This window comes from Peromyscus maniculatus, chromosome 6 (assembly GCF_049852395.1).
Source record: "Peromyscus maniculatus bairdii isolate BWxNUB_F1_BW_parent chromosome 6, HU_Pman_BW_mat_3.1, whole genome shotgun sequence".
Taxonomy (NCBI): Eukaryota; Metazoa; Chordata; class Mammalia; order Rodentia; family Cricetidae; genus Peromyscus; species Peromyscus maniculatus.
In genome coordinates, this window is record NC_134857.1 from 101,314,439 (window position 1) to 101,458,617 (window position 144,179).

General features: G+C 41.5%; 1 protein-coding gene, 1 long non-coding RNA gene and 1 pseudogene across 6 annotated transcripts; 1 reads left to right on the forward strand and 2 right to left on the reverse strand.

Moving 5' to 3' along the window:
• Positions 1–9,323: 9,323 nt before the first annotated feature.
• On the reverse strand, positions 9,324–72,957 carry Abcd3 (ATP binding cassette subfamily D member 3). 3 transcript variants are annotated; one of them, XM_076574888.1, is made up of 23 exons: positions 72,874–72,957; positions 54,994–55,030; positions 44,908–45,006; positions 43,959–44,047; positions 37,772–37,841; positions 36,393–36,490; positions 35,935–36,058; positions 34,374–34,430; positions 31,892–32,034; positions 28,590–28,659; positions 27,188–27,257; positions 27,006–27,103; positions 26,820–26,911; positions 25,177–25,268; positions 25,021–25,093; positions 23,603–23,666; positions 20,324–20,401; positions 20,161–20,226; positions 19,974–20,063; positions 19,416–19,535; positions 15,384–15,488; positions 11,915–11,971; positions 9,324–10,913 (listed from the first exon to the last, which is right to left on the reverse strand). In XM_076574888.1, the coding sequence occupies exons 3-23, from the start codon at positions 44,932–44,934 to the stop codon at positions 10,836–10,838; spliced, it is 1,761 nt and encodes a 586-aa protein (XP_076431003.1). In that variant the 5' UTR covers positions 44,935–45,006; positions 54,994–55,030; positions 72,874–72,957; the 3' UTR covers positions 9,324–10,835. The 3 variants fall into 3 exon arrangements, with proteins under 3 accessions (XP_076431003.1, XP_076431004.1, XP_042135754.1); XM_076574889.1 differs by lacking the exon at positions 72,874–72,957 and adding an exon at positions 72,438–72,663; XM_042279820.2 differs by lacking the exon at positions 72,874–72,957 and adding an exon at positions 72,154–72,352.
• On the reverse strand, positions 46,734–54,985 carry LOC102925875 (CDGSH iron-sulfur domain-containing protein 1-like; annotated as a pseudogene). The gene is made up of 2 exons (XR_013052340.1): positions 53,959–54,985; positions 46,734–53,796 (listed from the first exon to the last, which is right to left on the reverse strand). The product of XR_013052340.1 is annotated as a CDGSH iron-sulfur domain-containing protein 1-like (transcript).
• A 2,761-nt stretch (positions 72,958–75,718) lies between the features above and the next one.
• On the forward strand, positions 75,719–98,069 carry LOC143273969 (uncharacterized). 2 transcript variants are annotated; one of them, XR_013052341.1, is made up of 4 exons: positions 75,719–80,503; positions 81,685–82,074; positions 92,354–92,532; positions 95,241–98,069. It is a non-coding gene; the product is annotated as an uncharacterized LOC143273969 (long non-coding RNA). The 2 variants fall into 2 exon arrangements; XR_013052342.1 differs by lacking the exon at positions 81,685–82,074.
• Positions 98,070–144,179: the final 46,110 nt, after the last annotated feature.

The window sequence follows — 144,179 nt, forward strand, 5'->3', positions numbered from 1 at the left end:
CACTCGGGAGGCAGAGCCAGGCGGATCTCTGTGAGTTCGAGGCCAGCCTGGGCTACCAAGTGAGTTCCAGGAAAGGCACAAAGCTACACAGAGAAACCCTGTCTCGAAAAACCAAAAAAAAAAAAAAAAAAAACCAAAAAAAACCAAAAAAACCCTGTGATTCATTTTAAATTAAACAGATAGTTTTTTTTGAGATAGGATCTTGCATGCAGCCCAGGCAGGTGTCAAACTCACGACCTGTTGCTCCAGTCTTCCCAGTTTGGGAACTGCAGAGATGTATAATAAACTTCTAAGAAGAGGCGTAAGAAAACATTGAGAGGTTCCTGACATAGTCTTTATTCACCCTGATCTTCAGGCACCACCAACCACACATTGTTTTAGCACAGTGAGTCATCTCTGACAAATATCTCAGGTCATGAGAAGGAGACACAGCCCCCAGGACAGCGGGCACTTTCCCCTGGCACAGATTTACAGCTCGTCTTCATTATAGTGATGGAGGGGCCATCTACGGGTCCTGCGGGCAACTGGACAAGAACATTCAGGCTAGATCACAAAATTACTAAAAAGTCCACAAATGAAAGCGAAAATGTTACACCCGCAAATGATTACAAATGAAGACTCATGAGAGAAGAGGAGGCCAGAATGACCGACGAAGATAATATTCCCTAGGTCCCTGTGACTTCTGTGGCCCCTAGCTAGAGGTGTTACACAGTCTAGGGACAGCTTCTTTAGCAAACTAGTTGGAAAACTAGTTAGAAGTTGGAGTTCGTGGACCCCTGCCGAACCTACGGAACCAGAATCAGAGTTCTCCAGATGCTGTGACGCACCCTGAAATCGAAGGGACTGTTCTCTGTGATTTCCCTAACCACTTAGCCCACCATTCCCGATGTCATTCACAAAGGCTGGGTGAGGGACATGGGATGGAAGAGGACAGAGCTACAGACTTGATGAGAGGAGCCATTTATTAAGCCCCATGCAAGCTGTTCACGCATGCTCACAACAGGGCTGTGACCCTATCACCAGCTACTTTCCCAGAGACACACGGAAGACCTCTGCCTTAAGCCACAGCTGTGCGAAGGGCAGGCTTCCCTGTTCCAGTCCCGGTGGTGGGCGCCCTGCTCCCGCCTGCTTTTTAAATCTAGGCGCTTTCCCCTGCTACGTCCGTCCCTCCTCCCCACTTCCTGCATCCTCACTGTGCTCGCACAACTCTCACTGCTGCGAAGACAGCTCTGTTGCACCCCTTTTATAGACCGCAGTCCCCTTGGCAAGAGCCACACTTAGGCATTCGGATCACTCACGTATTCGTTATCCTCAGACTCGCTACGTGCCAGACATTACGGACTTTATTGAACTATGACAGGAATCATCTCAGTTCTTGTAGAACTTGCATAAGGGTTGGGTACGATGTCGAACACGCCACTAGAACAGCGGGCAACAGTGTGACGACGGAGAGAGTGGAGGCGTGCACAAGAGCCATTTAGCCTGACCTCGTCAGGATGTTGTAATATCTCATTTTGAAGACCGAGTTCTCCAGGAGAAAGGGAAGAGGGGGTGCCAAGAGTTTTAGGAAGAGGGAACGCCCAACCTGAAGCATCCGAACGGCACCTTGGGCACAGATCACGCACACGTAAACATGTCTCATCAAATCTGGGCTTGTGTTACTCCACACATTCCTAGTCAGACACTGCCCAAGTGTCACCAGCTAAAAAACCTAGTGGGGTCAACTAATATGTCAAAAAGTGGCAAACAACAAATTTGGGGAAAATGTAAGTATTGATAATTTTTAAAATTTAGGATGACTTGATTTTTTTTTTTTTTTAAGAAAGAGGACCATAATGTCCACATGAGACCACAGAGCAAGCTGTTCCAATCTTAAGAAACTACATAAGCATCCCAAATCTATGATGCTCTAAAGGACATTCCAGAATCATGGCCCATTATTTTGAGTTTTCTTAAATATGCTAAGTTCTAATGCTATAATGAGTACCAATTTATGAAAAATGTGAATATAGGAACTGTCAAGTACTTCCAGCTAAAAATGAAAGACATTTGTGTTTTCTTTTCCTTCTAAGACCCCCACAAAAAGGATACCAAGTAGTATTAAAAAGACTTGAATCGCCGGGCGGTGGTGGCACACGCCTTTAATCCCAGCACTCGGGAGGCAGAGCCAGGCGGATCTCTGTGAGTTCGAGGCCAGCCTGGGCTACCAAGTGAGCTCCAGGACAGGCGCAAAGCTACGCAGAGAAACCCTGTCTCGGAAAACACACACACACACACACACACACACACACACACACACACACACACACACACACACACACAAGACTTGAATCTACAGGGCAAACAGGGAGGGAGAGGGACTATTTCTCTGCAGCATACATATAAGACAGGGAGAACTATTTGCCACCACTGAGCTAACAAGAGGCTGAGACACCAAGACTTGCCGGATGGCCAGAGAGCATTCTTGGACTGAGGAGGGGGAAGCACAGAGATGGGGATGAAGGATGAGAAAAGGCAGTAGGAATTGCCACATGCAAAGAAATCAGAACATCGCTCTTCTCAACAGAGAACTCAAGACAACAATGACCACAAATATTCAAGGACAGGCTGCAGAGCTGGCTCAGCAGTTAGGAGCACCTGCTCCCCATCAGGTGGCTCACAGCCACCTCCTAACTTCATTCGCAAGGCATCCAATGCTCTGGACCGGCCTCCATGGGCACCCGCACAAAGGTGCTGCATACACACACTCACACAAAAATAGTTTAAGGAGAGGGGACTGTGGAGGAGGCTCAGTGGGTACAAGGCAAGCGTGAGGACCTGAGTTTGTGTCAACAGCTGGGTGTGGTGGCGTGCGCATGTTAATCCCAGTATGGGGGGCAGCGCCCGAGACAGGAGGACACCTGGCAGTCACTGGCCAGCCAGTTTAGCCTAATGATGAGCTTCAGGTTCCAGTGAGAGACCTGCTCTCAAAAGCAACAACAACAAAACTAAAAACCCCACAAAAATACCGAACCAGGGGAGGGGATGGGTGTATGGCTCAGTCAGTAAAGTAGCTTGCCTTGCACGAAGGACTTTAGTTGAATCCCGAAAACTCACATTAAAATAACTGGCGGGACAATGCACACATGCAATCCCACACTAGGGAGGCAGAGACAGGAGGATTTTTGTAGTTTTCTAGCCAGCCAACCCAGCTTAATTGATGGTCTTCAAACCAACAAGACAGCCTGTCTCAAAGGAGGTGAATGACTTGACCAAGGATGACACCCAAGGCTCTCTTCTGGCTTACAACACACGTATCTACACGTAAGGACATACACACATAAATACATTACAAATAAAAAATAAGATGAACAGCTCTTTAGGAATGACATCCAGGGTTGACCTAGTATACACACGCTTATTCTCACACTTGTGTGCACATACATACACATTTTTTCCCCCAAGAAAGGGTTTCTCTCCATATCCTTGACTGTCCTGAAACTCACACTGTAGACCAGGCTGGCCTCAAACTCAAAGACATCTGCCTGCCTCTACCTCTCCACTGCTGGGATTAAAGGTGTGCGCCATCACCACCCAGCTTAAAATAAACTTTTTTTTTTCCTTTTATTTTATTTTACAATACCATTCAGTTCTACATATCAGCCACGGATTCCCTTGTTCCCCCCCTTCTCTTCCCCCCAGCCCACCCCCCATTCCCACCTCCTCCAGGGCAAAGCCTCCCCCGAGGACTGAGATTGACCTGATAGACTCATTCCAGGCAGGTCCAGTCCCCTCCTCCCAGATTGAGCCAAGCGTCCCTGCATAAGTCCCAGGTTTCAAACAGCCAACTCATGCTATGAGCACAGGACCTGGTACCACTGCCTAGATGCCTCCCAAACAGATCAAGCCAATCAACTGTCTCAGCTATTCAGAGGGCCTGATCCAGTTGGGGGCCCTTCAGCCTTTGGTTCATAGTTCATGTGTTTCCATTCATTTGGCTATTTGTCCCTGTGCTTTATCCAACCTTGGTTTCAACAATTCTCACTCATATAAACCCTCCTCTTTCTCGCTAATTAAGACTCCCGGCGCTCCACCCGGGACCTAGCCGTGGATCTCTGCATCCAGATTCCTCAGTCCTTGGATGGGGTTTCTGGCACGACTATTAGGGTGTTTGGCCCTCCCATCACCAGAGTAGGTCAGTTCCGGCTGTCTCTCGACCTTTGCCAGCAGTCTATTGTGGGGGTATCTTTGTGGATTTCTGTGGGCCTCTCTAGCACTTTGTTTCTTCCTTTTCTCATGTGGTCTTCATTTACCATGATCTCCTATTCCTTGTTCTCCCTCTCTGTTCTTGATCCAGCTGGGATCTCCCGCTCCCCCAAGCTCTCTTTCCCTCGACCCTCGCCCTTCATTACTCCCACTCATGTCCAGGTTGTTCATGTAGATCTCATCCATTTCTCCGCCATTGGGCGATCCTCGTGTCTTTCTTGGGGTCCTGTTTTCCAGGTAGCCTCTTACTAAATTTATTCCAGCTGAACTTTTCACAAGTATAATGGAACAGAGATACTTTTAGACATACCTAGGGAGCCATGTAGGTAGGACATGTTCTGCTAAATGAGAGAATAAACCAACAAGAGGAAATAGAAGATAGGGAACTTTTTTCTTTGTTTTTTTTTGAGACAGGGTTTCTCTGTGTAGTTTTGGTGCCTGTCCTGGATCTCACTCTGTAGACCAGGCTGACCTCGAACTCACAGAGATCTGCCGGGTTCTGCCTCCCAAGTGCTGGGGTTAAAGGCTGTGCTACCACCACCCGACTAAGATAGGGAACTTTATGTAGCTTGGGCTACAGCACCACCAGCCTAGAGTGCAGGAGGATGGACAGCCTGAAAGAGCATCCTGAGGGTCACAGGTCACAGATATGTTGAACAACTGCTTAATTGTCTTAGTTAGGGTTGCTATTGCTGTGACGAAACACCATGACCAAAAGCAAGTTGAGGAGGAAAGTGTTAGAATTCCTAGCCACTCTCCCAGCTACATGACCACTTTCGCTGTCCAGTAAGTAGCCAGGAAAGATACTTAGCTATCCTAGGGCCTTACGTCCTATGTAACCTGTGTGCTGTGTGATCACATAATCTGAGCGAAGCGTGGTCACGCAATCTATGCACATGCATGGCATAGCTACATAAGCCCATATGTGCATGTGTGTGGGGAACCTATAAAAGTTGGTTCCACCTATTCCTCCCCTCTCTTCCTGCACGGTCATTTCATAGGCCTATGCACACCCCTTCTAGTCCCTTCCCTTAATAAACTCTTATAGTGGGTTTCGTTGTACCTTGTGTCTTTTCTCCCTTAATAAATAACATTAGACCGCTTAATAAATAACAGAAATGGTTTATTTAGTTTACACTTCCACACCATAGTCCATCATTGAAGAAAGTCAGGACAGGAACTCAAACAGAGCAGGAACCTGGAGGTAAGAGTTGATGAGGGGCATGGAGAAGTGCTGCTTTTTGGCTTGCTCTCAATTGGCTTGCTCAGCCTGCTTTCATATAGAACCCAGAACCACCAGCCCCCTTCCCACCATGGACTGAGCCCTCCGATATCAATCGCTAATCAAGAAATGCCCTACAGGCTTTCCTGCAGCCTGATCCTTAGAGAGAGATTTTCTCAGTTGAGGTTCCCTCCTCTCAGATGGCTCTCAGATGACTCTGGTTTGTGCCAAGTTGCCATAAACGTAGCCAGCATAATAAAAAATTAGTACCTGTTGTAATGATGGCTGACAGGACAAGGATAACAAAACGGTAGAATCAGATTGTAGAAGGAGGTCAGCAAGAAACACTGTGTTCTATTTGGCTCTGCATGCCCCACAGGATTGTTCAAAGGCTGGTAAGGGGTTTAACCACACAAATAGAACTTCTGCTGCAGTCTATTGATCATAGAAGTGAATGAGTGGGCCAGGGATGGCCCCACACTGTCTATTCCTCCACACTGGCCTAGTACCACTAGCTTGCTGGTATCAAATCCAAATTCTCATATGTCAATAGATGGTGCCACCCTGTCATGCAACCCTGTCTACACGCCATACAGACAAAACATGTATGACAAGCCCCTCCTGACCTAGTCTCTTTCTGCATCAACACCCAAATCTCCAAATTTGTCACAATAAGCTCTACAAGTTCAAGAGGTAGCATGGACTCACCTTTCCATGGATGACACTGACACCACAGTGCTATAAAGAGCATATGGGATGGGACAGGACCATCTTTGAAAAATGCAACTTGCCACTAAGGTGAATGTATAAAAATCAGTAGCACTTTTTATCATGGCAAAAATGAGAAAATGAAGTGTTAATAGCCGAGATATGTAAGTCTAGATGCTAATCAACAGATGAATGTAGAAAATGTGGTATATATGTGCAATGGAGTTCAACTCAGCAATAAAGAATGAAATTATGTCATTCTCAGGAAAATAGAAGGAATTGGAGATGGTTATGATCAGTGAATGTCAGACTCAGAAATACAATTACCATGTTTTCTTATGTGTAATCTAGGATGGATAGGAAGCAAGGAAGAGAAGGAGGGAGGGAGGGAGGGAGGGAGGGAGGGAGGGAGGGAGGGAGGGAGGGAGGGAGGGAAGGAGGGAGGGAGGCAGAAGGGGATATTTGTGAGGAAGGGACACAACTGGCAGAGAAGCTGGGTGGGAGAGGGTAATGGGGGCAAAGATGAGCAAAGTACAAAGACACACATGTATGAAAATGTCATAACAAAACCCATTATCTTGTATGCTAAAAAATAAAAAGATACAATTGATACTATCATCAACAAGTATCAAATGCTTAGGAATAAGACTAATTAAGGCGGTGGAATATATCTACACAGAAAGCCACGAACACTACTGGGCAGAAAGTGAAGTCCTGAGTAAAAGGACTTCACATGTATTTCACGACTGCAAGAATTCTCTATTAGGCCTGGTTAGTCATGCTCAAATGGGGTTTGTATGTGGGTTAGGGGAGGGTGTGTCTTCACTTCTTCTATTAGTTTTCCTCACAAATAGCTCAGTTGCTTGTTTTTTGCTTTATTCTATCCTGTTTTAAATCTGTATTATTAGGCACAGACAAATGGAGAATTGTTACACTTCACTGTTACAGGATCAGCCGTTTATTCAATGTCCCTCTTTACTTATAATCTACTTTGTCTGATATTAGAACACTTAATGAATTAAAGACTCATACAAGAATTCACGGGAGAAGCTCTGAAATATCAACAGGACATGTTATTTCTGGAAGGGGCCTGAAGTGAACCCTCCACCAGAGGACGTAGACACAGCTAGTAACCACGAAGAGTTCAACCTCACTGGTGATTGTGGAAATGTGAAATGAAGACACAATGACCTACAGTCCATGGCTAAAGACACAGTGCGAACAAAACAAAACCAAACCGACAAAAAGACTGACCATTGTCAAGGACTGGGAGATGTGATTCTACACTTATGGGGGAGGCGTACAGAAGGCCTCCACCATACAGCAGAACCTACACAACCAAGCAGCCCCACTCCAAAACGCACCAAAAGACACGCCTAGGAATGTCTACAAGGCTGATGCACAGTGGCTCCAACAGATGCCAACCTAAGCCACTGAGGGCTAGGGAACAAGCACCCAGATAGTTAAATACAGCGCAGGACAGGAACTGCCGCCGCACCAGCAGACAACCTCACACACTGAGAGAATAGAGTCCTGTACAAAGGGCACCTTGTAGGTAAAAAGTCTAAAAACCGGGTAAAATTACACTAGCCAAGCAGGGAGCTAATAATTGGGAAAAGATGTGAGGCTTTTGAACTGTGATAAATTTCTATTTCCTGGTTTCAAATGACTGCAATCATGGACATAAAAAAAAATCACTGTGCTTAAATTTAAGGGCGTTTCTGTACATATGCTGTAATGTAATGTTTGTAAGGTTTTAAAAATGATTTAACTATATGGGGAGGAGGATGTAGCAGGAAGGGAAATGGTAGGAACTATCCAGAGCTAACAAGTTAGGATAAACAACCCGTAATCCCAGTACTTGAGAAGCAGAAACAGGATAGTTGCAAGTTTGAGGCCCACCAGAGCTATGCAGTGGGGCCATGTCTCAAAACCAGCCAACCAAACAACAAACAACAGACCTAGTCATAATGTTTAAAAAATTAGGGTGAAAAATGGTCACCTTTGGGGACAAAGTGTATCGGCTGGGTTGGTGCTGGTGAGTGAGTGAGTGAGTGAGTGAGTGTGTGCTTCATTTTTTTTGGCACTAACATTCTAATGTGACACACACGACATATTTATAGAGAAGGTTAAAACATTTCCATCTTTCATGAATGAAAAATGAATGATAAACATGTTTAAAACATTGTGAGCAGCTTCTTAAAATTAGTAAGGTCAATCTGACAATGGAACTCGGTTACTAGGTGCAGGTCAAGGTTTTAAGGACTAAGCTTAAAGGCTTAAAGTCATGTTAAGAAAACGGTCCCACAGTACTGACCCCATAGTTATAAGGCAACTGCCACTCACCAGCAGACACACACTTCACACCAGCAGTGCACAGCAACACTGTTTACACACGTTCTCATTAGATCAAAAGAACTTCCAGACACGGAACATACTTGATTTGCAGAATGCAATCCATAAAGTTCTTTCCATTCACTTTCTGATTTACTGTTCAGGTTAAACTAGCACTTTTCAGTGTAGTTTGTGATAACTATGCAGAGAATGACTGCATAATCATCACGTTCTGGAAACACTGCTAGAGTCAGCCCTAAGAAAACCATAATGTTAGAATACACTGGGATTCTCCTGGAAGACTTTCCTCGCTGCCTCAAATGGTGAGGCATTTTGTTATTAGATTAAAAGAAGGAAGGAATTCTGAGGCAGGCAAGAGGATGGATACTTCTGCTGGCAGCCATCTGAAAACTTGTAATTTCCCTATGCCTTAAAATCTTTCTCAGTACAGACCATTTTTTAAGGTCTCTTGGCTAGCTGGTAGCATTTCTGAGGTATAAACACCTGGTGAGGATTTTTTTCTAAGCAATAAAAACACATTAAAAAGTGTACATTAGCTAGGCAGGGTGGAGCAGGTCTTTAATTCTAGCACTCAGGAAGCAAAGGCAGATGGATCTCTGTGAGTTCAAGGCCAGCTTGCTTTACATAGAGTCCCAAGCCAGCCAGAGCCATATAGTGGGACCCTGTCTAAAACAATAAAACAAAAAAATTTAAAGGCCATTTAATAAGGTTCTATAAAGAGGTCATCTGGGTGCTAAAAGCATTTTCTGAATATCAGCATTTAGGCACAAGAATAAAAAAGGACAAGCAGAAGTTGTGTGTAGGTTATCCAAATTTTTTTTTAATCTGAACAGAAAATAAGTACACAAGTTTGCTAAGGAGACACAGTAAAACTGAATGTGATGTATTTCTGGACTCAATACATCAAGGTTATTTTGGTAGCCAGTGATTCTGAGTTATGCAGAAACAAGACTATCAAATGCCCCTTTCCAAACCCGTTTGGTAAAGCCAACTTCATGACCACTTATTGATCATGTCCAGCCTTGGCCCTCCTTTGTGCAAACAACAGGTGTAGTCACTAATGGTGCTCGGGAGCCAGAGATGATCTCTCAACATGGTAATCCAGATACAAAAGTAGTCGTAGAGGAGTCAGAGGCAGCTCCTAGGAAATGTCATTCACCCATGTGCATGATAATGTTTACCATTTTTAAAAACAAAAACCCAGTCAAGGACAGCAGTAACACTGTGTGCTCAGTGTGTTACTTCGTGTAATGCCTCTACAGTCATATGGGGTTCACCACTATACAACCACATTTCTGATGAACCTGTCCAATTCTTTTCACAAAAATCTAAAATTCTTGTAAGACCTTGAGCTTGACACAGGAGATCCTGCCTGGACACTCCAAACATTGATAAAACTGGGCGTAACGTGTATTAACCACAGGCTGTAAGCACAACCACACACACTGCTGTACACCACCACAAAGAACCAGTCCATAAGACTGAGGAGGTACACTGATTATTTAGCTAAAGAAAACCCAAATGGCTCTCTTGGAGTCAAATGTACCTCAAGGCTTGTATGAGGAATGAGTATAAATCAGCAGCTAAAGAAATTTGCCACTGGCGCCGGGCGGTGGTGGCGCATGCCTTTAATCCCAGCACTCGGGAGGCAGAGCCAAGCCGATCTCTGTGAGTTCGAGGCCAGCCTGGGCTACCAAGTGAGTTCCAGGAAAGGCGCAAAGCTACACAGAGAAACCCTGTCTCGAAAAACCAAAAAAAATAAAAATAAAAATAAAAATAAAAATAAAAAAATCTGCCACTGGGTAATAAGTGCTATCCTATATTGATGGTATACTTAATAATACATTGTGATTGGTTGGTTCCCATTACCATGGGGCACATAGAAATGAAACTCAAAAGACTATTTTGTTAGGACAGAACAGCTAATGACCCCAGTTTTAAATAGGGTTCTTCATTAAAAGAAAAGATAGAGCCATAAAAGTCAAATTAGCTGACTTCAAATGGTTTACATACCAGGATGAATCAGGTTACACTGATTTAAGCCCAATTTAATTCAGGCAGGTTTTTTAACCACAAGAATAAGGACATTCTTAGTACATAATTAATAATTAAACCAACATATACACAATTAGCAATATCCTATACAATATTAAGTGTTTTAACATGTTTCAATTAGATCCTGTATCTAGTCAATTTGTTGCTTTGTTTTTTTAAAAAAACAAGCTTAACCTTATTTTACAATGCACTTTGCATTAACAAATGCATTCTTGTTTCATCGAAGCAGGTGAAGGTCTTGAGGTGGTCTTTACGATCCGAACTCAACTGTATCTTCTGTGATCTTTTTGAATTCATAATTGCCTCTACCATCCATGTGCAGGTAGTACTACGGGAGAGAAGGGAAAGTCAGTAACTACGAACAGTCCGCTTGCACAGGCGTCCACAAATGAGGATGCTTCCACAGTTCTGGACTGCAGCTCAGAGGTACCACGACGACCCGTGCCAGAGCCTGGGCAGCACCGATGCCTCACTGGTCAGCTACCGATCTCCACTTTCAAGTCTTTTGTTTAGGATTAGCGGAGATGAAAAGGAGCCATTCATGTGCCTTCTGAAGACACAGAACAAAGCCTCCTGATTTTAGTTAGTGAACCTTTATATAGAAAGATTTGTTTATATGCGGTTTCTTAGCTGCTCTTTGTGTCCCCCACCCCCTTCACATGAACACGGCTCTTGCCTAGCAAACCCAAGGCCTAGGCTAGATCCCATGGGCACAGGGAGGGGAAGGGAGAAACAAGGGGGAAGTTGGAGGAGAAGGGGAGGATTAGAGAAGTGGAGGGAAGGGAAAGGACTTGTTCTCAACATTACCCCACCAACCCTATGGACACTACCCAGAATACACAGCGCTTCTGTACTACGCAAACCTCAGCACAGTGTCTTTGTCAATTACCGTGACTGATGACAGATCCTACTTTATTACATTCCAAACATGGCTGGCATTATGCCATCTCTCCCTTATAGTCCTGGCCTCTACTGAAAATGCTCCTAAGCTCTTGCCATCTAACTTTTAAGACTTTCTTCTTCTGTCCAACCTGAATGATGACACAGCTCTTTTACCCATAGCCATTACACAGCAGTCACTTAACACCAGAGACCTCACTGCTCGCTAACTCGGTGGAGCTAGAGTTTATGTATGCTATAGCTTTCTAAACTGATGGAATAACACTGAACAAAGTCCTACTGTACACTATAAAACTCAAAGTCACTCTCTGCCTTAAGGTGTAAGCCTACATAGCAACATTCACCATGATATCCAAAACCAGTCACCAAGACCCACATTTTTATGTGAGATAAACATTCATCATCCCATACAAGCAAAGAAATACAGACCTCATGGTGTTTCCAAAGGGATTTTCTGTGTGAAACGGTAAAGAGGGTGATGCCAACCTAATTCAAAGAAAAGGTTTACGTTTACATCAGTAATAGTAAACCACAAATTACACACATTTAAGTTGTTAGGATAACATGGTCAGTGGCTAGTTAAGAATTAATGTCAAAATACATCCCCCTACATTTGATTTATTAGGAAAAACAGTAAGACAAAAATAGCAAAAGGTAGCCAGGCAGTGGTGGGGCACACCTTTAATCCCAGCACTTGGGAGGCAGAGGCAGGAGGATCTCTGTGAGTTCGAGGCCAGCCTGGTCTACAGAGCAAGTTCCAGGATAGCCAAAGCTACACAGAGAAACCCTGTTTTGAAAAAACAAAAACAAAACGAAATGAAAAAAAACAAAAGGTTAAAATCAGGACTAAATAGCATAAATGGTCTACAGCCAATTTGCTTTCAAATGCAGGGTCATAATTCGCTATTGCAGTCTTATTTTGGGATGTGCCTTGGAATTTAGACACATTCAGAAGTGTGATCATTCCATCTGTTCTAGAAGGTTCTAAGGCAGAATTCTGCATGTGTCTACAGTAATGTGTACAAATACTGACATTGAGACAAAAGAGTTTAACTCTTTTGTAAGTTTAGATCAGGTATTGCTATGCAATAAGCCTGCTATAAAATTATAAAAAGATGTTCAGTCTTGGTCCAGCTTTCAGGATTTCAACTGCACTTCAGATTTTCAGAGAGGATCAATAGATTCAACTGTAGTTGCTCTGGATCAGTGAGAGCAATGGTTCTCAAATGAAGGGAGATCTTTCTCTGGTGGACACTGCGGCTATGACTGAAGACAATACTGCCATCTAATGGACAGACACCAGAACTGTTGCTAACCATAGTATAATGTCCAGGACAGCCCTTGCACAGACAGCCAATACATGAGGGTGAGAAACACTACCTGAGGTCAGATCTTTAACACACACCTCTTATGTTTGGGAGATTTTGCAAATGTAAATCTACCAGCTATACAAAGTGCCCTCAGAGGCCAAAGAGGGTGTCCTATCCTTTGGAACTGCAGTTATAAGTGGTTGTGAGCCACCATGTAGGTGCTGGGAACTGAACCCAGGTCCTCCTGGAGAGCAGCCAGTGCTCTTAATTACCAAGTCATCTCTCCAGACACTAATTTTATTTTTATTTTATAATATTTTTAAAAAATTAACCTAAGTAAATTCTGGATAATTTCTACCATGAAATTTTATGACTAAATTATTCTGTCAGCACCCAGTGATATCACTGAAACTGTTTGGTAAGTTTGGCTCCCTTGTGCAAATTAGTGAGGACCTGCATAAGAAGATAAGTACATTATCAGCTTTGTTAAACACACATTTCAACTGCAGTAAAAGCCACTTCGATATATTTTTCTGTTCCTGATTTTATAATTGGATTAGACCTTAATTAGAGTAGGCATACTGTATTTTAGAATTACTTAAGCCAAAACACAAAAGCAAAGTTTAAATACTGAGATCTGAACACCAGATGCTACCTTTCCATAATTAAATCTCATGCTCACGGCTTAGTTTTGGCCAAGCAGCACCACTGTTCTCTTTAATGTTAAACATTCTGAACTGAGCTGAAGTGTTGCTTTTTTCCCTTGTAAATTTACACTGGTTTTGTAGTTAGAAAAAAGTTCTCGGCCTGACAAGAGGCCTTAGTGGGTAAAGACACTTGCCACCAAGGCTGAGTTTAATTCCTGGACCGGCATGGCGGAAGAGGGCCGACTCGCACGGTTTTCCTCTGAGCTGCACATGAGCAGCACAGCATGCAGACAAATACGAAATCAACAACAACAAGATTCTAAACTTAAGGATCCATTCTCTCTGGTTCTGCTTCTTTGTACACAGTGCTACTGTGACAATGTTAAATTATCACTGAAACCCCAAGTGACTGTCCTCCCTCAAATGGACTGTGTTCTACAGATTTAGAGACTCTTAAAAACGTGGGAGGCAACAACAGAATTGACAGGGAGAAGCCTTTAAGTCCAAAAACAGTCTACATGGTCTTATGCATGAAAACACCACACACATTTCTAATACCTTTAACATTGAAAACCACATACAGATTACTAAAGGGGATTCAAAAATAAAAAAATTAGTCATTAAAGAAATACAGTCAATGTTCAGGCCTTCCTATGGAGACGACTACTGGGGATCCTTTTATTATCACACCACACTTTTCAACCTTTCATATGCATCTGCATGGGAATTTTGCTAATATGCCATTCTATTTGGCAAAGTTAGAGACTGTGTATTTCTAACAAACTACCAGGAACTGCTAAAGATGGTGATCCATGGCTAGCCTCCAAATGGTCGGAATTCAGTGTGTGTGTGTGTGTGTGTGTGTGTGTGTGTGTGTGTACAACATGACTATTTCATTTATTGTAAACTCAGATATAGACAAAAAGTGTTAAAATATTCCTGTAATTCATTTATTTACAAGGACCTCTAAAAAGGAATATATTATTATTTTTCAAATCTAACCAGAGTACAGACAGTTGCAGCAATTCCTAAAACAAAAAGCTCACCAGGACTAGTGAGCAAGTATTTAAATAACAGCAGCACAGCCAGCCTCCTATTTGTCAACTAAAAGAAATTTGGTAAAATACTGTCCAGATAAAATAAACTAGATAAATTTATAACTACTAAAGGAAGGACTGGAGAGAGAACTCTATGGATACAGCAACTGCTTTGCGAGCACAAGGACTAATTTTGGCTCTATAGCACCCATGAACAAGCTGGGCAGGTGTGGTGGCCCATCTGGAATCCCAGGGTTTGGGACGGGAAACAGGGCAAACCTGCTAGCTAAACTAACCCAATCAGCAAACTACAGGTGCAGCAAGAAACCCCGCCTCAGTATGTGAAGGGAAGTGCGATCAAGGATAGCAAAAATCAGCCTATGTCCTCCACACGTACCCTGTGCATGCACACCATCACACATGCACACACACACAAGCACAGGCATGGATGCCACCAACACATACACACACAAAATGAGAAATTGAAAAAATTTTAGATTGCCAAAAATCAACTATTGACTTTTCTTGACTTAAAAAGTGATACAAAGGTAAAGTTAATGGGACAAAGGAAAGTTAAGAATTTTTTTTGTTAAGTCTAAGTAATGAGGTAAAAGGTGAATATATTTAAATACTGTACCATGTCTAAGAAATTGCTAAAGAGAGTTCTATTTAGAATGCAAGGATAATTCCTTGTATTCTGCTCATATCTATAAAGTTGTATTTAGAATACACCAATAATTCTTTGTACTCTGTTCATATCGATTAGTTACCAATTTAAAGACAATATAGGGCACTATCTTTTTGTAGCAATCTTGTGGCTTGGAATTTCCTTTTGGTGTGGGTTTGTGTTTGGACACGGCACACAGACGACACTCCAGTGACGCACCTGCAGCGTGACACTCACCTTCCGACAGTGGCTGTAAATGTAGCCTTCCACATCCACACTGACTGCACTTGTGCATTCATCCAAAATGGCAAACTGGGGCTTGTGATAAAATAATCTTGCCATCTAGAGCATAAAAGGAGATAGTTTGTGTAAACAGAGGCAGGCCTAAAGATAAAACTAATAAAGAAAGATAAATTTACTTCAGTTAAATATGTTTTCTGGTGTCTTATAAAGCTAAAAATATGAAAATTGTTCTAACTAAAAAGCATCATTCCTAGAGATAAAAATAATATAAACAAAACAGATTGTTTTTACTGTCATCTTAAACAAAGAGAGAAATATTGTGTTTGGGAAATATTTATTGCTAAGAGAAAAACACAAACTGCTGTGAGATGGGACTGAGTTTTAAAATAAGGAAAGTTCACTAGACAAACAAGTTTCGTGTTTGAACTAGACCTAAAGCTCAGATCACAGATCTCAAGCAGGTGCTGTAAGCGATGGCCCTGTTAGAGCTCCCGCCAGCATCCTGTGGCACTGCCCAGCCTCCGCTGTGGGCCCGGGTGTGCGCAGTCTTTGGAAGCTGGTCTTGTAGATGGAGGACAAACTCTTCATTAGCAAGGCTGTGGGACCGCTTCCCTTACTTCACTCCGAGCGCACTCTACTCTCTGGCAAGGTCTGTCTGTCCTTGTCTCGGACAGTTGTTCTGTCACTTGCCCCCAACAGAGATCATAATGTCCCAAACCAGGCAGGAGACATGTTCCTAAACCCATCCCCTTACATTGTGTGAAACATCCACTCAAACCACTCCCTTCTGGAGAGAAACAGTGAAGCCACTGGCGCCCCCTGCTGCCATCTTCTTCCTTTTAGTGCTTCCCACGTGGCCATTCAGCGTGTGTATGTGGAGTTCTCAGAACTAAATCCCAGATCCTCTTTCTTCTCAATCTTCTTGGCCCGGTCTTAACCCTCTCTCAGCCACTCTCCTTCAGAGTTCCTGGTCTCTGCCGTGCCCCTATCCCAGAGAACACTCACTTTCTCCCAGGATGACACGACCGTCAGCTCCCTCTCTGCTGTCCTCCATTCTCCGTGTAACCAGGGACAATCTACCACAAACGCAAGCCAAAGAACCCCACCCGACCTAAACCTTCTCCACAGCTTCCCCGTTCTCATCTCCAAGGTCCTGTGGAGTCTTCCTCCTGCTGCTCAGATCTCGACATCCAGCCAGCACTCAACTACTAGGATAAGGCATCCCAGGCCTTAGAGACCCCGGTGTCACTTTCCTTCCCCTTCCTTCCTTCCTTCCGAAGTAAGGCATCCTAAGCCTTAGACTCTGCATGCCACTTTTTCTTTTCTTTTCTTCTGATTTTGCTGTTGTGTTATTTGTTTCTGTTTGATAGAGGCTCTTATTCTGTGCCTCTGGTGGCCGGAACTCACTATGTAGCTCAGGCTGGCTTAAACTCATGGCAATCCTCCTGCCTCTGCCTCTGGAATGTTGGGACCATGCCTGTGCTATCACTTCAAGCTTATTCTTTCTTAAGTCCCAATGCCAGACTCTGGTCCAGACATCTTTCAAGTGTCTGCTCAATGTCATTCTCTCAATCCAAGTGAACCCTTTATGGAATTGCAGCAGTCTGTATGTGGCATCCTGGAGTTTGCATGTTTGCCTAAGCTGTGAGATTCACTAACACAGAAACCATGACTAAACCACTACAACACACCTAACACTTACACTGCCGTTCTAGTCAAATCTACACCAAGTGGATAACTGAAACAAACTGCTTTCTTGGGATTTACACACATGTGCATGAGGTGAGGAAGAGGAAGCAGCAAACAGACACGATCGAATAGATCCAGTTCATTTGACAGCATTTCCCAAGTGCCTCCCTTTCTCCTCATGTGTCTATGTGTGTGTCTCCATCTCCCTCCATGCTGTCAGCTATCTGTCGCCACAAAACAAGGAAGCTGTAAAGCAAATGTTCAAGCCAGCATGCTGCCTGAGCCGAGCTTGATAAGCCGCCGTTCACCAGTTCTAACATCAACAGTCGGCTTGGCAAGCCCCAACCCCCTCAAGTGCAGTTTCCTTCATGGCTGGGATATTCAGGATTACTTAATAGGACTGTTTTAAAGATACAATGTTAGCCTTTGGAATCCGCTTGGCATATTGGCTATCATCTACTAAGCACTCAAAAATTAGCTGTCACTGACCTGGATAACAGCCTCTCTTTTTCAAATAAAAAAAGGAGTTCTTCTGCTGAGAGGTAAAATAGTATGGTAGAAAACTGAAGACTGGGGCTGGGAAGATAGCTCAGTGGGTAAAGTGCCAGTTCTGCAAACATCAGGACCTGAATTCAAATTCCCAGCACCCATTTTAAAAAGAAAAAAAAAAAAAAAAAAGCTGGGCATGGTGACCTCCACCTCTAATCCAGTGCTGGAAGGCTGGAAAATGGATCCTGTGGCCTTACTGGCCAGCCAGCCCAGCCAACTTATGAGCTCCAAATTCAGTGATAGACTCTGTCTAAAAAAGTAAATACACAAGGCATCTGATGTAGACCTGTGGAGTCACCAACAGTTGTGAGCTGCCATGTGGGTACTAGGCATCAAACCTGGGTCCTCTAGAAGAGCAAACAGTACTCTTAACTACTAAGCCATCTCTCTAGCCTATTTTCTTGATTGCTAACTGAAGTAAGAAGGCCCAGCTCAGAGAGCCTGCATGGAACCGAACTAGGCCCTCTGAATGTGGGTGAAAGTTGTATGGCTTGATGTGTTTGTGGGGCCCCTGGCAGTGGGACCAGGACTTATCCCGGGCACATATCTGGCTTTTTAGAGCCCATTCCCTATGGTGTGATGACTTAATCAGCCTTGATGCAGGGAGGAGGGGCTAGATCCAGCCCTAACTTGGTATGCCAGCCTGTGCTGACTACCCAAGGGAGGCCTTACCCCCTATGAGGAGTGGATGGTGGTAATGTGGAGGTGAAGGGGGAACAAGAGAAGAGAAGGGAGGAGAAACAGGGGTTGGTATGTAAAAGGAAAGAAAAACATTTTCAAATAAAAAAATCATTTAAAAAAAAAAGGTGGCCCAGCTCCCTGGAGCAGAACCATCCTTGGACGAGAGGTAAGCAGCATCCTCTGTGGTTTCTGCTTTAAGAGCCTTCCTTGAGTTCCTGCCCCGACTTCACCAGACGGTGGTCTGTAACATGTACACTAAAACAGAGTTTCTTTTCCAGATTGGTTCTGGACATGTGTTTATCACAACAATCAAAAGCAAACTGGACAGAAACTGGTACCAACAGTGGAGTTTTGCTACAATGGACCTAACCAATGTGTTTTTTGGAAGGACAGTGGAAGCATTTGGAACTTGGAGCTGGAAAAGCCATTTGCTGCTCAGAGTTTAATGGGCTGTTCTGTGGGAGCTTGGAATATAATAAATAATTAGGGGATGGTATACTGGAAGAGTAAGTGCTGGGAAGCAGGGGGAAAATCTGTTTTTTTCCAAGGTAATTTTGTTATTATACATTAAAAAAAAAAAAATCAAACAGTGCCTTTCCAATTCTTCTTTATACTAGGAAAGTTTTAAAATTCTAACTAACTTTAAGAGTAGGTCAGTTAAGGGGAGAAACAAGTTACAGTAACAGTGAAGGAGGACAATGGCAAAGGCCAGCATGGAGAACTCACACTCCCAGCACTTACAGCCACTCAGGGAGAGCAGTCAGAAGAGAGGAGCGTGCTATCTAGAGGGAAAAGCTACAGAAAGATGGAACCACGATCGTCATCCTCACAGGGCCAATGTCTAGAAAAATGAACTGGTGGGATATGGTAGATCTACAGCTTTCCCTTTCACAGAACAATAGTATTACTGATACATTTTTTGGAATTCCAAATTTATATGAAGTTGAACATTTCCTAGCACTTTTATTACAATTTAAACTAACTAATACTTTAATAGTTTAATACTTTGCTGAAAAAAGACAAAACTCTGTGTTCGGATTAGCCAAACTCTGGATTCTAACAGTGACTCTAAGAAGTATTTGGTACCAGTCTTCAGAGGATACTGACCGCCATCCTTTGTTTTTCTCCTCCGCTGAGTACATCCATCCAGTCCTGAACACTGTCCCAGCCTCCTTCCCTTTCAAGGATATGACCCAACTGCACATTATCCAAGTACTCCTTCAGCACCTTTATACAAAGATGAAAGACCGAAAAAGTGTATTAGAAGCTAATGACCTGTCTCACCTTATTGTTAGACTAGCTCATTAACTCCATGGCCAACCGCGTGGACAGGTAGGTGCTCTTCAGAAAAGAAATGGCACAACGCTGACCTGAACGGTCAGTCTCTAACCATACTACCCTTAACCGCCTGGGAGCTTCAGGACGGTAATGGTGTCATATAACTGAAGGATGGGAGTGGTGAGGATACAGCACTGTCACAATGGTTAAAACATGCCATGAGTAACACTTAAGGGAAGCAGCTCCTCCTGCCACCGCCTGGAGAGCTGCAACCATGGTTTGGAAGGCTTTAGATTAGGCCAGATAGGCCACACTATCTGATGTCTAAAATAACAAACAATCTGAAGTGGGTATGCTTGGTGAATGTAGGATGTGATCACCCCTTACTTGGTCAGATATCCCCTTCTTCTTCTGATCCTCTTTTCCGTCTGGATATATCACTTGGTCTCTCAGTGTTCCCAGGGTCATATAGGGTCGCTAGTAGTCATAATGACATAGCAAGAGTCATTAAAAGTACATTTTGAGATAGTAAACCAAAAATTCTTAAAGGTTACAAAATAGCTCAAAGTCTTACCTGAGGAACATAAAATAATTTTCCTCTCTCAGGTTTAGTAAGACGTCCTCCAAAAAGAGGCCATAACTATGAACACAGATAGAGGACAGAAGTGACTGTGACATTCAGAACCTAACAGCATTACAAAACAAGATGGTAAATTTTGGAAACCATATGCACATACTTCACCAAGAACACGGAAGAGGGAACTCTTTCCACATCCATTTGGACCACAAATCAGAACATTGGCCCCAGATCGAACCTGAAAGACAGTAAGTCTTTGAATTAACTAATTAACTAAATTAATCATGTGTATTTCCTTAGAGCCAAAAAGCTCTCTGCTTATTATTAGCTTCTCATTTTACCTGTAAATGTGGTGTAGGTACAACTATGGAGTGATGTAGGGAGAAACCTTTGACTTCCACTTACTTTCAATTTTTCCTTTTGCTCTTAAAAAACATCATTAATTTAGACTGTTCAATGTGTAGTCTTAATCAGAATGTAATATTTGAAAGCTTAAAAAAATCTGAGGATTCTCGACAATAATAATTGTGTATATTCACGTTTATTAACATATTTTTAACTGAACTGTAGACTACATTCTTTTACTTAGAGGTCTATATTTACTTAATAGTATGTCACAAATATTCCTCCAGGTCACTGTACTTATGTCCCATTTGCCCATTCTTTTAATGCCTGTAGTACATACTAAGAGTGTACCATTTTACCTAAAAATTCCCCAATGATTAGATATGTAGGTCATATTTTCTTTTGCTCTTTTAGATAACACTGTGCATAACTTGTGTCAGCAAGAATATATACAAAAAATAAGTTAAATTGTATACTACAGACTCAGTACTGTGGAGAAAAGCCACAGGGTAAAAAAAAAAAAAACAAAACCCTCACACAAAGTGAGAACTGAGAAAACTTCCAGAGATGTGTAAGGAGCTTATCATGAGAAAACCACTCCTGGCCACCCATAGCAAGCAGGCATGAGGACAGGAACGAGCCTCATCTCACAGGACAGACAGACTGCTTCTGCTGGAGAAGACAGCAAAGAGAACAGTAGCACTTACTGAGCTCAGAGAGGTAAGAGGTAGGAAGAGGTAGTGGTCAGCAATCCTAAACATAGCACAAACCAACTGAGGGCTCCTACTGAGATAAAAGACAGCCATCAGCATTATTTAAAGTAGCCAAAAGGTAGAAAGAGCCCCCCAGCAGGTGAAGGGCTAAACAGAATGTAGTCTATGCACACAATGAATACTATTTATCTTAAAAAGGAACAAACTATGCCTGTACTCAGAGCTCATCAAGGATGAGGGTTAAAATCTTAGCCTGCAGAAAGCACATTGTTTAGCTCTAACACAACATGAAAGCAAGTAGGAAATGTGTGCTTTCTGATGGCCGAGTTGGCCTTATGATGACTTTCCAAAGAAAGGAATACTGATTTTCAAAAGTGAGTCAGATGGGCACAACTAACTGGAGATGATAAAAAAAAAAAAATGAAGGATGTTTGTTCCATAAAGAAACTCTATGTTGAGGAAAATCCTGGGGAGACAAATAAGAAAAGACCAAATCTAACCTAGAGGTGAGGCAGAAAAGGGATTCTTAACAGCAGACCAAGAGAACAAGAAGACAGTTTCCAGAGAAAGAGAAACAGGGACCAAAGGAAGCTAACAGGTGAGTCAGGAACACGGCTATGAGGGGAGAAAGAGGCTATGGCAAATCTGGGCAAACTCGGGCCTCACACAGACCTGGCCAACGAGACTGGAAAAGCACGCAGCAGTGGGCAGACGTCTGAGTGGGGCTCAGGGCTGCTGGCGGGAAGAAGGAGCCGCTGCCTTACAAAGGAAGCAGCCTGTGACTGAGAGAAGTGCTCCTCACCCCAGGCCTGTCAATACCAACCACGGTACAGTTTCTACTTCCTGTTACAGGGCCTGGCTGTAAAGGAGGCACGACAATGATACAATACTCACTTTGCATAACTAACATTTTCTAATTCTTAGCTACTTAAGACAGTAGATATATTTAGTAAATATAAATTAGTAAGAGCAGAAAACTAAAGAATTACCTAAGATTATAAGAGTTTAAAAGCAAATCTAACAATACTCTTTATTTGATAAGCTATCAGAAAACATTTCAGTGGAAGCAGCTAAAAAACACATACAAACATCAGCACGAGGGTACACACAGAGGAGGGTTCTAGAGCAAGACTGTCCAATACTGTCACACATGGCTATTGAAATCAAGCTAATTAAAATCAAATACACTCTACAACTGAGTCTGATGACTGCGCCTGCCACACTTTTAATGCTCAAGACCCACCCTGGCCACAGAGCGGCCCAGAGTTCTCCTGGGCAGTGTGCGCTACAGGACGGTATCTGGAACTTAAGAGACCATTTGTAGGGTAAGAACGTGTTACTAATTTTTAAGACTTTGAGCTCAGAAAGTCTCAACAGACAAATAACCTAAAACAGTAATCCTCAAACTTCAAGATACAAATCACACGAAAACAGTCACGGACAGCCTTTTCATTTTACCTATCATATCACCGGTTTAACTAGGAAACACAGTGAATCGATATCACTGTTTACCTGACTGACAGCCTACTGGCTACGGGGGTGCAACTGTGCTGCTGGTTTTCCAGGGACTAGTGAGTCGGCTCAGGAGGTGAGGATGCTTCCTGCCAAGCCTGATGACCTGAGTTCAACTCCTGGAGCCCATACAGCAGATGAAGAGAACCCACTCACTCAAATTGTGTTCTGACCTTGACATACTTAATAAGACATGTGCTCCACCCCCAACACACAACACACCAAATATATAAATAAAATGTAAAGAGAGAGAATGACCTTGTATTGTTTGTATGGATATAAATCTTCCTGCATAAACACCCCCCTCAAAGAGACTTGTGATTTCGAGTTTGTTATTTAAGGCAATTAAAGTTGTATTTGCATGTTTAAGTTTTCATTATACATGGTAAATCTAATTAGATGGATCTTTTTGTCATGGACTTTATTTGCAAAAGAATTTGTTTGAAGATTATTTTTTCATTTGTGCATGTGCATGCTCGCATAAGTTTATGTGTACTATGTGTGTGCAGGAGCCTGCAGAGACCAGAAGAGGATGTCAGATCTCCGAGGACTGGAGTTACAGACAGAAGTCAGCTGCCATGTGGGTGCTGGGAACAGAAGCTGGTTCCTCTGTGAAAGCTTAAGTTCTAACTGTTGAGCCATCTCTCCAACAAAACAAATTTGATGCAGTAGTAATCCCTGAAAATTTTAAAGCCCAATTAATTTTAAGAAAAATGAGATTTCTAGATGGTTCAAAGAGTTAGTTTCAAATGTAATAGTATGGGTTTAGATAGAGACAACTCAAACCTTAAAGTTAATTTAAATATTCAAATTTCCAGTTCATATTTTGAAGATAAATTAAACTCTTATATGAACACTTAAAAACTTACTTCAAAACTAAGATCTCGGATCAAGATATCTCCATTTGGTGTTGCTAAAGGTACATGATCAAACCTAAAAAAGGATATTAATAAAAAAGGGAAATTAATAACAAGTAAGGAACTCAAATAACTCAATACCCCAAATAAAAATAACCCAACACAGTAACGACCATTCAGACACTTCATAAAAGAATACATTCAGAAGACAAGACGCAACTGAAAAGGGTCTCGAGATCTTAACCACCAGGGAACTGCCTCTCCAGAATGCAAAGAGTGTCACCCTGTGAGGACGACAGTTATCACGATGAAGGTAAGTGCTGGCGAGATGCAGAGGAATGGGAACCCTTACCTACTGTTGGCAAGAATGTAAACAGCATAAATTAAACAACATAGAGGGTCCTCAGAAAAATAAAGACTTAACTGCTATAAGTTCTCTGCTTCAGAGAGACAATCCCATTCCAGAGAGATAACCAAAGGAAATAAAATAATTGTCGCAGAGTGGTATCTGCACTCCCATATGCACTGCAGTATTTATTAAACAAGCCAAAAGGGGAACCTGAAAGTCTTTCAAATGATAAAAAAGAAAAAATATATCATATGTGTAAGCACACACTCATACAAAGGAGTATTATCCAGTCTTTAAAAAAAAAAAAAAAAAAAAAAAAAGCTGGAGAGATGGCTCTGTGGTTAAGAGCACTTACTGCTCTTGCAGAGAACCCAGGTTTGGTTCCCAGCACCCATATCAGGTGGCTCACAACCACTTGTAGCTCCAGTTCCAGGGGATTCAATGCCTTTTTCTGCTCCCACATGCACCTGCACAAACATGGTACACACGCAGACAAGTAGGAACACACACAAGCATGTAAGTAAAAATCTGCTTTAAACTCTCAAAACCACAACATATTTGTAAAAGAACTCCGTCATTTTTGATGGTAGAGAACATCACGGTAAACAAAGTAGGACAGAAAAAGAAACACAGTTCATATATAACTTATATGCAGAATCTAAATCATTAAATTCATAGAAGAGAGTGTTGCTAGGGACTGAGGGAAGGGAAAATGTAAGTGGTGTCATCCAGAAAGTATGAAGGAAGATGAGTAAGTTCTAGAGGTCTAACCAGCAGCACAGGGACAACAGTTAAAAACATGCTCTACACACATGAAATGGCCTACACACATTCAGATGAAGAGACAACAGATACAATAATTTGCTGGAATAGGGACACTGTTTTACAGTGTGTATGTAATATCAAAACATCAAATTATAGGCATTAAATATATATAACTTTTATGTCAATGACACCCCAAAGCTATTTAAAATTTTTAAAGTCAATTTTACATTACACACGTAACTACAAGTTGATGAGAAAGGCTGCCATGAAGTGAAGTAAATACATATAGTACAGCACAGCCTTTTCCTGTACATACTTTATAATGTTGTCTGCATTGATGATTTCTCCAGTACCAGGTATCAAGGGGCTAACTTGTGCTCCTTCAGTACCTTAAATGGAAAACAATTATTAAAACATCATATATTAGGAGCAACTTAAAACTGTGACTACAAACTGGGGTGTTTATATTTACCCTTTTCCTGCTGCGATACCATCGTGCGTTCATATTTGCCATGATTTAAATCCTTTAGTACTTGCATTAATTCTGTAATCCGAGCCGTAAAACTAAAATTTAACAGAAACCATAATCAAAGTCAGGGTATTACTACATCTTTTATATAAACTGAAATGTCTAAAATTATAACTTAGCTTAAGGGACATAAAAGAAGTCTCATCAGCATAAAATACTAATGATAACACATGTGCCCTATTTTGCTTCAGTAAAAGAGAAAGAAAAAAAGGGAGGAGGTTTCACAGGATCCTCTTCTCAACAACACCCTATTAAGAGGCAAGACAGCAGTGTTTCCCTTTGTCAAGTATTCTTGTTAGTACACTTTGCAGACCCAGGAAGGTTGGGTCCTGAGCTGCTGGAGTGACTTCTTGTCCCAACTAATACTTTCTACCAGAAGCAAGGATTCACTAAAGGCATACTACTTCTCTCTAAATGGGGAAACTGAAGCTATTTCTGCTCTCATACTCTGAAGAAGGGAAAAGATGAAGAATTCTGAATATATGATGGAGTTCATGGGACAATAGAAATCAATCCAGTAGCAAGAAGTTGGGGATTATAAGAAGGTCATGAAGGTCAAAGAAAAGTTTTCTCATCAGAGAAGCAAAGGGGGATAGTTATTTGTTTGTTTATTTGGTATAAATAACAAAAAGAAACTCCCAAAAGGAAACCTTGGGAGGTGACAGCTACAATTACACTCTTGGTGTTGATAGTTTCACAGAAGCATACCTGTTCTTATATTCATGATTTTGTGTGCATTAAATATGATGTTTTTAATATACCAATCACTCCTTAATAAAATGTTTTTTGTGGGGAGGAGAAAAAAGAACCCCTGCAAGGAAACCGACATGGATGAACTCATACAAGTCTGAGGAAGTTACTAACGAGTACAGCACATAGCAGCTTCTCAGGAACAAGGCCTCACAGTGTTGACCTCTGTCTTGTTATGAAGACCCTAGCAGCTATGACAGAGAGAGAACGCAGGGACAGATACAGGCCTAGAGAGCTGGTGGCAGCAAACTTCCTTAGACAATCCCAAGTCTGGGGTACTTTTCACACCTTGGTATGGTTTGAGGTTTCTGCCTTCTATTTCAGCTTCTGAGCTGTTCAATCCCATCCCATGATCTAAAACAGCTTTGCTACTGGGTAACATATCTACAACTAACCACAGATACCATAAGGTAATTGGTTTATTCCACTAAAATCAACCTCTATTCATTTATTTAGCTAAGATGTTGGTATAAACCCTTAGGGGTAAAAATCCATAGTTGAGAACAAAAATGTTCAAATGTGAAACTTCTACTCACTAACTTAAATTTCTGTAAGAAAGGGCTGCCAAGAATGATAATTTTCCAACTTATTCGAGGCCAGAGTTTGTGAAATACAGCAAACATAACACTATTCTGGATAAGATTCAAAACAGCTGTCTTCAGGAAGCACAAAAAGTTCACTGAGAGAGAGGTCTTCCTTAATTTTCTACCCAAACTAGCTTCTAGAGTAGGAAGGGCCAGTTGCTCCCTCATCTTCATCTCAACTGGGTACCACATTATAAGAACAACATATATTTACAACTGATTCAATGCATTGCTTATTATTACTAATCTTACCCAGCCAGTCTAGTCATTTCACGGCCAGCCAAAACTATACGGCCCAGAGCTTGAGACATTCTCAAAAGCATTCTTCCACTTTGGTAGTAATCCTTAAAGAGAAATAAGCATTAGATTTTGCTCACATTTCTAAAATAAAAGCAAAGCCTTAATGTGAATTTGCCCTCATCAGTATTATTATTTCACCTCTAAGAGCTCTGAATGTGTACTATGAAGGTGCCGAGGATGGGAGAGATCTAGGAAAGGGCGACTGACAACCAGGTATCCGACTACTGTGGCAACATCTGGAAAAAAACAGTTAAATTAAGTATCATTACTTCACTTGCCCCACAAATCATGTCGCACCATCTCTTTTAAAACATACTTACATTTGGCAATGATGCTATCAATGAAACCCATAGAAAACCGAAAGAAAATGAAATTATGTAGGTGTTCCACCTGAAAGAAAACAAAAGAAAAATGTATTTTTTTCTTTACAAATAAAAGAACTAATTTTCCCTAAGGATAAAGCACAGTTAATTTACAAACAGTAGCTATGATTCATCACTCTGTTAAGACACCAAACAATGAGCACAACACTGAGAAAAAAATCAGGTTCCAAACACACACCCTATCAAACTATTACTTAACAACAACATATTACACATAATAGTATAATGCTGTTTACAATACTGCTAGAGACATACAAACTCATCAGTCACTAAAGCAAAGAAGAAGGATGAGAATCCATTTCAAATAGGCTTGTCAGAGAAGGTAAAGCTGTAATAAGCTGTTAGTATTTGGGCTGATAATCCCAGGCTGAGAGAAGCGATGTGAAAAGCTGGTCAGTGGACAGCAGCCTTAGGGAAAGGAGCTTTAGATGCTCTAATCAGTGAGCACTCTAAAAACTCAAGTTAACAGTAAATGGCAAAAATACAATTTTTGAAATAGCTCAAGACAACGTTTTAGTATTTGTAAAATATGTATTTAATATCACAATTTCCATTCAAATACTAGCTCCCTAGAGACAGGATTTCATCTATCATGCTCACCACCTAATTATCATTAGCACCTAATGATGGCACCTACCAAGCACTCTAGCTGGTACTCAGTATCTGCTGAATGAGTAAAACTATTTGAATAAAAAAATTTCCAAGCATCAAATAAAGAAAAACTGTTTTTAAAAAATCTCTATATTCCAAATCAAAGGTCACTTGCGTTATCAATCAAGTTTTATTAGCATAGCCACACCCACTCACATATATATTATAGTTCCAACAGAGACTATGTGGGCAGAAAATGTAATATATATACATAACTATCTTGTCCTTTTTAGCTTGCTGATTCCTGGTGTAAAATGTTCTCCACTAATCTGTGGGAGCTATTAACTTAATCATCCAATGAGACTTCTTTAACAACCACTGCAAAAATGCACAAGACTATTTTAGTAAATCATCCCATTTAATAAACGGAGAATTCAATGTTAATGCAATAGTTTTAAACTTTTATAGTTTAAAACACAGTATAAAGACTTGCTATTTAAAATACATCTTTAACTATGTATTCATATCTATATAAGCGCACACACAAAAAAAACCATGTGACCCTCAAGTGTTTTGTTTTGTTTGTTTTTTTTTAAGATAGTTTCTCTATGTAGCCCTGGCTATCCTGGAACTTGCTCTGCAGACTAGGCTGGCCTTGAACTCAGAGATCTGCCTGCCTCTGCCTCCCAAGTGCTGGATTAAAGGTGTGAGCCACCACCACCTGGTTACCCTCAAGTCTTTATCTTACCAGTTTTCGGAAGACTGAGTGGATTGTCTGCTTTTCTCGTTTATTCCCATTGTAAAAGGCAATTTCTTCACTATTAAAGAAAATAATTCAGCAATTAATGTCAATGTTATCCCACCCTGGAATGTAACTGACATGCGGTGTTCAATGAGTGAACATTTATGTTTGTATGGACATCTTGGTCCAGTGCGATGGTCCAGGGGGTAAAGGCGTGCTGTGCAAGCCGGCCAACCTGAGCTCAATCCCCGAAACCTACAGAAAGGTGGAGGGGAGAATGAGCTCCACAAGGCTGTCCTCGGACCTCTAAGAGCACGCAGTAGCAAGTCGCCTCCTCAATAATAATAAAACAAATAATAATAATAAAGAGAAGTAGCTGTCACTGAGAGAATGTTTGGCATAAGCCAAGCCAGGGACTGTACCTGAGATCCAGTTTCTAGCCAAGCTTTAGGAGTATATGGGCACACACCTGACTGGATCACAGACTGGACTATAAGCTACCTGTGTGTAACCTGGTGTTAAAGATGAAGTGAGCAAATGCTCACAAACTGTAACTGAGGCAGAAGAGGAAGACACTTTGATATAAAGGAAGATTAGGCTGGGGTGGACATTATAGACCACATGTTAAATTGCAGACCTAAATCAGAGCGGGGACAAAAATAACAAAAAAATAAAGGTAGTGCTATTTTGATAGACAGCCTTTGAAAAACTGAAAAGCCTAAAGTCCCGACAGTGCTACAGTGCCCTCAGGGCTAGATGCACCAAAGCTCTTCTTATTCTTGTCCCACACCATTCCTCAACAATTTCCTGAGAGTGTGAATGGGTCCACAAGGGCCAAAAGATCTTCAGCAGGGAAAAACCAGTTCCATACAGATGAAGAAAGGCTCAGTATAATTAGATAAATTCTTTAGAAGCCAGTACCTTACAGGTGAAGAAAGGCTCAATGTATTATACATTCTTTAAAGTTACATAACCAGCAGAGTTCAACAGCTAAAATTATCACTCTTGTCTAAACTAAAGCTTATAGTCTTTCTACCCTGTAAATATGATGTAAACTGCCCAAGTAAAGGACTTCCGGAGTTACAGATGGTTGAGCCACCATGTGGGGGCTGGGAATCAAAGCCAGGTTCTCTGCAAAAGTAACAAGTGCTCTTAACCATACAGCCATCTCTCCAGCCCCTACAAAGTACTTCTTACAGCACCAGAAAGTAAATATCTACATGGAAGCCCAAATACCACACCTTAGACACACTGAGAATACGTGTGGGGCTGGTGAGATGTCTAGGCAGCACTTGTATGCAGGTTGACAATTTGAATGCCATCTCTGAACTCAAGGTGGCAGGAAAGAACTGAGACCTCCACATGGGTACTATTACGCACCTGCACACGCAATCTATAATCAAAGTGCACACAAGAGTTAACCATTGGAAAGGGATCTGTGGTGGTTTGAATGAAAATGGCCCCACAGGTCCGTAGGGAATAGCACAATTACAAGATCTGGCCTTACTGGAGTAGGCATGCCTTTGTCAGAGAAAGTGCATCACTACGAGGTGGGCCTTGAGGTCTCAGAAGCTCAAACTAGGCCTACTGACTCAGTTAATTCCTGCTGTCCACGGATCCAAATGAAGAATTCTCAGCTACTTCTCCAGCACCATGTCTGTCTGCATGCCACCAAGCTTTCTGCCATAATGATAATGAACTGTAAGCCAGCCCCAATTAAATGTTTTCTTTATAAAAGCTGCCAAGGTCATGGTGTCTCTTCACAGCAATAGAAACCCTAACTAAGACAGGGTGGTACGTAAGGCAAGACAGAGCCAAGAGGAGAGCCAGCAAGAGCCACAACTCCAATCCTACTGTGCCCTTGACTGCTCTGTCCTAAGGATTCTTGTGTGGCACAAGCAATGTGCCACTATGGGAGCATGTTTGTTTTCTAGTAAAAGCATCCCATAAACAGCTTTTCACTAACTGTACCTATTATTCCCCTACCCCCCCACCCCCGCAGCATGAAACTCCACATACAAAATTAATATGATTTTAACAAGGAAGCAAGAGAAGAGGACAGTAATTTTTTGATTGTTGGTTTGGTTTTTTTTCAAGACAGGATTTCTTTGTGTAACAGCTCTGACTGTCCTGGAACTTGCTCTCTAGACCAGGCTGGTCTCGAACTCATAGAGATTCACCTGCCACTGCCTCCTGAGTGCTGAGATTAAAGGCATATGCCACCACCACCTAGCTGGAAGAGGAAACTATTAAGAGAGATCTCTTAAGTAATTCTGTAACTTCCTATAGAGTAGCCTACATAGTATTACATAGATACTAGGACCCTCAAAATTGACTTAAAGTTGGCAGATGGACACAAGAAAATTTACAGAGCATTCTAGCTCCTGATCAAAACCTAAGCCAAAAGCATATATGTAGAGTTAATCCTCATAACAACTCCATTATCTATCTACGAGAAAGTGAAACTATGAATAACTTGCTAAAATCACGTAATATAGAAAGAATTGATAAGTAGAAAGGGTACATTTTGAAACTATTATGGATGGCTTCAATACCTACATTTTTTTTCCTTCATATTTTAGATCTCAAAACTGTCCAGAGGTCTAAGGGCATCACTTCAATGGAAGAGTACCTGCCTCAATTCAAGAGATCCTGAGGCTCCCCTTCTCCCCACAAAAAAAAAAAAAAAAAAAAAAAAAAATCTGGAAAACAGGATCACTGAGCACTGCAAGACAGTCACAACTTTAAAATGTCTATGGATAAGTTAAGGCAAAAGTTTCTTTGAATAAATACAAACAAATCTGAATTATATCAGGACTAAACTTTAAGATGAAATTCATAGAAAATCAGTCAACAGAAGACATGAAGAGGTCAATCAAGGAAACTACATGGCTAACAGAAAGAGGGCTTGAAACATGCAGGATTTCTACTTTATAAAACCAATATTCTTCATAAAACTGATTTTCTTTTTTTTTTTTTTTTTTTTTTTTTTTTTTTTTTTAAAGATTTATTTATTCATTATGTATACAGTGATCTGCCTGCATGTATACATGCAGGACAGAAGAGGGCGCCAGATCTCATTACAGATGGTTGTGAACCACCATGTGGGTGCTGGGAATTGAACTCAGGACCTCTGGAAGAGCAGCCAGTGCTCTTAACCTCTGAGCCATCTCTCCAGCCCAAAACTGATTTTCAAAACAAGTAAACACCACACTGTTTCAGTAACTATATTGCTAGACTTTCAATATAAATGACATCAATATCCACAAAAAGAAATTTTCTTTATAGTTCTAGAATGTTTCTCTTACCTATTTGTGATAAGTCGAGAATTAACATATCTATATTCTCCTTCATACTTCTGCTCTGTTATTGTCATCTTGCCAATGGGTCTTCTAAGTCGAGTTAGGAATAGCCCAGACACAAGCAAGTAGGCCATCATGCTTGCTGGGCCCTATGGTTAACGAGAGAATGACACACGGAGCTCAAGGACACGGTAATAAAAGCATGTGTGATGGTCCGAAGTAACAGCCTGAGAAAGCTGAGCCTCTGCTTATTTTCCTTTCTTTCTGGGAAACAGAACACTAGTCTCTACCTTTCTGTTACTATCATCCACCCAACTCCTGTAGCTCTTCTCCCCAACATCTGTTCACCTAAAACCTCTCCGGGAACTTACCTTCTCAGCCATCTAACACTCTTCCACTGGAACCATCTTAATGTTCTCTCAGTCCACAAGAATTCTCGGGCTCTGTTTCACATTCTATTTGAATGTTAATGTTCCCCTAGGTTCCTTCCTAACTCTTGTCTCATCCTAAATTTATACTTCTAAGCCTATCATTTTTAGAGTACAAGATATTATTGCCAAGTATGTGCCCTACACCCTTCTACCATACACACTTCTGAACAGTGTATAGGTGCCTCAAGGACACTTTGTTAAACAAGCTATCAGCCTTTCCCTGCTTGTACCTAAGCTTTCATCTTCTATACTTTACAACTCTGTAAATGACCTCACTGTACACTGACAATCTTAGAAGATGCAACCAGTTCCCAAACCACCCTTAATTTCTACACATCTCTCATATTCAAATCAAATTTATCCCAAACAAAACTGTTTTCCTGAACATGCCATTCAGAGGAGCTGTTTTTACATAAGTTTAACATAACTAATGGAGATCTAAGTATCTCTTCAAAACAGTCAAATGTCAGCTCCAATTCTTCCAGGCACTAAATACTTCCCTGAAACTTCCATTAGTGGACATTCTCACTTCATTATAATTGCCTGAATAACTACTTTTTTTTTAGACATTGTAATGTTTAAACTTCGGCAGGAACTGATTCACCTTTCATGGCTAGTACAATGTATATGAACATATGTACCAAGATTTTTCAAAATTGTACTTGAATGATTCAAAACACTTCAATAAAAACAGCACAAGAGCAGAGGTGCTAACTGTATTTTTAAAATGTTGATGCAGAATTGTACATATTAATATGTACAAGAAATATAAATTACAGTATAGAAACTAGAAAAATTAGGTCCATTCACTCTTATGGTGCAGTCAGCTAGAGAATGATTAAACCTTAATCACAGGGTAGTGAAGAGAAAAACAGGAAATTCAAACAGGGAAGCAATAAAAATAACAAGGTAAATTATTAATCAACCACAAAATGGTTGTAAAGATATATATATATAGGTACATAAAACCAACACATTGTTATATGATTTGCTATAAATATGTAATCACTATAAAATAATTATTCAAGTTAGACATCAATAAGACTCAGAAAGAAAGACTCTTGTCACCATAAATATCAGAGACAAGAGGATAAGGCTCATGGACTAGTCAATATTTATATTATAAAACACTTCTGAAATGAGTATTCACTCTGAGTATATTGATGATTTTATTCTTTTTAGACTCTATCAAGTCTCTCTTTAGATGTTACTTTGGAACAATAAGTACATGTGTTCAATGTACGTAATATGTGCTTAAATATTTCTAGCTACTATTGTGAGAAAAAAATTTAAGTAACTAATTTAGTAAACATTAAAAAGCCAAATTACAATACTTTTAAGGCCTCCAGTATAGTATTACTTTACAACCAGGTCATATTAGGTATAATGTGAAGATGTTCCCAAGCTTAATTTTTTTTTTCTTAGACCTTCATGATGATCACAATATAATATTGTAGATTTTAAAATGTAGAACAGGGGTAGCTGTGGGATGACTCATCACTAACAGGCTTGAGGGCCAGCCAGCCCAAACCAGTGAAAAAGATACTTTCTGAGAGCCAACCTGGGTCTGCCTAAGGGCCTTAGCAACAGCAGCTGAGACATGATCTGGAGATGACCTGGACCAATGAGAGGCAGCCATGTCACACCAGCAGATGCATATTCATCAGACCTACCCCCAAGGTGGGAAGGAGGGTATATAAGGCTTGCCTCTGACTGAATAAACTGAGCTTGTTGTTTTGACATTCTCTCAGAGTCTGTGTCGTTGACTCTGCGCCTACTTGGCCCCCTCCCACAAAGGGAACAACAGCACAGGACCCTGCCACAGGTAGCAAGATGGCTCAGTGGGTAAAGACACTTTTTGCCAAGGCTAAGCTCAATCCCTGGGACCCTACATGGTGGAAAGAGAATATAAAACTCCTATAAGTTCTCCTGTGATTTGTGTGTGTGTATGTGTGTCTGTGTGTGTGTGTGTGTGTGTATGTGTGCATGTGTGTGTATGTGTGCACACAAATGCATCTATATAAATACAAATGAAAGAAGAATAAAAGTGGACTCACCTGAGCTCCAATTGCACTTGTTAACTTGAAAATATACAAAACTATATCTAAAAATGGCTGTAAAATAAACATTAGAATATACAGAGTTAGAGCTCTTGAAATGGAGGTATCTCAAACAATGACTACTGACTATCAAGTGGGAAAAATACTTCTCTTCATCATTAAGATAGCTCTACTAGGATAATTACCCATTAGTAACACAGTAACATTAAAAAAACTACTTGAGTTATAATTCCAAATCTGCTATGCATTTTTCTGGTTTTGATACAACTTCATCTGTAAAATGAGAGGGTCTTTCTTCTGTAGTACTGTTTGAGTCTATTACTTTATTATAACAATTACATAAATGAAATAATCAAGTGAGTCTCTGGAGCTTATCTGATGATCCAATACTCAAGTTTCTACATATTAAAGTACTGCTACTCACTGAGAACAAATTCAACCAGGGTTTTGACACTAGCATGTATTTTAACTCTTTTCAAGAAACCCAAATTGTGTTCATTTATTTGAAGTCTAATACTTGAGTACTAATACAAATGGTTTGCTTTATGAATTGGCTCATACAAAAATGTACCTTTCACTTTCTCTGTCTTGCCCATTATAAAGAGCTTAAAAATATTTTAAAAATTCAATTCAAATATATGTAAAGGCTACTGGCCAAAAATAATATTCATAATTTAAATCATGTTTAAAACAGAGAATGCACTATAGTGTATAGAAACACTATAATTTCAGAACACTTCTCTATTGTGGGTATGACACTTTATGAGCTACAAATTTGCTCAAGTGCCAAGAGGAAAGAATATGTAACAGTTTCTCTACAAAATTAGCTCCATAGGTCTATTTATACACTGAAGAGAGAGGTGCTAGGAAAATGAGTCGGTGGATACACTGTTTGCCATGAAAACCTGACCATCTAAGTTCTGATCTCCACAACATGGCAGCACAAGCATCTGTAATCCCAGCATGTCCCCTTTGGAGATGAGAAATTGAGATGGGAGAATCACCAGTATAGCCTGTGGGCTAGCCAGCTTAAACCCAACAGTGAACATAAGAGAGATACTATCTCCAATACATGTGGAAGGTAAGAACTGACACCCAAAGTTGTCCTCTGACCCTCCACATGCATGGCATGGCACCTGACACGTTAACACATTCAACACACACACACACACACACACACACACAGTTACTTTTTTCACATAGGATGATACTGAAAACAGGAAGTCTTGTCTCATTTTACGGATGTGTACTTTGAAATTATAAACTGAAAAGTCAACCTATATCAAGTGCTAGAGGTAAACAGGCAAGAGACCCAATGGCTGAAATCAGTACACAAAATTCTTATAAAACTTTTGTAAGACACTACTTTCAATTCTAAGTCAAATACTTCACAGAAATAAGATTTTTAAATTATATAATTAAAACAATTATAATTATCCTAATTGTCTTTTAAAAGAATTATTTATACACTATTCCCTCCCATCTAATCAATTCTATATGAATTCCCTCAGATTCTAAATTCAACAAATTTAACAAAATTTTTTAAGTAAAAACTTACCTTACTAAGATTTGAATACAGGTCAACTACACTGTTACAAAATTTTTCTACATCTTGTGTGAGCAGCTGGTCTGGATTTGCTATTCTGTTATCCAGGTTGCCCATTTTATAATAGGTGAAAGCTCTGAAATAGCAATCAAAAAGTGTTTTCAAAACAAGCAATTACAGAAACCATGCATTCATATACCACCCACTGCATAAACACAAACAGACCAGTCTAGACACCCTGAGAATTGTCCTAACTTAGTCAGCCGTGGGGAAGCAAGCCCAGAGAAGGGTGATCTGATGGCTGTTAGGAGATCTAGGACTAGAGCCCCGTCACTGACAGGTCACTCCTCCCCAGGTGCCCCTAGTCTAAGAGACATTTTCTTCAAAAACAACCCAGTAAACAAGAAAAACATCTGATATCATAAACATTACTGTCCAACTTAAGTATTTGAAAATAGGGCTTCACTTACTGGAGATACTCCTCATAGAGGTATCTAGTGAGCCTCACTCGGAAGCACAGTTTGAGTTCATTTAAACCATACTTCAAGAAGTTATTAACCAACGAGATCTAAAACAAACAAGCAAGCATTACTGGTTTTGCTTCAACCTCTACTTACTAAATTGCAATTTACTTCTCTATCAGTTTCTGCATCTACAAGTTCTGATTTTCATAACCCACAGGCCATACTGTACTTCAGTTCTGTTTTGTTTAGGTTTTTATAAAATGCAAAAATAATAAGCTAAGCCACATGCACTTAATTATCCTATCTGGATTTTTAGTTGGGGCTTAATTTTAATATATTATTATGAGATCCTTTCTGGGTGATCAAAAATGCAAAGCTTTCCGATTTCTACCTGATAGAGACTTTACAAGTTCAGAAACTTGTATTTCTACACTCTGCTCCACTACCAATACTACAACCTGGACAGCAGGTTTTTGTTTTCAAAGTGTGAGTTTTATATGCTACTTTCCAGATTATTCTAGAGCCACTTTACTAATCTATCCCACCATTAAATCAATCCTTCCAGTTCCGTTTAAACTCATTTTATTAAAAATGCTCCCACATAGTACTTCCAACCTTTGATACCTGTTAGCTATCTTAATTTTTTAATTTAAAAAAAAATCTAAAAATTATGTATGTCCATCCTCAAGTATTAAACTAGAAATTAATTAGATTTCACAAGCAAAGTTCTCCTAAATCTGGACATTAAAAGTCTTATATGGCCAAGAAAATAAAAATAAAAACCAAGGCAAGAAAATCATTTGGTTTTTAGGCTAAACTAATTGCTAAGTAAATTCAGATAATAGACTCCAATTTAACAGTGGTTCAAGTTGCAACTGTTTATGTTTTAATCAATAGTTCCTGGGCGGTTTGCCCATCTTATTCCCAATTTCACAACCTGGAAATGTTTTCAGTTATCCCAAGTGGGAGAGGGGTGTGATTGCCACTTAGGAGAATGTGGCTAAACACTTGAGAAAATCTAGTCAGGAGAACGTTGAAAAGAAAAGAGAGAAAAAGGAAGGGAGGGAGAGAAAAGCAGAGAGAGAAAGAGAGAGAGAGACAGAGAGACAGAAACAGAGAGAGACAGACAACAACCAGAAAACAAAAGAAAGAAAAACAATGTGTGTGTTATTACACATACACTAACATAAAGAAGATCAAATCAAACAAAATTTTTTAGTTTTCAGTTAAGTGTAGGTTTACACTGAAATATTAATCCATAAACTATAATTTTTAACACAAAATTAGAATTTAATACCACAAATCTTTAAAGTTAGTAAGTACAAATTCAAGATTTAATAGGTGTAAAGTTCTCCCAAATCAGAGTTCAAAGGAAGTGCACTTACAAGAGGCATGGCAGCGATGAAGTTGAACAAGTATCTCTTGAAGTCTTTACTGCTACGGCCAATGATGCCACTGCAAACCACCACATGCAATGCATTAGTTGCAAAAGAAGCCCAATGTAACACTGGAAAGCCTAGAGTTCTAAAGCCTTTCTTGGGAATGTCTACTGAATCATTAAGTAATAAGAAAAGAAAAGAAATCTTGGAAACATGTTTGCAAATTTTGCAACCTTTTAACAGCTTGCTTGAATTTGACTCTGCAGATGACAAAATGAAGTAAAAATGGTAACCAAGGGCTATAGGTGTATTCAAGGGAAGACCTGTAGAACCTGTGCTTAGTTAGCACCTGCAAGGTTCCGGGTTACAGCACCCCTGAATTCTGGGATTATTACAGATAAACCAAGGTAGTATTTGCTGGTTTTAAATATTTTGGCATCCTTGATTCTCACTGGAATGAACTAATGACAGTAGAAAGTCTAAGAGGGTCTATTTCAGTGAGCTTGAAAGAGCAGAGGTAAGAAGTGTAGGCTTTGTGGGTCTTGTTGCAACTACACATTGCTTCCACTACTGGAGTATAAGAAACCTAGACAGCCTGACTAGACTCTAACAGAGTTTTGCCAAAAAAATATAAAAAAAGAAAGAAAAGGAAAGGAAAAAAATGAGACTGAGTGTGGTTGTGCACACTTTAATCCCAACACTCAGAAGCAGGCAGATCTCTGTGAGTTTGAGGCCAACCTGGTCTCCATAATGAGATTCAGGCCAGCCAGGGCTACATACTGAGACACCCCCCCCCTTTTTTTTTTAAGGTGAGTAATGAGACTTCTCCTACAGGTTCTGACTGGCCAATCCTGGGACTGGCTGACACATGAGAGAAGCATCAGAATCAGTCTGTAAAAGCTTCAGGTCTGTGCTGGAGAGATGGCTCAGCAGTTAAAAGCACTGGCTGTTCTTCCTGAGGTCCTGAGTTCAATTCCCAGCAACCACAAGGTTGCTCACAACCTTCCTTAATGAGATCTATTAACCGCTTCTGGTTTGCAAGCATACTTGCAGACAGAACACTGTATACATAATAAACAAACATTTAAAAAAATAAATGAATGAATAAATAAATAAATAAAGCTTCAGGTCCCTCGACACATTCAACATAATCAGCTCCTCTTTTATCTGCTTTTAAAACACATATTAGGAATCTAAAATAAGGGTTCTACTACTTTAAGAGTTTGAGAGCCAGGGCTGGAGAGATGCCTCAGCAGGAAAGAGCACTGCTCTTCTTTTGAGGACGTGGGTTTGGTTCCCAGCACCCACACAGCAGCTCATAACTGTCTGGAACTCTCTTCTAGCCTCTGGGGGCACTAGCCATGCATATGGTGCACACACATTCATGCAGGTAAAACCCATATACATAAAATAAAAATAAATCCTAACAAGAGTTTGAAAGCCATTATGACAGTAGTATAATATGCATGTGTATCTATTAAAGAGATAAAACGTGGGGTCACAGAACTTTCTTCTCAGAGAATTCTTATTAATATTCCCTAATGTGATTATATAAAATATTTCTCTCTCTCTCTCTCTCTCTCTCTCTCTCTCTCTCTCTCTCTCTCTTTTGAAAAACATGGCAGCAAACAATTTGCCTAGATCTTCCAAATACCTGACTGGTATATGATAAGGAAATAATTTATTTTTTTATGAGGAAGTAGGTAAATAAATTTGGGAAATATGGATTAAACAAAGCTATCAAACATCCTTACAAAGATCTTCTCAAAGATTTTAATATGTAAAAATCTAAAATGGCTTTACAGCATGCTCTGTTTCTTGACAAAACTTTTAAGAAATGGTACCTTACACTAATGGGGAAAATAAAATATGCAATTTTTCTATAATTCTTGAAGAGAAAGAGATACTGGTCTTTGTAAAAGCTGAACTAGAAGGAAAACATGGAACAGTACCGACATACTGTTCACAGCAATGACTCTACTTGAAACATGAAGCAATTAGGACAGTACAAAAGCTTCTAAGTCTGTTAAAATTGACTTGAACTGCAGAAAACCAAAGTGTTTTAGCGCTGCCCAAGCTGTGAAGCACTTGAAACTATCTACAACATTTTGTCACATGCCATCCATCATTGTGCACTGTTTACCAATGGAGTAGCTGCTATAAATTTAAAAAATGGTTCCTTGAATAAAGCCACACTTCTGCTTATTATTCCACTGCAAAAGAAAAATAATTAGCAATGAGTAACCTAGTCACTATTACTCCCCAAAACATAAAGACATTTATGAAAGATTGTTTTGTGTTTTAAAAATAATGCTTAAAACAAAATAGATGAAACTAAAACAATCTTTATGGTTGGATAGAGCAGCCATAGTTAAGAAGGATCCTCTTGCACACTGTGGCATCACTAGTTTCTACCTTACAAATGTCTGACCTATTACAATTTACCCATTCTACACACTTTTTGGCCAATACTAACAAATAAGTCTTAAATATGAAAGAGAATAAAATGTAGCACACTAATAACACCAACAAAGCTCCTAGAACTCTAAACCTACTTATAAGAGCCAAAAAGAAAAAGACAAACAAATTCATTCACAATGTAACTTTAATATTGACAGAAAAAAACTGTTAATTTTTCAAATGAAATTGTCTTGCAATATTAAAACTACTTTAAACTACACAGCTAATAAATATCTGTATTTACCAAGTGTCAAAGTCTCATACATTCCTGATGCTCAAGAAGTATACTGCAGAGAAAGCTGTCTTGGTTCTCTCTCCTGTGAAGGGATGCCATGAGCAGAGAGCGCACGAGCAGAGCACTAACGAGAACAGCACAGGCACTCCTGAAACCTCAAAGCCCACTCTCAATGAAAAATCATTAAAATGTTTATTTTGTTTTAGACAGGGTCTTGTAATAGAATGCAGGCTGGCTCCAAATTCGCAGTCCTCCTGCCTCGGTCTCCTGAAAGCTGGGATCACAGGTGTATGCTACCACACCCAACTCCTAAAGAATTGTTTTAAATAAGATAAAACTTCAAGAAAACTTGCAGCAAAGAATTTTTTAGTTTCACAATTAAAATGTAAAACTTGATACCCAATAGGTTGACTCACAGAATTATAAACTGGCTCATATCCGTCATCATCAATTAAATTACATATGATCTACTCTCAGCAATGCTCTTTCCATGTTACCAAGTGTGTAAGAAAATCAATTCAACAAAAAATAGAAATGTCTAGTACATAAAAATTACTTTTGGACTACAGAAACATGAATTTATGATATCTGAAAAGAAAAAACTTTAAAAGATAATTTTCCATTTTATTCTTTAAGAGATAAAGTAATATTCAATTCTGTATCATTCTTTATGTGATTCTATCCAGATACTTAATATAATATTTGTAGTGGGCATAAATTGTATACTTTTACCACACACAAATACAATATCATTTGTGAAAACGGTAATAGTTGGAGGGACTCTTAAAATATAGATAAAATTATCAGAGAAAAGTATGGAAGGTTAGAAATGTCTTCTGTGTATTTATCATATGAGGCCTCAAATTACTTGGGCTTATGGCTTACATAAATATAGAGCATGACCAAAAAATACTGCACATGCACACACTTAAGACTCCTACAGACACCCTTCAACGGAAATCAGATGATCAACAAGCCTTAACTGTTTTTTAAGGCCTTCACTCTTAATTGTGAATTCACAGCCAAGAGTCAAAAGCTGCTTGAGAACATCCTCTAACATAAACAAGACCATTAAGGACACAGAAATAATACTGGCAACTAATGAAAAAACAACTAAGAAGAAAATAAGGTAACAGCTTCAGAAATGAAAAAGTTCCTTAAGTGAAAGTATGACTACTATAAAAATGAAGATCCCTACAATAGATGGTTCTTGGAAATAAAGTTCTAAGTGTGGAGAAGCTGTCTAGCTAATAGAATTAAAGACATGATAGGTAGTTTTCAATCCTTCCTGCAAATCAGAATCACCCGGGACGTCTCAAACAGCAACAGCTAATTAAACTGGAACTCCTGAGTGAGACCTAGGCATCAGCAATTCTTAAGATGGTACCGAAGATTCTACATCCTGCAGCCAAGATGAGAATGAGAAGCCATAGAGTGACACTTTCCAAGTCTGATGACAGCTCAATCATCGATTGAGTGTGTGAGCATAGAAGACATTTTTGGAACCACAAGGTCTCAAAATTTTATTCTCCTTGGCCCTTTCTCAGAAAAAGACTGTGTCTACCAAAATGAGGAAGTTAACAGGGAAAATAACAATAAAAGATTTAGGCACACAGGAAACTACAGAGCCATGGGGTGGGGGTGAAAACAGGAATGTAAAATTAAGATTGCCTGGTGTGCTGGGCAATATTACATTAACCATGCTGTGGAGATTTTACAGTACTGTGAAAAACCTTGTGCTGAGTCAGAACAGTGGGCAAACAAAAACCTGTAATTAATAAATGGCAGGCCAAACAGCATGCTTTCAGAAGAGCAGCTACCAAAGCACAGCCTGTAGCTTAGCTCCCAGCAATACACAGTATCAGTAACCAATAATTCCTGACAACCAAACACCAGAGAATGACACCACAGAGACAAGCCAGAGACTTCTCTCCTTCCAAAGACAAAACTCCAAATTCACACGGCCCACAAAAAGAAATGCACACACATTCAGAAAGATCACTGTCGTGTTTGAAAACCTACATAATTTACCTATACATGTTTACAAAGGGCTTTTATCCTAGGCAATCACAATTCTTCACTTTCCTTCATAAATGAGTCAGAAAACATGGGCATAGAGCATGCTTCCTACACATCAAGGATATAAATGAAAAACATTATTTTAAAAGATTTCGAAAGTTTCGGTATATTATCCAAAAAGGAACCTTAGATATATATTTTAATACATATCAGATAAACACTGCATACTACAAAAAAGAATTCCAATAAAAGTTTTCACTTTGTCATTCATGTTATACTAGCAAATTCTTTAACAGACAAACGAGTGCTGCAACAACTTGAGATCCCAACTGCCCTTTTCAGTATTAAATCCAAAATTTTCAATTGCAGTGATTAAGTTATGTGGTGGTATTGTGTTCCCCCAAATATTGTACACCCTAAAAAACTTATCTGGGGTTAGAGACAGAACAGCCACTAGATACAAAGGCTAGAAAATGGTGGCACTCACACCTTTAATCCTAGCATTCCAGAGGCAGAAATCCATGTGATCAAGGATACAGCCAAGCAGGGTGACTCACGCCTTTAATCCTGGAAAGCGAGCCTTTAATCCCAGGGAGTGATGGTAGAAAGCAGAAAGATATATAAGGCGTGAAGACCAGAAACTAGAAGCATTTGGCTGGTTAAGCATTTGCCTGGTTAAGCATTTAGGTTTTGAGCAGCACAGTTCAGCTGAGAGCCATTCGAATATGAGGACACAGAGGCTTCCAGTCTGAGGAAACAGGATCAGCTGAGAAGTTGGCCAGGTGAGGGTAGCTGTGGCTTGTTCTGTCTCTCTGATCTTCCAGCGTTCACTCCAATAACTGGCCTCAGGTTTGATTTTATTAATAAGAACTTTTAAGATTCATGTTACAAAGTTATGTCAGAAATATAATAAAAACCATAAAAAATTAAGTTTAGAAACAGAAAAGATTAAGATTTTCTTCCTATTAAAAGGAAAAAGGCACACTCCATATGATTCACCAATTTGACACTTTCCTCTAAATTATCTTATTTTAGACAATCAACACTTGCCTGCTGCTCTTTTTTTTTTTTGAGCTGAGGACCGAATCCAGGGCCTTGTGCTTGCTAGGCAAGCGCTCTACCACTGAACTAAATCCCCAACCCCTTTGCTTGCTCTTTTAAGCTTGAATATAGCACCTGTCAGACTGCATTGTAATTCTGGGCTTCCTTGTCTGTTCTCCTTGACACACTGTCAGTTCAGCAAGGCTGGATACAGAATTTCTCCTGTTCACTGGTACACATCCCTACCATCATGTACCACAGTGCTACCAGGAAATACACAGGAAATACCCCAGAAACTGTTTATGTAAATGAACAAACACATATCTAGACTTCAGTATATTTTACCCTATTTTTTTTTTTTTGCTTATAAAGGCAATGCTTAAATACAAGGCAAACTATTATTTCACACACACAAGAAAAACATGAATGAACAAGTACCTTTCAATGAGCGTCCCATTTTGAATCATCCAAACATCACAGTATGTTCGAGATACCAGCATAACAGCAATAAGTATCAAGTAGCCTGTCTAAAATAAACCACGTAGAGTAAACTAAATGCATTTTAGAATGTTAAAAGAAACAATAACTTGGTGAAGTTTTTGGTTTCAAATTTCCAAGTTTTACTCTTACAATATTTATTTACATTGTATGTGTATTTTATCTATAATAAATGTTAAAGTTTAAAAGGAACTTAAAATTATACCACACAAAAAGTCAATGGTGGAAACTAGACACGTAACTTAAGACTATCTGGCTTGGTAATTTGTGATTTTCTTATTTATTTTTAATATACTACTTTAATAAAGAACACTGGTAATGGTTACTGTGTTAACTAAACAATAAGCACTGAAGCTTAAAATTTTGTACAAGCTAAACAAATGAGGTTCAACTTGTTAAATAAAAAGTCTCTTAACACTGCCGGGTTTCTTAGGGCTTTCAACTTGAGTGTTTAAGGCAAGAGCTACACATAAAAAGCAATCAACTCAGTCAGACAGAGTTGTACAACCTCATGGAAGTGAGAAGAGGGGAAGTCTAGAATAGCAGAAGTAGCTGTGGCAGGAAAAATACATTACACGGACCAAAGGAAACAGGAGAGGATGGAGACTGAGGGCAGGAAAAAAGACTAAAGCCACATGGAGCATGAAGGTGCGGATCTGACAGATCAGGATAATACAAAATTATCATAAGCTTCTACTAGGTAAAAACGGGTATTAAAAAGTGATGAGCAGGCAATGGTTACTTCAACAATACAGGTGCTAATTTAGAGACTATTAAGTCTTCTTTACGTACACAGAAAACATCTTACCTGAAGTGCTATGACTTATTGTTCTGAATACTTGTGAATATGGAAATTGAACATACAGTATTATAATCTCCTAAGACTTACCTCTTTACAAAATGTTCTAGGGACCATGATTTTCAGGATCTGTGAGAGCCTTGATAAAAACACTTTGTCCACCACAGCTCGCTCTTTCTTTCCTTCTTTCTACATTTAGAGAGGAAAAAGACTATTTTAAGATGATGGCTGCAACATATGCACAGTGATTACAGGGCCACATTTAAGAAAGCTGCAACAAGTACAGTGATTACAGAACTACATTTAAGAAAGCTGCAATAAATGCACAATGATTACAGAGCCACATTAATATAGCTGCAACAAATGCAAACTAATTACAGAACCACATTTAAGATGGCTGCAGCAAATGCAGTGATTACAGAACCACATTTTAAATAGCTGCAATAAATGCAGTGATTACAGAACCACATTTCAGATAGCTGCAATAAATGCAGTGATTACAGAACCACATTTAAGATAGTTGCAGCATGGGCTGGAGAGATGGCTCAGAGGTTAAGAGCACTGGCTGCTTGCTCTTCCAGAGGTCCTGAGTTTAATTCCCAGCAACCACATGGTAGCTCACAAACATCTATCATGAGAGCTGGTGTTCTTTTCTGGCCTGCAGGCAAAACACTGTATACATAATAAACCAACTTCTTTAAAAAAAAAAAGATAGTTGCAGCAACACACAGTGATTATGGAGCCACATTTTAAGATAGCTGCATAGACAAGCATTAAGATGGACAGATAAATTTAGAGCACACACTTGAGCAGCTCTCTATTCAGACAGATTCCAAGAACAGAATTACCTAGAAGAGAAATGAGGTGTGCTCTCTAAGAGAAGAGCATAATTGAATAAAAAGCAAGTGAAAACAGCATGTCAAAGTATTCCAGGGACAACGAGGTGGCCAGCACGGATGAAGGTCTGAGACGTGCAGAGCAGTCAGAGTATTTCCTGACTATTTCTGTAGGGACAGGGACTGAAACCAGGACCTCACGGTAGGCATGTGCCCATCCCCACTGTCCTACAACCCTAGCCTCCACTTCCTGATACACAGAACCTTTCTAAAAATCCTGAACATGATTTTCCCTAATTTAAAGAAACTTCTGCCAGGCAGTGGTGGCACATGCCTTTAATCTGGAGGTAGATCTCTAAGTCTGAGGCCAGTCTGATCTATAGACCGAGTTCCAAGACAGCCAAGGCTACACAGAGAAACCCTGTCTAGAAATACAAAACAACAACAAACCCAAACAACCAATCAACTAACAAAAAAAAAAAAAAAAAGGAAGGGAAGGGGGAAATGGAAGGGGGAAGAGAAAGAGGGAATGGAGAAGGGGAAGGGGATGGGGGAGATGGGGGGATGGAAGGGGGAGGGGGAGGGGAAATGGAAGGGAGAAATAGAAGGGGGAGGGGAGGGGGAGAAGGAAGGGGAAGAGGACAGGAGAGGAGAGGAGAGAAGAGGAGGAGAGGGGAGGGGAGGGGAGGAAAAGAAGAAGAAAAAAGTCTGGGTTACTAGATTTATCACTTAACATTTCTATAACATAATCTGCCAATTCTTACTCATAAATTCCTAAGCTCCTCACCTCCTCATGCAATTCATGTCTATGAAAGGTAACACAGACAAAAGTAAATTAAGAAGTAAGAATTACAGCTCAACTAACCAGAGTCAAAAGAAAAAGAGTAATTTGGGCAGGGAGACACAAACAGTTATCAACATTTAAACTGATAGGGTGAAAAAAGAAGAGCACAAGGAACAGCAAGCTTTCGTGTGTGCGCGCGCGCACACACACACACACACACACACACACACACAGTGCTGGGAAGAACACTGGTGAGCACACTTAGCAGCAAGATGCTGGAATAAAGAGAACATTGCTGTGGGATGTTCTGTATGTCCTGTGGGAGCCCTTCTTGGGTTCCTTGTGGCGTTACCCAGCAGGTCTGCATAGAGGATGATTAGGACCATGGGCCTGAGTGCAGGTGTCTGAGATGGTCTGCACTTGGCTGTGCTGGGGGATGGTCTGTATGTCAAGTTGTTCTGATTGGTCAATAAATAAAACCTGATTGGTCGTGGCTAGGCAGGAAGTATAGGCGGGACTAACAGAGGAGAAATAAAAGAACAGGAAGGCAGAAGGAGACGCTGCCAGCCACTGCCAGGACAAGCAGCATGTGAAGATGCTGGTAAGCCACGAGCCGCGTGGCAAGGTATAGATTTGTAGAAATGCGTTACTTTAAGATATAAGAACAGTTAACAAGAAGCCTGCCACGGCCATACAGTTTGTAAGCAATATAAGTCTCTGTGTTTACTTGGTTGGGTCTGAGCGGCTGTGGGACTGGCGGGTGACAGAGATTTGTCCTGACTGTGGGCAAGGCAGGAAAACTCTAGCTACAGAACATAAATGACAAAAGTTAGGAGTGCCTACAAAGAACAGAGCCTAAAGGACATAGAAGGAGAACTTCTTGTCAGGATGGAGATTTAAAGTAAGATCATGGCTTTTCCCTTAGAGTCTGTTTTCAACAGTGCAAGAAAACAGAAAGACAAATCATTTGCAAAGCTAAAAAAGTGGCTTCTACAGCTTTTGATAGGGAGTATTTGTTTTACTACCCTTAGACTGGGAGAACAGGAAAGAGAGACCCTGAAAAACTACAAGCTACTGTAGAACACATCCTACCCAGCCCTTTCCAGATCCCCAGTCACAGCTCACTTGTTTAACTATTATGTTCTCAATAAACAAATGCCCATGACAGAGCAATTACCACTACACAAGCATTTTGTATAAATATTATATTAAACTAATACTAAATGACTGTAAAATGAATAGTTTTATGTAGTGATACACTGTGTACCCTAATAAACTTGCCTGGGGATCAGAGGACAGAACCAGACACTAGATTAGACATAGAGGTCAGGCAGTGGTGGCACACACCCTTAATCCTATCACTTGGAAGGCAGAGATCTGTCTGGATCTCTGTGAGTTCAAGGCCACATGAAACAGAGCCAGGCAGTAGTGGTACACGCCTTTAATCCCAGCACTGGGAAGCACACACATCCTAGGAAGTGATGTCTGGACAGAGAAAGGTATATAAGGTGTGAGGAAACATAAACTCACTTTCTTTAGGCTGAGGATTTTGTAGAAGTAAGAACTAGTGGCTGGCTGTTCTTCTCTGATCTTTCAGCTTTCACCTCGATATCTGGCTCTGGGTTTTTTTTTTTTTTTTTGTTAAAAGACCATCTAAGATTCGAACAACTTCAAATACTGAATGAAAACAATAAACTAGGGGCTGGAGATACCGCTCAGCAGTTAAGAGCACTTGTTGCTCTTGCAGAGGACCTGGCTTTGGTTCCTAGAACCCACATGGTAGCTCACAACTATCAGTAATTCTAGTTCCAGAAAATCCAATGTTCTAGTTTGTGTTCTGTGGGCATCAAGCATACATATGATACAAACACATTCATGAAGGCAAAACACTCATACACGTAAAATAAGTAAATAAATAATAAAATTAGTTTAAAAAAATATAAATTACTTTCCCAGGTAGCATACTGTGCTGAGTACATTTACACACAGACACACACAGACACACAGACACACAGACACACACACACACACACACACACACACACACACACACTACAGCAGTTATTTTAAAAAGGAAGTCTGGAGGCAATATGTTTACAGAGTTAGAACTAGGGATTTCAGATTCAGATTTTGTCTTTCAGAGGAAGCTGTGGTGATCCTTAATGCTGTCAAGGTGACAGCATCTAGAATCAACGAGGAGACAAGCCTCTGGGTACATCTGTGAAGAAGTCTCCAGATCAGGTTACCTGGGGTGGAGGGGCCCACCCTAACTGTGGGTGGCACCATTACATGCACTGAAGACAAAGAGAAGGTGAGCTGAGGCCTAGCATCTACCTGTCTGCTTCCTGACTGCAGATGCAGTGTGACCAGTGCCTCAGACATGCCACAGGACTCTTCTTCCTCTCTCTAGATAGACTGACCTACCCTCAGACTGTGAGCCAGACTAAACTTGTCCTGAGGTTGCCTTTGTCAGGTATGTTGCCATAGCAAGAAAATTCACTCTCAAACACCTCCCAGTGAATGGCAGGCCCAGTCTACTTCATTCACACACAGCTGCATTCATTCCCTCAACACTTCCTCCAGGAACTAATCCAAATGATGACGGCCTATTAGCAAAAAAGACAGACAAAACCCTACTCAGTCTATTAGTTGAGCTAGAGCATTCTCTTGCAGCCAAACTTTGTAACTTCAACCTAAGTCTCTTTGTATTTCCCCCGACTAACACAAGGCAGGAAGAGAACAAAGTAAGCACTACCTCACCACCCTAAGTGAAATGACTATTCTCAAGTCCTGCTTCCACCACCAGCCTCTCTCCTCCAATAACAGTCAGGACATGCCTTACAGAGTTATCTCAATATCCTCGTCCATTTCTAACTTGAACTTGAAGCAGAATTTTGAGTTAAAATGACCTTCTACCTACAGAAACTTGGGAATACCTATTTCTAGCTGACCCTAAGAAATGATCTGGTACGATGAAGGAGCTAAAAAAAAATATGAGAGTAACAATGAAGCACTTTAAGAATATTAGTAGCTAAACTAATTAGTTTGCACAACTGAGAGAGACAGAGACAGTCAGACACAGGTTTAAGCCACGTGTGGTGGTGAATGCTCCCAGCACTCAGGAAGTTTGCTGGCAACACTAAATAAAATTTAAAAAAAAAAAAAAAACTAAACTAAAAAGTAGTGGCTAGCTGGGCAGGGTCTCACTATGAAGCCCCAGTGGTCTATCACTAATATATACCCTCCCCTATTTTTCAGTATTAAAAAAAAAATTAAACACTTTGGTGAATTTAACATGGGAATCATAAAAGGAAAATAAAAAATTAGATAAAGATCACTTAAGAAGTTTAAGTAACACATTTCACACAACTAGGAAAATAAAAGTAAAGTCAGGAGGCAACAAAGTCAAGGAGCAATGAGAAGCCCCTGTTCACATTCACCCAACTTAGAAGAATGAACTATAAAACTGCAAATAGTGTCTGATACACTGAGGTAAGAGGTATTTGGGTAATGACTAAAGTATTCCTGTACATTGTTGTAAACATGTAAATTGCAACAATTATGCATCAGTTATCAAAATGTAAAATAATCCAGCAAATTTATTTTTAGCAATTTCTATTGTGGAATAATCTTTTTGTACATTATGAAGATTTGTCACTTGGATTGGTTTAATAAAAAGCTGAATGGCCAGTAGCTAGACAGGATTTTGGGGGCAGAGAGGACAAAGAAAAAAGGGCAGAGACAAAGAGAAGCCAGCCAGATATGGAATGAGTTGGACACACAAACTGGGGTGGAGGTGAAAGTAACGTCATAGAACATAGATTAATAGAAATATGGGTTAATTTAAGTTATAAAAGCTAGTTAGAAACAAGCCTAAGCTATCGGCCAAGCTTATAATTAATAAGAAGTCTCTGTATGGTCATTTGGGAGCTGGCTGATAGGACAAAGAAAGACTCTCACAAATTTAACTTCCAGATAAACCTATTAATACATTCAGCAACATTAATGAGGAAAGCAGCATAGTTTATAATCCTATAAAATTAAAACAATCTAAGTACACATCACTACTACACAAGTTATAGTGACTTTGTTCTAAGAAGGGGAAGCAGTTCACATTCCTACAACAGAACATGAAGTTACAGGGCAGTGACACAGAACAGAGAACTATCAACACACAGCTAAGTTATGTAGACCTCACATTGAGCATGAAGATGCACAACTGTGATCCCCATGCTCTTTTGAGCCAAGGCGGAGGATACCAAATTTAGGGCCAGTCTCAGCTACACAGTAAGTTTCAGACCAGCCTAGGCTACAGAATAAGACTTCATCTCAAAAACTGAACAAAAAATTAACTAGATTCTACTGTTTTCAGCATGGATGAATCTAAAAAGCATTATACAAGAAAAAAATAGAACGATGTGCTTTTCACTTTAAAAGTAAATTCTTAAAATTCCTAAATATGTAAAATAATTCTATATACATTGTTTGTAGGTATATACATACCCACACACTAATAAACACCCAGAAGAATGCTAAATACCAATCACAGCATAGTGTTTACCTTCATACTGTGCATGACACCAAATTAAATAAGTATTTTAAAATAAAATAAACTCGGTACTATATTCTAACTATCTAACAGCTTTACACCTTAAATTTCATCTAATGAAAACTGTCTTAGTTATCCTCATCCCGGAGTATGATATGAAAAAAATATTTTTGTTTTCTCTCCTAAGTAACAGTCACTGTAGAAAACATTTTAAATTCTGATCAGCAAAGTAAGAAATCTGTACCTCCCACCTGGAGTTCTCAACTGTTGATATTTGGGATGTTTCCTATCACATTTCACTTTAGCGTATCTATGCGCTTCCTAACAATTTGCCAGTGCGGTGCTGCAGTGGTCTGAATGAGAACTGTCTCCCATAAGCTAAGATGTTGAAGAATTAATACCTAGTTGGTGGTACTGTTTGGGGGAAGTTACGGCATCTGCAGGGGGTGGAGCCTTGTTGGAGGAAGCAGTCCCTGAAGGCAGGCTTTGAGAGGCCATAACACCTCAACCCATTTCCAGCTTGCTCTCTCTTGGTTTCCTATCTGACAAAAACATTATCAGTCAGCTTCCCGTGCTGGCTGCCTGTTGCTGTGCCATCTTGCCATGACAGACTCCCCACTGGAACTGTAAGCCTACATAAACTTTTCCTTCTATAATTATCTTGGTCATGGCCTTTTATCATTGAAGAAAAAAAAAAGCAAACTGATACAACTGTAACTATTTCCATTACCAATCACTTACCTAACTTAAATCTACCTTGATTACACTATATACAACCTACAAATAATTTATGTTAACACAAAATTGTCCAAAAAGGGGGGGGGTACAAAATAAGTGGAATCAAATTAACTGTCCTAGAACTTAAGACACATTTCAGATGGATAATTTAGATGTGAGAGATTGAGGACAGAGTATCAGGAGACCAGCCTTAAGCATATAGTGAGACTGTATCTCAAACAAAAACAACAAAAAATTAAAAGAGGGCAAGCAAGACAGTTCAGTGGGTTAAGGCACCTGCCAATAAATTTGATGACCTGGGTTCAACCCACAGGACCCACATGGTGGGAAAAGAAAAACATCTCCCTCAAGTCTCTCCTTGTTGAGTTGTCCTCCTAACTCCATCCTTCTCTTAAAACATTTATAGAAGGTCAGGCATAGTGGTGCCTGCCTCTAATCCCAACACCCAGGAGGCAGAGGCAGACAGATCTCTACAAGTTCAAGGCCAGCCTGGTCTACATAGCAAGTTCCAGGCTAGTCAAGGCTACAAAGTGAGAACCTGTCTCAAAAGAAAAAAAAAGAAGGTGGTAAAGAGTGACCTTAATAGAGAAATACAAGTTTTGCTACAATGAGATACAGTCACAGTGGACAGAGAGACAAACTGAGATAAAGGGTGGGGAGAGCTTAAAGGATGTAACAGGTAATAATCACTTTGATGTTTAGTCAATTCTAGCAATAATTTTAAGGAAGAAAAAGAAGGCAAATTAATCTTGTATGTAATAGCCTGTATTAACATGCTAGGTATAAGAATTACATTCAAAACTATACTAATACTACAGGCAGTTAAAGCCAATAAACTGACACAGGGATAAATACCATTTATTTGAAAAAAAAAAGTCAACTGAGTTACTATATAATCCTAAATTCCCCACTAAGTTATAGGTCATCCAAGAGAAATAAAAACATGTATCCACCTCAAAACTGGTATATGTTCACAGCTGCATTACTCCTAAGTGTTTACGCTTATGTTAACAACGTAAAAGTCCCTCACCTGGTGTTACACCTATACAACAGAATACTATTCAGCATAAAAAGGAACAGAGTATGGATATAGCAACAATATGAAGAAACCTTGAAAACATCATGCTAAGTGAAAGGCCTAAAGGACCACACATACTGCATAAGTCTATGGATATGAAATGCCCCAAATCAGGCAGACCAATAGACAAACAGTAGATCAATGGTTGCTAAGGGTTGAGAGAAGATGCTAACAAGAAGTGAGTGCTACTAAGCATGAGATTTAGGGATGGGAGTTAACCAAAAAAGTCTTTTTAAGTTGTTGCTCTTTTACTGTTGACCTGATCTGGCTGGCTTTAAGGAGAATAACATTCAGTTTCACAAGCTGAATCCATGCCGTCACCTCAGCCACAAGGACAGTCAAGGTCACAGTATGTTTCTCATGTGCTATTATAAATCAAGGCAACTTCATCATACTCTCTACTTTCCAGGTTAACTAAGTAATATGAAAAGGTGATTTTTTTTTCTTTAAACTATAAGTACAATGAACATGGTATATGATTTTGAAAATCATTTACTACATTAACCTTATACAATATATCCTAAGACCATTATTTTAAAGGAATGGATCCTTACAAGACCCAAATAACTCATATATCATGAAGTTGGTTTAGTTTTTTTTTTTCTTTCAACAAATGTGCACCAAGATGTTCCAGAAGCAAGGCTGATGCCATGAATATGAAAGCTGCTATTTACAAGGTACTACATCTAGAACCTGGTGACACCAATTAGACAGAGCAGATGCCATTCTAATTAGATGATCAGGTGACATCACAACACAGTGGGATGCCTCAAGACTCCCTTAAGTGTCTATTTTCTTGATGATCAGAGGTCCCACGTTGTCACCAGTCTCTTCATTGTGCATTATGTGAGCGCCATTGCAGAAAGGAACTTTTTGGACCTCCTACGGCATCAGTATATGACCTTATCTACCGGGTCTTCCATGTTGAAGGCATGCACGACCTTGGGGTTGTCTTTCTGGATGTGAAGGTTCCCCACAGCTTTGGTGTGATGATCTTTTTTTTTTTTTTTTTTTTTTGGTTTTTTGAGACAGGGTTTCTCTGTGTAGCTTTGTGCCTTTCCTGGGACTCACTTGGTAGCCCAGGCTGGCCTCGAACTCACAGAGATCCGCCTGGCTCTGCCTCCCGAGTGCTGGGATTAAAGGCGTGCGCCACCACCGCCCGGCATGGTGTGATGATCTTTAACATAGAACTTTTTGTAAGCCAGGTAACCAAGTATAGCTGTCCCCACAGCAAGTGTGGTGACTCTATCCACTCAACTGGCACAGCTGAGGTGGAGCTGAGGCACATATGTGGACAGCAGGAAGGTGTGGCAGAAGTACTCAGATGGGCAATGGGGACTGCGGAGATCCATCTGGGCAAGACATGACCTCAGGGCTCACTTGGTACCACCAATAATTTAAGAGAGGAGTAACAACCATTCAACTCTGTGATGAATATATTAATAACTGACTTGCACACTTAAATGATGACTATTAAAGGGGTGTAAAGCTATTACTTAAATTCAATTGGTGAATACAGAAATAGAGGATCTGTTATCAGAGAGATCATCAAAAGATACCTAAAGATTATAGTTTACCAATAACTTGTGAAAAATAGTTATCAATAAACAAATAATATCAATGTTAAGCTGAAAACTATCAATATGCTGTTCACATCAAATCCTTTGGGTAACTATGTTCTATTTTAAATATAATGTCTAAGGAAATTCTAGGGTAAGTCCAAAAGCATATATATAGAATTTTAAAAAGATAAAAATGATGTCATATGATAAATATTTAAAGAAAGTTTCTTATCATAGTACTACATACATGTTAAATCCTATACTAAGGAGGCTGAGGCAGGAGGATAAGGGTTTAAGGCCATCCAAGACTATACATATAGTGAGATCCTGTCTCAATACAAATAAGAAAAACAAAGCTACATGGGCAGTCAATCTCATCATGGGCTAAATCTAACAGAGTTAAGATTGCCTCCTTAGAAGACCACTTTCCATGAATAAGCAATACTTGTCTAGAAGACACTAGATGGGTGGGACTCTTAAAAGAAAATTCCTATAGTTCTATCCAGTAGGTTGGAAGGGATACTTGAAAAACTGCATTCTAAAATTCTGACTTCATCTTAATTCAAAAGTACCCAATAAAATTAACTAAATAATGCAAACATCCCCAAAAGTAGATTTAATTTTTTTACCTCATTGTTCTGTAATGGTGGTTTTCCACTTTTCTTACTGCAAAGGAAAAGTAAAAGAGTTTTACTTTATATACTATATGCTTCCATATTAAAAATTCATCTAAGATGTCAAAAAATACATCAAATTCTCCCAATGGTTGTTTTATTCATAATCTAGAAAAGCAAAATTCATTCATAGTTCAGTTGCCTCTTTACAGGTTGGGTGTCTACTGCATGAAATGCTTGGGCCCAGAAGTGTTTCAGATTTCATAGTTTTTCAAAATTTGTCACAAAAACAAAAATGTTACATACTTTTTACCAGATGCAAAAAACCAGGGTGCTCAAAAAATTACATTATTTCAGAAAATTTCAGGGCAGACATGTTTAATCTGTAGTAAGTATTATAATTTTTCCTATAAATCTTCCCACAGAACGGTGACAATTCACCTCTCCATTCTTGAATAAAACTGGGCCACATTAACTGTTTTGGCCAATGGTACTTTAACAAGTTGACACAAAGCTACATGTGCTGAGACTTAAAACACTGGGGGCTGGGGGTGGGGGTGTTCCAGGGAAGATTTATTTTGTTTCAGAGTTTCAGAGGCTTCAGTCCACCATGACAGCAGAGCAGCATGCACTATGAAGATACGAGAGGGCCTGTGACAGTGAACTTCCTTCTACCCCTTTACCCCATCTAAGCTTCCAGTCTGTTGGATGGTGTTTCTTACATTCAGGACAGGTCTGCCCACTTAGTCCATCTCCTCTAGAAATGTCATCCATAGATAGTTCTGGATTCTATGAGTGTTTCTCTACCAGTCACGCTGGCTGAGATTAGCCATCACACTAGAAAAAGCTTTCTACTTTGTGTTCTCTCATGCTGCTCAGAATCTGCACCCCTCAATCACATGAGTAACCAAATCTAAATAGATGTCTCAAGGAAACAGTAGCTCAGGTTCATGATCTGATTACTAGTCCCTGTTTACACCGCATCATTAGCTTGGCTTACAACCTATTGTAACACACTATCCTTGTGCTTCTTCAATGAAACATGAACCACATTTTAAATTCCTGTTTGGTCAGTTTCCTTCCAGTAAAGTATTCTGAAGAGATGAGAAGTTGATGCAGATTGGTTTCCTGAAGTTGAGGGTATAGCATATTTGGAATATGAAATCTGTATCAGTGAACAGAAAGGGGAAACCAAGTTTAGGCAGAACTCAAACACACCCAGCAAAATATCAGCCAGTCAGGCAGATATTCTTGGTGGTTTGAATGAGAAATAACCCCTGTAGTTTCGGGCATTTGAGCACTTGGTCCCCAATTGTGGCACTATTTGAAAAGGCAACCTTGCTGGAAGAAGTATGTCCCTGGGGACAGGCTTTGAGAACGTAAGGCCTCACCTGCTAGCAATCCACTTTCTGTTTCATGCTTGCCGTTCTAAATGTCAGCTCTCAGCACCCTGTTCCTGTGCCACCATACCTGGTGCTTGCTGCCATACGCCCCTCCAGAACTATAGACCCAAATATACTCTTCTGTAGGTCGTCTTGGCCATGTTTTATCACAGCAGTAGAAAACAAACTAAGACATGTTCTCAATAAGTACTGTCAAGAATGCCCGGGGCTGGAGAGATGGCTCAGCGGTTAAGAGCACTGGCTGTTCTTCCAAAGGTCCTGAGTTCAGTTCCCAGCAACCACATGGTGGCTCACAACCATCTTGTAATGAGGTCTGGTGCCCTCTTCTGGCCTGCAGGCAAACATATAGGCAGAATACTGTATACATAATAAATAAATCTTTAAAAAAAAAAAAAAAGAAAAAGAATGCCCTGGCGTGAACTGAAATGTCTTTACACCTCTGCTTTGCTCAGGCTTACCCAAATGTATGCTGCTCTTCTTAAGTCATGACCTGGGGGAAGGAGGAGTCTGTGTGCTTGAAGTAGACTCTAAAGTATGGGCAGAGGGGGCTGCCTGGCTTACACACTCCTCAGAGTAGGCAGTGAGTCACTCCTTAAAGAGGAATCTTTGCTGCACATCTCCAAGTCTCTGCAAGGGTCATGTATACTCAGCCTCCCACTGTCAATGCCTCACTGAGCTCAACCACTCGGTAGACTTCATTTTCAGCATTAAGATACACAAGACCAAGCAGAGCTAGAAAGACACATCTAATGACAAGTCAAAGGATGTTCCATTTGTTAGAATGCTTGAGTTCAGGCTGGAGAGATAGGTCAGCAGTTAAGAGCACTGGCTACTCTTGCAGAAGACCCAGGTGTAACTCCAATTCTAAAAGATCTGGTGCCCTCCTCTGACCTCCATGGGCACAAGGCACACTTATATACATGCAAGCAAAACATACACGTAAAATAAAAGTACATAACTTTTTATGAAAACAGCACTTTAGGTTATTATTGTTCTTAATTTAAGGGTATTATAGGATTGTTTAAAACACATTACAAACTATAGAACTGTTTTAAAGTGTCTCTTAGCACAGCAAAGGTAATAATCAACAAGTGACAGCATCAGAATGAGAGAAAATATCTGCAACCATTAATTTAGTAAAGAGTTGGCATTCAAAACATAAATAACTTTTTTTAAAAAGCAAGAAAACACAAAGCAGTGGTGGTGCACATCTTTAAACCCAGCATTTGGGAGGCAGAGCCAGATGGATCTCTGTGAGTTCAAGGCCAGCTTGGTCTACAGAGCGAGATCTAGGACAGGCACCAAAACTACACAGAGAAACCCTGTCTTGAAAAAAAGAAAGAAAAAAAAAAAAAACAATGGACATTACTCATTAGTCACTAATCAAAATGCGTACAAATGGCTAGTGAGCATATCAAGAAATGTTCAAGTCTCTTTATCAACAAAATGCAAATAGACACTATAATGATGGGTGGAGAAAGGGCTCAGCAGTTTAAAGCATGCACTGCTCTTTCAAAGGGCCCAGGTTAATTTCCCAGAGCCCACCTCAAATGGCTTACAACAACCTGTATCTCTACTTTCAGGGAATCTGATGCCCTCTACCCTCCCCATTTACCTGCACAGACATGGTACATATAAACTCACACAGATACACACACATAAGTAAAAATGAATCAATGAATAAATAAATAAATACCTTTTTTAAGGTATTTATTTATTTATTCATTGATTCATTTTACAATGAGATATACCTAATACCTAGTAGGATCGCTATTACCAGAAAAACAAAAGATAACAATGATGGTAAAGGTGTACAGAAAAGGGAACTCTTAGATAGCTAAGAAGAATGTAAATAAAGTCATTAAAGAGAAAACACAGATTCCTCAAAAAAAAATTAAATCAGAATTATTACCATATGATCCAGCAATTCTACTTGTGGGCATTTAACCCCAGAACAAGGAGTCAGGATCCTGAAGTGGTGCCTGTACTCTGGTTTCACTGCCCAACTGGCTCTCCCTCTGCCTGACTCTCATGTCTACCGCCAACAATAAACCCGTCAACCTTAAGCAATAACAATCCATGAGCTAGTTCTTTAGAAAATAAAGCACCGGATAACCCAATACTAATAGGAAGAATACAGGCCATGTAAGGCTGTGCCTACATTTTAATTCCAAGACCATGGAGACTGCGGCAGGACCAGGAGGCCAGCTAGGGGGACATAGTGCCTCCCTCAAAATTAAGAAAATAAGAGGAATGCAAAAGCACAAGACAAAAGGCAATTAAAAATTTAAAACAGTAAGTCTCTGGATTTCTTATAAAGTAACTTAAAAAATTGGATGAAATGCCTAATTTCCTAGAAAAACATAGTTTTCCAAAATTGATCACCTAATCAAGAGAGAAATAAAGAAAAAGGGGGGAAAGTGGATTGAAAAGGTGGGAAACAGAAAATTGTCAGAATCGTCTCCTACCCATCCCAAGGACCCAAAAGACTTATAAGGAAACTGCCCAAGAACGGATAATTTCAAAGTTACTGAGCATAAAGCATCAAAAAGTATTGTCTGCTTCATGGAAGGCATCACTACTAAACCCTAACAAAAACCAAATTGTTCTGACTCCTATCAGGAGTTCTGGTTTTTTGGTTTTAATTTCACACCATGAGAATGTATAGTTTGTAATTAAAACTTTAAACAGTTTTCAGAACAAAGTCCAAATTCTATAGCATAGTACTGAAGCTGCTCAGGATCTGGCTCCAGCCCAGTCAGACTCATCTGCCACTGAGCACAGACTCTATGTGCTGATGGTACTGCAACATTAGTTATGTTAAACTGTGAAATTACAAGTATTTGACCATCTCCATCTTAATGGTGTTGATTCCGCGTGCTCTCACACTGTGTTCTATCTTCACGTTACTACTGCTGACTAAAAGGAGTCCTTTTAGGCAAGAGTCACAGCACATGCCTGTAATCCCAGGCTGAGCGTTCCAGGCCCACCTGGGCTCTATAATGAGAGCCTATTTCACAAAATAAATCAGGCGGGGGAGAAGGCTCGGCTGTTAAGAGAACTTGCTGCTCTCGGGGAGGACCTGGCACCCACATGGCCACTCACAACCCATCTGTAATTTGCCTTTTTGAAATGAAGGTTGGACTGATCCTTCCTTACTCCTACTGTGCTGACAAAATAATTAATTCTACCTCCCTTCAGTCTTAAGCTGTGCCAATCAGGATAACAAACTATCCGGCAACTCTATCTCAGAAGTCTTCTGTGTCTCCTTTTTTCCTCTCCAGCAGAGAATATCAGGCAGGCATCTGCTACACCCATTCACAACCCTTAGAGTGCATTTATCGCTCACCAGCATTCGAACGGGGCCCTGTCCCGTTCATCTCCATCTCACTAAGGCCTAACACTATGCCTGGCACATGGTAGATACTTTTGAAACTTCTATTTTGTTTTCTCCTTTAAATTTAGTTTCAGACCAAGACTTTGGGAATCTGCCTAAGGGGAAAAGACAAAAATCTAAGTGACCAGATATACAAGCGGCTAACTCTGGGTAAACTCCAGGAAAAACGCCAGAGCCAGTGAACAAGTGAGCAGCCTCCTTCAACAAGACATCTGCACGGACAAGGACACCAATTTTTTCATGAGACACACGGGACATGAGTGTTTTTAAAAAGTGCCATTCCAACGTAAAGCTCAACTACAGCCACTGCCACGTCCACTTCCTCCCACCATCTAGCATCTTCCCAAGTACTTAAGCTGTTTTTATCTCACTATGAAGAAGCATTTTTATAGAATACTTAATAAGGCTCACTGTTATTCTTTACTAGGGTTGAGGAATCGCTGCCCTCCACTCTCCTCAGGGCACATTGTCTCTGGGAAGGAAAAATGTTTTATTTTGCTGGGCATTAGTTTGGAGCTAATGGTTTCCCCTGCCTTTACATATTTCTGAGTTTGTGCCCCCTTTTCCCTCTCATTTCCATATTAATTCTCAACTCTAATCTGTTCCTGCTGTCCTTCTAATAATCTTCCCGGCCTTTCTTCCTATTTATTTAGCTACTGTCTTTGTTAGGTGTTTATTATGTCTGACTTGGGATAATCACTTTATATACTCTAGTCCGCTCTCACTGAGGGCAGAGGTCTCCTCAAGTGTTATCCCCACTCCCGAACACAACTACCAGTTCTTCCTCACACAGCCGCTGACCTCTGCATCTTCACAGTGCTTGGGTCTGTTATAAGCACTGTATGGGTTTTAGCTCATGTTAACTTGTGATGATATTATTTCCACTTTGTAGGCAGGAAAACAAAGCACAGAGCAATTACATAAGTTGCCCAAAGTCACACAGCTAACACATGGTGTCACTGGGATTCTGATCCAGGAATTCCTTCTCGAGCTATAACTATGCATACAGCTAGAATCTGAACATCTATCTCTAAAATGAATATATTTTTCTACCTTATGAAATAAATTATTTTGCTCATAGTGTTCATGGTATTATTTACTTCCAACCCCCTTTAAGTTACCTTCACACTAAATCCTGTTCAATTTTAAGTCTCAATTTAGATTTTGCATGTTTCTGGAATAAAGGCTTAGTAACAGTAGTTCCTCTTTGTATCTCAAAGCACTTTGCTTAGATCTAATATGTGTGTAATTTCATAGTTCTATCAGTATTTTACTCTGGGTAGATCGTAACACCTCTTTGAAGGCAAGTACTATTCCTATTAACCTATGAGCCTGTAGTATGGCGTAAGGAATTTCTCAAAGCTTATGTTTGTTTTCAATTTTTTAATTGCATAATATATATATATATATATTTCCTAGACCTTAAAATTATTTCTTTTTAAAAATAATTTTGTTTTATTTATGTCTGCTGTAGGCGTGGAGGTCAGAGGACAACGTTGGGGGTTGGTTCTCTCCTTCTCCTGTGGGTTGGGGACTGAACTCAAGCACTTGACCACTAGCCACCTCGCTGTCCCTGAGTGGGTGTTCTTCAGTTAAAAATGTACTCGCCCGTGCTAGTGGGAAGACCTCTTTTGGCTCGCACCCATCCACTGCTGACCTTCCTTGTTGCCACTCTACTGTTGCGCTGGCTTCCCTTCTTCCCTCTCCTCTCACCTTGACAACATTTGGAAGAACACATTTTGATTCCAGTGGATCAAAGGCAAGCAAGAAAACTGGTGTTTAGGTCCCCAGAACCCAAACAGATGCCCAGTGGGTGTGGCAGAGACAGGAGATCCTTGGAGCAAGCTGGCTAGCAAGCTAGAGAGAGAGAGACAAGCTACAATCCATGAGCTCTGGGTCTGATCGAAAGACTATGACTCAAAGAGGAAGGTCAAAGAGCGATGGAGAAAGATGCACATACACACACACACAGAAAACAATGTTAATTCAACATTTTAATAATGTAATAAATATAATAATTAACTTGTTTTGTATTTAATATAATATCTTTTTTTAGACCATGAATGAGTCTTGACCATTCTTTTGAATCAAAGTTCATTTAAAAGAATTTGAGTAAAAAGCTTTATTCTTTACAATCCACATCATTAATTCAATCTTAACTGTTTGTAGATTTATGTTTCTTATGTGTATGAGTGTTTTGCCCACACGTATATGTGCACCACATGAGTGGCTGGTGCCCAATGAGGTCAGAAGGCAGCAGATCCCCTGGAACTGGAGCTACAGATGGTTGTGAGCTACCATGTGGATTCTGAGAGGCAAACCCGGGCCCTCTGCAAGAGCAGTGAACACTCTTAACCATTGAACCACCTCCCTCATACTGATGTTTTTAAATCTCTTTGATTCCTCAGCTGCAAAAGGAAAATAGTAAGACTACCCCAAACAACTGATACACGCCATAAATGTAAGATATGTGTAAAATATGATGAGTATTCAATAAAAATAATAACAGTTTTACTGTCTCCAATTTCATGTTCCTGCTGACCCTTCTCAATGTCTTTGCTCAAGCTGTTCTCCCTACTTGGAATGCCTTTGACCTCTTAGCAAAAGAGATTAAGATTGAGCTCAAAAGTGAAATCTATCCATGTAACAAGCAGATTAATTAAATCTTTCTAATTCCATGCTCTCCTAAAAGACCACATTCCTAACAAAGGTCTAGGAATTTTGGATTTTTTAAAATTATTTGTAGTTTCATATTCAATGTGCTAATCTCACTCTCTAACATACCAAGAAACAACAAACATTCAATTAAATGTACTGGATAAATTTTCTATTTCTCTCCATATTGATCCCTTTCTCCAAGGGGGAGCTTGCTATTGCTGAACCCACGTTAATCACATGAACTGAATGCTATCATTTATCCTACATTGGCTTCCCCCACTTCCATCTCTACTAAACAGCCTATCTTGGGCATTACTAATAGAAAAAGTCAAAGGAACCCTATAGTTGAAAATACCTTAAATCTATTTTTAATACAATATAATTGTATTCACAGGTAAATAGAGAATGGTATTCTAAATATAGTATTACTAGAGGATTATTTTAGTAGGGATGCTTGAGATTGAACTAGAAAAGTAGTACTGAAATGTTATACTGCACGGTTCTCTTTCTTTTCTTTCTGCATGTGTACTTGTGTGTGATACACATGCATGTGTTATTATGTGGGTGCAGTGAGTATGCAGGTGGATGTGGGGGCCAGAGATTAATGTCAGTGTCTTCCATGATCACTATATTCTTGTATGTTAAGGTTCAAAGTTGGCCCATACCCCTCAATTCTCAAGAGGATCCCTTGATCATCTACTAACAGGCTAAAACCTCAGCATCCTTTGAGAAGTTTTTTGTTGTTGTTTTTTGAGACAGGGTTTTTCTGTGTAGCCCTGGCTGTCCTGGATCTCACTCTGTAGCCCTGGCTGGCCTTGAACTCACAGAGATCAGCCTGCCTCTGCCTCCCGAGTACTGGGACTAAAGGCGTGCACCACCACCGCACAGCAAGAAGTTGTTTTTATATCTACCTACTAAACTCAGGCCAGCCTGCTTCCTCCAACTCTTGGTCTGGAATGAGGAAAATATATGATTCTATTACAATTTCTTGTTTTCCTAAGCTTATGATATACTGAAGAACAGTAATAACATTAAATTTAGAGTCCTCCACATAAGCTGATACAGTATTTTTACAAACAAGATAAAAACATGCATAATAAAGAGGAAATGCAATAACCTAAGTACCGTTCTAGTCAAAACTAAGATACATCAGTTGTCTTTTGCAATTTAATTTCAGAAATTAAAATGTGAAAATTGATGCTTAATGTGAAAAAAGTAGATTTTAGAATCAATGAAATATAATGTAACAGTGATAAATGATAGGTGCTTTCTCCTTTTTTTAGTATTCAAATTTAAGGTATATTAATTTTTTGTTATTAAAAATGTTTAATATTTGAAATATAAAGCATTAGAAGAATAATTTCAAAACTATTTCTTGCATGTGGTGCTATTCACTACATTAAAAAAAGCATCACTTCCTTCTTTAGAGATACCATGTTACTCACTTCATAGGGTTGGTTAAGTTTCATGAATACTTTAAAAATGAAAACATACAGTGGGCGGCCATAAACACAATACACTAAACTATTACATACCTAAGAGGCTGCTCTGTTCTACATAGTACATTTACAGGTTAATGCTGACAGATACGAAATAGTAAGACAGGGTGGGTAGCACATGCCTGCAGTCTCAGCACCTAAGAAATGGGGAGGCAGGAAACTCAAGAATTGAGATCATCCTTGGTTACATAGGTGAATTCAAAGCCAACCTGGTTCCATAAGGTCTTGTCTCAAAATGTGTGAACAAATAGTAAGTATATTAAATTGTGGTCTGAAAAAAACCACACCATTATGCATTGCTTAAAAATAAAAAGAAGTCATCAAAATAGTTTACACATGGAGTAAATCATACAGTCCACTTTAATGTCTGCCTCACGCTACCAGTACAATGCTGAGGCTTCCACACCTATTTATAGGCATCATGCTAGCTGATGATGCTCTGATGAGCTTCAATTTCGATTTATACTTTGTTCAGTTACATTCACTCAGGCCTGCTACACTAGCAAAAAGATAAGAAGTGTTATTTTTTTTTTTTTTTAATACAAAGCTGTTGTAGCACATGCCAGTAATCTCAAAATTTAGGCAATAGAGACAGGAGTTCAAGTCATCCTCAGCTACCCAGTGTTCAAGGCTAACCTGGACTACACGAGACCCTGCCTCAAAAAAAGTAGCCAGGTGGCAGTGGCACACGCCTTTAATCCCAGCACTCGGGAGGCAGAGCCAGGCAGATCTCTGTGAGTTTGAGGCCAGCCTCGTCTACAGAGCGAGATCCAGGACAGGCTCCAAAGCTATACAGAGAAACCCTGTCCCCCCCAAAAAAGTTTAGCATTAACAAAACAAAACGCAAAACAAAAACAAAACATTCACAGACCTGTAAAAATATCCTAATGTGTGTTACAGCCTCCATTGATGAACACAGTCTATGTATTGTGTCTTTATGCTTACCTCTTGACACAGATGTCTACAACAAAAATGACTCTAATAAGAATGTCTTGATTTTTTTTAACCAAGGCCTAATGCCTTTGTACATAGTACAAATTCCATTTTAAACAACCTCTAACAATTCTTAAAACTCTCCAAAAGAAATAACATTTTGAATAAATTTGAATTTAATTTGCTATATATAACTCCAAAGATGACGTAATCTCTTCTTCCCCATGATTCCAGATTAAAGGTAGAGGATAAACATCAGATCCTAGATGAATGATCCTGAGAAAGCATTACATTGTATTTCTCTAAAGGTACAGTATGACCTGAGCATTTCAGAAGGGTGTAGTAAATTCTGGGATTAAGCATGAGCTCACCTGCTAGACTAAGACCAATCTGGTCTCTGAAGGGATGGTGGCAACTCTAAGGTTAGACTAGATCAGGAGGGGTTTTCTCCCTCTTCAAGGTCAAAGGACCACTGGCTCTATGATGTCATCATGACAGCTCCATGGCCAAAACTGAAAGACCTTTCCCTCTGGCTTCAAGAAAAATATGCTAAAAGAGCACTCTACTCAGTAAGGAAGAGACGGATGGGGGCAGGTCTGTTACCAGAAAGTGCTTGTAAGTTACAGATAAAAACCAAAACAATTCTCAAAGGGTGTCTATTATCAAAACGGTCACACCTTACCTATTCATACTCTAATCTGATCCTTTAAATTTACTAGGAATATATGCAGAAAGAATACTAATTAAGAATAAAGAATCAAAACCGTTTTTAAAGGAAAGACTCACAGGACCAGCAACGACCAATACTCAAAAGTTCAAAAATAACAATAACAACAAAAAAACAACTTGAAGAGAGGAAGTCAGTGAAGAATATGTGATGTCATAAAAATGAATGCAACTTCATGCTATTTCAACAAAAGCTTATAGTCTACAAAGTAGGTCACAGTTCTTTCTGCCCTGTGAGAGCACACTTTGAATACTATGAGTCTAGACCAGCTCTTTATCAGTGGAGAAATACAGAGTATCTTATTTAGGAGATGGCAACTGGAAACATGTAAGACCTGAAACTATGTCTCTGAAACCAATGTAATACTCTAAAAGCAAATCGATCTACCAATTTCAGAGCTATTTAAGGACATTTTCATTGACACACTTGACAGCATTTTCTGGAAGCTTCAATAGTTTCTGAGAAGCTAACAGAGGGATATTTTGTCGTCTTTTTAGTTTTCTTTTGGCAGGCATAATGATGGCTTCTGAGTTGAGCACTGGATTAAGATGTTTTCTTATTCCATCTTTACATAAGTGATGGCTTAAATAAATACTATTATCCTATTCTTCTGAGGCTCAGAGAGGGTGGGGAAATTGATGAGAAGCCATAGATCTAAGGCATAGCTAACTAAACCTCTGAACCCTTACCTGACCTCAAAGACCATGTCCTTTAACTATATCAAGCTACTTCATGATCATAATGCTGCTGAAAGAAAATAAATGAAACCTCATTCTTGCCAATCTATAAAACACATGTAAACTAACTTTTCAACATCATTTTGAACCTCTAGAAGAGAAAAAAAAATCCCTCAATAATGGTAAATTATACTAACATTCATAGCATTACAAATTTTTATGACCCATTTAAAAAAGTCATGTTCACACCCCTTTCATCATGATAAAGACATCCATATACTTCCATTTATTAATCCTCTTTCTGCAATTTAGTCCAAAGAAATTATTCAGCAGAGATATAAGTATTTACTAAAAAAATATACTATCCATATACTATCCATAAAAATCTATAGGCATGGATCAGTGGTAGAACCCCTCTAGATTCCATTTCCAGAACTACAAGAAAAAAAAACAAGATCTTTCACAGGCAGTCAAAATACACAACATGTAAGGGTAAAATAAAATAGGATAATTACATGCAAACTATAGTCATAAAGGCCATATAGAAAAACAGACTTTATGCCTTAAATGAAAACTGTGAAATATGAAGTTGTAACTGCAAAAGGTATATAAATACAGAGTAAACAAAAATATAATGTTTATTATATTTATGGTCATATGAGCAATTTTTAGTTTATTTAATTATCTTTAATATTTCCACTCCTTAACTGCCAAAAGTTGGTTTTAAAAAAAATCATAAATTAATGCTATCATTTATATTAAGTTTCTGAACCTACAAATTGCATAAGAGGTCTAGGTCTTAAAGAGATGACATGCTTAAGATAACATACACATTTATAACAAGAAAACTGTTATTTAAATTACCAGTAGCCATACCCTAGGAAATTAGCATCTCACAGGTAAAATCACTGGACAGTATTTTCTGAGTACACTATGCCAGACGCAGTTCTTCCCACTAGGGCTATACCAATGAATACAACAGACGGAAATGTCTTCCTTTGTGGAGTTTGACTACATCCCGGTAGCAGACTGTTTGATAGTACTAAGTGCTATGGAGGAAAGTATTGCTAGGAAGAGACACAGAACGTGTACACACAAAGGATGTTATTGAAATCACAGGGCAACAGGTCTAACTGTGATCTAACTGATCAATGACTGACAGGGGAAGGGATAAACAGTGTGACATCATGGAAACATTCCAGACGGGGAAGAGCAAGTGAAGAAGAGCACTGGACAAGAGTGGCTGTCAGAGGGGGCTAATGTATCAAAACCTGAGAATTATAATAGACAACCCTTACCCAGTAGCCCCAGCAGACCTCAGACACGCTTTCACAACTCTGCTCCAATTGGGTTCAGTACACAGCTGTTGTTGCTAACATACCCTTTTTTTAAAGGTATGTTTCCTTAAGTATCTCCTTTTAGTCTAGAAACCCAAATAGGGCCAGCCATACAGCTCTACCCAACAGTTAATTCTAAGGATGTCAATTCAGACCCAGTCCCTCACATGGCTCATGCTTGTACAAAACCCTCAGTGAACTTGTAAAACTAAGAAAGGTGAAGCCAGCCACTAGCTTGATTTGAAAAGGACAGACAGATATAAGGAAAGGACGAATTAAGTTTGCAGGGAAGCTACCAGAGATTAGAGAAAGGAGTGCAAGAAGTAACCGCAAGACCGGAGCACGTCCAGTGCTAAGGCAAAGGCCTGGCACAGGCCCTGAAACTCGGGCTGAGGAAACTGCAGAGAAATTTCCAGTGGTGGGAATACACAAGAAATACCTGAAGTAAAAGATTCTTAAGATGTTAACTAAGCTGAGATACCACCTTTGCTACTAATTCCAATTTTCTAACAACTCTTCTATAAACAGCTGCATTGGGGACCATGCTTAGGGTGTAGAGAAAGCAATACAGGTATGAGACAAGCTCAAAAGACAGTGAGTGGGATTTAAGACAGCACACGCCGAGATGGGAGTAAGAGGAATACACGCTGCCTGAAACTCTGCAGAAGCATCTGGGGAGGAAGATGTGCCCCACCACTTATAGACTAAGACTTGAAAGGTGTACTTGACACCCCCAGCTGGATTACACCCAGTGAAGCAGAGTACAACAGGCAAGGCACTGGAGTGACAAGTTAAAAGCAGGGTGGGGTCACTGAGATCATCAAGAGCAGCTCACTACTTGATGTCAGGGTGACCCTTCTCTAGCCCGGTAAGTATGTTAAAGAACTGGAGAACAAAGGAGACAGAGAAATTACAGATAAGACTGATCACATGGGTAAAGGTCCAAAGCCAGGAATGAGGGTAGCCTGCTCAGAGAGAGAACAGTGCAGAAACTGGCCTATTTGGAACACAGAGGACCAACTGGCAGGCCAGACCACAGTAAGATCAGCCAGGTAAGGTGACACTAGATGGAGGAAAGCTCTGAAACCTAGGATGAGAAATCTGAACTTTATTTCACGAGCAGTGATGGGAAGGGAAACTGCTTTCTTCTGTTTTGACGCTTTTTATTTCGCATAGTAAAATACTGAGGCAACGTAGACTGGTCCCCTTCCCTGCATTAGAATTAGCCTGATTTCCCACTCTTCAGGTCACGTTGCAAACTCTCGGGTACACTCACGACTTCTATGAAGATAAGACCTTTATTTGCTTCTCCAACACCTGCCAACTGTCCTTAAGAGTTCTTCCACAGCTCTGCACCACTTATTCCCTCTGTAACATTCACTGAGTGTCTATCCTGGGACATATCCAAATGAGGGATTTAAATATGACTCAAAGTCTCCCTAGTTCAGTGGTAAATCCCTTGCCTAGTGTGGACAAGGCCTAGGTATGATCCCTGGTACAACGAAAATAAAAGTTAAGTAAATTGGAAAAATAAGCATGACTCAGTCCAAAGGCTAAAGAAATTCTGAGTCTGATGTAAGCAGAAGCCAAGAAAGCAGACCAGTACAAAACTAACTGGTGGGTGCTAGAGAAGAGGAATCTTACAGTGTCAGAAAAGCAAAGGACAGATTTGTCAGTGTGCAGTTAGGAAAGACAGAGAACACCTAGCAGAAATCTTTTTACTGAGCTAAGCTGTGAAGAAAAATAACTAACAGTGGGGAGACGTGGTGGAGATGCACAAATCCAATCAGACCCCCAAAGGAGGCCTATCCCACCCAACAGACTCCAGGTTAATTGCACATGGCTGAAGCAAGTACAAAAGCAAAGCAAGGACCACATCACTGGCATGGGTCAGCTAGGACTGTAAAGTGGCTGCACACTCTACCCTAACATCTTACACTTTCAACATTTCATGTGCAACTCTCTTTTCCCTAATAAGAATGTAAGCTCCTTAAGATGGCTTACATTTTTTAAATGTTACACGTATCTGTCTCCTACAGCACGGAGCACAGAAGTACAACATCCTAAACAAACAATTCCTTTTTAGTAATTAATTGACTTTTGCCCCATGAGTTAAAAAAAAAAAATCAATTGTTTAAGGAAGAGTAAAGTAGGAAAAGTCAGCAAAACAGTAGTAGGAAATAATTAGGAAGAAATACAAAGGAACCTTCTGGGGAGATGAAGATGTTCTAATTTGTAGGATAGAAATATAATACAATGTCTCTGTTTGTTTGAAAAAAAGTGTAACTAAGAATTGCACATTTCAATGACTATAAGTTTTACCTAAAAATCTATAAAAAGGATCAGGGCACAAATAGATACGGATGAAACAATATGGATAAAGTTAATGGGGGGTTATTATATTCTACTTACTCTGTATATATGTAAAATTTTCCATAACAAAAGTATGTGTGTGTGTGTGTGTGTGTGTGTGTGTATGTATGTGATATTTAACAGGGTGATAAAAATTACATTAGCAAAATTTTAAAGCAACAGAATTTTTATCCACTCTAATATTTAGAATAATGTTGCAACATAACTCCTGGAGTGGTTTTACTTGCTCTGTTACCTACCCAGGTCCAAAATAATATATATTCTAAGACAGACCTACTATTCACAAGATGGACAAAATAAGGACTAGCAACCACTTATCCCTTAGTTAAGCACCAGACATTAAAATAATTAGCTCTGTTACCAAATACAAACAGTAGAATAGAAGGTCAGAATTTTCTAACCTCCAAACTGTGAAACCAAAAGGTAGGGACTGAAAGATAAACATAAGATCATGGAAGTACACAATATAATATATATATATTAGATACATATATATCACTAAAAATTATATATAAATGGTATATATATATATCATTCTTAGTGATTTTTGTAAGTTTATTTTATCTTAGGAATTTATGACTCATATTTATCTGTCCATAATCTGCATTTTCACCCCTCAAAATATTAACACCTAAAACAAAGACTTTGCTACTCACCCCAATATGCAAGATTAGCAACTCTATTTTGTTCATTAAATTACCTGTTGCATAATTCTATCTCCAGAAAGTTCACGAAGTTTCTCAAAAAGATTTTTGGAATGTTAGATGAACAGTTTCAATTACTTAGGAAGATAAATTATATTATACTATGTCACCACTATTGCTACTATTTCCCATTAGATTATGTTTAAAACGCCCTGTACTCAATAATCTACAGCATTATAAATCAGTGGAGCTGTTGGCTTGGACTGTGACTGGAATGGACATGAAGGGGTTTCTAGGATGCTGATAATACTTCTTGACCTGGGCACTGGTAACACAGGTGTGTTCTACTTGCACAAGTCTAACAAGCCTGACATTGACGCTGGGTGTTGTTTTCTGTATGTAATGTAATGTCCTAGCAAAGAGAACTGTTTTTAAATCGTCAGAGCTGTTAGCAATCAAGTTCCCTTCCTATTAAAATGCCTGTTCTATGCACTGAAACGCTCCTTAGCAAAAAAAAAAAGAAAAAAAGAAAAGTAGTTTAAAGCATTATTTTCTATCAGCATATCCCCAAATAACTGATAACTTCTAATTGCAAATGGGCGTTCAAAAAAGACACAATCTAAGAGGAAAGTATTTACCAGTTAATCCTTTTCTCCCACCTACCCCCAAATAAATATTTTTAAAAGGCGAATAGTGTATGACGGTGATGCAGATCATTATTTTGTAAAGCTGTTGTAGGAATAATAAAAAGTATCCTGCAGACAACAGGCAAGTCAACGCAGGCAGAAGGACAAAAAATACTTCATGGAAAGGGTACTAGGAACTCCGTGCTAGTATGTTGGACCACATTCCTGATAGTTCAGGGAAATCAAAAGCAGGAGACAACAGTACCTGCCCAGAGGGTTAATGAAATAAAATGCATGGAAGCATTACTCTAAGACTGAATATTAACTATCCAAAGACTAGCAAGAACGCTTAGGAAGTAACCTTTTCTCCTTCACTCGCTGAAATCAAATGTGCGACAAGAAATTGAACTGTGTCCCACTCCCAGAACCCAATTCTCTTCTTCTCCCCTCCTTTCCCCAAAGTTCAAAGCAAACTCGAACGTTCTCTGCAGGCGGGAAGCAGTGTGTTGTAATTAACAAGTGCTCTTCACCTAAAACACACTTTCACCTTTCACCTACAAAGCCGAGGGAGGAAACTTTGTCCTCCACACAGCACGGTGCCAATTCAGCTTTTCCAAATGAAATGTCAGGGCGTTCGCCGACCAGGTCGGGCCGGGGACGAGGGCACCCCTCGGGGAGAAAACCGTGCCAAGTGGACCTAGAACACCCCGCTTCGGGACGCCCTGGCGCTCCGCACCGCCACTGCTCCGGAGTCCAGCCCAAGCTGGTCCCGGGGACTCGGCCAAGTGCTGGGTCCAGCCCGGCGAGTTAAAATGCCCATCCCGAACGCACAACGTCAACGTCCGGCGAACAAATCCTTTCGAGCTCTCCGTAGCGATGAGATGGCAAAACCAGAACGCACCCAGAAAGTTGGCACCGAGGAGGGAGGTGGTGAGGGGGCGCGGGGGACACGGCGCGCCCTCTTCCCTCCCACAGTCCCGGGGCGAGCGCGGTGACCACCACCAGGCCGCCGAGGGCCGCGGGGACTCGGAGGGGCGGGCGGAGGAGGGGCGGGCGGAGGAGAGGACCGCCGGCCTCGCTCCGCGGGCACCCGCGCAGCTCGGGCCCGGGAGGAAAGGGCGAGGCGCGCGCCCGCCCGGGGCACCCGCTCGGGCCCGGGGAAGGCGGCGCGGCCGCGAGCCTCACCCGTGCAGGCCGAGGGCGCGGCGCCGCTTGTGGAGCAGGCAGAGCAGCAGGAACGCGGCCCCGGCCAGCGAGGAGTTCCGCGCCGTCAAGTACTTGCTGAAGGCCGCCATGGCACCGGCAGGGCGAGCGAGCCGCGGTGCTAGGGGACGCGCCGGCGGCGACAACCTCCAGTGCAGGAAGCGCGGGGGAGACTGGGAGGAGAGCTCGGCGCGCAGAGCGAGCCAGCGAGCGGGCGAGGGCGGGGCCGGCCGCGCGGGAACGCCCCCCGGCGCGCGCCGCCGCCGCCGCCGCCGCCGCGCCGAGCCCACCGCGGACTTTGGCTTTCTCGGGCGCGCGCGCCGGCGCGGGGAGGTCGAAAGGTTCGCCTCCCCCCCCCCAACCACCACCCCCACCCCCGGGGGACGCTCTGCGCACGCGCGGACCCCCGCGGACTCGCCGGAAACGCGGCGGGTCCTTGGGTGCCGGGTCCGTGGCCGCCCCCGCTTCGGCCTTGTGAGCTCCGCGTGCACACACCCTGGCTTTCACAAGACCTGGAAGAGCGGGCCAGGCCTGCGCCGGCGGACTCGCGGAGCCCGGCCCCTCCGCCATCCCCTGGATGAGTCGGCGCCACCTCCTTAAAGAAGCCGGGGGAAAGAGGGCAACGGCCCCATCACCGAGCCCTGCAAGACTGGAGGAGGTGCGGTCATCGTTTGCAACTTGAAATGGAGTGAGGGGAGACCTGGGAAGAAAGACTACAGCAGATCAAATATCTTATTCCAAGTCGTCCTGGGTTATGATCTCTATAGAGTTCTGTAAAATCGGTTTAGGAGAACGAGCCCATCATTCAATCTTCAAATACTATGTAGTAGAAAAGAGTGTGTGACAAAAAGGAGTTTTAAGGGAAAAAAGAATATTCTTTTTGTATAGCTATGTACCAGGAATGGCGATTTAAAAAAAAAAAAAAGTATTTCTTTATGTTAGGTCTGGTCAAAGAAAGTTTGAGAGACGCTGTTCTTTGCAAAGGGACATTCAGAAATAACAATCGTGCGTTGTATTAATGCTGGCCTCACTCCCAGAAGCAGAAGGGCTTTACAGATTACAGCATTCTTCTCCTGTCCCACCCCTATCATGCAGGAATTGTTATCCCTGGCGTTTAGTCTCGCGCATGCACAATAACTTAATGAATGGTTGGTTTCAGTTGAGGAAACCGTAGAGAGGCAAGTGTCAGTCAGAAAGAGGGCTTATAAAACCTCACACAATGCATACACGTTTGAAAGTTGCCTACGACTTTAACCAGTGAAACAGTGGTGCCCCAGGTGTTCTCTGTGTGAATGGATGGTCTAAAAGGTTATGAGAATGGCGAAGATCAGACACAGTGACGTGCGCTGTGTACAGGTGCTCAGCCGGTCAAAAGTCTGAATTACACAAAAGTAAAGCCTCTACCAAATCCTCCATATGCCATTCGTGTGTTTCCTGTTACCCTGGGAATCATTTAGGTAATTAGGTGTGCTTGGCCCAGAGAATGCAAGTATGAACAATCAATCCCTTATTCTCCAGAGGCTAGTACAGGAGAAAAACATGAAGAAAAATATGGATGAGTTAAGTGACTTGTTGGAAAAATGAACTGGGTACTACGAGAATACCAATAAGAACATTTAGAATTTTTCTAGAACTTTTCATTAAGGCTTGACAAATACGATGATTTCAAAACTACACCCTAAGGCCAAAGGAGTCTACCCGCAGATGGGAAGAGGTGGGTACTAGTTCACTAGTGAACTGCAGTGTAGTTTGTAATAATGAAGGGGGTGCTTCTAAAACTGATTGAAAACATCATCTGTGAGGAAATAGACTTCAAAACATTCAGGGAAAAAAAAAAGACAATAATCCACAGACAAGATATTCTACAAAATACCCTTGCTCAAGAAGCATAGAAGATTCTAAGGGGCCAGAAGAGAAAGGAAGAAAGGGAGGGAGAGGGACGGAGGGAGGGAGGGAGGGAGAAAGAAGGGAAATTATACAAGCTGCAATGTTTTCTAGTTGTTGATATGCCCATCTGATAAAAACCACTGAGGGTTAGTCCAACAAAGTCAGCTTTACCAAACTGATGCAAGAAGCGACACCAAACAGCAGAAGGATTGTGACCCTGACTGATCCCCAAAAAAGGATGAAGAAATTTCTGCACTTAGTATAAAATCTAAATGAAGTAGTGCTTGAGACACTCAAAGCAAATCAGATCTACTTCCAATAGTAAACCTGAGTTGAAAAGTAGACTCCAGGTTCCATGCCTTTGGAAACATAAATTTCAAATCAGTGCAGAGCATTGTTTATAAACCCCTTGTCTCTAAATTTTGGCCTGTCTTAGTTTGAGTTTCAATAGCTGCCATGAAACACCATGACCAAAAAGCAAGTTGAAGACGAAAGGGTTGATTTGGCTTGTACGTCCACACTGTAGTCCTTCATTGAAGGAAGTCAGGACAGGAACTCAAACAGGCAGGAACCTGGAGGCAGGAGCTGAGGCAGAGGCCATGGAGGTGTGATGCTTACTGGCTTGCTTCCCATGGCTTATTCAGCCTGCTTCCTTATAGAACCCAGGACAGCCCAGGTATGGCACCACCCATGATGGGCTGGGCTCTCCCCCATCCATCACTAATTAAGAAAATGCTTATAGGACTGCCCTTGTGAATCTTATGGAGGCATTTTGATAACTGAGGTTCCTGCCTCTCAGATGACTTCAGCTTGTGTCAAACTGACATGAGACTATCCAGCACAGGACTACTTCTCTAAGTCAAACTCGGATCATTCAAATCCTCCAAACAAGAAGGCATTTTTTTCTCCTCTTAATGATACGATCTCGGAACCCATCGTTTAGGGTTTTAGAGGGAAAAGTTCTCCAGTACTATGTCATTCGATATGCATTTTTTTCAGATTCACATTTCATCATGCCAAATACATATAAGAAAGAGAAAACGGTTGCCGGGCAGTGGTGGCACACGCCTTTAATCCCAGCACTCGGGAGGCAGAGCCAGGCGGATCTCTGTGAGTTTGAGGCCAGCCTGGGCTATCAAGTGAGTTCCAGGAAAGGCGCAAAGCTACACAGAGAAACCCTGTCTCAAGAAAAAAAAGAAGAGAGAGAGAGAGAGAGAGAGAGAGAGAGAGAGAGAGAGAGAGAAATGGGATTTTATTAAGCAGTCTATGGGAGACCTGACCTTTAGAGAATTTGAGCTACTGAGAACAGGGGAGATAGGAGAAAAGTGGAGCTAGAGAATCAAGAAAGCACCCTGGGGGGGGGGGGACTGTGGCAGCCAATCTCCTGATTGTTCTCCTGAGCTTTGCCTCCTGTTGTCCTTGCCTTTGTGTCTCTCCTTCAGAGCTGGTACAAAGGCTAACCTGATGGTATGTGACTCTTGACTGAGATCCTAACAAGCATCATGACTTCTGCCTTGATCTCCTGCACTGCTTTCTATAGAACCGTGGTTCTCAGCCTGTGTCAGGTCATGACCCCTTGGGGTCCCATTATCAGATATTTACATTATGATTCATAACAGTAGCACAATTACAGTGATGAAATAGCAATGAAATAACTTTATGGTTTGGGGGTCCCCACAACATGAGGAACTATATTAAAGGGTCACAGCATTAGGAAGGTTGAGAACCACTGCTATAGAGTGAGCCAGCTGCCATGGAGAATTAATTCTCTGGAAGCCCCAGAGAAGCCAGCACCAGCCTGACAGTCACTTGAGAAACAGACATCTCTCTGCAGGCAAACCTTCAGAAAGCTACAGTCTCATGAATGATCCCATCAGACAACTCAATTAAGATGCACCTAAACTCCTGACTCACAGAAGCTGTGAAAAATAATACATGTTTACTGTGCTAAGCACTGAATTTGGAGTGTGATCTTTTTGCAACTGATTGATTTGCAAAACTGATTGATTAAAAAAAAAACACTGGGACATTTAGAAGAAATAATGAAATCAAAATCACAGAAGCAAAAATAAAGGCAGATGGAGGAGGACGGCGAAGGCTGAGCTTGGAGGAGGGGTGTGAAGTGAGGGGGAAAGGTGGACATGTTTAGTATCAACTTGTGGAAGGCGTAAGTGCCAAAGTGCGCTTTGTTCTGCATGCGAGGATATCCATTCTGTACATCATGTGGAAGTTTGGGGAAAGACTAGGACCTTAGCTCTGATTTAGGGCAGAGAACATGAACATGCTCCTGGAGCATGATGGGTAAACTGAAGGAGGAAACACCAAGCTGAGAGGCCAGTTTACACACTTGTGTGACATATCTGGGTAAAAATGTAATGAGAACTGAGTCAAGGCAACAAGAAGTAAATAACAAGAGAAAGATTCTGAGGGTTAAATTTGGCTGCGGGTAGGTGATGTTGCTGATTAGTAGTAGGAAGAGAACTTTGTAATTGACTGTGATATCTCCTGGCTGAGAGAATAATCATATTTACCCACAGTCAAGGGCACAGAAGTGGTGCGTACTTGTCACTGAAGGAGAATGGGAACCAAATGAGCAACCCCCTTACTGTTCTCTCACCCACAGGGTGAACTCCAGGATCCTCAACACCCACACGAAGCCAGTTGCAAGAGAAGCTCTGCCTACCTTTCCAAACTTCCCACCATTGCAGGAAATAAGTGGAAACTCCAGTCACTTCCTCTCTGGAACGTACTCTTCTTTCTTAGATACCAGATACTTCCTACCCTAATACCCCTATTTCCAACTCAGTTCATCCTACAAGACGAAGCCCTCGTTTCCAGATTCTGGTCGGATCCTTTGAGTCATCTCCAACTTCTATTTCAGTTCAAGTGTTGACAAAAAGTCATGAAGCCCTCCACCCAGGGAGGCAATGATGTATAGAGCCTGTCCTCCAAACAGGTGAAAGGGGAGAAGAAAATGTTTACTATCTCAGGAAGTTATCTGGTGAGTCATGTACTGAGAACACACCTAAAAGTAACTCAAACAGGCCTGCCCACTTGTGATTAACAACTGGAACAAGAGGACAATCCAAAAGGAAATGTAATAAAAGCTGCGCTGGGTATATAATCAGAATTATGTATGAATGTGCAAGAGGAAGAAACTAATCCAGACTAGGGACTTGCAAGGAAACAAATTCATTTGCCAGGTGTTTACTGTCATCTTTGCATTGAAGGCAGGCAAGGTCCCCATGCCTGCCTGCACTCCACCATGCTCAATTTATATAGTGCTAAGGATCAGCTCAGGGGCTTTCTGGATGTTAGGAAAGCACTGAGCTACATCCCCAGCCTAGAAGAAAATAAATAATGATGCAAGGTAGTTTTAAAGTAAAGTTTATACAAAGTCGGATGGATTCTTTATTATTTTCACTTTATAATATAAAACCATAGTTTCACCAATATAACTACATGTTATAGTGATATGTTTGATATAAAAAGCATATAAATTGTCTTAAATGATGAAATATGTATATACATCAACTCATACTGAACTATCTGTTCTATCTAGGTTATAAAATGTGTTAAAGACTTGTTGGTGGCTATTGTCTTGAGAGAGAAAAGACAGAACTCCACAGCAGATGAAGAGAGCTGGGGACATCTGAGGATGAGTGTGGTAGCAGCCGAGGGTCTTGTTACATTTTGACTCAGGAAGAAAGCCTTTTATCTCGATTTGCCCTAGGCTTGAGTTCCTAGGACCTGGTACTTTTCTATAATTCAGAACCTGATCATGTCAGGCTGGCATCTAAAATCCTTCAGCTGCTTTCCATCATGTAAAGAATCAAATGCAGGGCTTGGAAGACGGCTCAGTGGGTCACGTGCTTCCTGGACAAGCGTGAGAACATGCGTTTGCGTCCTCAGACCTGTGTAAAGTGGGACACAGCAGCAAGCCTGTAATCCTGGGACTCCTGCTACAGGCTAGGAGGTAGAGACAGGAGAATACCCAGCAATAGAGCCAGCTAGTCTGACAGATATAACAGAGAACAGAAAAATATGCCCAGCCTCCAACAAGGCAGAAGGCAAGGACCAATATCCAAGGTTGTCCTCTGACCTCCACATACATGCTGTGACAAGCAAACGCTCTCACACACATGGACACACATACACACACTTAGAGGTTTAAAAAGAAAGAAGAAGAAATACAGCTGGGTGAGGCGGCTTATGCCTACGGTTCTAGCTACTTGGGGACCGAGGCAATAGAATCTCTTGAGCCCAGGAATCGGGCCAGCGTGGGCAACGTGGTGTGACTCTCAACTCAAAACCAAACCAAAAGGAAGGAAGAAAATACAAACTTCTCAGCCCTTACAGATGTTTAATCTGGCCCCTGGCTTCCTCTTTCCCTCCAGGCACAGGGGTTTCTTACTCAGTAGCCCAGGCTCTGCCAACTGCTGCATTCTGATAAAATAGTTTCAAACCTTAATCTCCTGCCCCATCCCAATATTGTTTGGCTTTCCATGTTTAACTTGGTTTCTGTATGTTTTCTGTCTTTTCCTATCCACTTGGCCCCTCGACAAAGCAATTAGAGTTCTGTGCTATACTAATTTATTAACTTGACTTCTGCTCCCCTCAAATAGCGAGTTCCTTCAGGGAAAGGGCTGCAGATTTTGTCTACAAAGGGACAACTAGTTAATAAGTTGGGCTGTCTGGGCCAGAGAACCTCTGTTATAGCTGCTTGGCTTTGTCAGTGAACAATGAAAGCAAGCATAGGCAATAATGTACACGAACAGGCTGTGTTACAATAAAACTTGATTACAACAAAAGCTTGAATTCAATATGGTCATCGTGTATGATGGAATATGGTCATCGTGTATGTATGGTGGGATATGGCCATCATGTATGATGGAATATGGTCATCGTGTATGGTGGAATATGGTCATTGTGTATGGTGGACTATGGTCATCATGTATGGTGGAATATAGTCATCATGTATGGTGAAATACTGTTTTTCAGTCGTTGCTGTTTTAAGTTGATTGAAAAATGTAAAATTTAAAAGCTAGATGTGGTAGTGCACTCAGGAGGTGGAGGCAGGAGGATGAAGAGTTCAAGGCCACCCTTGGCTACATAACAACAAGTTCAAGGCCATCTTTGGCTACATGGCCAGATTTGGCTGAACAGCAATAATTTGTATTTCATTAGGGACACGGATGAATTGCATATGAAACAGCTATCAGTAACAACTATTGTCCTAGATGCCTTTTGTTTCCAGCCTAGCTACACGTGACTTTTATAGACTGTATAATATCGGGCAAGGTATGTCTCTGCATATGTTTTCTCATCAGTACAATGGTACCTATTTCAAAGAGTTGTTATTAGGATTAAGTGCTTCAGTTTCTATGACAGTCAAGCGGTGATCAGCACATAGCAAACCCTGTAAATAAAGGCAACGACAACAAACGCTTTGATGATATCTCGCCCCAGGAGAGACACTCAATGTATTTCTCTATATATAATATATTAGAAAGTATTGAGAGGAATTGTCCAATAAGCAATTGCCTAAAAGAACACACACACACACACACACACACACACACACACACACACACACACACACCAATTGAAGGCATAAAAATATGTTCGATGGCTGGAGAGTTGACTTAGTGGTTAAAAGCACTTGCTGTTCTTACAGAGGGCCAGGATCCAGTTCCCAGAACCATCTGTAACTCCAGTTTCACAGGATCTGATGCCCTGTTCTGGCCTCGGGCGGTACTGCACACATGTGCACAAACAGGAGGGCAAAACACTAATACACATAAGATAAATTGATATTTCTAAAATATGTGAGATAGATAAGAGTCAAATATGAATACCTTAAGAGTCAGGAAAACTAATATTTATGGCAACCTGATTTTATATTCGTTCTTAAAACACTAGCTTCTTCCTCTCCCTAATATTGTTTGCTGATGTTACCTTTGCTGTAGCATCTTTTCCAGCCCAGTGACCTCACCTGGCCAGCTTTCCCACCACTGCATCTCAGTGGGTACTCTCTGTTCCTAACAGACCAGTTCTCCAAGTAGGCCATACTCATTTATAACTTTAAATCATGAGACTACCCGTGACTGCAAGGTTCTTCTCTCAGACCTCTGCTGTCTAAATCTTACCATTGGAGAAGGGTGAGATTCTCATTTTCTGCTTAAAACCTTTCTAAGGTCTTCCCTGTTATTAAAGCCAACTCCTTGCCACAGCTACAAGGGCTTCTTGGTCTGGTGCCAGGTGACCCTCGTTGGTTCTCCTTATGTTATGTGTTAGCCTCCTTCCTGTTCATCTGCTTGTGTTGCGGGGGGGGGGGGGGGGATGGAATAAGTTTAAATGTAAAGTGTTTAGAAGAGAGCTTAACACATGGTAAATATTTCCTAGTTTTGGTGAAATGAGGAAAAAGAAAATATGTTTATATTTACAGATAATATACTTTCTTGATTTTGTTTGTCTGGAGAATACTGACTAAAATTAACCCTTTATATAAAACATTTGTAACCTCGCCCTAGAAAAGCAATGATAAAATTACCTAAAATAATGAAAGATTTGTAAAAAGTAGTAGAATATAAAATGAATATGCAAAAAGCTATATTTATATATACAAACAACAAGTTAAAAATGTAACATGATAAAGCCTCATTTAAATAAATTTTGTTTTCAAAAACTGACAACAAATGTTCAAAATCTATCTGAAGAAAATTATAAAATATTCCTTGTGGTGCTTCAGATTAAGGCTAAAGAGAGGTGACAGTTAAAAGTAATAGTTGAGTCTAAATTGGAGCTTGATTTGAAATGAGCATGGGGACTTTATTGAGTCAAAAACTAACAAAATTGAGATACTACTGGTAGATCAGAGTATTATATCAGTATTAAATTTACTAAAATTGGTAATTTCCTTAGTTGTATTATAAGGTATACATATTATAACTCATACACTAAACTGTTCAGATGTAACAGGGCCATAATTTTTTTTTGAGACAGGGTTTTTCTGTATATATATGAATTTATCAACTGACTCACACGATATGGGCTGGGAAGTCCAACAATGGTGGTGTACACACTAGAGAGGCTTAGAACTCAGTGGCTACTCAGTCCAAGAGGCTGGATGTCACAGCAGTCTTCACTTGGCACAGAAGGAAAGCCTGCAGTACACCCAGAGGGCTGCTGGTCATCAGTCCACACCGGACAGCTTAAGGAACTGGGTTCCAGTGTCAGCAAATGACAGCGGCAGCAGTGGCAGCAACAGAGTAGATACACTTATCAGCAAGAGCCAAAGCAGGCAGTTTATATTGTTGTTGCCCTTGGTTACCCCTTACAGGTGGAAGGTAAGGCCCTGTTGCTGATGACACCATGCACTTCAGAAACAGGAGCCAGAGAAGCCTGAGCTGGACCTGACCTGAATACCCCCTCCTCGAGGACTAGCTTTCACAGTATCAGAAGGAGCCGTGGAGGCTTCCAAAGGCAGGAGACAACCGGCAGTCCTATAAACCAACCCAGCTCTGATGCCTATGAACCACATTGACAACAAACACAGCCCAATAACCCTATGGGTGAGGTAGTAGCACACACACCTTGGTAGTAACCAATCGCTCCTAATTGGACTTAAGACCTGACCAACAAGAGGGCTACCATGTCTGGTACTGTAAACCCGGCTAACTGCTCAGCAAGAGTGAAATCGTGGTTACTGGAGGAAATCTACAGTCACCAGGTTAGTAAAGCAGCATAATCCCTAGCAACAACCCATAAAAGTCTGTCCTTAGATCCACAAATAAGTGTAATATATATGCATGCAATAACAATTGTTGAAAAAAAAAAAAAAGAGGCCCTGAATTTGAAGAAGAGCAGGGAGGGGGTATATGCGAGAGTTTGGAGGGAGGAAAGGAAAGAGAAAGATGTTGCGATTAAAATACAATCTCAAAAACAAACAAACAAAAAGAGCAGCATTGCTCTTCCACAGACCCGTCTGAGTCTGTATCGCCCCTGGAAGGGGCTGCATACTCTGAGGGTGGGTCTTCCCCTTTAGTCCTTCCAAGAAAACCATCACAGACTCATCCAGAAAGGTTCCTCTTAATTAATCCCCGATCCAAGCAAGCTGACAACCAAGATTAACCATCACAGCAGTTTTATCCAAAACAGCCTAAAATGAGAAATGTCCCCAGTGTCCTTTAGAGAGAGAGCGGGTACTTTATGGTACATCTACGCAATTACAAGATAATTTGGGGACGCTGAAGTGCAAGACCTCACAAAATCAGTCTATGATAGAAGTCAGAAAGTGGTTTCTTTGGGAAAGAGTAAAATCCTCTGAAAAGCAGCATGGCAGAACTTATTATAAGCCACAGTCATCCTAGGGTGCCCCCCTGCTATGGAGCCTCCCTGGTTCTGTGGTTTGCAGTCTGATTGTTTGCTTTACATCTAGAATCCACTTATGAGTGAGTACATACCATGACTGTCTTTCTGGGTTTGGGTTACCTCACTCAGGATGATATTTTCTAGTTCCATCCATTTGCCTGCAAATTTCATGCTGTCATTGTTTTTCTCTGCTGAGTAGTATTCCATTGTGTATATGTACCACATTTTTTTCATCCATTCTTCCGTTGATGGGCATCTAGGTTGTTTCCAGGTTCTGGCTATTACGAATAGTGCTGCTATGAACATAGTTGACATGTATTTTTGTGGTATGATTGACCATTCCTTGGGTATATGCCCAAGAGTGGTATGGCTGGGTCTGGAGGTAGATCGATTCCCAATTTTCTGAGAAACCACCATACTGATTTCCACAGTGGTTGTACAAGTTTGCATTCCCACCATGCCATTCATTTTGCTAATTATTTATAATTCATAACAAATTATCTGTCTGTGGAGATGGTGAGGATTGAAGCTAGGGCCCCGGGCATGCTAAACAAGTGCTCTAGCAGGAAACTTTATCACCAGCTCACTAACCATGCGTTTGAAAAGGAAAAGGCTTAGAGCAAATCAAAATAGGTATGTTAAGACCGTTTGCTGATACGTTCATGCTCCGTGAGTACTTAAAACTACGGAAGAGAAATTATTATCTTAAGAAAACATGAGAAGAAAAGCAATCTAGCTCAGATGTCCTTCAAATAACCTTTAAAATAGTTACGAATGCCCCATGGGATGTACAGTTAATGTCAAAACACTTTCTAATCCAAAAAGATGTCTGCCATCAGGGATAGTGCGTTATACATAAGGAGTGAGTGGCAGTTCTCCCTAGAACTGAGGCTTGTCTGGATACCACTGTGTGCTGGGTGGGTTGTCAGGGCCAGCCCACGCTGGGCATCAGGGCTGTGACTATACATGTTAGCAAGCTTCACTCCACTCCAAACGTGGCTCCTTAACAGCACAGAAAGGGGTGTATTTTACTCAAACAGTGAAAGGAATATAATACAGAGAAACAAGATTGCATAATGGTAGTGTGTGTTTAAAACCTGTGCTATCAGGGCTTGAGAGGTGATTTAGAAGTTAACTGGTCTTGTGGTCTTTTAAAGGACCCAGGTTCAGTTCCCAGAACCCACATGGTGACTCACAATCATTTAGAAATAAAAAAAAAAAAAAATCAACTGTGCTATATTTCAAGTACCCTTGGCCATCTCCACAGGCTAGCTTGACAGAGAGCATTAGGCCTTTCTCTAGAGGCTGTGAAGCTGAAAACTGACAGGCCCTGGCTGGCATCCTGCCTAATCATATGGGGGCTCCACCTGCAATGCCAGAAGGCCACTGTTCCTCTGTCTCCCAGGGCCACCTCTTGCTATCACAGTTGCTAAACAAATCCAGGATTTTCTCCCTCCATCTAGTCTTCAGACTTGCACTTTCAAGGGCAGGCATCTTATCAGCAATTCTTGTTTAAAAAATATTTACTGTTGTTTTACCTGTATGAATGTTTTGCCTGCATGTAAGTGCACCGTGTGTGCAGTGCCAGCAGAGGCCAGAAGGGGGAGTCAGGTTCCCCTGGAGGGAGAGGGGACCTGAACCTCTGCTGGAAGAGCGGCCAGTGCTCTGGCCCTGAGCTCTCTCTCCAGCCTCTCATATTTCTGTTACAGTTCTAGAAAGCTGCTTTCTTGCTAGGACTTTCATGAGAAAATCTTCGCTGAGGCCTTCTGGCTGCTAGGATCCTTGTTACTTCCTGCTAAATTCTTACTGCAGCCTGGTTGGAAAGGGTTTTTTGTTTGTTTCTATCTATCAGGTCTGGGGCTGTTCTTGTTTGGGGTTTTTGTTTTGTTTATGTGTTTGCTTGCTTGCTCACTGGTTTTAAAGAGCTCTGTATGGTACGAGGTGAGAAGTGAAAACATTTGAATGGAGATCTCCCTCCAACACATAAGTCCCTCCCTCTGTAGCTACAGCAGCTGAGGTCACCATATGGTACTTTCCTGCTCATAGGCGCTTTCTAAGTCTCATACCCACCCACCGTTGGTCCTCCGATTGCTCTGGATGCAGGCCCTGAACCACCGAAGTCAAAAGAATCATGTGCCTGAGTCCTGAGTTTAAACCCCACCTCCAACTTTGTCATGGTAACCGTATGGCTTATTTTGGGGGGGCTCTGAACAGTACCAGGTGTGACAGAAAGGACTCAGTATCAGTCACTTTCCAGAATCAGTCTTAGAACACTTGGCTCCTGGAAAAGGCTTGTGGGTGGAGAAGTCTAAGAGTGGGCACAAGAACTCACCCTCGGGCATCCAAGCAGATAAGCTCTCACATGTCCACATGCAAACACCACCTAGGGAGGTTCATCCTCTGGACCACACATTTCTCTACCATTAAACAAAAAGTGTGCATTACTTTTATATTGTTAAAAAACAAAATTATAAAATACAAACACGTTAGACAAGTTGATTCCTAATGCCCTTTATTGCTTGAAATGATGTCCTAAGTGTTGGGGTTAAGGGCAGGAGTTCTCTCTAAAGGAGCGATCCTAGTGTGGTGGTTTGAACAAGAATGGCCTCCATAGGCTCATACACTTGGAAACTGAGTCGTCAGGGAGTGGCACTACTTGAGAAAGATTAAGGGGTGTGGCCTTGTTGGAGGAGGTGTGGCCTTGTTGGAGGAAGTGTGTCACTGGAGGTGAGCTTTGAGGCTTTCAAAAGCCCAATCCAGGCCTGCTCGCTCGCTCTCTCTCTCTCTCCCCCTCCCCCTCCCCCCCCTCCCTCTCCCTCTCCTTCCCCCCTCTCTTCCTGTCGTCTGTCGATCCAGATGTAGAACGCTCAGCTCCTTCTCTAGTACTATGTCTGCCTGTGTGTCTCCATGTTTCCTGCCGTGATGATAATGCACTAAACCTCTGGAACTGTAAGCCAGCCCCAGTGAAATGTTTTCTCTTATAAGAGTTGTCATGGCCATGGTGTTCCTTCACAGCAATAGAACAGTGACTGAGATGTTCTGGACTAGATGACTAGGGACTTTAGGAAGACGGAACTACTCTGTTTGATACTACAGTGGTGAAAAGAATGACCACATCCTTAGTAAAATGTTCAGATTGCTGTACCACAAGCAGTGAAGTTTACCATAGGCAAATTTAAAAAATAAGTCAGGCTGTTGAAACTCTCAGGATGGAATGTAGACTACTCAGATTAATCTTAACTGTACAGACTCACAGAGTGAAAGAAGAGCTGACAGGTAATTTGGGAAAACAGTGTTTTGGTGCATTTTTATTTTATTTTGTTTTGTTTTTCAATTGTAGGTGCTGTGGGATGGTCTGTATGTCAAATTGTTCTGATTGGTCAATAAATAAAACACTGGTTGGCCAGTGGCCAGGCAGGAAGTATAGGCGGGACTAACAGAGAGGAGAATTGAGGGAACAGGAAGACAGGGGAGTCACTGCCAGCCACCGCCATGACAAGCAGCATGTGAAGATGCTGGTAAACCACGAGGCAAGGTATAGATTATGGAAATGGATTAATTTAAGCTATAAGAACAGTTAGCAAGAAGCCTGCCATGGCCATACAGTTTGTAAGCAATATAAGTCTCTGTGTTTACTTGGTTGGGTCTGAGCGACTGTGGGACTGGCGGGTGACAAAGATTTGTCCTGACTGTGGGCAAGGCAGGAAAACTCTAGTGACATGTAGGGTTGAAGACAAAAAGAACTGTAGACAATACTTGTATTCTACTCATGTTTCACACACGAATACAGTTAGCAATTAACTGTCCATAACTCTTTCCAAATGTGCAAAGACTAAGCATAGAAACAAATAAACAAACAATCAAAAGAAAACTGTCAGTCATGAAGTCAGGTCTCTCATTGTCAGAAAATAAGTTATCAATCAGCAAAAAGGTAGGAGGAAACATGCAGGGCTGGGACTGAGTCTATCTGTATGAACTCAGGTAGGGTGATAGCTGGTTAGATGATACAGAAATTAAAAGTGCCTGCATCAGCCAAGCCTGGAACCAAATCAGCAAGCTTAAATGGTATTAAACACAAAGAATGAAATAAATGTCCACCAATCCATATTGTCATGGACATACACATAAGTGATGGTATAACAATTGAACAAAGGGAAAATTCTTTGTCACAGGAACTTAAAAAGCATCAGTTAACAAATGTAGAACTAACTGGGGCAATAGAAAACCAGCATTTGAACATATTGGTAATCATTGTAAAGGACAAGACATAGAATAAATACTAAAATTAGTGAGTCAAACTTTATCAAGGAATAGAACAGTCGCGTAGCCTCAAAGTCTATACTAAAAGTTTTGCTGACTTTAACACGGGTCCGCACATTCTTTGATACCCTCCCATCAGGAAGTAACACAGTTTGTGTTTGTCACCTTTTGTCACTGTGAGAGAATATTTTCAAACAACAATATAGGAGGAAAGATTTATTTTGGCTCACAGTTTTAAAGGTTATAATCCATGGTTATCTGGCTCCAAGGAAGAAACATCATCGGCAAAGATCATGGTGGGAGAGTTGCTCACTTCATGGAAAGCAAAGAAGTAGACAAAGAAAAAGGGTCCAGGGACAAACCCTTCATGCACATCCCTGATGACTCACCTCCTCTGACTAGGCCTTCCTTTCTAGAGTCTATCCAGCTATGAATTCATCTATGGGTTAACCCACCAATGAAATTACCACCCTTGTAATCCAATCACCTTTTAAAGTTTTCCTGTGTCCCGGCTGGCCGGTGGTCAGGATAAATCTCTCCCACTTGCATCCCCCAAGTAAACACACAGAGGTTTATATTAATTATAACCGCTCGGCCATTAGCTCAGACTTATTACTGACTAGCTCTTACACTTAAATTAACCCATAATTCTTATTTATGTTTAGCCATGTGGCTTGGTACTTTTTCTCAGTTCTGCCTTGTCATCTTGCTTCCTCTGTGTCTGGCTGGCAACTCCTGACTCTGCTCTTCCTCTTCCCAGCATTCCTTTAGTCTGTTGGCCCCACCTATACTTCCTGCCTGGCTACTGGCCAATCAGCATTTTATTTATCAACCGATCAGAGCAACACATATTCACAGCGTACAGAATGACATCCCACAGCACAGATGTTCAACACAAAGCCCTTTTTTTGTGTGGCACTTTCATATCTAAAACGACCCAGACCTGGAATTTTAACTAAGCTTAGTACCTCATTTCTAATGAATACAAAGTACAAAAAAGAAGAAAGTGTAGTCATTTTATTGTTGAGGGATCCAGCAGACCCCACTTTAACCAAGTGATCAGGATTGGCATTTCCAAGCTGAACAGTGGTGGCTCACACCTTTAGTCCCAGTGCTGGGGAGTCAGAGGCAGGTAGAGCTCTGTGAGTTCAAGGGCTACATAGACAGAGAAAGAAAAAAAAGAAGATTGGCATTTCCAATAATAATTTGATAGCTACATATTGTTATTATGTATCACTGACACCCAACAATGAAAAGGGTTCTTCCCTTCTGTGCTATTCTGAAAATCCTTTAACTCCAGTTAAATCACAAGAACATATCACATAAATAGAAGCTGAGCAATTTTTATAAAGCATCTGACTAGTGATTTTTCAACAGTGTTAGGCTGATGAAAAGAAACACTTGCAGATTGGAGGAAAATAATGGCCTCATCATGACCAAATGCAATATAGTATTCCACTGAGTCCTGGAGTCAAAATAGAAATGCAAGAGGAAAGCTTGGAAATTTTAAATAGTGTGTAGTTTAGTTAGCAGTCCTGTGCAGATGCCAACTTCTTGGGTTTGGTAAACCTAAGTACATCTGGTACAATTGTAACATCATTGGAAGCCAGGTGAAGGAGATGCAAGAATTCTATGCAGCATCTTTATAATTTGTCTGCATATCTAAAAATAGTTTCAAAATCAGGTTAGAGAGATGTGTTAAATTGCTTTCAGTAAGCTGGGTGTGGTGGCACACTCCTGCAGTTCCAGCATTTGGGAGGCAGAGGTAATGAGTCTGAGGCCAACCTGCTCTAGGTAACAAGTTCTGTGTCAGCCAGGGCTACGTAGTAAGACTCTGTCTCAAATTAATAATAACAAGAAGAAACAACTAAAACAAAATGTCCCCAGTGTCCCAATAAGTTATTATTTCTAACAAAAGCCTTATCTTTGGATCCAGAAGCCAACTAAGAAACTAGGGAAAATAAACCCTAAAAATTAAAATACAGAGAAATAGAGACCACTGTGCCCTTTTTTTTTTGTTGTTGAACATCTGCCTTGTGCTGCTGTCTCATGTCTATCAACAAAACCTGGAAACATAACTTGCAAATCGTGTGAGATTAGAAGTCGTTATTTTTATCAGTTAGCTAGCTTTTCCCATCTCTGGAAGAACCTCAAAAGATGTGTCGTTCTAGGCTGGGAAAACATTTTGTTTCCCAAAACCATAGGGAAAAAAATCAGTGTCAGCACAAAGTAGGTTGTTGTCTTTGTCTTTTTTCCAGAGATAGAAATGTGTGATGTTATATTCATATAACTTTAAAGACCCAAAGAATCCACATAAACTTGTTCCAAAAATACAGAAAAAAACCCACAAAAATATTTTATTCCTATTAGAAACTATTTATAAGAAGGAGGGGAGGGATGAGGAAGAGGATGAGAGACTATGGGAAGTCATGAGGGGATGGGAGTCGATGGCTGGTTCTTTGCTGATCATCACAGTCAGGGAATGAGGGTGGATGATGCAGCTGGGAAGCAGCAGTGAGAAGATCCTGAGCGTCTCTACTCCACGTGGCAGTGTATGGTGAGTGTTAAATTCATAGTGAGATTTTCTTGTCAGGTGCACAGTGTGAAAGGGAGAACGTGGATAATCATCGAAGCTTCCATTTATAGTGGTACATCTCACTTTATTCTCACAGAAGCCTGAAGTGGCAGGGCCTATTATCATCCTCAGTTTTATAATTGGGAAAGTGGAGCTAAGAAATATCAAGGAATTTACCCAAAGTCACACACAGGTCATAACTAGGGAAGGAAGGAATGGAATTTAGGATTAGGTCACTGTGGTGGCTAATCTTGGCTGTCAGCTTGACTGCATGTGGAATTCACTAAACCACAAGTTTCTGGATACTCCTGAGGGATTTTCTTGATCAGATTATTTGAAGCAGGAGGACCCACCCTGAATGTGGGCTACACCTTCTGGTATCAGCCCAGATAAATGAACATGGAGGAAGGAAACTTTACTCTGTTCCTGCTTGCTCTCATTCTCATTGGCCAGGCCTTCTAGCCTGTAGCTGAGGCTTTCCTTCACAGATTCCAACGTAGACTGAAGACCAGAAGCTCTCCAGGAGTCCTCAGGCCTTCGGTGCCAGATCGGACTGCGGAGACATCTACCCTCTTTCTTAGACTGAGCAGCTGCTGGATTCTCGATCTCTCCAGTGTGAGATAGCCACTGTTGAACTACCCAGAGTGCATTCTGTATACCAACCTAATAACTACCCTTTTAATATACATTTTATTCCTTTAAAGAACCCTGACTAATAATACAGTGATCTCAGAGTTTGTGTTCTCAGTCATGATGCAGAGTCAAAAGCTGAACAGTCTTGGGAACCAACATGGAAAATGTGGGTGAGCACAGATAACAGGAGAGATTAGTGTGTGCGTGTGCGTGTGTGCCTGCTTACGTGTGTGTGTGTTGGGGGGGTGCCTCAGATCCGTGGGCTGACCCTTTTTTCAATAAAGCGTCCCATTCTGAAGCCCAAGCCAGCCTGGAACTGATAAGTATCTCGGCCTGGCCTCCACTCACAGTGATCCTCCTGCCTTCGCCTTCCAAACACTGGGATTACTGCCATGAACCAACATGCTTCCTTCCTGAGATCTGCTCTTACTGGCTAAGATTGGATTCCAGACTTAAAAGTTAGAGCACACAAGAAATTAGTAAGGGGGGTAAGAAGTGAAGACCAAGCCGAGTGCCCTTTTTGCCCATTCTCACTTCCCCTGCCCAGCTCTGCTGCCCTGCCCAGAAGATAGGCCAAGGCATGTTAAAGGCAGAAAAGCCAAAGTGAAGGGCAAGCCACGGAGATCTGCAAGGTCATCTGCTCAACATGTTTCCCCCAAGCATATAAAGAGCCCTGCAGAGAAGGGAGAGAGAAAGTATCCAAAGGGAAAAAGGGAAAAAAACTGATGTCGGCAAGGATTCGGGTAAGCCTGAACACAACAGGAATGCCAAAACAGCCCAGGCAGAGAAAGCCGGAGATGCCAAGGAAAGCATGTGCGTTTTCCGTAACTGCACTTCCGGGGACTGTACAGCCTGAAAGAAGATTTTAATCAAGTTTTACAAAATTGCATAGCTTTACTTCACTTTTATAAACTGTCTTGGTGGCACACAGAGCACTCCATTGTCTTGTGGAGAGAGGGACAGATGTTATTCACAGAATGCCACCAGAGCTGGCTCAGTGTAGAGAAAACATCTTCCCTGGCTAGTTTTTAGAGACTTCCTTTTGGCTCCCAGAAAGGGAGAATCCCTGAGGTTGACACACGTAGCCACCTTGGCACGAAATGCCTTGTTGGTGTGGGAAAATTCCAAATTAAATTTTATGTTCTCTTCTACCTCCATCGTAAAAATCTACTTAACTCCCTGAAAGCCAGAACGCAGCCCGGACCTGACTCCCCGCAACTGATTTTGTCCATGGTCAGGCAGCCAGGGCTCCGCAGTGACATCACAGAGATGGTGACCCCCAAAAGAGCAGCCGTTCCTTTTCTAAGAGATTGTGGGTCTTTGGATTGATGGTTCTGTCATTATCATTTCACTTTCCGAAAGTCTAAACCGGCTTGTGGAAGGAGACTAAACAGCACACTGAATGTGAGCTGCCAGCCCGCACACTCAGCTTCCCCGGTTAGAGCACCAGACGAAGACATCATTAGATGTTATAGCGCCTTTCTGATTTTGACAGTCTGCACAAGAAGGGGGGGTTAAAAGTTCTTTCATACTACTAACGACTGTCTGCCCATGTGCTTCCCAAAATGCCAGGGTTGTTAGTGAAAAGGATCTTGAATAAAGCCAGATAACAGTTTAGCACGAAACAAAAACAAAAACCAAAAAATAAAATAACAGAGGAGTCAAAAACAAAATGTGCTCTTCCTCTGTCTGTCTCAGTCTGTCATTGTCACGAAGGCACACACATAAATCCTAGCAACCAACAGATTAAGTGGAAATTTCTGCTAGAAGCATCCACACATGCCTGTAGAAACAGATCCTAGCTCCTCTAAAGGCGAGCCCTCTGATTGGCTCTGACCTGCCCAGGCCTGGTATCTGGCAGAGTCTCCTCTCATAGAGTTAGCCAGAACCCTTTCACCTTGAAGGAGTGGTACCCGCAAGGCTTCGTGGCTCTCACACCTGCGGATTAAAGAGCCAGTGATACGTTTGTCTCCGTGAGAAGTCTTCGCCAGCTAGTCTAAAACACCAGGGTCCCCCATTATAAACTCTGCTGTCTCCCATCCTTCTCTACAGTGGGTTTTATTGTAATAATTAGCAAATCACTTGAACTAATTTATCTGACTCCTGTTTCCTTGCACTTATCTAGGTTTCACAAAAATGTGTCATTTTCTTTCCCTTTTTCTCTTCACAGTACCCTTTCAGTTTCAAGGTCAGTACTTGAGAGAGATGCACAACACTCGGACTGAAAAGGAGCTGCAGGAACATGAAGCTCCCTGCCTATGTAGCCACAGCTGGAGAAGGCCGGTCTACCTGACCTTCTGTACTGTTCCCAGAAAGGATTTCAGCCTGCGCGCAACACCAGCCTACCAGGTTGTCACAGTAACCACATCACCCAGTTTTGACTAGGTCCTTTCTCTGGGGTTAGCTCCTACCTACCTCCCAAGACAGGCTAACAATACTAATCAGGATTGAAGTCTGTAGAATTGGAAACTTGTAGTAAAGAGAAGTTTGGATGTTGCTGGATTGTGTTAGAGAATGGGTTTTGTGTGCATACTTTATTTTAGAGAAATGAGGTTTTATTCATGGTGGAAAGACAGCAGTAGGTGCCGATGGGGAACCCAGAAGGGCTGGTGTCATGATATTTTGTTTGTGCTCTAACAAAATAAAACTTGCCTAGAGATCAGAGCTCAGAGCCAGGCACTAGAGACTGAGCAGTGGTGGCACACACCTTTAATCCAGCACTTCAGATCTCATGCCTTTGATCCCAATACTTGGGAGGAGGAAACAGGAAGTGATATGACTGGGTGGAGAGAGGAAGAGAGAAGGCGAGGTGGAGACAGGAGTTCAACTTTTTCAGTCTGCGGATTCAGGAGAGGTAAGAAGTCTCTCTAGTGGCTGGTTTGTTTTCTTCTCTGATCTTTCAGGATTTAACCCCTATATCTGACTCCAGGTTTTTATTATTTAGACCAATTAGAATTTGTGCTACATCTGGCGCAGATTGTATTTGCCTCTTCAGATCCATTCTCCATCCTTTTCTACTCTGCTCTACGCCAATGTCTTGACCTTTATCGCCAGTGCTAACTGGTTCAGTTGGACGTGACCAATGAGAAGCACTGACTTAAGACATGGGCTTCAGACAATTAAGCAAAAGAGATGGGAGTTCCATGTAGTTGTACTTAAATCATTTCAATGGAAAGTGTCTTAGTGATTGGAACTTCTAGTGCAGTTTGGAGTTCTTCCATTTGAAAAATGTGATATTTGCATGGGATTGTTTGAATCTTGTTTTCTAGTCCCTCCCCATCACCACCCTCATAGTCTGAAGGTAGATTTTTCTCTTGATAAAGGAACAAAAAAAGTGAACATCTTGTTTGTAAATAGGTATCTAGTAACTAGTGGTAAACTTGAAATGGTAGAATTCTTTAAAGCCTAATTCTAGGTAGCCTTAGGAAAATGCATCTTAATTATTTTTGAACCTGTATTCACCTTGTTTTTTTTTAAATATCTTAAGTTATATTTTCTTTTTCAGAGCTGCTTCTTATTTGGGGCTACTTTTTTTTTTAATTGAGGCGTAATTTATAAAAGGGTATATTGTTTTGATGAGACTTTTTACAACTGTGGCTGGATGTCTTTCTTTAGTCTTCCAAGAAGGGCCATTTTACTTTTTTAGAGTTACTTTTTAAAGTCATGAGGTCAACAACTTGGACTACTATGCATGTAAGTGCTAATGCAAATTAAAACCCAAGTTGACCTCCAGCAGCAGTTCATTCTATGTTGACAGTGAGAGAACACTTTGCCTGTTAGGATACTGTTACTTGTGGACTGAAATGCTGAAGAAACCCCTCCCCCTATTTTGTTTTTTGCAAAAATCAAGGTATATTCTAGGGTTTCCTGGTTGACCTCAACAGATAAACTGAGATGATAGTCTTAGTTCAGAAATGATCTGAATGTAGATTTACAGTCTACGCGTACAGCTGGCTAAGTGAGATCGCTTTCACAGTTCTGCATGTATCCCATCAGCTCCCCATTAGTCACTGAACTCTTAAAACTGGTATTGTAACATTATCACAATGTTTTGCGCCAATTTTATAAACTTTACAGTGTAATATGTGTTCCTTTTCTGAGGCAAACCAAAGGTATATTTCTCAAGGTTCTGCTGCTATCAGCAGCGTTGATGGAGGATTTTTTATACATTTGTAATAGATAGAAATAAACCAGAAAAAAAGAAGAAAAAAAAGTGGTGGAGGAAAAAGTGAACACTGCAAGAATACTCAAAAGGGCTGAGAGTTGCAAACAACAAGAATGGCTTTGCATAGTAAATGGAATAGAACAGCTCTGAACTATATAGCTTACTTTTCCTGGTTTGGTCTGACAGAATGATTAAATGCTTTTGTACAAAAATCAGAGCCTTAAAAACAAGGATTTGGTGAGATTGTAAAATGGTGTGCCACTTTGGCAAAACAGTTTGGTGGTTGGTCAAAATGCAAAATATTGTTACTCTGTTACTCAACAATTCTACCCTTAGGAATATATCCTCAAACTACTGAAAATGTGCACCTATGAAACATGTACATGAAGGTTTACAGCAGTGTGTTGCTAATAGTAAAAAAGTTAAAACAACTCAAATAGCTATCAAATACTGGAGAGAAATAAAATGTGGCTTATTCATACAATAGAATATTATTAAGACATAAAAATGAATGAGAAACTGACAGATTAAATGACTTTGGTGAACCTTCATAATTTCATTTGTAGATCTTTCCATTTCTAATTTATAAATACATTTGGAGTTATAAATTATAAATGTACTGTCTCCTGTCAACATTGTATACTTCTATTTGATGATTTCTGTGTCAAACATTATATGAAAATGTTTCCAAGTATTTTCTGTATTAACTGTGAATGAATAGAACAAAATAAATTGCCTGTGATGGAAAAAAAAAAAGAGAGATGGGAGTGAATTCCCATACAGAATTCGCTAGTACAAATGTTTGCTTTATTCTGCTCTAAGGGAACCAGACTCTCTCTGAACAAAAATTTACTAATCACTAAACATTTCCATTTGTCTTTTTCATTTGGAGGTTGACAAAAGCCAGACTGGTCTTGAAGAATGAATGTGGATTTATACAAACCTAAATGTGGTGAGTTCTGTTGTGGTCTGCTTTCTGTTGCTGTGGTAAACATCATCACAAAAAGCAACTCGGGTGGGGAAAGTATTTATTTCAGCTTATACTTCCAGGTACCAAACAGTCCATCACTGAAGGAAGTCAGGACAGGAACTCAAGGCAGGAACCACGGAGAAAGGCTGCTTTCTTAGCTTTCTTCCTGGGTAACTCTAGTTAAGTTTGTCAAGTTGTGTTGGGTTGAAAATAAAAACTCACTAGGACAACAACATTTTTGGTCTGGAACCTGTTATGCAGATATTGACCTAAAGAATTTATTTTCCTATTATCAAGTGTGATCAGAAGTAAGTTCCCTATACACTTTAGGGAGCATAGTATACCCACATGGTCTCGTTTCACGGCTATGTCAGCTCTATTTTCTCTCATAATAGAATTCATAGAGAAGCTGGGCTGTAGATGTAACCAACCGTCTTATTAAATAAGAAACACAGAGCCAATACAGAGATGAAAGCCAAGAGATCAGAGCAATAGCCAAGAGCTAAAAACCTTACCCTTAACTGTCGCAGTGGTCCTACCTCTCCGAAAAGAGACTTACTTCCTGTGTCTGTCTTTTTTTATAGGGTTTCTGTTCTGCCTTCTCATTGGTTGTAAACCCAACCACATGACCTCCTAGTCACTGCCTGTCTCTACAGACCTCCAGGTCTTCTATGGTTGGTATTGAGATTAAAGGCGTGTGTCTCCAATGCTGGCTGTATCCTTGAACACACAGAGATCTACCTAGTTCTGCCTACCAAGTGCTGGGATTAAAGGCGTGCACCACCACCGCCCAGCTTTCGCTATGGCTTGTTAATAGCTCTGACCCCCGGGCAACTTTTAAAGTACAAATAAAATCACATTTCAGTACAAATAAAATATCACCATACTGTGCAGTGATAGCACATGCCTTTAATCCCAGCACTCAGTAGGCAGAGGAAGGCAGATCTCTGAGTTTGAGGCCAGCCTGGTCTATAGAGCAAGTTCCAGGACAGCCAGGGCTACACAGAGAAACCCTATCTCAAGCAACCAAAATAAAAAGAATTCATAGAGAAATAACTATTCTATTATCTGCCAGGATGTCACACTGGTTCATTGAATTGGTTATACAATACTAATTGTACTTGTTGAGAAGGGAGAAACAGCACCCTAAATGTCTTTGTAAAACACATGTACACTAAAGGGTAGAAGGTGAGTTCTGAGGAAAGTTAGAGGCTGGTACACCAGAGATACTTCTGGGCATGATGTTCAAAAGATGTTAATATGTCTCCTCTAAAGTTAGAAACAAGTTGTTGTACCCAGCAACTTCTTTATCACTTTCTGTTTCTCTCTCTCTCTCTCTCTCTCTCTCTCTCTCTCTCTCTCTCTCTCTCTCTCTCTCACACACACACACACACACACACACACACACACACACAAACTCATACACACACACACACACACACACACACACACACACCTTTAGATTTTGGAGGCAACCTATAGTGTCTTAAGACATTCCTCAAGTTCTTTAAACAATTAATGCAGGACACATTCAGTTTTGAGAAGTGTCTGGAACAGAAAAGGTTTTGCCTCAAGTACAGACAGAGGGCAAACTGTGCTGCTACTTGGGCCTTTTGACTTTGTAGGCCCAATTGTGTGGAATTTTCCTTTACATTGTATAAATTACACTGTGATTTGTTTAATAAGAAGCTGACTGGCCAATAGCTGGACAGGATAAGGTTAGGTGGGAAAACCAGACTAAGGACACTGGGAATAAAAAGGGCAGAGTTAGAGGAGTCACCAGCAAGACACAGAGAGGAAACAGGAGGTACAAGATGAGAGAGAGGTAATGCCACATGCCAGAACGTAGGTTAATATAAATGGGTTAATTTAAGTTGTAAGAGTTAGCTATTAACAAACCTAAGTTATTGTCCAAACATTTATAATTAATATTGAGTCGCCATGTCAGTTATTTGGGAACTGGTGGGCAGGAAAGAAAAGTTCACCTACACAATTGCACTTCTGTTAGATATAGATGCTCTCTGGTTGGTTTTTTAGGAATTCGGCACAAGCTTACAGTTATCCCCATAGAGGAACCTCAGTTGAAAAAACGTATCCATCTGTGTGGAGGCCCACAGGGGCTTCTTAGTAAGACTTTACTCAAGGTCAGAGAATCTGAGCTTGCTTTACTCAGCAGGGCTACATAATGGGAGTGATTCGGCCACAGGCGTGAGTACCAGGTATTTTGGATGGGTCTACACTTGGCTGTACATTGTGCTTTGATCTTGAAAGGGGGAGGTCTTTTGCCTCTCCCTTTGGTAGTAAAAAGCCCATTAGAATAAATCTTGAGGCAACTGGGTATTGAACCGGGGGCTCTCCCGAAGCTATCCTGTGTCTCTGTCTTTCTTATCTCCTTCTATCTTTCTAATGCTTCCTCATTCCTCTCTCCTCCCACCAAGAACCCTTCAGCAGCTTGGAGCTGGACTCTGATGGACTCTCACACATCTGTAAGCAAGTATGTGGTGGGAATTCTCTTGATTAATAATTGATGTAAGATGCCCAGTTCACTGTGGGGCCTGGGCAGGTGGTCCTAGATTGTATAAGAAAGCAGGCTGAGTAAGTCATGAGTATCAAGCCAGTAATCAGCATTTCTCTATTGCATCTACTTTGGTTCCTGCCTCCAGGTTCTTTGCCTTGAGTTCCTGTCATTTTCTTTCAGTGATGGAGTATGACATGGGAGATTTAAGCTAAAATAAACCCTTTCCTCCTCAAGTTGCTTTGGTCATGGTGTTTTTATCACATCTCCTAGTTGACTAAGATGATTCCACACTGGACTTTTCTTTCTGTGACTTGAATGGTTCTGGTTGAATATACACACGCCAGTAGCCATGTCACAATAGCAGGTGGCAGTTGAAGTTCTAGGTGTCAGCCCACCAGAAGAAAAGCTCTCTGATGGGTGAACCTCATTAAGCAAGGTCACAAGGCTACAGACTCCAGAATGTCTTTTGCTTCTGTTGTTCCTCCACATGTTTGCTGCTGCAGTCTTCCCCTGGTATCTGGCACAGTGTGAGTGGATGCAGGGAGTCCCCCACTGCCTGTATTATAGTGTGTTTACCTCATGAAAACATCCTGACCTACTGGGAATTTTTATCTATGGATTGTCAAGAAGACGATTCCTCCTTAAGCTGTATTGTCTAATTAATATTAATAATGTTAGCTTATACAGAGTTTTGATGAATAAAATAAATACAAAGAAATGCTACAAAGTCAGGGTCTATGAGTTCCCCCTAAGGAGCTGCTTCAGATCACAGCTCAAATTAATGATTAACTATGAACCAGACTGGCTCAAATTCCTTTTATTTTATTTCTGAGAAATGTGTGCACCATAGCTGAAACAAAGCTTCAGAATAACTTTAGATTAGAGACATACTGTACTAATGGTTTTTAAGATAAACAACCCCAGAAAAACAATTTCTAGTTCACAAGGACACATAGCTGAGCTGTCTGGCTAGCTTATAAATACAAAACAGTCCAATTATTGCTAGTTGAAGTTTGATTAATTCCCCTGTACCCATTCCTGACCTCAATTTGCTGATATGGGTATGCACCCTGAAGATTCAAAGTTCAGCTGACTGAGTTTTTTTTTTTATGTAAATCTAGAAACAGAAATAACTTTTGTTCAGGGCACTGCAGGAAAGGAAATTCTGGCTAGTCAAGACTACAAAGGGTAATTTAACTCTGTAGCCCCAAAACAGGGATCTGCAGGTTTCTTTTGTGGTCCACATGGAGCAGAAAGTACATTATAAGATTTAAAGCATCATAGTGCCATAGCATCTTAGAAAGTGCCAACTGAGCTGATGCTGAAAGAATTATGGTAGCTTAGGGAGGTTGACCTGAGCCTGAACTAGAGGATTTATGATATACCAAGAGCCTCTATGTCCAGAGACCTGGCACTCTCTGGTGACAAGCTACTTAGATATATTGCATGTGAATCATCAGGATGACTCTGTTTTTAATCATATCTTTACCTATAATCATTAATTTAAGAAATGGAATGTAACCTCTTTGTGACTGCTGTATTGCCTGAAGAGTTGGGGTATGTAAGCTGTAGAAAGACATGAGAGAAGAAGAACATGAAAGGAGAATATAAGAAGGAAACCATCAGGAGCGTGTTTGAGTGTCTTCATTCCCTAGCCCCCTCAGATAGAAAAGTCTTAGTGTGCCAACACCATGGATTTCTTTCGAACCCTGTGTTACTGTGGGGCTGGTTCCCACGGGTGGTGATATACGCATTTCAGTGAATTTGATTGAATGTGTGTTTTCAGCCTCATTCTCCCTTTCCTCCACCTCTTCATCACTCTTCCTCTTTCTGGGTAAGTATATGTTACACATTCATTATGTGGCAGGGATTATGTTAGTCTATTCTTTGAGTCCTTTTTGCGTGCGTGTGTGTGTGTGTGTGTGTGTGTGTGTGTGTGTGTGCAGGTGTATGTGTGTGCACACAGGTATATGTACACGTATGTGTGGAAACCGGAGGAAAATTTCCAGTATCATCCCTTAGGAGCTATCTACATTGACTTATCTGAAGCAAGGTCTCGCTCACTGGCTTAGAGCTTACCAAGTAAACCTGACTGGCTGTCTAGCAAACCCCGGGAGAGCCTCGTGTCCCTGCTTCCCCAGCTCTAGGACTACAAGGATAGACCTTGATGCCCAGACACCCAGCTTTTTACACCAGTTCTGGGGGTCACCCTCAGTTCCTCATGCCTCCACAGCAAGCACTTTGCTGACTGTGCCATCTCCCCACCCCCCACTACCACATCCTCGGCAGTCTTCTGAGTTGGGAAACACATTGACTCAAAAGACCGTTTTGTAAAAAGATAACCCAGTCATAACCACGCTGTGGTTAATTTAAAAAAAGAAACAGGACATTGGCACTTCCCTTCAAGATACTTACAGATTAGTCGGCGAACAAGTGGTGTATATCCGCACACTGAGAACACCTAGAAGGTGTGTTAAAAGAGCAGCTGAGACTTCATGGCGAGTGCCAGTTGTCATTCCTAAACTCTGCACCGTCTGCTGCAGTGATTATGTGTTGTGATTGTCTCCTGCTACGTGTTCTAACTACAGAGGACACAAAGTACTTCTGTTCCTACCAGCCTGCTTTCCCATAGGCGAGATTGGCCCGGTAGTCCACAGTGCTAAGATTTAGACCTTTCTCTTGGTTACTAATCCTACCTAACACTGCCTTGGCTCCTTACAGTGCTCCAAATTCCGCAGTTTAAGGCTGTCTTCACCCCAGTCCTGAACAATCTGGGGAAACCCATCCATCCCAGCGTCACTTAACTGAGGACTCAATTCCCTGTCATCAGGCAGATGTTCCAGATGGCAACGCTAGATTCCTTTCCATGGATGCTATAAACAGTCCTAACGTATACTATGCCCAGACAGCTTTTCTTAAACTGCTTACAGAACAACTACATTTCTGGAAAGAATATTTTGGGGGCAAATTCTTCAGTCTTGGATGTTTTTAACTAAAATATTGCTTTTCTTCCTTTACCTAGATTTAAAATGAAAAGACTTTGATCCGATAAATCACCAAGGACATGGAATTCTAAATTTGCTTTTTTCCCCTCACATCTCCTCACCTATTGGCATCCATAGGCACCCAACATTGCTTCAGGATTGGGAGCTATTGTAGGCGAGGGCTCCTTTTCAAGGGTGAGCTTCTGGGAGTGACCTGGGAGAAAACACCTAACTCTAATTTCAATGAAGAGTTTGCATGTTTCCCCTCTAGTCAAAAATCTAAAAAGTGAATCCTGACCCTCTCTTTGTTTTGTCAGGGTCTCCCGGACAGTATTGAGTTGTGTCCTGACTCCAGGCTTTCTTAAGTATGAATAAATCATAACCAGCTTGGATGCTGGGATATCCAAGGGATAATCTTCCCATTTGCCACCCTTTTTTATGGAATATTCAAGAAGCTTGCTTGTATACATTCATTTTTCTCTGCTAAACAGTTGTCTTTTTTTTACAGTCAGTCTTAACTTTCCAGACATCAACTTGTCTGGAGCTATCTGACAGATTGCAACAGACATCAGCACCTCCCAAAGCCTCCCTTACCATTTGCAAGTAATTAGATGGACTCCAAACTGACAACCTTGATAAGATCTCAGCATTGCTCCAAAGGAAAATAGTTTTGTTCTGGAAAAAAACAAAAACAAAAACAAAAAACAATGCCGGGCCACAGGCATTGCAGAATTTGGTGCTATGCCTTTCCAAGATCAACATGGTGCCATGGGTGAGGATGCTGAGGTATTGGATCAGAGACCGTGGCAGGAGGAGGAGAAGTAGAGGTATGAGGTCCTTGTGCTAACAGCTAAGCACTAGGGAAACCAGGAACGTTAGACACACAGGGCTGTCTCTTTAACAGAAGAGATGTAAAGCTCTGAGTCTTTCCACCTAATCAAGACAGTCCCTTACAGGCATGCCAGAGGCTAAATCCAAAGGCTCCCTCCCTCAGGTGTGTCCAGAGGCTTGTCTTCCAGATGATTCCAGGTCCTGTCACATTAACAATCAACACTAACCATCACTCAGTGCTGAAGAGCACTGTTAACTGAGAGCCTATGTGAGAACTCTCCTACAAGGCTGAGGCCAACAGGGAAGGATGCTGTGGAATTTATGATAGGAGAGATGAGGTTTCCAGAATGGCAAGGGTTACAATGGCAAGCCTTAACTGTTAGGAGAAAGGGAATGTGGTTGTTGTAACAACCTGGAAGATTGTTGGAACAACAATCTGGAAGAGAGATTCTGGTGGATCTGTCACCCTAACCAATCATGGGGTTCTGAAGGGTGATGGGTAGTGAACTAGAAGGTTATTTGAATTGTCAAGAACTTGTGAACAGAAACCCTCACTGATTTTCACTGCGTAGAAAATCATGCCTGCTGTGGAATAATCCTTTTGTACACTGTGAGGATTTGTTGCTGTGATTGGTTTAATAAAGAAGCTGACTGGCCAATAGCTGAACAGGATAAAGTTAGGTGGGGAGAGCCAGACTAGGAGAACAATGGGAGGAAGAAGGGCAGAGTCAGGAATTGCCAGCCAGATTCAGAGAGAGCAAGACATGAACATGCCATGTTAATAAACGTACTGCCACACGGCAGAACATAAATAAGAAATATGGGTTAGCTTAAAAAGTAAGAGCTAGTTAGCAATATGCCTGAGCTATTGATTGAGCATTTACAATTAATATTAAGCCTCTGAGTGGTTATTTCAGAGCTGCTGCGGGCCAGGAAAGCTCTGCCTACACATGCCCCATTCAGTTTTGAGATAAGTCACTTCACAGGCTTGGAGCCCATTTACTGAACAAGAGATGAATCTCTTCAAGGAAGGACATACACTGCAACATACGTGATAAATACTCCCAGGGTCATCCCTGCCCCACCCCACTCACCCATCCCTCCATCCCCTCCATCCCCCCACCCCTCTACCCCAACCCACCCCCTGCAAAAGATCTAAGACTATCATGGAAACATGTACTGGCAAAAGAAAGAAAAATCCTCAGACTTTGCAGGAACATGTAGTGTTCATGGCTGTGTCAATACTGAGATACCTGGAATGCTCCCATTATCTTTTGTTCAGAGGACACAAAGAAGCCAGGCGATAATGACATTTTAGTGCAAGCTCCCGTCGGTGAGTTCAGTTTAGCTGTTAGACCCACCTTTGGTGATTTCCCTAGTTTATGACTATACAATTAGAATAGGGCTAATAGTGGGCAAACCTTCTCCTGCCTGTGGAGGAAGGATCCCGATGGTCAACTTGAAACTGTCACTCTCCTCTCCTCCGTGATGTTAATAGGTCAAAGGAATGACATGTACTGGGAAGCTCTGCAGAGGTCAGCAACACCATTTAAGATTCTACAAGTGCAGAAGAAGGCTGAGGAAACACTAGTCAGCAAAGTGTTGGCTCCTCAAGATGAAGATCTTAGTTCAGAGCTCTAGCACCCATCTGAAAAGCTAGGCATGAATATAATGCCAGCTCTGGAGAGGCAGAGATAAAGTGTGTGCCCCTTGAGCTTGCCTGGCAGCCAGCTTGGGTGAACTCCAGGCTTAGTGAGAGAGCTCTTGTCCCCAAAGATAAAATGGAGAGTGATCAAGGATGACACCAAACGTTGGCCTCTGCCCTCCGTGTGTGTGTGTGTGTGTGTGTGTGTGTGTGTGTGTGTGTGTGTGTGTGTGCTCACACGCATGTAGGAGCTCTGATACCCATTATATTTTCAAGCAATCACTAATGTAGACTCTGGATGAACTAAAAACTGTGGACCATATTGGTTATGAGAGGGAAATTAACTAAATGATAGTTTATGTCATATCGACTAATTCAGGTATGGTGTCTCCCAGAAAGAACAAGACATCCTTTATAGTGGGTAGCTGTTCCATCTTTGACCTGGAAGTACTACGCCATGACAGTTACTGAAGCCTCAATGGGGGTAGTACCTCCAGGTCAAAGATGGAACAGCTACCCACTACAATTCTTCGTACTAGGTGTGCAAGTTTATTTCTTCTCACCCTCCATCAGTAAGGAGAATCGAAGCAGCTCACTTTTACATGGGGAGGATAGTAGAACATATTTCCCTTTTACACCTGGGCTCCAGGAACTCTCTTTCTTAGAATCTGCCGGGACTTTCATGATCTTAACATTCTACAAAATATAACTCTTAAATTAATGACATCATGCCAATTAGACCTGGTAAACAGACAGCAGAGAAACTTGGAGATGTACTAGAAAGACATATGAGTGAAACCTAGGTTGACTAAGGAAAGGATAAAAAGCTGAATAACAATGATGAGATTAGCTGTAGCCATAAAATCTGTCAAAGTGAAAGTAGTGTAACTTATTAGACTATTTTCTATGTGTGACTTTAAATTATCTCTGGCTGTCTTAGTAAGGGTTTCTATGGTGGTAATAAAACACCATGAGCAAAAGCAACTTGGGGAGGAAAGGGTTTATTTCAGCTTACAGCTCTACATCACAGTCCATCATTGAGGAAAGTCAGGCAGGAACTCAGTCACAGCAGGGACCTGAAGGCAGGAGCTGATGGGGAGACCTCGGAGGAGAGCTGCTTACCCACTTGTTCCTCCTGGCTGTCCAGTTTGTTTTCTTATCTACCTCAGGACCACCCACAATGAGCTAGGTCTTCACACATCAATCACCAGTCAAGTAAACGCCCTACAGACTTGCCTACAGGCCCATTTATCCTTTGGAAGCATTTCCTGGGTTAAGGTTCCTTCTCCCCAGATACCCCTAGCTTGTGTCAAGTTGACATAACACTATCCAGCACATCAGCACACCTAGTCATTATTGCATCAATCAGTTCTGGACAGGCTTCAAATGACTTTGCACAAAGCTAGGCTGCTAACACTTCACCCATCTCTCTTTAACTGTTGCTCCCAGGACTGGAGAGTCTTTTAATGATCAGGTGTGAGATATGAATAGGAAGCCACTTATCACCCATGATCACTATGGAAATGCAAGGTTGTTAATAACCACGAGTCTGGGCCCGTCTTAATATGCTTAGAGGCCAGAGGATAATGCTTCCCTCTTTCTTCTCTCAGGGGAGCAGTTCTGAGATACATCTCCTAAGCTGACTCCTCATAAGGTCTTTCCAGAACTGAACACCACATAATCATAGTGGCTGTCAAATTAATAACTGTTTTTTTCCCTTCCCTATTTTAATTCACTCCTGTTCCATATGATGCTTTTCTTAAAAAATAGTTTATTAATATTATTATTGTTGTTAGCATACAAAGGAATGGGTTTCATTGTGGCATTTTTTAAAGATTTATTTATTTATTATGTATACAGAAGAGGGTGCCAGATCTCACTGCAGATGGTTGTGAGCCACCATGTGTGTGCTGGGAATTGAACTCAGGACCTCTGGAAGAACATTGAGTGCTCTTAACCTCTAAGCCATCTCTCCACATATATCATTGTATTTTTGTTGTAGAACATTATTTTAAGATGTGTTACATTTGTTTATGCTGTGGAACATTTGTTTAATGATGCAAAGATGTGTTGCATTCTTTTGTGTTATATTTGTCTAGTTCTGTGAAGCTGTGTTACTTTGCCTGTCTAAAACACCTGATGGTCTAATAAAGAGCTGAACAACCAATAGTAAGGCAGGAGAAAGGATAGCCAGGGCTGACAGGCAGAGAGAATAAATAGAAGGAGAAATCTGGAAGAGAAGAAGAAGGAGCAAGAGAACAAGGAGAGGAGGACACCAGGGGCCAGCCACCCAGCCACCCAGCCACCCAGCCACCCAGCCACCCAGCCACCCAGCCACCCAGCCACCCAGCCAGCCGTGGAGTAAGAGTGAAAGTAAGATTACAGAAGTAAGAGAAGAAAAAAAGGCCAGGGGCAAAAGGTAGATGGACTAATTTAGGTTAAGAAAAGCTAGCAAGTAAGTCTCTATGTGTATTTATTTGGTAGCTGGGTGGTAGGCCCTCAGAAGAGCCCAAAGAATAAAAACAACCAACAGCATTTTGGTGTTCCAATGGGGGCCTGTAGACCGCCGAACGACGTATCTTGTTCTTGCTCTCCTCTTCATTCCTCTCTCCTCCCTTCTTGCTGTCCCCAGGCAAACAGGTAAAGTAGCATTTCCATGGTGAAAGTCTGCATCTACTTGGCAAACTTTCAGTTGGATGATTCCACAGAGCAAGAACAATCAGCCATTTCTATGAGCCATGATATTTCCCTTTCTGTAGAAATTTAATTTATTCATTAGCCGTGAGGAACAGATCTTACTCTTCCCCTTCTAGAAATAAAGACTTGCTCACATTTAGATGGTCAGTGAGTGGCAAAAACAGGCTTTGAACTGGGTGCTTTGTAACTTCAACGTTCTTGTTTCCTCTGTGCTGTAATCAATTATGACAGAAGTACAGAGAGCTTCTGGAGTATAAATAAATTCATCCTAGCAGGAGGACTCCGGGAAACCTTTTGAAGGAAGCAAAAGGTAGGTCTGGCCTTTGGAAGGATTTATGGGTGACTGTGGAGACAGAAAAACGTCCCAGTGGGGAATCCATGCGCGAGTCAGAGAAGAAGCCATGGGTGGGGCCAACTTTAGGGGACGTGGCTGCCATGGTATTTGCGTCTACAGGCCAGATTCTACCCAGTCCTAGCCATCCCAGAAGGCATGGTGAACTCTGCCTTCCATAATGTGGATGCTGGGCCCAGAGTTGCTTCTATGATGCATTCTGTAATGCACAAGACATTATTGTGGAAAGGGGGAATCAATTTGCCACCCCTTAAGTACAGAAACCAACAATCTTGGACGGCTGTCCTTGACCAGGTAATATGCCAGTCATCACAGGTGGAAAGCCAACCTTGTTTGGCAAGGCCTCCACCTGGCCTGTTCTAGCCAGCTTCCTTGTTCTGTTATCGGCCCCCGAGAGGACAGTGATGAGCTCGTGCTGCTGTTGTGGCCACGGAGATCTTTTCAGTTGGGGGTGGCTTGCTTTGACGCTGGAGAACAAATCACTCAGCAGAGAGAGCTGACTTCTGCTGGCAACTGAGTGGTGACCGGGGGAAGCCAGCACCAACTTCTGGCCTCAACCTGGATGATGTGTCTTTGGCAGATTTTATCAAGACGAGTTTACAGAGAAGCGGGAGGCAAATAAGTAGCTTATCAGGAGTCAGAGAGCTGACTCTGTGGTGAAAAGGACTGGGCACTGCAGAAGGCAGCCATCACCTCTGCCCAGGGTGATTCCAGGGAGGCGAGGGGTTCCCTCCCTGGCTCACTGGCTATTGTGAGTGATCATCGCCTGAGTAGGCTCTGCAAGCCATCATCTCCCAGTTACACTCCTGGAGCACTGCCTGCCTACGGGCATAGCCACCTTGTTCCTCCAGTGACTCCAGCAAGACTGGACCTCTCCTACAAAACGGAACGCCAGTGAGTCTGAAAGCTACCTCTTTTCAGCCCCAAGCCCCCCAATCACTGGTATTTCATGGCTGGCTTAAGTGAAGGGTGGAAAAGCAAAATGAATTCAGTCTTTTTTGAATTTTTTTTTTTCTTCTTCTGAGACAAGGGTTTTCTCTGTGTAGCCCTGGCTGTCCTGCAACTCAGTTTGTAGACCAGGATGGCCTCAAACTCAGAGATTTGCCTGCCTCCTCTGCCTCCCAAGTGCTGGGATTAAAGGCATGTGCCACCACCGCCCGGCTAGTTTTCTTTTTAAAAGGAGAGAAAAAATATGAGGAGAGGAGAGAGGATGAGGAGGGAGGAAGGCTAGAAGCTGGGAGGGGGAGAAGGTGAAGGAGAAAGGAAAGAAAAGAAAGGTAATGGGAAAGAAAGAAGGGAGGGTGGAGAAGAAGGGGAAAAAGGGAAGTCTGGAGAAAGGACAGTATAGTATATCTGGACTGTCGGTAGGTACAGTCTATCCATACCAGTGGTTATGGAGTTCAGAAGGCCGAGCAAGCTTGTTCCACACTAAGGTACGTAAGTCCAGAACTGGGCCTGCAGTTTTCCATTATTGTGTGGTCCCAACACAGCAAAGCACCTGACATGCAGAACCTTTAATGTATATTTGCTCTAATAACAGACTGAAGATAAATCTAGAAACATGGCCAAATCAAGACTCAAAGGGCTGGTAAGGCTAGACTGGGTTTGACCTTTATCCCATGTGTAATAAGAAGCCAAATGAAGATCACTAAAAGAACAATCTTATCACTATGAAAACATGTCTCTACTCGGCCATGTGTAGGAGGAACTGGGGACCATTGGTGGAATCCACACACCTGCAAAGACTTCAGGTGGAATGTTACTGAAACCAGAAACAGGTATCATTTGGAAAGTCAGGTTACCAAATGAGTTACTACAACCTGGCCAAACCTGAAATCAATTTCTGGCTCATTCATAAGCAATATTTTGAAGAGAAAATTGTAAACTGTAAGCAGTAAAGTTAGGTAACCATCAATATCTAGAGAAAGTTTTATAAAAGAAAAAAAAAAACTTCAGACTTGTGTACTCAATGAGCAAGGGATCAACCAGTAATTAGTTTTTCCCATAAAATTATTTTAAAATAAGTATATTTTAAAAAAAATTTGGCTATCTAGAACAAGTCATTTACAAATAAGTTTTGATAATGCCCTTATACAAATACAGACTATATACCTATGAAAATAAATATTGCATAACCATTAGAGTTGATAACTTTCAACAGCAAAGAATAGAAGTTGGTGTATTTTTGTTTGTGAAAAGGGTTCAAGAAGTGAAATTGATGTCCACAGCAGAAGAGGTGAGGTTCTTTAGACCATCCAGAATAAAAGGGTCCAGTGAGGAAGAGAAACAGTTGGAGTAGGAGAGAGGAGACAGATGAGGCGCAGCCTAGTGCTGTGGGCGATGGGACCAGGGGCTGCACACACTTGCAGAAGCAGAAATGCCTCACCCCGGTGTCTTAAAAAACAAAAGTGTCCGTGAAGCCATCACCTAACAGCAGGGACTCATGTTGATGTAACCAACTGTCTTATTAAATAAGAAACACAGAAACAATGTAAAAGAGAAAGCCGAGAGGTCAGAGCTAAAATCTCACCCTTCCGCCTGCGGTGTCCCAGCTTCCCGAAAGAGAGCTACTTCCTGTCTGTACGTCTTTTTTATAGTATTATTGTTCTGCCTTCTCATTGGTTGTAAACCCAAACACGTGACTGCCTCATCACTGTCTGAATGTACAGCCCCCTAGGTCTTAAAGGCATATCCAATGCTGGCTGTATCCCTGAACACACAGAGATCTATGGGATTAAAGGCGTGTGCCACCACCGCCACACTCTGTCTATGGCTCTAATAGCTCTGACCCCTGGGCAACTTTATTTATTAACATACAATCAAAATCACATTTCAGTACAATTAGAATACCACCACATTTCCCCTTTTCTATTTTAATAAAAAGGAAAAAAAAGCAAAAGGTTATAACTAACAAAAGAAAAACTATATACAAAAGTACAATAACTATATACAATATATACAAGTAATAAATACCTAAACAGGTATTTGACAAATCAGAGAAAATAATTCCATTATCTATCCTATTTTGGTAAATCCAAGATGTATCTAATGCACTTTCTATCCTAATTAATTTTCAACTATAACTAACTAATCTTCAACCATAACTAACTAATCTTCAACTCCCTCAGAGACCCAAGAAGGGAATAATATTAGCTAAAAAAAATAAAAACAGGAAGTGCATGCAAGCAACTTCCAAAAAATTTGTGAGTTGACAGAAACAGCCAGCTGCCTGGGCAGTCACCTGAGGTTTCTCCGCCGTGTTGGGGCATCATCTTCAGCCTATAGGCTTAGTGTATCTGACAGACTCATTTGTGAAGTAGGATGTACACAAGGTCAACAGTTCAACCTCACATTGGGTGAGAGCAGTCCATGTACCAGAAACACCTGAATTCCACTAGTGTCCTGTCATGATTCAGGATTTTAAATTCTGGAAATTGTTGACAGTTTTTTAATTCAGCTGTTCATTCTTCTTGGCTGTGTATATATGGCTTCATCTCAGCATCCCCTTCTTCTCCACATCTCTCTATTAAATGCCAGTCTACTTTCGAGAGGCATGAGCTTTCAGCTGCTGTTCCATTGCACAACAGAAGCCATCAGCCCTCTGCCTGTTAAGCTGCCTTCAAAGAAAAGGGCACTGTACCTTTTCCAGATTGCGAAGGCCACTTCAGGGATGGGGCCATATTGTCCTGGCCTCAGAAGATGCCTTTTGATAAAGCCATAATCACACTTGTTTTGGCAAGAATCAGTAGTCCTTTGTTTCGTGTTCTGTCTGTCCATTTTGTCCTGTTGATACGAAGATACTTTATTGTCCAGTGGTTAACTTTTGCCACAATGAAAGTTGACTCCATATGCAGTTTCTTCAATGCCCATATTTTCTCTGAAGTAGATTGGTACTGCCAGGAGCCGACATGTCTCAAAAAAGAAAAATTTTCTAAGTTATTAAAACATTTTAAATGCCATATTCTGTAGATCTCTGAAGGGTTTGAAGATGACCTGTCTAAAACATCTCTGCTCAATTTTTAAAACATATCTAATATGACTACAAGTTCTATTGTAATGTCTAACTACTAACTTTCATTTCTTTATATCTTAGTAGTTGGTAATAATAACCTTCAAGGATCAGAAATTTGCATTACATTGTTAAATGAATGGTATGAATACAATTAGAAATATACATATAGCATTTTCTAACAATATCAATTTCAAATTTGTATACAATATAAAACAATCCAATCCAATGTAAAGTATTTAAAACTAGTAATTGTCTTTTTCATTTCTTTCTTTTTCTTTTTTTCTTTTTTTTTAAACAAGAACCTTAAATCTAATCTCCTTTGCTTAGCCTTTTCCTAACCCTTGACAATAACTTGTAACCAACCCCCCTAAATACTGAAAATTATCCCAGACCCAAAACCCATTAAAAAGACCAAAAAACCACCCGCCCCACACCACCTCTTTGGGAATGTGGGCGTCATATTCTTAAAATTGCTTCCTGCTGGGTATGGGCGAAGTTTTCTTTATCCTGAAAGAAAAATTTTAGGTTAATTGTCAAATTCTAGGAAAGGTAACTATATCCTTCATTATCCAGTCTGTGTATAATGCCAAAGTTCAGGGTTTATCTCAAGTCCTTATTCAAGTAGTCTTTGAGACTGGATCATCTCAGCTAGTCATCTCAAAATTGCTCTGAGCACCTTGTAGTTCAAAGCTGATCTGTGGATGATGTTTGTCAGCTTAATGATATTATTATTGTCCATGTGGAATTGTTGTTGTTGTGGGGCCCCATCTTCTTTCTGGAGACTTCAGTTGATATTAGGCCTGGCCATGATTTCCTGCAGAAAACTGATAAGAGACTCAAACACAAAAACATATATATGCAGCTAGCCTTTTTTCTAGAATTAGTTATTACTCTATATGACCATTCATATCTTAACAAAGTTTAAAATGTATATATATATATATATATATATATATATATATATATATATTAATCTTGTAAATTTTGATATAAAATTTATACTTTAAGAAAAGTTTAAAGAATCAGAATAGAATCAAAAGAGTTGAGATTAGTAATAGAATAGTCCCTTAATTAATTTTGCCTTTGTCCTGTACCATAGCAGAAGATGGCTCTTTTATTCTGGCATGATACAGGGAGTTTGCATTTTCCTTTTAACAACATGCTTGAGTTTAAAGAAGGAGAGAGCCATTCTCCAACTCCAAAGTCAGCTTTAAATTTTAATTGAACTGGGACTATTAGAAGACCAATAGTGTTAAATCTTTAGGGAAAAGCAGAAACAAACATTTAGGAAGACATAAAATTTTTTAGATAATATATACCCATACATCGTTTCATTCTGTTTCTTGGGATAGATGATTTGTCCCTTTTCTTCAGTTGTCTCATTTGTCCAGTGTTCTTCAAATTCCTTAACCTTCATTCTCCTAAAAGACAAAAACAAAAACCTTTCCCCAAGACTAATTTTGGGGATGTTTCCTTTTGACAAGTTATTATCTGATTAAATGAAAAGGCATGTGTTATTGATACAAGTTAGTTTAAATTGGATGTTCATGCTGGTTGATGAACTATCACCTCCTCTAATTAAGAGGTCTGTCTTGTTCAAATCGAGCCTTTATCAATTTTGATGGTACCCACAGCTTATCTTCTCCTGTTAAGTTATGCCAAAATGTATATTTTAAAGGTACCTTGACTTCAAAATTTGGATATAAGGATATGTTGCTTTGGAAAAGAGGTTCTGCTTTTGTTTCTACAGAAAGCCAGAGGCTATGGATTTGTTCCAGATTAAGATACATCAGGTTTGACCAGCCAAGACCACCTGAAAGGTCTCCGATGACACCATGGCCCAGATGATCCAACATCCAGAATCGTTTCAAGGCAACTGGCTCAGACGATACAGTCTCACGGACTACTCCATGATCCTAAAATTTTCTTTGTGTCCCCATAAGATACAGCGCCCCCCTCCAGCAGGAAGTAGTTAAGAGAAGCTACGCCCAAATTCCCAAATATACCAAGCTGGCTTTATAGATGTGTAAAAGTTAAAACCTTCCTTTTAAAAAAAAAGAAAAGGGGAAGTGCTGTGGGATGGTCTGTATGTCAAATTGTTCTGATTGGTCAATAAATAAAACACTGATTGGCCAGTGGCCAGGCAGGAAGTAGGTGGGACAAGGAGAGAGGAGAATTCTGGGAAGCAGAAGGCTAAGGCAGAGAGACACTGCCAGCTGCCACCATGACCAGCAGCATGTGAAGACGCCGGTAAGCCACCAGCCACGTGGCAAGGTATAGATTTATGGAAATGGATTAATTTAAGCTATAAGAACAGTTAGCAAGAATCCTGCCACAGGGGGCCCGTGGAGGTAGACGGGCCCAGCGGCGGCAGCCGACAGGGATATTCAGACCCGGCGGCAGCCGGCAGAGACATCCAGGCCCAGCGGCGGTCCACAGAGGTAGACAGGCCCGGCGGCGGAGACAAGCAGACGCAGGTAGGCCTGTGGCGGGGGCCCGTGGAGGTAGACGGGCCCAGCGGCGGCAGCCGACAGGGATATTCAGACCCGGCGGCAGCTGGCAGAGACACTCAAGCCCAGCGGCGGCCCACAGAGGTAGACGGGCCCAGCAGCGGCCCGCTGAGGTAAACAGGCCCGGCGGCAGCGGCCAACAGGGACATTCAGGCCCGGCGGCAGCCGGCAGAGACATTCAGGCCCAGCAGCGGCCCACAGAGGTAGACAGGCCCGGCGGCAGAGACAAGCAGACGCAGGTAGGCCTGCGGCAGCGGCCCACGGAGGTAGACGGGCCCAGCAACAGCCCACTGAGGTAGACGTGCCCAGCGGCGGCAGCCGACAGGGATATTCAGACCCGGCGGCGGTCCACAGAGGTAGACAGGCCCGGCGGCGGAGACAAGCAGACGCAGGTAGGCCTGTGGCGGCGGCCTGTGGAGGTAGACGGACCCAGCGACAGCCCGCTGAGGTAGACGTGCCCGGCGGCAGCGGCCGACAGAGACATTCAGGCCCGGTGGCGGCCCCCAGAGGCAGACAGAACCAGCGGCAGCTGACAGGGACCACAGGCCCGGCGGAGGACCGCAGAGGTAAACAGGCCCAGGGACGGAGACAAGCAGACGCAGCTTGGAACAGGGACGCCCCTAACCCCAACAACTGGGGAAGAAGCTATCTCCGTGGGTCAGAACCAGAACGAATCTGAACACTCCATCTGAGGACAACCCAGGGCCCAGCTGCTGATCCTGTGAAACCCAACAACTTGGAGGTGTTGGTGAGACTACCCTGCTCAGCTGAAACCCATCTGGGAGAGGATTCAGATGCCTACAGTTTAATGTCTGAAGAAACAAGATCAGCTGAGGAGTTGACAAATGAACAAAAAGTGACCTGAGAACACAGAAGAAGGCGCTACCCAGACACCAAACCAGATCGCCAGAATCATAAGTATATAATTCACCGATCAAAATCAGCTGCCCCTGAAGAAATAGCCCAATAGCACCAATTTAACCAAGAACCACTACTAAACCAAGACTAAAAATTAGAACAAGAGAGGCACTCTCAGACACAGACACCACCTGCACCTCACAGAGGAAGAGATGAGCAGACGCCAGTGCAAAAATACAGGCAACAACATAAAGACCTATATGGCAACATCAGAACCTAGTGATTCTACACCTGCAAGACCTAAACATACCATGACAGAAGAAGCAGAAGAAATCAACCCTAAAAATGACATTAAGAAGATGATAGAGGCCCTTAAAGAAGAAATAAAACATTCCCTCAATGAGGAAATAAAAACTTTCCTTAAAGAGGAATTGAAAAACTACCTTAAAGAGGAAATAAAAACTTTCCTTAAAGAGGAAATAAAAAACTCCCTTAAAGAGGAAATAAAAACTTCCCTTAAAGAGGAAATGAAAAACTCCATTAAAGAGGAAATAAAAAACTCCCTTAAAGAAATGGAAGAAAAAACGAACAAAAAATGGGAAGAAATCAAAGAAAGCCAAGAAAAAGCAATTAAACAGATGAAAGAAACATTCCAAGATCTGAAAAATGAATTTGAGACAATAAAGAAAACACATGCTGAGGGAATGCTGGAAATAGAAATCCTGACAAAACGAACAGGAACTACAGAAACAAGCATAACCAGCCGATTGCAAGAGATGGAACAGAGAATCTCTGACACTGAAGACACAATAGAGAAAATAGATTCGTCAGTCAAAGAAAACAATAAAGACAAAAAAGTCCTAACACAAAACGTCCAGGAAATTTGGGACACCATGAAAAGACCAAACCTAAGAATAATAGGGATAGAAGAAGGAGAAGAATACCAACTCAAAGGCACAGAAAATATATTCAACAAAATCATAGAAGAAAACTTTCCTAGCCTAAAGAAAGAAATACCTATGAAGATACAAGAAGCTTACAGAACACCGAATAGGCTGGATCCAAAAAAAAAGTCCCCTCGCCACATAATAATCAAAACACTAAACACACAGAATAAAGAAAAAATATTAAGAGCTGCAAAGGAAAAGGACCAAGTAACATATAAAGGCAAACCCATCAGAATAACACCAGACTACTCAATAGAGACTATGAAAGATAGAAGATCATGGACAAACCTCATGCAGACACTAAGAGACCATGGATGCCAACCCAGACTATTATACCCAGCAAAACTCTTAATCACCATAGGCGGAGTAAACAAAATATTCCAGGATAAAACCAGATTTAATCAATACCTGTCCACAAACCCAGCCCTACAGAAAGCACTAGAAGGGAAAATTCAACCCAAAGAAGCTAAACACATCCATGAAAAATCAAGCAATAGATAATCCTACACCAACATACACCACAGAAGGACAACACAACACAACCAAAAAAATAACAGGAATTAACAATCACTGGTCATTAATATCCATCAATATCAATGGTCTCAACTCACCTATAAAAAGACACAGGCTAACAGAATGGATTAGAAAACAGGACCCATCCATATGCTGCATACAAGAAACACACCTTAACTCCAAAGACAGACACTACCTCCGAGTAAAGGGATGGGAAAAGGTTTTCCAAGCAAATGGACCTAAGAAACAAGCTGGTGTAGCTATCCTAATATCTAATAAAATAGACTTCAAACTAAAATCAATCAAAAGAGACCAGGATGGACATTACATATTCATCACAGGAAAAATCCACCAAGATGAAGTCTCGATTCTAAACATTTATGCTCCAAATACAAAAGCACCCACATTCATAAAAGAAACACTACTAAAGTTTAAAACGCACATCAAACCCCACACATTAGTAGTGGGAGACTTTAACACACCACTCTCACCAAAAGATAGATCTACCAGACTGAAACTTAACAAAGAAATAAAGGACCTAACAGATGTTATGACTCAAATGGACCTAACAGATATCTACAGAATATTCCATCCTAACACAAAAGAATATACCTTCTTCTCAGCACCCCATGGAACCTTCTCAAAAATTGACCACATGCTTGGACACAAAACAAATCTCAACAGATACAAAAAAATTGGAATAACCTCCTGTATCTTATCAGACCACCATGCCTTAAAGTTAGAACTCAATAACAACAAAAATTATAGAAAACCCACAAACTCATGGAAACTGAATAATACCCACCTGAAACATCAATGGGTCAAGGAAGAAATAAAGACAGAAATTAAAGAGTTCCTAGAATTCAATGAAAATGAAAGTACAACATACCCAAACTTATGGGACACTATGAAAGCAGTGCTAAGAGGAAAATTCATAGCTCTAAATGCACACATAAAGAAGATGGAGCAATCCCATACCAATGAATTAACAGCACAACTGAAAGCTCTAGAACAAAAAGAAACAAACTCACCCAGGAGAAATAGACGCCAGGAAATAATCAAATTGAGGGCTGAAATCAACGAAATAGAAAACAAGAGAACAATACAAAAAATCAATGAAACAAAGAGTTGGTTCTTTGAAAAAATCAACAAGATAGACAAACCACTAGCCAAATTAATCAAAAAGCAAAGAGAGAACACCCAAATTCACAAAATCAGAAATGAAAAGGGAGACATAACAACAGACAATGAGGAAATCCAGAGAATCATCAGATCATACTTCAAAAACCTGTACTCCTCAAAAATGGAAAACCAGGAAGAAATGGACAATTTTCTGGATAAATACCAAATACCAAAATTAAATCAAGACCAGATAAACCATTTAAATAGACCAATAACCCCTAAAGAAATAGAAACAGTCATCAAAAGTCTCCCAACTAAAAAAAGCCCAGGACCAGATGGTTTTAGTGCAGAATTCTACCAGACTTTCAAAGAAGAACTAATACCAATCCTCTTCAAAGTGTTCCACACAATAGAAACAGAAGGAACACTACCAAACTCTTTTTATGAGGCTACAATTACCCTGATACCCAAACCACACAAAGATGCAACAAAGAAAGAGAACTACAGACCAATCTCCCTCATGAACATTGATGCAAAAATACTCAACAAAATATTGGCAAACCGAATCCAAGAATACATCAAAACAATCATCCATCACGACCAAGTAGGATTCATCCCAGGGATGCAAGGATGGTTCAACATACGGAAATCAGTCAATGTAATACACCATATAAACAAACTGAAAGAAAAAAACCACATGATCATCTCCCTAGATGCTGAAAAAGCCTTTGACAAAATCCAACACCCCTTCATGATAAAGGTCTTAGAAAGAATAGGAATACAAGGAACATTTCTAAACATAATAAAAGCAATTTATAGCAAGCCAACAGCAAACATCAAATTAAATGGAGAGAAACTCAAAGCGATACCACTAAATTCAGGAACAAGACAAGGCTGTCCACTCTCCCCATATTTATTCAATATAGTACTAGAAGTTCTAGCTAGAGCAATAAGACAACAAAAGGAGATCAAAGGGATACAAATTGGCAAGGAAGAAGTCAAACTTTCACTATTTGCAGATGATATGATAGTATACATAAGTGACCCCAAAAACTCTACCAGGGAACTTCTACAGCTGATAACCTCCTTCAGTAAAGTGGCAGGATACAAGATCAACTCAAAAAAATCAGTAGCCCTCCTATACACAAATGATAAAAGGGCTGAGAAAGAAGTCAGAGAAACATCACCCTTTACAATAGCCACAAATAATATAAAATACCTTGGGATAACACTAACTAAACAAGTGAAAGACCTTTTTGATAAGAACTTTAAATCTCTAAAGAAAGAAATTGAAGAAGATATCAGAAAATGGAAGGATCTCCCATGCTCATGGATAGGCAGGATTAACATAGTAAAAATGGCAATCTTACCAAAAGCAATCTACAGATTCAATGCAATCCCCATCAAAATCCCAACACAATTCTTCACAGACTTGGAAAGAAAAATACTCAACTTTATATGGAAAAACAAAAGACCCAGGATAGCTAAAAGAATCCTATACGATAAAGCAACCCTTGGAGGCATCACCATCCCGGACCTCAAACTCTACTATAGAGCTATAGTAATAAAAACAGCTTGGTACTGGTATAAAAACCGACATACGGACCAATGGAATCGAATTGAAGACTCTGACATTAATCCATGCACATATGAACACCTGGTTTTTGACAAAGGAGCCAAAACCATACAATGGAACAAAGAAAGTATCTTCAACAAATGGTGCTGGCATAACTGGATGTCAATATGTAAAAGATTACAAATAGATCCATATCTGTCACCATGCACAAAACTCAAGTCCAAGTGGATCAAAGACCTAAACATAAATCCAGTTACACTAAACTTAATAGAAAAGAAGATAGGAAGCACTCTTGAACGCATTGGCACTGGAGACCATTTCCTAAATAAAACACCGACAGCACAAACCCTGAGCACAACCATTAATAAATGGGACCTCTCAAAACTGAGAAGCTTTTGCAGGGCAAAAGACACAGTCAATAAGACAAAAAGACACCCAACAGATTGGGAAAAGATCTTCACCAACCCCACATCTGACAGAGGATTGATCTCCACAATATATAAAGAACTCAAGAAACTAGACATCAAAGCACTGAACAGTCCAATTAAAAAATGGGCTAAAGAGCTAAACAGAGAATTCACAAAACAAGAACTACAAATGGCTGAAAGACATTTAAAGAAATGCTCAACATCCTTAATCATCAGAGAAATGCAAATCAAAACGACTCTGAGATACCACCTTACACCTGTTAGAATGGCTAAGATCAAAAACACCAATGACAACCAATGTTGGAGAGGATGTGGAGCAAAGGGAACACTCCTCCACTGTTGGTGGGAATGTAAACTTGTACAACCACTGTGGAAATCAGTATGGCGGTTTCTCAGAAAATTAGGAATCGAACTACCTCAAGACCCAGCCATCCCACTCTTGGGCATATACCCAAAGAATGCTGATACATACCATAAAGATACATGCTCAGCTATGTTCATAGCAGCACTATTTGTAATAGCCAGAACCTGGAAACAACCTAGATGCCCATCAACGGAAGAATGGATGAAAAAAATGTGGTACATATACACAATGGAGTACTACTCAGCAGAGAAAAACAATGAAAGCATGAAATTTGCAGGCAAATGGATGGAACTAGAAAAAATCATCCTGAGTGAGGTAACCCAAACCCAGAAAGACAGTTATGGTATGTACTCACTCATTGGTGGATTCTAGATATAAAATGAACAATCAGACCACAACCCATAGAACCATAGAGGCTATATATATAGCATGGAGGTCCCTAGGATGACTGTGGCATATAATCAATTTCAGTTTTACTCAATTATTGAAAAAAAATAGCCAAATGAATGGAAACACATGAACTATGAACCAAAGGCTGAGGGGCTCCCAGCTGGATCAGGCCCTCTGAATAGGTGAGACAGTTGATTGGCTTGATCAGTTTGGGAGGCATCTAGGCAGTGGGACCAAGTCCTGTGCTCATTCCATGAGTTGGCTGTTTGAAACCAGGAACTTATGCAGGGACACTTGGCTTAGTCTGGGAGGAAGGGACTGGACCTCCCTGGACTGAGTCTAAAAAGTTGATCACAGTCCTCGGGGGAGGACTTGTCCTGGAGGAGGTGGGAATGGAGGGTGGGCTGGGGGTAAGGGGAGGGCGTGGGAGGGGGGAGAATAGGGGAACCCATGGCTGATATGTAGAACTGAATGGTATTGTAAAATAAAAAATATATATCACAAAAAAAAAAAAAGAAAAAAGAAACTTAAAAAAAAAAAAAAAAGACAAAAAAAAAAAAAAAAAAAAAAAAAAAGAATCCTGCCACAGCCATACAGTTTGTAAGCAATATAAGTCTCTGTGTTTACTTGGTTGGGTCTGAGCGGCTGTGGTACTGGCGGGTGACAAAGATTTGTCCTGACTGTGGGCAAGGCCGGAAAACTCCAGCTACAGACTCAAGAGCCGCCCGCTCAGCAGAAGCTCAGGGAAGGAATCCATCCCAGACTGACAGCAAGTCCAGTCAGCGGCAGAGCCAGAACACTCGCCCTGCCCCGGGACTGTCCTAGCCTGGCACTGGAAGAAGTGGAGTCAGCCTGGTGGCTCCCGTCAACACGCCCAGCCCTTGAGAGGTTGGGCCTCGAGTCTGAGGCTAGCTTTGGAGAGACTGAAGCTGGGCTGGAAGGAGGAGGAAGAGGGGGAAGAGGAAGAAAAGGAAGAGGAGGAGGCAGAGCGGTCCTTAAATTGTGAAATGGATATTCAGGCAGGATAAGTTTCACAGAGAAAGAAAGTTTAGAAACCCAGAAGCAATGGCAAGTGATCTACCATATCTACTAAAAGGAAAAGACAAACTAAGGAGCCGGTTAAACATCTTAGAGAAGCTCCCAAACCCCTAGAGTTAAGACAAACGTGCAAACTAAATAGAACCAAAGTAACACGGCTCATTGAACATCCCAAATGGTCCAGGGAGTTTCTTTAGCCATCAAATGTTCAATTGGGAGCTTACAAAATTCCAACTTTTTATCATTTAGAAATCATCATATCAACTCCTAGAAATTCAGAATGTAGGAAAAATTCATAACGGGCATTTCATAGCCTCTTCAAAGTCTTTTGCTAAGTATGTAACTATACATGATTTCTGATACTACTTATGTACTTATAGTACCCTTTCTACTAGATAAAAGTTCAGTTGTGAACATGATATCACATATCAAGTCACTCTGTAAATAGTGTGTAGTGAATATGTCCTGACTTGAATCAATAGTCTTCTTGGAGCTAACAATATATAGTACACAAGAATAAAGCTTAAGTTGTCTTAGTAACAATCTTTACCTTTAAGAAAGAAAGTGTATTTATGAAACTCTGACTTATTACTTCTATAATGAAATTTAAATATAAACTAGGGTAACCTAAATTGATATAATGGCAGGAGCCTTTTGTTCACCATGACCTTCAAAGACATTTTTTAAGTTATAGATGGTCATTGACAATGAACCTTTTACCCTGTTTAGATGGAGGTATTTTGCGGGCTCATCTTCCTTACACAGAAAGAGCTCCCGGAGCTCTGGGGTTTGCACCCTTTAAAAACTGTATGAAAGCCAGGCATGATGGCCCATGCCTTTAATCTTAACACTCAGAGACAGAGGCAGGCAGATCTCTCTGAGTTCAAGACCAGCCTGGTCTACACAGTAAGTTCCTGGCCAGCCAAGGCTACATAATGAGACTTGCTTCAAAAACAAAACAAACAAATAAACAAAACCTATGTATAAATGGGTGATGGTGCACACATATAATCCCAGCACTTGAGAGGTGGATGCAGCCAGGTCAGAAGTTCAAGACCAGCCTGGGCTATAACCAGCTCAAGACAAACCTGGACTACATAAGACTCCATTTAAAAATAACTTTTAATGCATATAAAATACAAAAAAAAAAAACCAACCAGACAGATCAATTTTGTAAAGTTAGAAGTAATCAACTTCTAAAATGCTAGAAACCACAGATAGATATATTTAAATATAAAAAGATAATAAAACATCATTCCTGGGAGAAAATGGTGAATATTCTTCCACTCTATTTTTTCCTGAGCACATTTTGCAAAATTAAGATCACACATTGATGTTCTGTTTGATACCCTACACAATTATTTGCATGTTTCTATCACACTCACAAGCCCAGGGAAAGTCCTTATAGTGACAGATAAGCATTCCCTGAAGTCCTATTAGGGGTGACATTTCCAAGTTCTGAGTGATGGTTAGTAGTGGAGTCATGTCAGGCACAAGGACTTTGAAATATCAAGTTCCTTGGAAGTTAGTTACACATACCTTCTATGGTTGGGAAAAAAGAATTCATCTATGTTTGATACACTGACTGATAAACATGGGCTGTTTATGTGCACTAGGGGCAGGACACACCCCCTCCTCAAATGACAATGAGTGTCAGGGAGCCAGTGACAGTGACTGCCCATCAGGTAAGGAGTGCTGTGTGCAACAGCCTGTGGATAGTTCGTGGTCCTTATTTTTCTTTAAACATTTTTATTACTTTATTTGTGCATGAGTGTGTGTGTGTGTGTGTGTGTGTGTGTGTGTGTGTGTGTGCACTCACACTCACACATACATGTGTGCCATGCTGCTCATATGGAGGTCAGAGGACAACTTTTAGGAACAGATCCCTTCCTTGAACCATGTGGGTCCCAGAACAGAACTGGGGTCATCAGGCTTGGAGCAAACACCTTTCCACGCTGAGCCGTCTCAGCACTGGCCTCTGTCAAGGACTGCTCCAGGCCAAGTGTTCTCTTCTTGTGTTTGTTCTCGCCCGCTCAGCTCTTTCCTCACCCCACTGGGTGTTGGGACATCAAAGGTCTTATTCCAGCACATGATTGTATAGTATTTTCTCAAGACCATTTCTAGACTTCTGGAATGTCAATTCCAAGGAAGTCTCTTGTGACACTCACATTCACTTGGAAATATGGCCACGTGCTACCCTTTGCTTGGGCTAACAGGACTCCCATTGCTCCATTCTGTAGCGAGCCTCTGGGGAGCTAGGAGACACGAAGATTTAATTTCTGCTACAGGAAAAACTAGCCTCTCATCTCCATGACTAGTCCCCTGCTTTCCTTCCTGACTACCATCAAAACCACCTACAGAAGCCAGTTTTATTTTTATTTTTGAGACAGGATCTTACATGCCTCAGGCTGACTCGAACTCATTTTGTGACTAAGGAGGACCCTGAGCTTCTGATCCTCTTGCCGCGGCCTCCTGAGTACTGGGATCCCAAGTGTGAGCCTGTAGCCTTGTAAACCCAGGGTTCACATGTGCCAGGCCATCAGGACCAGGTAAGCTGCACCCACAGCCCACCAACAGCATTTAAAACAAGTCCAACCTCTAAGTGAGTCTGCAGGGGTTCGTTTTCTTTATGGTTATGGCCAATAGTTCCTCAATTCTTCTCTAAATATGTTGGAATCTTGGTCCCATTTTACTGAGCCCAGCTTCCCTGGAAGGCTCTGCGCAGCCCTTTACATCTGAGTGTGGTTGTCCGTGCTGAATGGGAGCTCCCTTTGACGTGAGAAAGCCTCTTCTCACTCTACCAGGACACTCAGCCTCTTCCTCCTGCATCTGGAGCTGTATACAGAACCTAGGCAGCAGAGAGGTCTTATGACCCTCTTAATCATCCTTATGGGTCTCAAACATTGTTCTTCATGTGGGGGGGGGTGGCAGGGTTGTGCCTATGTTCATGTGTACACCTGTATGTAGAGGTCGGTATCAAGTGTTTTCCTTAATCATTGTCCACCTTATTTTGAAACAAGGTCTCTCGCTGAACCCAGAGCTTGCTGATTCAGCTATACTGGCTATCCAGCCTTCCCTAGGGATCCTCCCATATCTGCCTCCTCAGCTTGAGGATTAGCGGTGTGGGCTGCCATACCCAGCTTTTTTACGTGACTGGGTTCTGGGAGATCTAAACTCAGGCCTTTGTGTTTGTGCAGGAAGTTAGCAGAACAGCCACTTGCCCAGCCCGTGACGTGGTCATTCATTGCAGAAATATCTCTTGTGATACGGAGATTGGCATCTGCTATAAGCAAATTGCCAGACTTTCAGAGCAATGAATTTAAGTTGGCAATTTAAGTCACTTGGTATTAAACAAATGTTTATATTAACTACTGTTTTCTGAGCCCTGGAGACCATGTTCTTGGCATACATTATTTGATTTTACTCATTATAGAAACTAGAGGGAGTAGAAGATAGACAGACAGAGTGCCTTCACCCAAAACACATGCTTGGTAAATGACAATTCAAACTCAGGTCTGTTGAATTCTAAATCCTTGCTCTCAGCCACCCTCCTGCAAGCCTCCCACAGAGAAAACACAGAGACCTGCTCCACTGCTCCGTAAGCACGGACCACGTTGTTATAAAACAGGTTATTTGGAATCTGCACTTACCGGTCAATGATTTACAGAGTCCAGCTAACTGCAAGGCACACAGGCAGGTCAAGGAAGGACAAGACAAATTATGATATGGCCCTTGCCTTGGAGTTGGAGAGCTGACACCAAACTGAATGCTGAACCAAAATGCAGTCGTGAAGAACAGAGTTAGGCAATGGCACAAGAGATGTGAAAAATAACCCAGGTAATTCACTGTGCCTTGGACTCGGCTCCAAGCACTTGAAAAATATTTTTCATTAGGTAGAAATATATAACATGAAATTTACCGAGTTCAAATGACATCAATTACATTCACATTGTGCGACCATGACCACTGTTCCTCTATAAAAGTAGCTTGATTCAGTTTAGTTTAGTTATTTAGTGTAGTTTAATTTGTTTAGTTTAGTTAGTTTGAGATAAGTTCTCCCTGTGGTCTAGAATTCATTCTGTAGCCTAGGATGACCTCACATTTTCAATGCCGCCTTAGCCCTTCTGAGTGCTGAGAATACAGGCCTGTGCCACCACCATACCTGACTTGGGCTTTCTTGAAAGTCATCCCACCCTGAATCTCCATACTCACTCAACAGTGATGCCCACGTCCCCTCTCTTACATTCTACAGTGACTGCAATGTTATGCTTTCTGTCTCTAGGCATTTGACTGTTCTAGACACCTAAGTGGGATCATAGAAGATGGCCCCCTTTTGTGTCTGGATTATTTCATTTATCACATTTTTAAGGTTCATCTATAGAGTAGCATGTATCAGAATTTCATTCCTTTTTACAAGAGAATCCTCTTTGTTGAGAAGGTGGGCCTGTGAGTGTAAGTCAGTTGTTGGGATCTGCCTTGCAAGCGTCAGCATTTCAAAGATGGGATTCATGAAAGGATGAATAGGTAAACATATATCATATACATCCAGCTTTGTTTATTCATTCATGGGCATTTGGGTTATTCCAATCACTTAGATAAGAATTAACTGGTGATGGGGCGGGAGAGATGGCTGGGTGGTTAGGAGCACTGTACTGCACTTGCAGAGAGCAGGGTTCAATTCCCAGCACCGACATGGCAGTTCACAATCATCAGTAACTCCAGTTCCAAAATGCCTGAAGCCCTCTCCCAGCCTCCACGGGCACCAGGCCCACAGCTGACTTATAAGCAGGCAGAACACCTATGTACATTAGAAAAAAATACAGCATTTTTTTTTTAAAAAAGAACCTATGATTCCCATTTTTCAGATGAAAAACCTAAAGCTAAGATAGATTAAATCACCAGTCTTCCTGCACTAGTATAGACTTAAGAATTTTATATCCCTGTATTTTTAAGTGAGAGCTTTGGAAAACTAAATTCATTACGCTACAAGAATGTTGAAAATCCCTACTGGTTGTACTGGGGTCAGGAGCTCTTTGTAGAGGCTGTGACTCTCAGTCTGCATCTTAGAGACATGAGAGATTTAAATAGAGTGTGGGCTTTAAGAACCTTGATGTGAGAGGGTAGGGATGAGATTTGTTGGAGACAAATGATTATGCAAGGGCCAGTAGGACCAGCCTTTCCCACAAGAGAGGTCATGTGCCAAGCAAAACACCGACTTCAAAACTACTAGACAAACAACTGCCCAAGCACTTCCCACAGCCTGCTCAGCAGGAAACATCCCGAGAGATGGGATGGATGTTTCCCTGCCCGAAATCTGTGTGTGCACTTCACTTTTTAATCAAATGGAATGATGGGTGCTTGAAAGAGCTGGCTATCTATCGAAAGAAACATGCCATTTCTTTTCAGGTGATATAAGTTATAGGTGGCCCTGTTTCCTCACTTCTTATTTCCCTGAATCTTGATCAGTACCGAGTAAACACAAGCCATGTTTTCATCGCTCCGCCTCCTAGTGTGATTCTGCAGAGATCTGAGTAGGTAAGGACAAGAAGAGTCATGAATTTATCTATGTAAATTAGATGCGGAAGACAACATAGACCTACAGGGCCTGAGGCCCAAGAAAGCAAGTCCTTGCTCTTCTTTTAAATCTCGGGTGCGCCGGCGTCCTAGAATGTGACAATACAATTCCAGAATGGCATGGACCTAAAAGGCAGGAGCTGCTGGGACTGAATTTAAAAACAGCGCCTTCCTTTGGGCATCCCCACTCTAGCTGTAGGACAAGCAGCAAAATTTTGAAATAAAGATAACAGCGCCTGTTCACTTGCCTTTTGTTTTTCAACCCAGGCCCCTTCGGTTTAGATGCTTTTTGCATAGACGGGCACCCTCCTAAGGAGAAACCCAATCCAGCACAGGTCGTGGTATTCACTATGTTCCTGGATTTTAGCTAATAAAGGTAGAACTCTCAGGTAACTACACCAGGAAGACTAATGACTGGTTATTTGATAAACTCAGCAAAGTTGGGCAATACACTATGGTAGTCATTGTTGACTAGTACAGCATTTCCGTTTGGGATCATGAAAAGCTCTGAAGATGGAAAGTGGCTATAAGATTGCAGAAGACTATAAATGAACGCGCTGTCACTTTTATATGTTGCCATGATAACAAAAACACTACTGGACACTCACAGTAGCTTTCTGTATTTTCCAAATTATGTGGGTTCAAAATAAGGACCCCAAGTACACAGCTTAGGTTTCTAAGCTTTCCCAGGATGTGTTATTTATGAGATGATTGGCAGCTTATGATATGACTCAGCACAAAAGGGCCATAGGAACACAGCGGTGAAAGGAACCATGGGAGCGTTTTTCATTTTCTGTCATGCCCTCCTCTCCCTCTCAACCTCTCTCTCAAATCTGACTGGGAAATGCTGAACTAAGTCTGTGTGCACCATGAAAGTGGAAGCCGCAATAACCAGCAGAACAGTTGTGATAACTGTAGTATTGCAGGGAGCCGGGACAATCACCATTATAAGATGGCGCTGACTTCTCTGCATTCTAAAGATTTATTACTTCTAAGACAATGCTTTCGACGAAATACACGCCTCTGCTTTGCATATGCACAAGCTATATTGGCCCCTCACCAATCCTGTAGTGCCTGGTGGCCGCAGGCTAAGTTCAGCCAGCGATTTGCGCCTCCTTTCCCTATATAAAGCAGCCGCTTTCACTGCTCCCTCCCCTCGCTTCCAGCTCTCCCTTAACCAAAGGCTCTCCAATAAAGTGTGATCCGGGAAGAATCTTTGTGTGGCGGTCGTTCTTCCTTGCTGGTCGAGAGGAGCGCGCTGCATAGTATGACCAGGATGGGCAGAGAACAGAAGGCAACCTAAGTACAAGCAGATACTGTAAGTAGAAGACAGCAGAGACAAGAAGGCTGGAGGAATGAGTTCTAACGTCCTACTGCACAGGAGGGTGACAATAGTATATACTTACAATAATTCTAGACTTTATAAAGAACTAGGAGTGTGAAGGCTTCACACACACACACACACACACACAAATATCATAAATATCTAAAGAGAAAGAACTGGGGATGGTGGTACACCCTTTTAATCCCAGTACTTGGAAAGCAGAGGTAGGTGGATTTCTATGAGTTTGAGGCCAGCCTGGTCTACACAGTGAGTTCCAAGCTAATAAAGCTAGATAGTGAGATCCTGTCTTCAAAAATAATTTTAAAAAGAGAAAGATTTGCTAATCATCCTGTTTTGATTATTATATATTATATATGTATATATAAAACCATTGCCATAAATACATACAATTATGCATCAATTAAAAATACCTATGCTTGCCGGGCGGTGGTGGCGCACGCCTTTAGTCCCAGCACTTGGGAGGCAGAGCCAGGCGGATCTCTGTGAGTTCAAGGCCAGCCTGGTCTCCAAAGCGAGTTCCAGGAACGGCGCAAAACTGCACAGAGAAACCTTGTCTCGAAAAACCAAAAAAAAAAAAAAAAAAATACCTATGCTGTGAACTAATTTATGACAATGACATTAATTGTTTACCAAACCATGAGCTCTTTAATGTAGATTTTTTTGCATCTTTACAGCCCATTCTTACCATTGCATTTGAAGGCTTATTATAACACTACTTGAAAGCATGACTCAGAGAAAGTTACTCAAAAGATGCGCTGTGAATTTTCTTACAGAGAATTTACCAGAAGGAAGGGAGAAAGGAAGGTAAGAGGTGGAGGGGGGAAGAGAAATGAGAGAAATAAAGGAAGGAAAGAGAGGGAAGAGGAGGAGAGAGAAGGAGAGAGAAAAGAAGAGAGGGAAGAAGGAAGGGAGGGAGGAAGGGAGAGAGGAAGGAAGGAACGGAAGAAGGAAGGAAGGGAGGAAGGGAAAGAGGAAGGAAGGAAGGAAGGAAGGAAGGAAGGAAGGAAGGAAGGAAGGAAGGAAGGAAGGAAGGGAGAGAGAGAGGAAGGGAGGGAAAGAGGGAGGGAGAAAAGGAGGGAGGAAGAAAGGAAGGAAGGGAGGGAGGGAGGAAGGAAGGAAGGAAGGGAGGGAGGAAAGGAAGGAAGCGAGGAAGGAAGGAAGGGAGGGAGGGAAGAGGTGGTCCAGTTGTAGAGCAGTCATACTCCAAGGGAAGCAATCAAGCGGAGGACAGCTGAGAAAGCACAGCAGAGAAGCGAACCTCTTAGGCTCCAGAGGTCTCGAGGCTCATCATCCAATAGGAACACGAATAACTCCTAGGACAGGGGAACAAGGGACAAGCCTGAGGGGCCATGGCAGCCATGGCTTCCCAGAAAGGATTTCTGTTCCTATCACGGTCGCCAGAGACAGACCATCAACTCTAACGCCATGGTCTTGATTGGACATCCATGGAATTCCATGCATAATGCCCTCATTCTTTAACTTCAGCTTTACAGAAAACACAACACAGAGAAGTACAAGGAAAATTCACTATGGCTGCGAAGATTGTTGTCCTGGCCTGCTTCCTATGAGTAGAGTCTGAGACAGGGTTGTGTGTGGTTGGTTATCTGATGTAGTAATGTACAACCTGGAAGAGTGGACTGAGGGATGAGTCAAAAGGGGGTGGTGGTGAGTAAGACAGTCCCAGAAAGCATCACTCCTACAGGAGCCAATTCTTTAAAAATAATCTTTTGAAGATCACTATGAAATATGCCTCAAACCATTCAAAGAAAGAGGGAAGCATGTCTCTGTAAGATGTGTCCCCTTTTTTGGTAAGAGTTGCCACTAGGAGGCTTAGCCCTCAGGGAGCTGTGTCCCCTACAGTCCCCTGTGTTAACACTGAAGAAGCCCTGGTGGAGCTGCATGGGCTAAAAGACTCTAATCATGGCAGTCAGCTGGAATAGCCAGCCAGGAGGACTTGAGCTACTTGCTTGGGACATCTGTCCCTCCTACCCTACACAGGCCCTCACTGAGATGACTGGCGCTTTTGCTGGACCTCACAGCCAGAGTTAATAATACACCTTGAGGTCACGTAAGACTGGAGATTACTATCCTATTGTGTACTCAGATTGATATATTTTTTTTAAAACTGGCTTTAAGAGAACAAGGTAACAATCAATTTACTGGCCTTGGATTTCCTATCTATTTGGCTTCTATAACCTGAGCTAATGCATAGGTATAATTTGAAATTATGTATTCTTCCATGTCCCTGACCAGACAATGTATGTGTACCCTTTTTGAAAGCAGCAAATGCAGAGGTTGAAAGCAATCTTTCAAAATGAATATCCACCCTAAGTCTTGAATATAACATTTAGATATTAGTTGATAAGCAATGATATTTGTAGTAATGGATTTTTGTTGTTGTTTGTTTAATTTTGTTGTTTTTTTTTTTTCTGGGTCTGTTGGGGTCAATTGAAGTCTGTGAGCTAATCCCTTGTCTCTGTTAAAGATTTCTGTAAAGTATTCCATTCCTTTCCCATGTGGTACTTTCTGTACAGTTCAATCAAAGAGAGTAGAAGCTCTTTCTTGGGAGGTCAGAAGACATAGGGAACATGAAGTAGAGAATTCAAATCCAGACTCACTCTTGGTTAAGTGACTTCACTAATGTGTTTATCCACGCATTCTTCCATGGTAGGTTAGGGACATGAAAGCCCTCAGTTCCTACCCAGAACTTTCTTCTTACTTAAATACAAAGAATCTGGCTAGCTTAAACTTATGTCCTAAAAGTATTCTAGAGCCCGAGGAAAGGGCTTTGTATGACTAGCTGGTATAGAGTGTAACACCTTTCTCTTGTATAAGAAGTAAAACAGTCATGAGGCTAACTCATTGTATGTATGATTGTGTTAAAAACAAACAAACAAACAAAAAACATTTATCATGCCACAATTGTAAAAAGGAAGAAAACCCACCTTGTTGGAAAGTAGGCAAGCTTCTGGGTTAAAACTTTTTCAGTGACAGTATCCTGATATAGAAGCAGGGAAAGCCATATAGGAGAAATTATATCCAACATAAAGCAATGATAGTGTATTCTAGACCTTTGAATTTTTTTTATTATAAATGTTAAGTAAATCAGTTCACATTTCAAAGGTCATTTTCAAAGAGCTGTTACTGAGAACACTGGAACGAACTCCATTTTAGCATAGTCATGACCATAAGCAATGGAGAAGCTAGAGACTTCTGTCAGTATAGATTTCAGAGTTTCCATCACTAAATAGCAAGGTTGAGGGGATGTGGTGAGTGGTGATTTACCCGGTGAGGCAAGCGCTGCCCTTTGCACTTGCAGCACCTGGCACAGTTGCTTCTCCTCATCACCCCATGGGACAAAGTCCACACCTTCATGTCATCAAAACCTCCCTTTACAGTCAATACATTAAAAAAAAAAAAAATGGACAAACACAAGAGCTACAAGAAGGAGGAGGGGGAGGAGGAGGGGAGGAGGAGAAAGAGGAGGAGGAGGAGGAGGAGGAGGAGGAGGAGGAGGAGGAGGAGGAGGAGGAGGAGGAGGAGGAGGAGAAGAAGAAGAAGAAGAAGAAGAAGAAGAAGAAGAAGAAGAAGAAGAAGAAGAAGAAGAAGAAGAAGAAGAAGAAGAATCTAATAGGAATGAAAGGAAAGATATACCTGCAATTACAATAAAGACTTCAAGACTTCAACATCCTTCTCCTAATAATTAATAGGAAGCAGCAGGGCATGGTGTCACCACCTTTAATTCCAATGCTTGGTAGGCAAAAGCAGTTTTATCTCTATGAGTTCTAGGCCAGCCTAGTCTACAGAGCAAGGTCCAGTTCAGCTAAGGTTCCATGGTGAGTAAACAAAACAAAAAGCAAGTAGACATGAAATAATAGATTAATGGAGGGGTGGCAGTATGGTTCAGTGGGTAAAGTCACTTGCCACCCTGTCTAATGACCTGAATTCAATTCCCTAGGACCAGGTAGTGGAAGTAGAAAACTGTCCCCCAAATTGTCCTTTCACCTCCACTCATACACTGTGTTACGTACGCATGCGCACAGTCATACACATATAAGTAAATGTAACTTTATTTTATTTCTGTTTAATAGAATAACTAGACAGAAAATCAACAAGGATTAGAAAAACTCAGATCCATCAACAGAAAGACCTAAGAACAGTTATAAAACAGCACATTCAGAAATTTCAGGACACATTCTGTTCAGGAACCCATGGAGCATATACCAAAATGTCCCAGGTCGTAAGAGAAATCCTGACAGATCTAAGAGAATTGAAATCATATAAGTATTTTCTGCAACAACAATCAAACTTGGGATAAAACCACAAAGATAAGAAGAAAATCTCTCAAAGCATGGTGGTTTGTGCCTTGTAACCTCAGCACTTGGAGACTGAGAGAGGAGGAACTCAAGTTTGAGGCCAGACTGGGAAGCAGCCTGAGTTCCAAGGAAAGGCAGACTCGGAGATGTAGTGAGACCGCGTCTCAGAAGAGCCAGTGCCCGGCTGCGGAGTCCGTAGAATTCCTGTCATAGACAGTACAGGAGCTGGTGCTGGCTGCGTCTTGGAATCGCTTGGCAAACTATATAGATAGAGCTGTATAGGTAACCCATTTCCATAATATTGTATTAATTATTTGAGAACCTCCTACAAGCTATTTTGACCGTATTTACCGCTATCCCATAACTCCTTGCATCTCTTCCCTTGCCACCGTTCCTCCTTACCCACCCAACTTTGAGGTCTTCCTCTCTCTCTCTCTCTCTCTCTCTCTCTCTCTCTCTCTCTCTCTCTCTCTCTCTCTCCCTCCCTCCCTCTCTCCCTCCCTCCCCCCCTCTCTCTCCCAGAATCTATCAAATGGCAGTAGCTCCTCGGCTGGTGGGGTCCTGTGCCCCTCCTTCACGCTGGCACATCCTTTGTCATCCTTTGTCTGGGCTGTGCCTGCACCAGTCTTTGAGTGCTGTTCCAATCCTGGATTTACATATGCAACTGCCCTGTTAGGTCCAGAAAACAGTTTCCTCGATGCTCTCTACCACATCTGGCTCCTACAATCTTTCTGTTAGGTTTTAGAGGCTACACGCATCTAGAAATGAGCTCAGGCTGGACTATAGTAGGATTTCTGGCAGTTAGATAAAAGCCAGTGTTCCTCAGAAATTGTGAAATGGTTTTCTGTCCCCAAAGAAACCCCTCCCTCCAGCTACTCACCCTCCTTATAACCTGCATGATTTGTCCACCCCATGCGCTCTTACGCTCTCTAATATCCTCTGAACCCCCTTGCATACATTTGGTGCCAAAACCCAGGAGGAGCACAAATGGACCCCTCTCTCAGGAGCTCGGCCTCTCCTGACCAAACCAAGCTGCTGATTTAACTCCCCTAAGGTATGGACCATTTGCTTCTGCCGCCCACCACATTCACTTCAAATTCTGGAGTCCACCTCTTCAGCCGCTTCTCTGCCTGCCCTAAGAACTCAGCTCTTCTTATCTTCTCTAGTAAGTGTCTCTCTCTCAGAGCTGCCGGCTCTGTCTCTCTCAGCTCCTGAAGCCTACCACAAAGCCACACTGGTCCATCAGGCAGCTTCCATACACCCTTCTGGGCACTCCATCATATGGAGGAGGAACACCCCTCCACTGATCTGGCCATCCCTCTGACAAGTCTCTTGGTCCACTTGAGGACACCCCAGATTGAAGCTCTTGTCATCCTCTAAGTCCCTCCATCTCCTTCTGCTCTGCTCCTGGCTCCCTCCCCACGTGTCTCTCTGTTCCCTCCTGGAGCTTACTCTGCCCTTAGCCACGCCTAACCACTTGCCTGTCCTGACCTCCTGCTCTGTCTCTGACCCTCTTGTTGGCTCATGGGAGCCCCTGTATCTCTTTGTCTCAGCCCTGGAGCCTACTCTAAGTCACGCAGGTACATCAGGCCTCTGCCCTGTGCCTCCTGGGCCTCTAGGATATTAGAATCCTCCCTCTGACAGAGTTGTAAGCCTCTCCCATCTCTTCTTCATTGTGCTTCTGACGGATGTGCTCTTTTCTGCTTTCTCTCTCAGCTTGCTCCCAGAAACTTGCATTGTCTCTGACCATGAGCTCTTCATTAGTCAGCATTAGACTCCTTAACTCCTCACCTGCCTTCTCTAATCTCTTTCCTCTTCAGACTCAAAGATTTCATTAAAACCTCACTGTCGCCAGGCGGTGGTGGCACATGCCTTTAGCCCCAGCACTTGGGAGGCAGGCGGATCTCTGTGAGTTCAAGGCCAGCCTGGGCTACAGAGTGAATTCCAGGAAAGGCTCCAAAGATACACGGAGAAACCCTGTCACCCTGTCTCAAAAAGCAAAACAAAACAAACAAACAAACAAAAATTATCATTGCCAGGCGGTGGTGGTGCACATCTTTAACCCCAGCACTTGGGATGCAGAGCCAGGGAGATCTCTGTGAGTTCGAGGCTAGCCTGGTCTATAGAGTGAGAACCAGGACAGGCAACAAAACTACACAGAGAAACCCTGTCTCAAAGAACCAAAAATAAATAAAATAAAATAAACTCCTAAAGTTATAATGGTCTACTAAGGCTAACAAAAACTGATTTAGAGATATATTGTCTAACCACTGATGTCTTTGCTGTGTTCTGCACCAGGCTTCTAAAAAAATATTTTTTGGATAAGGAACAACATATTTTGATGAATAAAGTTTATGAATTCCTGAGGTCTATTCTGGCTAGCAGAAATGACTTGAAGATGTATGTCCAGCCATGGTAACTTTATTAAGCTTTAGCTATTTGGATAAACTGAATCATACAAGAAACTGTAATGTTTTGTAAAGATACACTATAAAAAAGATGAGGAAAATAAGGTTTCCAGTCTTTCTATGGACTGTATTTATGGTTTAAAGTTTTATTTTAATGCTAAATAATCTTCAATTGAATGTTCAATTAAAATCTTTAAGGCTCCAAACTTAACAGGGATAAAACTGTAAAATCCTAATTTTACAAAAGCTACTAACTTGTCATAAACTGTTAGAGATAATTAAGGCATCAAAGTTAGTAGTCAGTCACCTCTAAAAACCCCTCAGAGAGATCTGTGAATGTGTTATTTAAGGTGTTGAATGAAAAGGCTTCCCATGATAGACAGTAATGCCCACTCCTTAAGGTCTCCTCCAAAGAAGATGGGGAAGTGGACTTCACTTGGAACTTGCTTCAAATGTGGTCACAATGGTCACTGGGAAAAGAACTGACCTTCTTCACCTTGCCCGCAGCCAGAACCCTACCCTGTGGACAAGTAGGGCACTGGACAATCAACTGCCTCTCCTTGCCTCTCCAAGGCAGGTCAGTTCCTCAAGCCTCTCTCCCACAGAAAAATGTCTCAGATCTTCCGGGTCTGGCAGCCAAAGGCTGATGTTGCCCTGTGTGGCAGCCCAAAACTTAAAAGACTGACAACCTCCACCACCATCAAGGCCATCAAGATCACCATGGAGAAGGCTGCTAAGTAGTAAGTAGTGAGTCTCCATCATTCTTAATTGATGTAGAGGCCATTTGCTCTCTACTTCCTACTCAAATTGATCCTTCTCAGATCTCTGTGATGGCATTGATGACAGGCCCTAGTTTCATCAGACAGTTTAGCAACATCAGGCAAACCTCAGCCAGCTCCTCCCCGCAAAGCCACATCAGTCCATCCCTTGCTAGAAAGCCTGCTCTCATCTTCAAAAGGTCTGACTTGTTAGTAACTTTGGGTGCAAAAGATGTACATGTTGCTTGTTGATGATACCAATTTTAAAACTTTAAAAGTTTAAACTCACAGACAGTGTTACCTTGCTGACAGGCTTCACACTGAGAAAGGTAAACTCACAAAACAAGTTTAATGTAAAAAAATTTTGCCTTTTACTGTTCTTTTATTTAAAGAACGTGCTTTTCAATGCCTTCTCTCAGTAATTAACCACCAAGGTTATCATGGTTAATGACTGGATGTTTCCAGATAAAAGGAGAAGAAAAAGTTTAAAGTTAATGTAAGTTGTGAAGACCGGTAGGACGTGATTTGAGGTATGTGAAGGCAAGCTGTGAAGGTCTGAAGAAGTGGATTTACGGTATGTAAAAAAATGAGACTTGAGGATGATGCATATAATGTTAAGATTTCCAAGTTCAGAGTTTAGTAATGAGTAATGGAGTTCTGATTAATCTGGTCTTGGTAACAAAAACACTGGCTACTAAACCTTTTTAAAATGATCATAGTCACAGTCTCAAGTTTTTAAATTTCCTTTGGTGGTTTTCTAACTATAGCCTGAAAAGTGCTTCTCACTGTGCTGAAAACCCCTCTGTCTAATCTGTACCTCCAGATCTCTACATAAAGAAAAAAACGTTCATGCTTTATCCCCAAACCATCCTCTTCCCCTTTATGCTCTTCCTTGCCCCCCCCCAAATTGTCTTATTACAAATAAATGTTTATCCTTCAGTTATGCTGCTAACTTTATTTTTACTATGGCTCGAAGGCGTGTGTCTACCCCAGTGTTTACAGACGCTTGTTAACTGCTTTTTTTACAATCAGGATTTCAGTGCAGAGTACAGACAGTAGTCACGCTAATGCCTTTTGGCCCGAGGCTATATGTGTTCCTGTGGCAGATTCCCGCTCAGGTGACAGGAATTCCCATCCAGGAATCAACTGCATCCTACAGATTGCTTCAAAGCGACCTGCACCTCGTTAGCCCCAGGTGGTCCTGCAAAACCGATGAGCCCTGAACTTGATGAACCAGTCCAGCCAAGTGAAGAACTGGCTTGCCAACTACAGTCTCCAGGGACCAACTCAGAGGCTATCCTTTGGTCTCCCCTCTAGCTCCTCCTCAACCCACTGATCTCTCTCCTGGTCATGGTGTGATTGCTCCCTGTCTCTTCAAGGTTCTTTCAGGTGAAATTCCCTGACCTGACTGCCAGTCCACCATACTCTGCTGACGAAATTTCTGCCTGCTGGCTTGAGCTTCAGACCAGCGTTCCAGACTCCCATTTTCTCAAGCCCCCAATCAGTAGAAAGCAGCCACATAAGAGAGAAACTATGTCATCCTTTGTCACCAACAAAAGGCTGGAATGCTAGGAGTACATACATCTAGAATTGAGCTCAGGCTGGACTCTAGAAGGCTTTCTGGCAGTTAGATAAAAGCCAGCATTCCTCCGGAACTCGTGAAACAGGTTTCCCGTTCCTCCCTCAGCTATGTCTTCCTCTAATCTCCGTGCTCTGCCTACCTCAGGCTCTCTCAGGCCCTCTCACTTCCCTTGCCTCTCTTTTCAAACAGCCCTGGCCATGTCCAGTCTACTTCTTGTTCTCTCTGCCCTAGACTCTTCCAGACACCTCTAGATATTTTCTCTCTCTTACCCACGATGAAAACCTTTTGCCTAATGGAATGGTCATGTTGGCAGTTCTACCCCCATTGGGTTCCCCTAGACCTCCCAAGAGTTACCAGCTATTGTCAATCCTATTGACTACTCTTCAGAACTTGACATTAAGAGCCTATTCCTGAAGATGTCTCAGGACATGAAGAAATCAAGCTGGTACTCCCCTGGAAGCTTCATTTCCCTGCTTTCAATCCTTCTCTCCACCTCTCAAGTGTTGGGGTTATAGGCATGTGCCTCCACATTGAGCTCATACAGAATGTTACACTAAAGAAAATTCCACTGTAAGAACCACTCAGTAAGTGCTTACCAGCTATAACACAAAGCAGTTTAATACTAAGGACACTGCTTCATTAAGAAACCAGGAGCAGCTGGGTGCAATGGCACCCACCTTTAATCCCAGCACTCAGGAGGGAGAGGCAGGTGGACCTCTGAGGCCAGCCTGGTCTACATAGTGAGGGCTAGACAAAGAGACCCTGTCTCAAAAAGACAAAAACAACAACAACAAAGATCAGAAGCACTCTCAGAGAGAAAAGCATTAAACAGAACTTTTCATAATTGCATTTCCTCAATTGTTTTCCCATCCTTCTCTCCTCTCTCTCTCTCTCTCTCTCTCTCTCTCTCTCTCTCTCTCTCTCTCTCTCTCTCTCTCTCTCAGTCTGGAGAAAGAATACCACATTTTAAAAATCTAAAATAAATAACTTCTTCTAGCACACACAGAAACACGCCGATTCCCTTTGAGCATCCTCTTTGTTAGCTGTCTATGCAAATATGAAACCACTCTGCCTTTCTCTTCAAAGACCAGTGTGAGGTAGAAAAGAGACTTTACACCGTTTGAGATTTAAATTCAGATGAGCATTTGAAGGCAATCTCTCATATGTTAGATCTGTCCATCTCCATTTCATTCACAATCATATACTATTTGGTTCATGAATCTCTAATGATGAGGTATGCCATGTTATTTCAGTTCTTGCTTCTTCTGGGATGACCTCAAGCAGGTCAGTGTTAAAAGAATGCTGCCCCACAGTGAAGCAAGAGTCTGCCCAGAGCCACCCTCCTATTAACCTCTGCCCTGGTTTCAGAATGTCTTTCACCTTTCCCCTCATTGTTTTGACTCTTTCAAACAATCTGGATGGTGTGTTGGTAGTAGTGATGAGGCTGGAGGATGGAGAGTTGACAGGGAGGATTTGTTCCTGGGCAAAGTCCAGTTTTTATCGCAATAACAGGTTAGGCAGAATGAGATCAGCAGGCATGTTCTCTCAATGAGGAGAGGGGAAGGGATTTCCCAGGACAAAGGGCAGGCGAGTAAAGGTGAATATGCTGGTCTTGTCAGGAAATTATGCTCCTTCTCCCCTCCCATTTCATGTAATATTAGGGTTATTGTTGTGCTAATTATTAAGGGAAGATACTATAATGCTGAGCAAAGAGTGGTATTCAGTTATCTCATAGTTATATAAACTTATATGTAGAAAGTTTATGTATATATATATAAACTTTCTACATATAAGTTTATACAATATAATATACATATATATTAAAGATTTATTTTGTTCATGTATTTGTTTGTGTATGTGCCTATATGTACAGGTGCCTGTGGAGGCCTAAAGAGGGCTCCAGAAGAAGACATTAGGTCCCCTGGATTTGGAGTTATGGGTAGTTATGGGTGAGCCACCTGATGTGAGTTTTAGGAACAATATTACAGTTCTATGCAAGAGTAGCAAGCACTTTTAATCCCTGAGGTGTGTCTGTTAATCCCACCAATTGAGAATCGGACCACTACCATAGTTTAAAGCCAAATTTGAAGTGAACTTTAATTAAATACTGGCCAGATGGATGGGCTCTAGCCAGGTCCATACCCAGGTTCCTAGGAAATGGCCCAGAATCAAGTATGGCAAGGGCTTAAGGAGGAAAACCCACAATTCATTGCATTTCCCATCAGGTCCAATCAGGGGCAAGCATACCTCCTGACGTACCTCCATCCTGTGAACCTCCTGCCTATACGTGATCAAGCACATTGGTGCAGATGAGTCAAACACACTGGCTTAGGGGAATGAAAAACATGTGGCTTCTTACCTCCCATAAACAATAGCCTCCAGCATTTCAGGAACTATCTGTCCTTGGGCAAGAGGCTTGCAGATCAGAGACATTTTTGTTTCATGGGTCTCTTATGAATAGTAATTAAAACTTATATGTAGCTTTGGCTCTCATGGTCTCCAACCCAAAAGTTTTATAATATGTAAGCTTTAGATACATATGTGCGTGTATACTTACTCTTCCAATAGAACCTCCAGCTCACCCCTGCATGATCCAGGAAGCCCCATTCCTGTCTCTCTCTCCAGACCCCACCCACTCAGAGAGCATCTGAACAAAAGGAAGGGGCCTAAAAGCCCAGTTCTGAATTCTTGGCACCTACTACAACTTTCTCCCCTGAAGTTGCCAGCTGCCCCAGTTCCCGCCTAAAGCATTCGGCTTTTGACCATACTTGAGCACAAAACCAGCATCACCACCCCTCACCTACAACCTATATAATCTCCCTGCTTTAGCTTGAGTGTGTGGCTTCTCCAGTCTCGACCTTTGGGACTGGAGAACCCACCCAGGGGTTGTTTTGCTCAAATAAACCTGTTATACTTTTTCAGTTAGGCTTGATCTGGCTTGCTGCATTGGCAGAAAAACCTATTGTGGGGGTTGGGGTGGTGGCAGAAGACCTGTTACTTATATGTCTATGTCTATATATTTAAATGCTTCCTGAGACATGCTTGAGAAGCTGATTGTTTCCTCAAGTAGTAAGAAGATACCTTTGAAAGCTTCTGGTTGCTGTCAACCAGATGTCAGGAGCAGTCTCTACTGACAAATGGCATTTGGCCCACATAGTAGATGTCCTTCCTTCGGGTTCATATGCTTACAGTACAGACTGTGAAATAAACACTCATGTGTTAACCCTTGTCCCCCTTTGTAAGCATTGGCGCAGGACATGGAGTTTGTCATCAGTGCCTGGCCTCCTGTCCTAGGGTTGGGTTTGGGAGAAGGAAGCTGGCTTACAGAGGTGGATTTAGGAGACCAGGAGGGCCAAATTCTCATCTCCTTAAGAAGCCTTGGAAACTGTATCAAGGATCCAAGGATCGGTTGAAATACTTTAGGCTGAAAGTGACAGCCTAGTGTGAAATAGCGGAGGGTAGTCTGAGCAGATCTAGGTTTGAATTGTAGCTTTGTCACTTAGCTAGATGTATGAGCTTTGCAGGATATTTAAGTCCCTGTCCCTTAGTTTCCTAATATTCAAATTAATGAAAATAATAAATCTTGTAGGCTATGATCCTTCAATAGAAAGGGGTTGGGGGTACAGTTCAGTGGTACTGCACATGCTTAGCATGTTCTAGAGCTTGAGTTTGATAAATAGTACCAAATAATAATAATAACAACTCCATTAGCCACTGATTAAATAGAGGCTGACATCCAGGCTACTCAATTTGTCTCATACAGTACTCAAATACATTCTCATCAACAGGATTCGGCCTACCTGCAGAAGTCTCTTTCCCATAGCCACGGCACCTGTAAGAAAATGGTGAGGCCCCCATCTGTGGTTCTCTGACTCTCTCTAGCAGACCCTCCAGGTATCTGGATTCCAGTAGAATGGCAGGGGCCATTCACACTACCCCAAGGAGTTTACAGATCTCAGGTTGCCAAACTCTGGGCTATCAGAGGGCCTCATGGGGCTGAACTCTCCTCAGAGTTCCTACTGCATACTGCTGTCTGTCCATGGCATTAATAACTCTTCCAATAATTCTCTTGCCCAAAAGGACAGCTCACCTGAGTTTCCTCCTTGAACCCCAAACCTTTCTGGACACCTGCATAGACATACTCAGAAGTGTGTTTCTATGATGATTCTAAATTCAGTCAAGCAGAAAACTGAGATTTACCATTGTCACACAAGGGTTGCCTTTTTGGGGAGATACCTTTAGTTCTGAGGGCCACGTGAGCTTTTTCACTGGTGTTTCCTTAAATGCTTAAAAGATTTCTGAAAACTACTGCCACACTGCAAAGCCTTGTGTTTACAAGGCTGGAAGGTTGACGTCTCGGTTCCACAAAAGATACAACATCTCAAAACCTTGTGCCAAAGAAGAAAGGATTGCACACAGAGAAACCCTGTCTCGAAAAACCAAAAAGAAAAAAGAAAAAAGAAAAAAAGGATTGCTTATCATTGTTGGGGACCCCTAAGTGGGAGCTGAATAGACTAGGGGGACAGGCTACAAGGGTCTCCAACTTGACTTCTTGGCCAGTAAGTTAACTTTAAAACTCAACTTCATTGAAATGACATTAGTCCAGTTGGAGGACTGCCTGAAGGCAGTTGGTCTAGTCTATCCTGTTTCTCAACCTCTGCAGTTGGATGTCATTTGCCACCAAAGGGAATCCATGATAGTTCTGAGCACCGGGGTGGGAAAGGCATCTGGAGGTGCTGGCAGGTGTTTTGTATGGGAGGTGCTGGCACTCCAACCATCCTCTTCCCTTTCTGACTGACTTCCCAGTAGGGTCAAGGGACAAGGCAGACAAATGAGTCAGAGCCATCTGGTAAAAGGTCGCAGATCCAACCGTCAGTTAGACTTAAGGCCTTTATATCAGCTTGAGAACATCTCAGCGGGGCGTTTTTCTTCAGAAATAACGAACACTATTCGAACCCCCTCTCTCTGGGGCTGAGGTTGTGTTGGTGTAAACAAAATTCCTGTCCTGCCACTAACTCTCACAAGAGGATCAGACCAGAAGACTCTGGCACAAGGTCTCCCCACACAGCAAGCTGTTCTTGCGTGGGTGCCCGCTCGGTGCCCTCTAATCTAGCTCATCTCTGTCTACGTTGGGATCACTCAAGCCTCATAGCCTGAGGCCTCAGTCCCCAAGGCTGCTTTTCCTCCCACCCCCCAGATACCAGCTGCAAGCCCACGTTGTTTTATCTGTGCATCTGGCCCTTGGCTATGATTTGGATTCCCACAACTCTTCCTCGTGTTCATTGAACTTGCTCAGGACTCAAAGAAACATTTGCTTTATTGTTTCATTATAATGAATATGTAAGAAATGCAGAGAACAGATGTATAGGTAAGGCAATGGGTAGGAAAATGGAGCTTTCATGTATTTTCTGAGGTCGCCATTTCTAGAAACCTCCATGTGATGTGTTCAGCTATATAGAAACTTCCTGAACCCCGTCCTTTTGGATTTTGATGGGGCCTCTATTACATAGGCATGACTGCTAATGTATTAATGGGAAACCCAGCTAGCAAGACTCTACTGCTTGAGCATTCTTCCTAATTCTATGTATTTGTATACCATTCTCCTCTCCGGAGTGTGAGCAAGGTCCCTCAAGTTTTATTACCTACTTCCTAGAGAAGGTAAATTGAAGAATGAGAGGATGTCTTTATGGGCAGTGCCAACACAGAGAGGCAGGGAAAGATTATAGCATGCTTTTTTTAGTTTCTGTGAGTCACCTGGAGGAAGTGAAATTCTACTCTATATAGTCTACCTTGGAGAGAAAGTTAGGAACCAGGAACCAGGAACAAAAGGTGGAAACATGAGCATCACGGAGGTACTTTCACCCTGACTAATACTGTTGGTGCTTACCCTCTACGGCTCAAAATTCTTTTGTCTATTTCCAGGACTATCGTTTATTGTTTTGCAATCACCCTCTAACCACGCCAAGATTTTTTATTCAGAAGGTCAGAATTTTCCTAAAAGTATTAGAGATCAGTGAAGGTCTCCATATTTACCTGTGGGAGCCTCAGGAGGATGCTTTGACGTCTGTGTGCTCAGCCAAGTGATAATTACCCTTATGATCCAGGACAATGGGAATCTAACGGGAGAATTCAGATGGCTGAGCTAGAATTCAGTTTTAATCTCCTAGGCTGCCTGTCTTGGCTGGGCTACCACCATCTGGAGTACCAACAGGCTGGTGCATGATTGCTGTCAGAGGAAGGAAGACTCCTTGTGCCTAGGAATGGTCAGAGAGAAAGCTCGTTTCAAGTCTCTATAACTCCCCACCTCTTTTGTCCCAGTTATTACCCAGAAAGTAGTCAAGAGGTGATCTTTTAGGGATTTCTGTGGAGACAATGAATGAGAAAGCTTCTTGAGTCAAGTTTTGAGGAGGTCATTCCATTGTTCAACACTTCAGATGCCTGTGAATAGAAGTCTTTTGGTTTGCTTGGAGATAGGGTCTCATACAGCCTCAGACTCTCTAAGCTGCAAAGGATGACCTTGAACTTCTGATCCTTCTCCTTTTAGTTCCCATGTGCGGGGCTCATAGGCACATGCCACCACACTCAGTTGTATGTCGTGTTGGGGACTGACCCCAGGCTATGGTGCACGCTGAGCAAGCATCCTAGCAGCTGAGCTCTGTCTTGAGCCTCAGAGGAAGTATTTGATGAACGGGAGGGGACACTGAGTATCCATAACTGAGGTGAGAGTAGAGGGAGAAAGATGTATGGAGTCAACAAAGGAGGAAGGAGCCTCTCTGGCTGGCCTGGCTCCCCACCTACTTTTTCACACAGTTCATGTGTAAGCCAAGCTACAATCCTTTAGACTGGCCAAGGGCTTCATTCTCAATGGCAAGGTTCTCTTTCTTCAGCCTTGGGAACACTTTGGGCTCAAAGTCACAGCCACAGTTTTATGGTATTGTTGGGTGTGTGCCCTTTTCCTGGCTTGGGCCAGGCTCACACCGTGTCAATCTGCTTAAGGAGTCTACCTCAATCTGGTCGGGTATCAAACTACCATAGGTAAAGTGTCAACCATAAGCTTTCCAAGGCTCCAGAACTGGCCACAAGAAGTTGCTAGAATTCTTTGAGTCTGTTTCTCCTTCTCCTGTGGTTCTCTTGCTCTGGTACCGTGAACCCAATTCCAAAAAGGAAAGAGCTCAAATGCATGGCTTTTTAACAAGAGTCTGTCACAGAATGTCTCCTAAAAGCCAAAGTTCCACTCCAGCTGCTGAGCCCTGCTGGAAAGCCTTGAGGCGTTTGACTTTTGTTCAGTGTGAGGTTAGTTATGCCACACTGTGGGAGTGATTGAGCCACACAATGGCCGATCTCCCAAAAGTGCCCGATGTCCTTCCCACTCCATGAGTATCAGTCCATTTGCTACCGTGGTGGCGCAGACCCCGAACTCCACTGCTGGATTATTGAGGAAGGTCCCCAGTTCAGAGGATAGCCAGCAACACCCCAGGTACTATTCAAGCAGCTGACTCTGAATCTACTCCAATTGTAAACCTGTAACTCTTTAATTCCCTCTCACAACTGAAAGGGGAGGAAGAGGAAGAAGAGGAGGATCAGGAGCTGGGTGTGATCAGCTGACAGAGTTCTCATGCAGCATTCGTGAAGCCAGGGTTCGATCCCCTGGTGGAGCAGTCCTGTAATCCCAACCATCAGAAGGCAGAGGCAGACAAGAGGATCTAAAGTTCAAGGTCATTTTCAGCTGTGTGGTAAATTAAAAGTCAGTTTGGATGCGCAGGACCTTATCTCTAAAGAAAAAGAGGAAATTTAAAAAAAAAAAAAATCAATGCCTGCCCCCCCTTTTTTGGATTTGGTTTTGGTTTTGGTTTTTTGAGACAGGGTTTCTCTGTGTAGTTTTGGAGCCTGTCCTGGATCTCCCTCTGTGTATCAGGCTGGCCTGCATCTTGGGATTAAAGGATTACCACCAGGTGGTAATCAATGCCTTCTTTATCATAAAATTTGGTTAACAAGTCCACTTCTGATTCGCTGGGGCTCCTGATTAACTTGTGAAATGCTGTGATGGCTTCATTCTTCCTTTCCTATGTATCATCTGCCTACATCCCCTCTTG

Excerpts from the sequence above, each read along its gene's own strand:
- Abcd3 (XM_076574889.1), bottom strand. The coding sequence starts at position 72,547 with ATGGCGGCCTTCAGCAAGTACTTGACGGCGCGGAACTCCTCGCTGGCC. Across the intron at positions 26,912-27,005 it reads CACATTCAGAGCTCTTAGAG|GATTACTACCAAAGTGGAAG; the intron begins GTGAAATAATAA and ends TTTCTCTTTAAG. Across the intron at positions 20,064-20,160 it reads AATTATTTTATGTTCCTCAG|CGACCCTATATGACCCTGGG; the intron begins GTAAGACTTTGA and ends TATGACTACTAG.